At 47.0% G+C, this 144179-nt stretch overlaps 2 protein-coding genes across 4 annotated transcripts in view; one reads left to right on the top strand and one right to left on the bottom strand.

Annotated features, from left to right (window-relative positions):
- Positions 1-21496, bottom strand: part of mapk8a (mitogen-activated protein kinase 8a) — a 25719-nt gene extending 4223 nt beyond the window's left edge. The window contains exons 1-11 of one of the 3 annotated variants that reach the window (XM_056292119.1): positions 21325-21496; positions 16018-16184; positions 14808-14937; positions 14532-14590; positions 14043-14181; positions 11833-11998; positions 9555-9626; positions 8315-8497; positions 7978-8102; positions 7309-7372; positions 6449-6526 (exon numbers count right to left, since the gene is read on the bottom strand). In XM_056292119.1, coding sequence (XP_056148094.1) covers positions 6449-6526; positions 7309-7372; positions 7978-8102; positions 8315-8497; positions 9555-9626; positions 11833-11998; positions 14043-14181; positions 14532-14590; positions 14808-14937; positions 16018-16139 — 1138 coding nt within the window. In that variant the 5' untranslated portion in view covers positions 16140-16184; positions 21325-21496. Of the gene's footprint in view, positions 1-6448; positions 6527-7308; positions 7373-7977; positions 8103-8314; positions 8535-9554; positions 9627-9667; positions 9884-11832; positions 11999-14042; positions 14182-14531; positions 14591-14807; positions 14938-16017; positions 16185-21324 lie in introns of those variants that run through there. The other 2 variants (XR_008811277.1, XM_056292120.1) reach the window with 2 other exon arrangements.
- Positions 21497-32736: 11240 nt separating this feature from the next.
- On the top strand, positions 32737-104397 carry ptpn20 (protein tyrosine phosphatase non-receptor type 20). Its single transcript, XM_056291927.1, has 46 exons — positions 32737-32860; positions 33097-33260; positions 34817-34882; positions 34964-35245; positions 36004-36079; positions 38804-38887; positions 39673-39748; positions 40637-40790; positions 41176-41247; positions 41427-41601; positions 42003-42135; positions 42246-42384; positions 42520-42672; positions 42819-43004; positions 45323-45485; positions 48489-48756; positions 49741-49820; positions 50026-50103; positions 50223-50330; positions 51297-51413; positions 51568-51776; positions 53515-53616; positions 53797-53890; positions 54964-55049; positions 59122-59293; positions 60797-61002; positions 65312-65410; positions 66427-66965; positions 67244-67907; positions 67999-68169; positions 68284-68458; positions 68942-69152; positions 76615-76652; positions 77817-77903; positions 79116-79177; positions 83416-83577; positions 88365-88614; positions 89272-89384; positions 91836-91918; positions 92306-92442; positions 93407-93555; positions 95628-95718; positions 97164-97498; positions 102198-102413; positions 104133-104195; positions 104287-104397. The coding sequence occupies exons 1-46, from the start codon at positions 32737-32739 to the stop codon at positions 104395-104397; spliced, it is 7323 nt and encodes a 2440-aa protein (XP_056147902.1).
- Positions 104398-144179: the final 39782 nt, after the last annotated feature.

Here is a 144179-nt window from a genome sequence, read left to right on the forward strand (position 1 = left end):
GTCATTTCCCTCTCATCAACCATCTCGCCAATAAAAGTCTCCATATCGTCCTTGTTTTTAAAAACGAACACAAAGGGTGCCATAATCGCCTCCCTTTCATCTACATCTTTGTCTGTGGTATGTTTTAGGAAATGGTAATTTTGCAGTGGCTGTGTGGTAATGTCCCTGGGGTCGGCACTCGAAATTGTACCTACATATTTTGTACCCTGTAAGTACAGGACAACATTTAGTAAGACTGTCAAGACTAACTGATCAAAGTCATGAGTAAACTTGTGCATCAATCAGCCAAAACATTAAAACCACTGACAGGGTCCGAGTGGCGTAGTGGTCTATTCCGTTGCCTATCAACGCAGGGATTGTCGGTTCGAATCCTTGTGTTACATCCGGCTTGGTCGGGCGTCCCTACAAACACAGTTGGTCGTGTCTGTGGGTGGGAAGCCGGATGGGGTGGGTATGTGTCCTGGTTGCTGTACTAGCACCTCCTCTGGTCAGTTGGGGCGCCTGTTCGGGGGGGGGGGAACAGCGTGATTCTCCCATGCGCTACGTCCCCCTGGTGAAAAGAAGTGGCTGGTGACTCCACATGTATCGGAGGGGGCATGTGGTAGTCTGCCGCCCTCCCCGGATTGGCAGAGGGGGTGGAGCAGCGACCCGGACAGTTCGGAAGAGTGGTGTAATTCGCCGGAAGCAGAAGAAATGGGCAAGCGTAAGAATCTGAGCAACTTTGACAAGGTCCAAATTGTGATGGCTAGACGACTGGGTCAGAGCATCTCCAAAACGGCAGGTCTTGTGGGGTCTTCCTGGTATGCAGTGGTCAGTACCTACCAAAAGTGGTCCAAAGAAGGACAACCGGTGAACCGGTGACAGGGTCATGGGTGCCCAAGGCGCTTTGATGGGCATGGAGAGTGAATGCTAGTCCATCTGGTCTGATCCCACAGAAGAGCTACTGTAGCTCAAATTGCTGAATGAGTTAATGCTGGCTATGATATGTAAGAACACACGGTGCATCACAGCTTGCTACGTATGGAGCTGCGTAGCCGCAGACTGATCAGAGTGCCCATGATGACCCCTGTCCACCGTCGAAAGTGCCCACAATGGGCACATGAGTGTCAGAACTGGACCACAGAGCAATGAAAGAAGGTGGCCTGGTCTGATAAATAACATTTTCTTTTACATCACGTGGATGGCTAGGTGTGTGTGCGTCGTTTACCCGGGCTGGGAAACCTTGGGTCCTGGCATTCATGTGGCTATTACTTTGACACGTACCATCTACCTAAACATTGTTGCTGACCAGGTACACCCCTTCATGGCAACAGTATTCCCTGACAGCAGTGGCCTCTTTCAGCAGGATAATGCACCCTGCCAAACTGCAAAAATTATTCAGGAATGGTTTGAGGAACATGACAGAGTTCAAGGTGTTGCCTTGTCCTTCAAATTCCTCAGATCTCAATCCTATCGAGCGTCTGTGGGCTGTGCTGGAAAAACAAGTCCGATCCATGGAGGCCCCATCTCGTAACTTACAGGACTTAAAGGATCTGCAGCTAACGTCTTGGTACCAGATACCAAAGGACACCTTCAGAGGTCTTGTGGAGTCAATGCCTTGACGAGTCAGAGCTGTTTTGACGGCACGAGGGGGACCAATATAATATCAGGGCGGTGGTTTTAATGTTTTGGCTGATAGGTGTATAATGTAATGTATAAAACTTGTATAATACGTATAATAAAATATAGTACAACCAGTACTTTTGAAATCCAATGCATTTTTAAGGTGTGTATGAAGATGTCTCTGTATCCTTGAAATCCAGCATGGTTTGAATCTGTTACCCAGGCAAAGGGGCCAGTGAAATTCTCTGCAACATTTTGTGCATTTCGATAACTGTGGCAGGGAACCTGCTTTCCAGATTGTCTCAAGCGTCTACATGAGGGGATAATTGAGGCAATCAAGCATGTATCTTGAATCCATTTGTATAATTTGGCAAATACAAACAAATATGCTTATTTCCTGAAGAGATGCTGCAGAGTGCCATGAGTGCATTTAGCTACACAACTGCAAGTTTGACAGCTAGCTAGGCTGTCTACATGATGTTATCATGCATGCTCAACCTCAGTCAAACTGAGGCAGTAAAAAAAGTCAAACCTCCAAAAACGTCATTTCCGTCACCACAGCCACGAGTCCCAGATTGCCTTGAGCCCTTACAGAGGAGGTCTGCAGCCAGACCCTATTAGTCAAATCTGCATTTTTCCATGTGGCGCGTCAATAGCTCACAGAGGGGGCCCTATCTTACACCTGGCACAAATCACCACGAAGCGCAGTGCAAGTGTCCTTACTAATTTCCGACCCACGCAGATGTCATTTTCCCGTCCAGTGCCTATGTCAGTGTTTCTCAAAGTGTTTCCCCCCCAGGGGGGTCATAGAGGCATGACGGGGGGAATGTTCTGCAGAGATACTGTTTTGATGTCGGAATCTTTCTCACAGTGGAACAATCAACAAAACGTGCTTTCATGAGACACAGAGTCTGTAGGTTCACAAAATGGAGAGATATTTGACAGGGACAAAAAGAAAGACAGGCGATGCTTCCGAGACAAACAAGACAAAGTGCTTAGCTGACGGTAATCAACCAAAAACCAAGTTAGGAAAATATGACGAAGCCTATCTTGCTCTTGGGTTCACAGTGAATGTGGTGGGAGATGAGGAGAGATCAGTGTGTATTTTATGTCTGAAAACTCTGGCAGCTGATAGTATGAGACCACACAAATTGAGCAGATGCTCAGAGACATTACACCCCAGTCACGTCAATAAGCCACTCGAGCTCGAGTTCTTTCAGAGAAAACTTGTCGGTGCATACCGTCAGCAGGAGCATTGCTTTGTAAAAGCTGCATCAGTGAACAACAAAGCACTAATGGCATCATAAAAAGTCACATACAGAGTTGCCCAGTGCAAGAAACCACACACAACAGCAGAGCAGCTCATATTTCCTGCGACTTTAGATATGGTGTCAACTATGTTTGATGAGACAAGCGCCGCAAAACAGAAGGTTATCCCTCTGTTCAATGATACAGTTGCAAGACGTATATGCGACATTCCAAATTTACTTGAAGAACAACTCATTGAAAAGCTGAAAGACAAACGTTTGGCCTTACAAGTGGACGAGGCTACTGACAGCAGTAAAGACTGCTTGGTTATTGCTTATGTTCGCTTTGTCATGTCAGAATCACTGTGTGAAGACTTGCTGTTTTGCAAGTACGTCCCACGTAGAGCGACAGCTGATGAGCTCTTTAGGCTTCTTGACTGTTAGCTACCTGACACAACATGGGCTGAAATGGGAGAACTGTGTGGGCATTTGCACGGATGGTACACAGACCATGGCAGGGAAAACGAAGGGATTGCAGGCACTAATCAAGACGGTCTCTCGCCGAAGGCGCAATGGACACACTGTGTCATACACAGAGAATTGCTAGCATCAAGACAGATTAGCCCTGACCTAAACGAGGTTTTGACCGATGTTGTTAGCGTGGTCAATTTCTGAGAGCGTGGCTGTTCTCTGCAATTTGTGAGGAGATGGGAGCTGAACATTCAGCTGTGTTGTTTCACAGCAAGGGTAGGTGACTCTCACGAGGTCAAGTGTTGTCGCAAGTCTTTTGAGCTCAGAGAGGAAATTCGGGTGTTTCTGGAGGAGGAGCGTATGCATAAAGTTGCAAGCAAGTTTAGTGATGAACAATTTCTGATGAAACTGGCTTATCTCAGTGATATACACTCACTGGCCACTTTATTAGGTACACCTTGCTAGTACCGGGTTGGACCCCCTTTTGCCTTCAGAACTGCCTTAATCCTTTGTGGCATAGATTCAACAAGGTACTGGAAACATTCCTCAGAGAGTTTGGTCCATATTGACATGATAGCATCACGCAGTTGCTGCAGATTTGTCGGCTGCACATCCATGATGCGAATCTCCCGGTCCACCACATCCCAAAGGTGCTCTATTGGATTGAGATCTAGTGACTGTGGAGGCCATTTGAGTACAGTGAACTCATTATCATGTTCAAGAAACCAGTCTGAGATGATTCGAGCTTTATGACATGGCGCGTTATCCTGCTGGAAGTAGCCATCAGAAGATGGGAACACTGTGGTCATAAAGGGATGGACATGGTCAGCAACAATACTCAGGTAGGCTGTGGCGTTGACACGATGCTCAATTGGTACTAAGGGGCCCAAAGTGTGCCAAGAAAATATCCCCCACACCATTACACCACCACCAGCCTGAACCGTTGATACAAGGCAGGATGGATCTATGCTTTCATGTTGTTGACGCCAAATTCTGACCCTACCATCCGAATGTCACAGCAGAAATCGAGACTCATCAGACCAGGCAACGTTTTTCCAATCTTCTATTGTCCAATTTTGGTGAGCCTGTGCGAATTGTAGCCTCAGTTTCCTATTCTTAGCTGACAGGAGTGGCACCCGGTGTGGTCTTCTGCTGCTGTAGCCCATCTGCCTCAAGGTTCGACGTGTTGTGCGTTCAGAGATGCTCTTCTGCATACCTCGGTTGTAATGAGTGGTTATTTGAGTTACTGTTGCCTTTCTATCAGCTTGAACCAGTCTGGCCATTCTCCTCTGACCTCTGGCATCAACAAGGCATTTTCGCCCACAGAACTGCCGCTCACTGGATATTTTCTCTTTTTCGGACCATTCCCTGTAAACTCTAGTGATGGTTGTGCGTGAAAATCCCAGTAGATCAGCAATTTCTGAAATACTCAGACCAGCCCGTCTGGCACCAACAACCATGCCACGTTCAAAGTCACTTAAATCACCTTTCTTCCCCATTCTGATGCTCGGTTTGAACTGCAGCAGATCGTCTTGACCATGTCTACATGCCTAAATGCATTGAGTTGCTGCCATGTGATTGGCTGATTAGAAATTTGCGTTAACGAGCAGTTGGATAGGTGTGCCTAATAAAGTGGCCGGTGAGTGTATATCTGGCAAGCTGAATGAATTAAATCTTCAGCTTCAAGGCAGAGACGAGCACCTTCCTCACCCGGCGGACAAGATCAGTGCATTCACTCGAAAGCTTGAGATGTGGGGCAGGCGACTTGAACAAGGAATTACTGATTTCTTGAAAATCTGAGTGAATTTGTTGAAACCAGTGATTCTGGAGCCACCACAGTGATTTCATGTCTTAAGGAGCACATCGCTTCCCTGAGAGGATTCTTTCAAAAATACTTCCCAAACAACAGTGCTCAATATGACTGGGTGACAGATCCATTCACCTCCACTGACTTTGTATTGGACATGGGTGTTTGTTGCGCAATGGGGGATGGGATGTCTTGCAGTGCAAACCAATCCTGCGGCACAGGGAATGGGATGGGGAAAAAGTTGAACTTGAGTTATCTTTATGCAAATGAGGGCACTGTTGGCGGTTTGATCAGCCATGTAATTGGACAAACAAGATTTGGTTTTGTTCTCGCAGGCATTCCTCTGGGCTCTTATTGCATTTCGCTTCCTGGTCCTCAACAGGCCAGTCGCGCCACCAAGTGAGAGATCAACTTCAAGCTCAAGTTTCAAGTTTATTTGTCATACGTGAAAGCGAGTTTACACTTGTTCTCATAATTCTTGTGCAACTTGGCAAGGCAGACGCGAGTCCGTGTGAATACATCGTGTTCAGTAGGACTCGGCCACCAGGGAGATTCTTTAAACCCAAAGAGATGCGGCGTCTGGGTAGCGCAGCAGTCTATTCCGTTGCCTACCAACACGGGGATCACCAGTTCGAATCCCCGTTACTTTCGGCTTGGTCGGGCCTCCCTACAGACACAATTGGCCGTGTCTGCGGGTGGGAAGCTGGATGTGGGTATGTGTCCTGGTCGCTGCACTAGCAGCTCTTCTGGTCGGTTGGGGCACCTCTTCGGGGGGGACGGGGAACTGGGGGGGGGGATAGCGTGATCCTCCCACGCGCTACGTCCCCCTGGCGAAAAGCCTCACTGTCAGGTGAAAAGAAGTGGCTGGCGACTCCACATCTATTGGAGGAAGCACGTGGTAGTCTGTAGCCCTCCCCAGATCGGCAGAGGGGGTGGAGCAGCGACTGGGATGGCTCGGAAAATAGGGTAATTGGCCGGGTACAATTAGGGAGAAAACAAAAAAAAGGGGCGGGGGGGGATAAAAAAAAAATCCAAAGAGATGTTTAGTACCAAGAGTGATTGAAAAGGCAACTCCAGTGGGAATGAAGGTAGTGCCATGCTCCATCCATCACTGTCACTATATATCTTAGACCTTTAAATCAAAACAATTTTAAACGGTGACATACATCTAAAGAAAATTTTTTATAAGGAACCTCACCCAACATATTTATTCATCATACCGAAATATGAATATACTTCACTCCATCGTTTGCCTATCGCCCTTACATCACCACACCACACACCCATTACTCTGACTCCTTCAGTTCCAGTGATTACTCACCTAAAGGAGGTGGTTGGCCTCTGACCACTCCATTTTTTGTCCATTCCTCCCACTCACAAACTTCCTTGTAAATCAAATCTTTGAAACAAAAGAAGAGAGAGGATAATGGCAGGGGAGAGGGGAGGACAAGGTGGGGAAAGGGAGAGAAAACACAGTCAAGGCAAATAGTAAAGACACCTTCCTTGTGTAGTCACAGCGGGTCAAATAGACTCCAAATATCATCAGTTTCTAATTTGGGAACAGCACGTTGGCAAGGCTACCTCGACCACAAGCGAGGGGGGTCATTATCACCTGGCAGGGTTTGGAATGAGCCCATCCTAATGTATAATGGCAGAAAGTGATATTTACACACAATCTTAACTCTGGCACTGCGCCATGGCATCAGAAACCCTGCTTGAGGGGCCTCAGTATGGCACTGAGGCCAAGTGCCGTGTTTGGTTCCTGCTCAAAGCAGACTGAGGGAGGATATCACCAACACATTCTCATCCCATGGCGTCATGTACTGATGCAATTGCCAAAGCATCAATATATAAGGCACAAGGCATCTTTCGGCTTCTGTATGACACATGGCGGGTGTTCTCTAGACCCCGTTGTGAAAATTTCAGTCTGATGGATAACGATCAGTGACATACAGGTTAAGTATAGGTAGTGCTTAAGTTCAGGGTGAAGCTTTGGTAGTGGGTAAAAGTAGGTTAATGTGAGGTAGTGGTTAACCCCCCGCGTCTCCTGCAGACATTGAAGGGTACCTTGCTCGTCATATATCAACACTGTCAACGGCATCAGTATACGGTGCCACAGGATGATCATGGGCTCATAACACACGCACCGAGCCGGAAGGGCGTTGTCGTATGCTGTCTTACCTTTCCACTCTTCCACGGTATGCTCCCTCTCATCCAGCTGTTTGTCTGTGATCTTTGGAGGGGGCTGAGAAAGACAAAAAGGAATTAAAGAAGGTCAGTGCAATAGCAGAATATAATAATTTATCATCTTAAGTTTATACTTTACGTTACTAAACAGTTACCTGTGATGAGCCTCAACCGTATTCTTAAATATGGCATTTTTGCACATGTAAGCAGATGTGTTGTATAGCAATATCATGTAACATTCTTCCCAACTGTATCTGGCCAATTTCACTGCTCCACCCCCTCTGCCAATCTGGGGAGGGCTGCAGACTACCACATGCCTCCTCCAATACATGTGGAGTCAGCCAGCCGCTTCTTTTCACCTGACAATGAGGAGTTTCACCAGGGGGACTTAGCTCATGGGAAAATCACGCTATTCCAGTCCCCCCCCCCCCAAAAAAGAGACATCCCTGACCGACCAGAGGAGGTGCTAGTGCAGCGACCAGGATGCCCGCAATGCTTATTTTGTTAATTACATATAAGTACTAAATTAACAACCCATTTGCCGCCCACTGACTGCTGGGATAGGCTCCAGCATCCCCGCGACCCTGATAGCCGGATAAGTGGTTTGGATAATGGATGGATGGACTTGCAAAATTATACAGTATTTTTCTGTGATCCACTTACCGCCTCCACTTCAGCTGGGTCGTACCAAACGTTGATGTAGGGGTGTTGCAGGGCCTCATCCACAGAGATGCGCTTGGAGGCGTCGATCACCAACATCTTGGATAAGAGATCCCTTGCCTGACTCGCTAAGGGGGGTGAGACGATAAACAAACGAGGTGGTTAGCCATCAATCAGATTGGCTTCGACAAATGGGTTCTTTGTGGTCTGTGTAATTTCAGTTATTAATGCCACTTTCAACATAAATCAGGGAATAGGGAACAAACCAGCAAAACCAGACCTCACAACAAACACTCCTGTATATTGAGACGACAATATCGCAGCAGCACAGAAACGCTACCTTTCAGTTTGTTGTGTTCTGAGTCGGCGGGGAACAGCACATCAGGGAAAAGTTTCTCAAAGCTGTACCCGGCGTAGCGGGGCCTGTTTTCCACGTACGTCCTTACCGACTGATTCAGCTTCATGAGGAACTCCTGAGACGGAGTCCCGAGCTGCTCGATCACCTTGTTCCACTGGTCGATGTCTGAAGTTGGCGTCAAGGAAACATGCCACATAGACCGCTACAGTAGAGACACATAACCATCTATGCGTGCATACACAAAACCGCACTGCCTCCAAAGACATACACACATGTGTACAAGCACATCACATACATCACATATACCACTCAAGTCCTAGACACACAAATAGTCCCTCTTAAGCCTCCTACAGACTGTGCGATTTTAGCAATCCTATAAGTTTATTGCAAGCCACACTGTGCAATGTGGATCTGGTAAACTTGGGTACGACATCAAGTGTGATGTATGCAGACTGTACGATAACACCTACTGAATTGCAGGCCACGACGCAAGTCCATAAAAACGTCATCAGCGTGCATGCCGCATCAGCGCGCCTAATCAATCTACGCCGCTGGTAGAGCAACATGACGCCATGCAGGAATAGAGTCTTTTCAATTGTCGCTGCAGCTCGTTTTGTTGCTCGTTTTGTTGAATCGATGGCATTTGGGTCACAGATGCTTACAGTCTGTTTGTGCGTTGCGTTGATCAGTGCGTCATTTTGTGCTGCATTTCTATTGGTTGGCTAGTAGGCGTAGGTCATAGCAGCAGTCACACTGTGAGATGGTCATCCTAAATTTCTGACACCGTCAGACTTTTGTCCCGGGTTATCTTCGGTCGCAAGACCGTAATACCGGCTGTCCTTGAACTTGTCTAACAGTGCGACGTAGAACCACCGTTTTGGAGCCACGACCAAAGATATCGCCACGTTTAGGTGTCTTTCATCTGAGATGGCCCACCGCACAGTCTGTAGGAGGCTTTAGACTATTGCAGACTCACTCACACATCAATCATTTAAATCATGTAACTTCTAATGATATGACTAATCTTTCCTATGGGACTAATGAATGCCCATCTACAGTCTCTCAATTCTGTGTGTGTGTGTGTGTGTGTGTGTGAGGTGGAAAAAGTGGAAGCTAATGATGGAGTGACACATGGGAGCTGGACCCAATGGGAACTAAAGCATGGATGGTGGTGAATCACTTCACACAGGAAGTGACAGCGATTAATGGTGCGGAAGGATACGATCAGTGCCGGGGAACAGCACGCTACCCCGGATCATCTCGGCCACTATGCAGCCAACTGACCATACATCCACTGGAGGCGGGAGGTGAGATGTGATGGTGGGGGTGGGGTTAGCATGCAAAAGCAATGGCAGAAAAGTAAAGAAAATTCAAATAATAAAAAAAAAAAAAATCACAAAGAGAGGGAGATGCAAAGGAATTGCAGCTTCTTTTTTTTTTTTTGTAAAACCAAGAAAGGACCACATGCAATATTAGCCGGCGTGCAGTAGACAAGCAAGTGTGAAAATGACTTGTTGAAGAAAGACTCGCAACCCCGTGACTGCCCTAAAACTGGATTTTGAGAATAGAACATTATACTGGTGTCTCTATGTTAATGACAATTTCCCACAGCTTGGCTGTTACGCCATCTTCACGGCGAGAGCTGTCATTTAGGCGAAGCGGCTGACATTCTGCATAATGCCGAGCACAAGCAGCGTTTCCACAGAGCATTAGAAGGAACAAAGCATTAGGAGGCGTTTCAAAAGATGCAAGGATACAGTCCCTTCCTGGGAAGAGGATTTTATGGCGAACCATTTCTGCCAGTATGCAGCCCACAGACCATATGTCCACTAGTGAAGTGAAACACAGTGAACAGAGGAAACCAGAGGTCAGAGGGAAGCATGGTGACAGGCTGCTAGCGGTTAGTTTGGAAACGATTGTTTTTTTTTCGTGTTTTGCACTGAGAAACCATGCTGCTTTTGAGTAAAAGCACAGAGCCTAGACCAAAGACATTGTTCATCAAAACAGATAAATATGGATACCAGAAGTGATCTCAAAACATACGGTAATCAAATAAAATTGTGAAAATCAAGTTAAAAGCTACAATCTTGAAGATTTACAAATGCCACTTTCAATACTTAGCATCGCTGGCATAATAAAGACAATGAGAATCATCCATCCATCCACTATCCGAACCGCTTACCCTGCTCAGGGTAGCGGGGAGGCTGGAGCCTATCCCAGCAGTCATTGGGCGGCAGGCGGGGAGACACCCCGGACAGGCCGCCAGTCCATCACAAGGCCAACACACACGCACATTCACACCTAGGGACAATTTAGTACGGCCGATTCACCTGACCTGCGTGCCTTTGGACTGTGGGAGGAAACCTGAGCACCCGGAGGAAACCCACACAGACACGGGGAGAACGTGCAAACTCCACACAGAGGACGACCCGGGACGACGACCCAAGGTTGGACAACCCCGGGGCTCGAACCCAGGACCTTCTTGCTGTGAGGCGATTGTGCTAACCACTGCGCCACCGTGCCGCTCAAAGAGAATCAATGGATACTCAAATGGAGAACGCTTTTGTACGTCTTCATTTCAGTGGTTACTGGCGGGCAGGACTTTGGAGGGAAAAATGATACGGCACATCGCATTTTATGCCTTCACTATAGCAGCCAAATGTGAAGGAATTAAGGTCTGCAATAGTCAGTTTCAAGAAGACAAGTTCCAGCTAACCAGCAGATCTGGCAGCCCAAACTGGTAAAACACCTTGACAACATCAATACCCCAAATTCAGGTTCAACCTTATTTTTTATATGACGATAGAGGAGGAGCCGACACAACAGCTCTTGTGATACGGTTTCAAATCTTTCTTCTTCTTTTTTTTGGTTGGATCCCCCCCTCCCCCCTTTTTCTCCCCAATTGTATTTGGCCAATTACCCCATTTTCCAAGCCGTCCCGGTCTCTGCTCCACCCCCTCTGCCGATCCGGAGAGGGCTGCAGGCTACCACATGCCTCCTCCAATACATGTGGAGTCGCCAGCCGCTTCTTTTCACCTGACAGTGAGGAGTTTCGCCAGGGGGACGTAGCGCGTGGGAGGATCAAGCTATTCCCCCCCGTTATCCCCCCCCCCCGAACAGGCACCCCGACCGACCAGAGGAGGCACTGGTGCAGCAACCAGGACACATACCCACAACCGACTTGCCCGACCAAGCCGGAGGTAGCACAGAGGTAACAAGCCGGAGGTAAAGGAGGGATTCGAACCGGCGATTCCCACGTTGGTAGGCAAGGGAATAGACCGCTATGCTACCCGGACACCCTCAAATCATTTTTAATGGATCTCCGGGATCTGAAGTTTTCAAACACCAATGCAACTGCCGGTATCGCCACAGGCGTCAGTCAGTAAAAGTTGAAGTAAAATGACCATCCTCAGGATTGTAGCTTTACCACCGATCTGGAAAACCTCTGGGTTTGATACTGAAGATGAGCAGACTTATTGGACCCACGGGTAGATACTGACCGTTGGCCTGGTAGCCCATGCCCAGGATAACCTCCGGCGCTCTGTAGTAGCGTGTGACGACATACGGTGTCATTAAGAGGCCTGTAGCGGCGGTCCGAGCCAGACCGAAGTCCAGAATTTTCAGAGTGCAATCAGACTTCACAACAATGTTACTGGGCTTCAGGTCCTGAAGGGGAAATAAATGTAAAGAATAAACATGTAGGTCAAAATGTCGTCATACTGATGCAAAAACAGCCTCCACACTGCACCCCAATATTTCAGCTAAGTGAAATGTTTAAGGTGCAATGTTGTGAACTCAGGGTTTGACTCCACAAAGAGTGAAGTCTCCAGTGAAAAGGCTTTTCAGAACTTTGTGCAGTGACGACATCATTCATGTGTTTGATGGCACTGGCTCCACAAAAGGGCAGTGCAGGGAAAGTATTACAAGTTTGCTGACACCACAGATGACACTTATTCTCTGATTATGCCAAGCAAGGCTTAAACACCAGGTAGCAATCACAGAAATTAAGTATTAACACTATTATCTTTTCAACAGGTTAAAAAAATCAAACTCACGGTATGCAGGAGTTTTGATCAAGCTCATGAAAATCGTGGTTCTTGTAATCAGTATTCTCCCTCATATCAAAATTGGTCATGTTTTCTACAGTAAGTCTTCCTCTTCACAAAATCCATACTTTCCTTTCCCCATGTGTGTTTGCTCATACGTTTTGTAAAAGCTTGTTGAATGTACCAACACCATAACAATGTGAAAAATTAACTTGTGCCTGCTGGGAAATTGTATTTTTTGCAAACCATCCTAGCAGGGAGGTTGAGCGTTCAGTGTTGGGTAAACAGCATTAAGGTGATTCAGCGTCTTGCATAAAAGGACACATCAGGTGGATGGATGCTTGCCAACTCCAGGCGACGAACCCATGTTGCACTACTTGTACTCACTACGACAGCCTGCTGCACCATCCATCCATCCATTATCCAAGCCGCTTATCCCAATCAGGGTTGTGGGGTATGTTGGAGCCTATCCCAGCAGCCATTGGGTGGCAGGCGGGGAGACACCCTGGACAGGCCACCAGGCCATCACACAGGGCCCGCCCGCCCCCACACACACACACACATTCACACCTAGGGACAATTTAGTATGGCTGATTCACCTGACCTGCATGTCTTTGAACTGTGGGAGGAAACCGGAGCACCCGGAGGAAACCCCCCGCAGACACGGGGAGAACATGCAAACTCCACACAGAGGATGACCCGAGACGACCCCCAAGGTGGGACTACCCCGGGGCTCGAACACAGGACCTTCTTGCTGTGAGGCAACCGGGCTAACCATTGAGCCACCGTGCCGTCACATTGCAAATATGACAAGCATTTCTCGTCTCTGGATGACAAGTGGGCGGCACGGTGGCACAGTGGTTAGCGCAGTCGCCTCACAGCAAGAAGGTCCTGGGTTCGAACCCTGGGATTGTCCAACCTTTGGGGGTCGTCCCGGGTCGTCCTCTGTATGGAGTTTGCATGTTCTCCCCGTGTCTGTGTGGGTTTCCTTCAGGGGCTTCAGTTTCCTCCCAAAGTCCAAAGACATGCAAGTCAGATGAACTGGCTGTACTAAATTGTCCCTTGGTATGAATGGGTGTGTGTGTGTCGGCCCTGTTATGGCCTGGCGGCCTGTCCAGGGTGTCTCCCCACCTGCCACCCAATGACTGCCGGGATAGGCTCCAGCATCTCCGTGACCCTGAGAGCAGGATAAGCGGTTCAGATAATGGATGGATGGATGACAAGTTAAATCATATAGCCATGAAAGCTGTCATCTCTCTCTTAAATGGTGGGCTTCCTCTCATCTGTTCTTGCCAATCAGATTTCCAACACGTTGCATTGTTTTGTTTTGCTTTTGGTAGACAATAAACATGACTAGTGGAGCAGGTTGTCCAGCAGGTTGTCCAGGTTGCTGGACAAACTGCTGCACTAGTCATACCAAAAACAACAAAAAATTCCAAATCTATTTCAGCTGTTTGCATCACATTTTCCAGGTGGTTTTGGCAGCGGTCCATGTTGGGATCACACTCTTCACCCGCGTGTGTTCCTGTGCCAGCTGGGGGCAGGCAGGCCAGTAAACTGGCTTCCCTTTCACTTTAGTGTCAGGTGCCAAGGACAGTTTAACAGTTCCTCTTAAAGCACTGCTCTGGTACTGGCTAGCGTAAGAGCGGTTAGCTATCACATACCCTGTGGATGATGCCAGCAGCATGGAGGTGTTTGATACCGCACAACATCTGATAGAGCAGGTAGGACAGCCTCTCGTGGTCGAGCTCCATCTGAATAACCTGGCAAAGGTTGGCATCCATCAGCTCCATAACCAAGTATCTGGCAGAACACATTTGAAAGACAGGCAAGGGCTTAGAAGTAAATGCAAAAAGAGGGATTATTTCCGTTAAAAAAGAAAGTCCACCGATTTTCGACCTTACTTCCGTGTATTAGCAATGCACACTGGTACATGTAGGCATTGGACCACAGCCCTCTTGGAGGATGCCAATTTCTCTGTTAAAATGAACTGCGCCAAAGCAGTTGTAGTTTTAAATGACCGGATAGACCAGCCGCCCTTACTTGGATGTGCAGATTATTAACGGCAGAATTTCCATTTGCACCCACACAGCTCAAACTCAACACATGTGCAAACGAACAGAAATACACACAGAATTAACATAGTGACTTACACATCTTGGAATTCTTCTAATGATTTTTGTGGGGTAAACACATTTAATAGGCCGATAATCTGTGGATGTAAAATGAAATGGCATCAGAATGGCTTGATCATGTAATTAAGATACTGTACTAAGCAAAATAATCTCATTTAACTTCATAGGTATACATAAAGACACATTTGGATTACAGAGAAATAGAACTGTTTGTATTTTGACAGGCTAAACTAGAGTGTTTCTTAAGTTCACATGTAACAAAATCAAGAATCAGTTTATCAGTTTTCAACCTACATTCTTGTGATTTACACATTTCATGAGTACTAGTTCTCTGTATGCCCTCTTGGCGTGGGTTTGGTTCTGAAACGGACGACTCAGCTTCTTGATGGCAACATTTCTGTCGAGGTTTTGGTCATACGCAGAGCTGCAGAGCAAAGTCATAAAAAGGGAAGATATTAAAAATGTGCATCGACAGCAAAGACTACAGATTATGGTCGTGACATTTCATCAGGTTCTTAATGATGTCGCCTAAAAAACTAAGTTTTACACAGAGGTATCAATCAGGCGGATTTAATCTCAGGTTTCCATTTTATTAGCAATAAGACGAAATGGAAAGAAACATTTTTTTTTCTCCATTTGTCCAATAGCACAGTAGTGCTGGGCAATATTGAACTTATTTTCATAATAATCACAGGGAATTTGGGGCATCCAGGTGGCGTAGCAGTCTATTCCGTTACCCACCAACATGGGGATCGCCGGTTCGAATCCCCGTGTTACCTCCAGCTTGGTCGGGTGTCCCCACAGACCCAACTGGCCGTGTCTGCGGGTGGGATGTGGGTAGTGCCTCCTCTGGTCAGTTGGGGGCGCCTGTTCGTTGGGGGGACTGGAGGGAATAGCGTGATCCTTCCACGCGCTACATCCCTCTGGTGAAACTCCTCACTGTCAGGTGCAAAGAAGCAGCTGGCGACTCCACATGTATGGGAGAAGGCATGTGGTAGTCTGCAGCCCTCCCCGGATCGGCAGAGGGGGTGGAGCAGCGACCGGCACGGCTCGGAAGAGTGGGGTAATTGGTCGAATAAAATTGTAGAGAAAAAGGGGGAAAAAAATAACCTCCCCCTCAACAAAAATCACAGGGAATTTTACACGATATACATATATATATATATATACACACACACACACACACACACACAAAAACCCCATGTTTAAGAATCAAACAGGTTCATCACATTGAACTGTTGGGTAATGTAAAGTATGATATCCACTCCCTTCAATATTTCAGACCTCATTTTGAAATAGACGTCAATAGATTATCGTTATTATTAATCTGAACAACAAAACTACAGATCACGACACGACAATAGCTGAATTTCGTGCCGCTATACCGCTCAAAAACAATAAAGGATAGTGTGGACTTGTCGGCAGCCCTGTGCGATGCCACGGGGACATACAGAACATGCTGTCACATATCCTGCTGGACGTGGGACGAGCTCGACTGACTCACCAAACGATTCCCTGTGCCCCTGATCCGATGGGTCTCAGATTCTGATACCGCTTCAACACCGTGAACGTCGAGTCCCCTACGTCGACGCTGTAGAACTCCCTCTCTCGCTTGTTTTTGTTCATGGTGAGATCTTCGATGGCCGCTTTCTGTGCATCCAAAAACGTCCTCTGCGCACATAAAGCAGAGACAGAGAACACAGGTTAAGTGTACGACAGAGACCACCCGTAAAAAAAAAAAGAGTAGCTGAAAGCAAAGCCGCTGATGAAGTAGCGCCACTGCTGAATTTCACACTTCGGATGAGTGCTGCAAATCCTTATCGCACTAGATCAGCACACAGGCCACGATGGAAGACTTGATATTCAGCAGCGATGGCAGGACGCTGTGTGTGGGTATGTGTGTGTGTGTGTGTGTGTGCGTGGGGGGGGTTACTCAATCATATGAAACACGACTCCCAGAATGACTTTCTCACACTGGAAAGCAAGCCTAGTGATGATTCCTGCCCGAACACTTGTGTGTTTGGACCCCAGCCCAGGACTCCTGCCCAGCTCTGGGAGCAGGACCTCGACAGGCACATGTCAGCTGGGTCACGTTACATCAGGGGGCCGACAGCCCGGCTAAGACGACATGCAAATATGCTCATTTGACTGCACGACAACCCAGACGGTTTTCTATGCGGAACAATAAAACCACGCTAAAAAGGTTGTAAGCGGAGAAATACTTTTATCGCTTTTAAGAGATGAATGACACTTACGTAATCGACCCCCCCCCCCCACACACACACACACACTCATTCTCGCCAGCAACACAAGGTCCATATGAGGAACGTAATCGCTGGAGTAAAGTGAGTCAGCTCTCCTTCTGTTCTTTCGACGTCACGGAGATGCACATAACACTCACCTCGCTCATGGCGCTAACAAGACACGCTGCGTCTTTTTATACATCGGACCGGAAATCAATTGCCCCCTGCCGAGTTATGACAGCCTGAATCATAACGCAGTTAATGAACAGTCATGCCAGTACACAGCAAATGTTGCACTTCTAATTTCCAAAGAAACTGCCAGTAAAACCACCAGTAATGCAGCGAGGATAGCAGGCGGGGGGTTTACAAATAATTTCATCTCAAGATTCTGTTTAAAATATACAGTTGTGTAAAGGGATGCACCAGCATCACTTTTTCACTGCTGGTACAGATTCTGAGCATACATTTCCAAGTTTTGGACGATACGGTGTACTGATCCGACCCATTACTTCTGCTGAACAGTGCAGATTTACAACATAAGTTTGGGGTCAATGAGCAAAATAACTTAGATCCCACCATTAAAGTAATACGGGTTCCCGTGTGCCAACATTTAGCAAATCAATGCATATTACTATACGACATGTTACTATATTATGACACGTTACCACTTTATGACATGTTACTACTATATGACATGTTACTACTATATGACGTTACTATATTACTATATATGTTACCACTATATAACATGTTACTATATGACATGTTACTACTATATGGCATGTTACTATATGACATGTTACTACTATATGGCATGTTACTATATGACATGTTACTACTATATGACATGTTACTATATTACTATATGACATGTTACTACTATATGACGTTACTATATTACTATATGACATGTTACCACTATATAACATGTTACTATATGGCATGTTACTATATGACATGTTACTACTATATGGCATGTTACTATATGACATGTTACTACTATATGGCATGTTACTATATGCCATGTTACCACTTTATATTGACATGTTACTAAATGGCATGTTACTATATGACATGTTAGTACTATCGGACGTTACTACTATATAACGTTTCTATGTGACATGTTACTACTATATGACATGATATTATATGACACGTTACTACTATCTGACATGTTACTACTATATAACATGCTTCTATATGACATGTTACTACTATATGACATGATATTATATGACATGTTACTACTATCTGACATGTTACTACTATATAACTTGTTTCTATATGACATGTTACTACTATATGACGTTACTATATGACATGTTACTACTATATGACGTTACTATATGACATGTTACTACTATATGACATTACTATATGACATGTTACTACTACATGACATGATACTATATGACATGATATTATATGACACGTTACTACTATCTGACATGTTACTACTATATAACATGTTTCTATATGACATGTTACTACTATATGACATGTTACTATATGCCATGTTACCACTTTATATTGACATGTTACTAAATGGCATGTTACTATATGACATGTTAGTACTATCGGACGTTACTACTATATAACGTTTCTATGTGACATGTTACTACTATATGACATGATATTATATGACACGTTACTACTATCTGACATGTTACTACTATATAACATGCTTCTATATGACATGTTACTACTATATGACATGATATTATATGACATGTTACTACTATCTGACATGTTACTACTATATAACTTGTTTCTATATGACATGTTACTACTATATGACGTTACTATATGACATGTTACTACTATATGACGTTACTATATGACATGTTACTACTATATGACATTACTATATGACATGTTACTACTACATGACATGATACTATATGACATGATATTATATGACACGTTACTACTATCTGACATGTTACTACTATATAACATGTTTCTATATGACATGTTACTACTATATGACATGTTACTATATGCCATGTTACCACTTTATATTGACATGTTACTAAATGGCATGTTACTATATGACATGTTAGTACTATCGGACGTTACTACTATATAACGTTTCTATGTGACATGTTACTACTATATGACATGATATTATATGACACGTTACTACTATCTGACATGTTACTACTATATAACATGCTTCTATATGACATGTTACTACTATATAACATGTTTCTATATGACATGTTACTACTATATGACGTTACTATATGACAAGTTACTACTATCTGACATGTTACTACTATATAACATGTTTCTATATGACCTGTTACTACTATATGACATGCTATTATGACATGTTACTACTATCTGAGATGTTACTACTATATTACATGTTACTATATGACATGTTAGTACTATCGGACGTTACTACTATATAACATTTCTATGTGACATGTTACTACTATATGACATGATATTATATGACACGTTACTACTATCTGACATGTTACTACTATATAACATGTTTCTATATGACATGTTACTACTATATGACGTTACTATATGACATTACTACTATATGACATGATACTATATGACATGATATTATATGACACGTTACTACTATCTGACATGTTACTACTATATAACATGCTTCTATATGACATGTTACTACTATATGACATGATATTATATGACATGTTACTATCTGACATGTTACTACTATATAACATGTTTCTATATGACATGTTACTACTATATGACGTTACTATATGACATTACTACTATATGACATGTTACTACTATATGACACGTTTCTACTATATGACATGTTACTATATATCGACCCAATATCCAGTGTCAGTATTGGCGCAACCCTAGTTGTGTATCAACAAGTAGCATCGGTATATACAACTAGGTAAGTGCAGTATCAACAGAGCCGTCCAAATAGATGAGAAACTTTAACTTGGGAGTCTAGTGACGTGTAAGTGCCAGCATGTCCATGGGATGCGGTACGCAGCAGCAGCAGCCTGCTAATGCAGCACCTTGGGAAGTGTTAGTGAGCATTCGGAGCCGGTCAATAGATTCAGCGGCTGAGGAAACCATAAGGGAAGACTGTAAAAAAAAAAAATTTGGATAGGGGCAGAAATGCTGCAGGCTCTCTTCTACATTGTAATGCCCTCCAAGTATCATCACCTTTCCTCTCTCTCTCTCTGATGATGCTCGGTTCAGTCTGGAGATTCAATGCACGGGTCTACAAACAGGGAGAGCGATTAAAATCAGTACTCTTAAATAAACGTCAACTGTCAAAAAAAAAAATTGGATAGGGGCAGAAATACTGCAGGCTCTCTCCTACATTGTAATGCCCTCCAAGTATCATCACCTTTCCTCTCTCTCTCTCTCTCTCTCTCTGATGATGCTTGGTTCAGTCTAGAGATTCAATGCACGGGTCTGCAAACAGGGAGAGCGATTAAAATCAGTACTCTTAAATAAACGTCAACTGTAAAAAAAAAATTGGATAGGGGCAGAAATACTGCAGGCTCTCTCCTACATTGCAATGCCCTCCAAGTATCATCACCTTTCCTCTCTCTCTCTCTCTCTCTCTCTCTCTCTCTGATGATGCTTGGTTCAGTCCGGAGATTCAATGCACGGGTCTACAAACAGGGAGAGCGATTAAAATCAGTACTCTTAAATAAACGTCAACTGTAAAAAAAAAATTGGATAGGGGCAGAAATACTGCAGGCTCTCTCCTACATTGTAATGCCCTCCAAGTATCATCACCTTTCCTCTCTCTCTCTCTCTCTCTCTCTCTCTCTCTCTCTGATGATGCTCGGTTCAGTCTGGAGATTCAACGCACGGGTCTGCAAACAGGGGGAGCGATTAAAATCAGTACTCTTAAATGAACGTCCATTTCAAATCAACCACACGAGGTCTAGGCCCAATAAAAGCCTTAAGTCAATGGTGTTTTTCAAATGTAAACAGTTTACAGGAGCCGCTCTCTTGGTTTGTCCTTCATTCCATCTCATGTTACCTTCATAATGCTCATGTATGTCAAAAAGCTGATACAGCCCCCCCCCCCCAGCGAATACAGCCACGTTACGATCCCGGGACGGGGACAGGAAGTCACAGAGGAGCCTCTTCCGGCACCTGATTACCTATACTGGATCGATACCGACGCGTCTGCTTCCAACTGGCGGGAGGGAGTGGCTTAACCTTGGCCACGCGTCCAGGTAACCCCCCCCCCCCGATTCACGACCGCTCCCCGACTCCGCGCCGCTCGTTTATGGCAACGCGCCGTTACAGTAGTCCGACAATAGCGCCTTATTAAAATGAAGGCGGCCGCCCGTTTATTTTGTCGCGCGGCGCGGCGCGCGCCCCGCGAGACGCGCGACGGCAAGGGAGCGGACGAGCGGGGCGCGCGTCGGCACAGAAAGGAATTAATTAGTACTAATTTCTCTGGATTAATTGCAACGGTCGCCACAGCCGGGCAACCCCGTAGACAGACAAAACGCGGCGGTAAATCGCGCGCACAGACGCGCGACCCTCCCCCCCGCCCCCCGCGGCCAAACAATACCCGTGTCGGAGCTCACCTCTCAGTGGTCAGAACTGAAAAGACTTGGTCCGTTCAAACACCCCCCTCTCCCTCCCGACGGCCAGCGAGTCTTCTTTTCCGGGGAGAAACGCTTCGCCGCCGGTGACGGAGAACCGTTTATTCCGCTGTCCGGTTCAAAATCGTGCCCTCGCCGAATTCGCTCGCCTGCGTTTCCATTTAGCCCCGCTGACAGGCCTCCGTGCGGGTCCGCGCCGCGCATGCGCGGTGGCTACGTCACGCCCAGCGCGCGCATTCACAGCGACACACCCACCACCTGTCACTGCATCCGTCTATCCATCCATCTATCTATCTATCTATCTATCTATCTATCTATCTATCTATCTATCTATCTATCTATCTATCTATCTATCTATCTATCTATCTATCTATCTGTCTGTCTGTCTGTCTGTCTGTCTGTCTCTCTCTTTCTCTCTATCTAGCTCTCTCTCTCTCTCTCTCTCTCTCTCTCTCTCTCTCTCTCTCTCTCTCTCTCTCTCTCTCTCTCTATCTATCCATCTATGCTTTATAAGAGCAACATCTTCCCAGTATTTCTCCACAACATGATTTATGGGATCAAAACAGGCATCCTTTTGAAAGTGATGTCAGATATTTGATATTCTTCCAAAGGCGTCAGAGCATTTCAGTCCTTAGACCAAGAAAGCACAACCTGAAGAAGTCTGTGTGCGAAGTTTTTTTTTTTTTTGGTGTATTTGTTGGTTGGTCAGTTTGCGTGTTATTGTTGTGGGTCTCTGGTAGTGCTGAGATCGCAGTCAAAACGAAGGACTGGGCCCAATAGCAATAGGTAAAATGAAATCAGGATGGCTTGCACTGTGTGTGTAAGATGTTAAAATAATGTGCAGGCAGTCGTTCACACACACACACACACACACACACACACACATATATATATATATATATATATATATATAATAGGCCATGCAAAATGATCTATATTCATCGGTCTAATATTTCGTGGACCACAACATGAACCGGCTCTGCAGAAATCCATATCACAGGGTAGAGATCAGCCAGGATGCTAAAAGAAAGCCCCCCCCCCCCCAGGGATGCACACTCCGCAAAAAAAAGAAAAGAAAAGAAAAGAAAAGAAAAGAAACAAAACAAAACAAAACACGTGACTGAAGACGGAAAAGGGACGGCGCCGCGTTAGCTTTGCGGCAAACGATTTCAACTTTGCAACAGCGCCGACATAACGTTATTGTTCACCCCCCGTCCGTCCGTCCGTCCGTCTGTCCGTCCGTCCCCGGGATGCGCTGCGCATCCCGGCCGGCAGCGGGGCCTGCAGACCTGCCGTAGCCCGGTCCCGCGGGGGGATAACGGAGGCGTCCCGTCCAAGGCCCCGCAGCGACCAATGGAGATACCTGGGTTCTCTTACCCCTTGTTCGAAGAGAGCCCGGAGCGTTATGATCATTGTGGGGCAGTAGCCTCCTCCTCCTCCTCCTCCTCGGCAGCAGAAGCAGGCTCCTTTCGGCTCGGTTTGCGCCTCCGTTGCTGCAGCGGCGGTGGTGTCTTCGGCAGCGGCTCAGGAGGATTAGGCACGTCGGCGGCTGATCGGAGCTCTCCCCCCGGCGCGCCTCTGACCCGTCCGCTTGTCGAACTGGGACTCTAAACCAATTAAGTATTTAAAACCCAGGCCACTGAGATTAGCGCCCAATTTACAGGCGGAGGGGGCGGGGGGCGGAGGGAGGGGGCGGGAGAAAAGTTTCACATAGCCGTCCCGGCGCCGGGGCGATACGGCGCATTGAATGGGACGCCGCCGCCGCCGCGCGGTTCACCGTGTCCGTCCTGAATTAGCCGCCGGAGTGGAACGGCGCCCCTCCGGGAGGGACGGCCGAGGAGCGCGCCGAGCAGCGTGCCATGAACCGGGAGGATTATTACTATCGTATGCCAGCCTCGGCGCGAGCCCTGAGAATAAGACCAGCGAATCCCACTTTACCTATGTTACCTGCTACATCCTCGCCATAACCTGAGGTAGTTATTATTATTATTAGTATCATTATTATTAGTATCATCATTATTAGTATTGGTATCATTATTAGTAGTATCATTAGTATTAGTATCATTATTATTAGTATCATCATTATTAGTATCATTATTATTAGTATCATTAGTATTAGTATCATTATTATTAGTATTAGTATCATTATTATTAGTATTATTAGTATCATTATTATTATTATTAGTATCATTATTATTAGTATCATTATTATTAGTGTCATTATTATTAGTAGTAGTATCATTATTATTATTAGTAGTAGTAGTAGTAGTAGTAGTATATCTACCAGGTTTACGATTTGTGCTACTCGACAGTTATTGAGATTTGATTTGATAATCTGGTAAATTAGCCAACTCGCTGACGAATTCAGAAAAACACAACACTGACACCACTTCCCTTCAAAAGACACCATTCAAACGGCCACCAAAGTAAATTAGCACACCTCCAAGGTGTATTGTGGCAAGTTAAAGAGCAGTGGTCCTCAGTGATTTATAATTGATGACCTTAGGTCTACTATCTGTCCACTATCTATCTGCTGCTGTCTACGGTGAGTAGTGTAAGGTTGTACTAGATAGGTGGTGTCTGCTGGTGTTGTTGGTGGATAGAAAGCGGACGCTGTGTCCCGTGGATTAACTTTTGCTGGGAAAGAAAAGTTACACAAGACAAGAACACAAACCCCGAGGAACAGTGTACTTCTCTCTTACACAACGTGGGAATAATCTCCCCCTCGCTCCCCGCCTGTCAAAACAACTTTAAAGGCGAGACGGAGGCGAATACAACGGGTTTGTTTGGCAACTCAGGTAAATACTAGGAGCTATATTCTTGGAAATTCAAAATGAAAGAGTGGAAAGGGAGCGTTTTCAGTATTATCAAGGTTGTGGCCCAAATATGTTTCAGTGAGAAATGCTGGAGCATGCAGCGAGCACAGAGAGTTGCTTCCTGCTGGTGAGCAGACATCCTGCAGCTGCACTGACCTGTCAGTTTCTCAGTGAAACCCTGTTCTTCTTAATGGAGCCCTGTTGGGATTTATTCACATGACTTCAGGACATCAGACGTGGTGGCAGAAGGTGTTTTCAAACCATTGATGACGCTTCTCTTATATATATATATATATATATATATATATATATATATATATATATATATATATATATATATATATACCAAGTCCAGTTGCACTTGATTCAATTCCTTTGGATAACCATGACCTGGATGAATGAGAACATTCACAGACATCTTCTCTTAATCACTGTTTACCTACAGTGCAGGAATCAGTTGGCCATGTGCAGGAGGTTCAGATTAGAAACAGCCTTTGGCCGGGTCAGACTGGCTCCAGGCAATCAACACCTCTGAGTACAGACTTAACAGTTATACTGCTTCACACACGCACACACACACACACACACACACACACACACACACACACACACACACACACACACACACACACACACACACAGCTCTATATATAGAAATCTAATTTGTTTGTCATTTTCTATAGAGGGCAGCATGGTGGCGCAGTGGTTAGTGCGGTGGCCTCACAGCAAAAAGGTCCTGGGTTCGAGCCCCGGGGTAGTCCAACCTTGGGGGTCGTCCTCTGTGTGGAGTTTGCATGTTGCCCCGTGTCTGCGTGGGTTTCCTGCGGGGGCTCCAGGTTCCTCCCACAGTCCAAAGACATGTAGGTCAGGTGAATCGGCCGTACTAAATTGTCCCTAGGTGTGAATGTGTGTGTGGGGCGGGGCCCTCCCTGTGATGGCCTGGCGGCCTGTCCAGGGTGTCTCCTCACCTGCCGCCCAATGACTGCTGGGATAGGCTCCAGCGTCCCTGAGAGCAGGATAAGCGGCTTGGATAATGGAGGGATGGATGAACTAAAAATGAGAATAATTTCAAGGAGTACGAGTGAAGGATTTGATCAAGCCCAATGTGATGATTTTGTCTGCTGCTATAGAAGAATGTTGTTTGTTTCTCTTGTTTGTGAATGACCATGAAGTCTTTGCTACTTCTCTTATTACACAAAACCTGGGCAGTTCATGTCTTATAATAGTGGGGATCTACACTGCATGCAGGAAAAACCACAATAAAACACACAATAAGCAACAGAGCATGCATCAGCAGGAGTTAAAACAAGATGAAGATGATGCTGTTAAAGTGAGTAAGATAGTTTAAGAAGGTGGGTTTTATGAGCAGTTTTGGACTCTGTAATGGAGTCCAGTAAGTGGATGTGACGGGGAATGGAGTTCCGGGGTTTGGGTGCAGCACAGGAGAAAGCCCTGGCACCCATTGTGCTGAGGTTGATGGCTGGTAGTGCCAGTAGACCCGCTAGTGAAGACCAGAGGGCGCGAGATGGAGTGTAAGTCTGGAGGAGGTCTGTGAGATAAGCAGGGGATAGATTATGAAGAGCTTTGAATGTTAATAATACAAATTTAAAGTTAATCCGCTGTGACACAAGAAGCCAGTGTAATTGAATCAGCAGGGGAGAGACATGTTCAGTGGACTTTGAATGTCTAATAATCAGTGCTGCAGAATTCTGGATGAGTTGAAGTCGGTGAATAAGTTTGTCGGAGATGACGGCCAGGATCACATTGCAGTAATGATTGCGTGATGTGACCAAAGCATTGACCAAGACTTCCATGGATTGTTGTGTTAAAGCAGGGCGTAGTCTGGAGATGTTTCACAGATGGAAAAACGCAAGCCGGGAGACATTGTTTATATGACCGGAAAAGGATAGGGTACTATCAAGGATAACACCTAGGCTCTTAACCTGTGAGGAGACAGGTATGGTAGCTCCACCAATGGGGAGAGAGCAAATATTGTTTTTTTAGAGTGTAGATTTAGTGCCAATGAGGAGTAGTTCAGTTTTACTACTGTTGAATTTCAGATAATTGTTAGTCATTCATAGTATCTGTATGTCATGGAGACAAGCAGTGAGGGTACTGGGGGGGTGGGGGGGTGGAAGTTAGCTTAGTGGACACATAAAGCTGTGTATCATCAGCATAACAGTGGAAATGGATACCATAGTGCTGGAAGATGTTGCCAAGAGGGAGGAGAGAAATAATAAACAGGAGTGCCCCCAAAACGAACCCTGTGGAACTCCATCAGGAGCTATCAAACTTTCTGACCAGGGCCGCTCTGATGGCCGAGCGGAATAACCCGCCGTTCTTGCAGTCCGCTCGTCATGTGGCTGGGAGGTTCGTATCCCAGACTCGCCGTAACCGGTCACGGCCAGAGCGTCCACGGGGTAAGGCATTCATTAGGCCACCCTTACCCGAGGGTTAGTGGGTGTAGATCGGTGTAGTGTTCGGGGACTCGTCGTTCTCCAGCGACCCCTCTGGCCCATCCGGGCGCCTGTAGCCAAGCAACTGAAAGCATTCTCCCTATGTCTCCTTCGTGGCCTGAGGGTAATGCAATCCATGCGAGGCTTCAGCGTGTAAAACGGCGAGAGCAGCCGACACGAGTTTGAAGGAAGCTGGTGTTACGACTATCTCCTTCCTGTGGAAACGTGAGCCAGGGGAGTTATTCGACAAAAGTTCCGGCCATATGCCATTGGGTTAATCGGGTGGGATAAGGGGAAAAACTAGAAATAAATTTAGAAAAAAAAAACTTTCTGACCAGGAATTCTGAATCTGTACAAAATTTGTCCTACCTGTAAGGTAGGAAGCCACTGATACACAGTGCCCCCAACTCTAATGCTAGCCAGACAATCCATGAGGAGCAGATGGGATATAGTATGAAAAGCTGCGGAAAGGTCAAGGAGGATGAGGATAGAGAGTAGACCAGAGTCAGCTGCATGAAGGAAGTCACTGGTGATCTCAACCAGGGCTGTTTCTGTGCTATGTTTGGGGCAAAAGCCAGATTGCAATTGTTCAAAGAGATTATTATTATCAAGGTAGCTCTGGGGTTGAGATGCAACTACCCTCTCAAGAATTTTGGAGATGAGTGGTAAATTGGAGATAGGCCGGTAATTGTTTTGGTCTTTAGAATTTAAATTAGGTTTTTTCAGAATTGGTCTGTTAATGCAACCTTCAGTGAAGGCATGCAGTACGCTTGCCAAATTGTTATGCCCTTGCAATTTTTATAGAAATGCATGAGAACCCTATCCACAACCGAACACACACATTGAGATTTCCCACACTATCAAGGTGTCAATATTACACTCCCAGTCAATTTTACACATTCAAGTGCTTCAGGGAAGCCACTGAAAGAAAAGTGGCGATTTAGCCAAGTCAACAAAACATTAAAACATTGAGCTTCCACCGTACTTGTATTTTTCCACTGTAGTTGTGCAGTAATATCTTATTTTATGTATCCAGCCAGCTTAACTCGTTTCTATTAACTGTACCATGTTATATATCCCACTATGGTAGGCCAGTAGGGAGCAGCCCTCCCTCTGGCCCTAATAAAATAAATAAAAAAATCCCGATGCCCCAGTGTAGTGACGGGGATACTGTACTGTGGGAGATGGCATCCTTGGGATGACATGTTAAACCGAGGTCCTGACTCACTATGGTCATTAAAGATCCCATGGCACTTATTGCAAAGAGTAGGGGGTCCCCTGGTGTCCTGGCAAAATTCCCAGCCTGGCTGTCTCCATCTGGCCACCTAATCATCTATCCTCCTATGTAATTCGCTCAATGATTCCTCCCTGTCCACCTCAAGCTGAAGTGTGGTGAGCGTTCTGGCGCACAATGGCTGCCGTGAATCAGCCAGGGGGGTGCTACACATTGGTGGTGCTACACACCACCACGTCTAGATAAAGTGCTATGTAAATGTAATCCATTATTATTAAACATAGTCAAGGAAGCTCTCCCTAAGCGAATTTTATATTCAGCGTGTCCACAGGGCTTCTCTTATTCTCCACACTTTTCATCATTTCAACAACAAACTAACATGGGATCATGACACACCACAGAAGTGGTGTCAAAACCACACCCAGTCCAGTATATCCGCCCAGCTCAGGAGAAAGCCTATTAGGGGCGGCAGGAGGGTCAGGGAGGGCGGAGGGCACCGAGACTAATGGACTAAAGGAATCCAATCAGAAATTGGTTCATGGAAAGCTTTTTTTCCAGTGCACTTGATGGATTGTTAGAATAAAATGACAGCAACAGCTGAGAAGGAGACGTATGTGTTAAAGTGAGAAATTGGAGACCCCAGAAAGAGGAAGACATACTCTGCATCTGGTTAAGAAGCTGAGATGTGTAAGAGCTGAGTTTTAGATGCCTGACATCAATGTATATATTTTGCACCTTTTCCCTATAAATCACATAGTCAAGTTTTGCTTATTTTGGTACAATTTATGTATAAAGTGTATATTTTGCATTATTTCGCTGTAATGTGTGTAATCATTTTGTGTCTCACTGTGGTCGTTGTAAATCTGTTTCTATTCTCTCCTCTGTCCTGGAGGAGGGATCCCTCCTCTAATGCTCTTCCAGAGGCTTCTCCCTTTTTTCCCCCCTGTTAAGTATCCAAAGGAGTTGAATCAAGTGCAACTGGACTTGGTATATATCCGTGTAGACGTTTCGCCTCTCATCCAAGAGGCTTCATCAGTTCGTGCCTTTCTGACTAGACCAAGCTAGTCTGACTGGCCGGTGATGAAACTCAGATATTTAGCCTCTTTGGAGTCGTTATCAGAGCTATAGATGTCAATGGCTCTTTTGTGTTCCGATGTTTAGCAACGACAGTTGTTGGGGGTGTTAGTTTCGACTTCGTTAGTGCTCCATTCAGTGGCCATGAGTCGTTGGAGCCGGTAGTGACCGACTGTTGTTCTTGGAGGCTAGGCTTTTGAGTCTCCTGGGTAGAGATGAAAGGACGGCATTGTAAGTGGGAGATAGGTGGTGTCGCAGACCTCCTCCTCTGCTGAGGGATGGTTTTTCCAGTTTCATCACCAGCCAATCAGACTAGCTTGGTCTAGTCAGAAAGGCACGAACTGAGGAAGCCTCTTGGATGAGAGGCGAAACGTCTTCACGGATATATACCAAGTCCAGTTGCACTTGATTCAACTCCTTTGGATATCCACGACCTGGATGAATGAGCACATTCACAGACAACTTCCCTGTTAAGGTATTTTCTGTTGAGTTTGTTCTCATCCAAATCGAGGCTCTAAGCATAACAACAACAACAACAACAACAATAATAATAATAAAATAACAACAATAGCAACAACAACAATAATAATAATAATACCATTTATTTATATATTGCCTTTCAAATCAGTTAAAAAGTGCTTTATGATAAAAACAGAACACTTGTAAAGAAAAAAAGGGGATGGAGAAATACACCCAACGGATCCCGTGTAACATCAGAATACAAGAACTACAGAAGATGGCACTACCTGGAACATCTCTTATCCTAAGAAAGGCACTATCCATCAAATAGACTTCTACCTCATTCTAACCCTAGGCCCAAGGAATGGGCCCGCCTGCTTATTATGCTGTATTATGGCATAAAGTGAAAGGAAACTTGTATAACTTATTATTATTATTATTATTATTATTATTAATAGCAATATGATAATAATAATAAATATAATAATACAATTTATTTATATCGCACCTTTCAGATCAGTTAAAAAGTGCTTTATGATAAAAACAGAACACATTACACCACAAAAAGAGCAAAATAAACTACATATCATTGTAAAACACAGAAAGTAAAATGAACTAAACTGCTGTAAAATATAAATGAACTCACCAAAAAGCAATTTTAAAGAAGTGGGGATTCTAAAAGGGATTTAAAGACGAGAGGGCGTTTGCAGCCCTGACCTCCTCAGGCGGGTCATTCCAGAGTGGAGGAGCCCTGACTGCATCCATCACCTGTGTCTCCATCTGGACCTGGAACAACAAGGAGCGACGCATCCGAGGATCTCAGGGAGTGGGACAGGACATAGGGCGATGATAGATCTGATAAGTCAATTGGGGCGAGGCCTCGCTGGGCTTTGTAAGTCATCAATAACATCTTACAGTCGATTCTAGAAGCAACAGGTAACCGGTGTAGGGAAGCCAGGCTCGCTGAAATGTGATCATGGTTCCTAGTCCGAGTTCAAATCCTGGCAGCAGAGTTTTGGATGAGCTGGAGGCGGGAGAGAGATTCTGTACCGATGCCAGAGAGCAAGGAACTACAGCCGTCCAGTCGGCTGGTTATGAAGGCGTGGATAACAGCTTCCACATTTTTGGTAGAAAGAAATCAGGGATCAAGAATAATTTATTGTTATTTCTGTCATGTACTTGTGTACACGAAAGAAACAAAATTCCGTCTCCCCCAGTCCACAGCAGTGCGACACCAAGACAAAAACACACGTCCCGAAAACTACACCACCAGAACATACAAAAACTGAGAGAACAAAGCAAACAAGAAAACAAAAACAGTGAACAACACAGTCCAAAAAATTCCACTGTCCAGAGACCGAACACCAGCCAGGATGACTGTCCGAACTACCGGTCTGCATGGGCTAGCGGTTAGCTTAGCCTACCCCACTTCCGCTTCCTGTCAGACCGCCCTCGGTGTTACCGGAACTACCGGTCTGCATGGGCTAGCGGTTAGCTTAGCCTGCCCCACTTCCGCGTCCTGTCAGACCGCCCTCGGTGTTACCGGAACTACCGGTCTGCATGGGCTAGCGGTTAGCTTAGCCTGCCCCACTTCCGCGTCCTGTCAGACCGCCCTCGTTGTTTCCTCCTCTGGCGCAGCGCTGGCAAGGCCGTGATCCCTGGGCCCACCGGACTCCGCAGACCAGGCTCCCCCAGCTGATCCAACGCCAGCTCTCCCAGCCAGACACCTTCGACACACCTCCCCGCACTCCACACGACGACACTAGAACACAGTCTGGCCGCCAGACAGCCCTCGGTGTTACCGGAACTACCGGTCTGCATGGGCTAGCAGTTAGCTTAGCCTGCCTCGCTTCTGCATCCTGTCAGACCGCCATTGGTGTTACCGGAACTACCGGTCTGCATGGGCTAGCAGTTAGCTTAGCCTGCCTCGCTTCCGCGTCCCGTCAGACCGCCCTCGGTGTTACCGGAACTACCGGTCTGCATGGGCTAGCAGTTAGCTTAGCCTGCCTCGCTTCCGCGTCCCGTCAGACCGCCCTCGGTGTTACCGGAACTACCGGTCTGCATGGGCTAGCAGTTAGCTTAGCCTGCCTCGCTTCCGCGTCCCGTCAGACCGCCCTCGGTGTTACCGGAACTACCGGTCTGCATGGGCTAGCAGTTAGCTTAGTCTGCCTCGCTTCCGCGTCCCGTCAGACCGCCCTCGGTGTTACCGGAACTACCGGTCTGCATGGGCTAGCAGTTAGCTTAGCTTGCCTCGCTTCCGCGTCCCGTCAGACCGCCCTCGGTGTTACCGGAACTACCGGTCTGCATGGGCTAGCAGTTAGCTTAGCCTGCCTCGCTTCTGCGTCCTGTCAGACCGCCCTCGGTGTTACCGGAACTACCGGTCTGCATGGGCTAGCAGTTAGCTTAGCCTGCCTCGCTTCCGCGTCCCGTCAGACCGCCATTGGTGTTACCGGAACTACTGGTCTGCATGGGCTAGCAGTTAGCTTAGCTTGCCTCGCTTCCGCGTCCCGTCAGACCGCCCTCGGTGTTACCGGAACTACCGGTCTGCATAGGCTAGCAGTTAGCTTAGCATGCCTCGCTTCCGCGTCCCGTCAGACCGCCCTCGGTGTTACCGGAACAACCGGTCTGCATGGGCTAGCAGTTAGCTTAGCCTGCCTCGCTTCCGCGTCCCGTCAGACCGCCCTCGGTGTTACCGGAACTACCGGTCTGCATGTGCTAGCAGTTAGCTTAGCCTGCCTCGCTTCCGCGTCCTGTCAGACCGCCATTGGTGTTACCTCTTCAGGACTGTGGTCCCTGGGCTCACGGGGCGTAGCAGACCAAGCTCTCCCAGCCGATCCAGCGCCAGCTCTCCCAGCCATCAAACGAGGACCGCAGACGTGGGCAAAGACACCGCATGGACGGTACTGGGTGAGGCCGCCGCAAACCTGAATTCGCGCCGCCATCTCCCCACACCGGAAGCGGCGTTTATGAGCTTATCTTAGAAATGGCGTCGTCCTTGAAATGTTGCTGAGGCGATGAAAACAAGGTTGATCCAAATGATTTGACATGTGTGTGTCTAAGCTGAGGTTTTGATCATAAAATGACAAAGATTTCTGCAATGCTTTGCTATGAGACAGTGTGACTGAAGTGTGATTCAGGGCTATACAAATAAATCTGACTTGATTTGACATGAAATGTTTTCCTACCTTTGCTCTCGTGTGATCATCTAAAGCAAAGATCCAATCAGTCACAACAATTGTCAATTCTGGCTGTCCTTAAAGGGTGTGTGTCTGTGTGTGTGTGTGTGTGTGTGTCTTTGCACACGTCCACGTTTGCCCTTCTGCGTCCTCAGGTGTGTGCGTGGAGTCGGGGCAGGATGAGCAGCACGTTCGTTACGCTAGCAGAGGTGTTGGAGGCACGAGGGGGTCCTCTGCTGGAAGAGGAGGTCTGGTCGCTGCTGCTGGGCACTGCAGAGTCTCTCGTGGATGCGTCCTATAGGGGTAAGCGCTGCTGATGCACTGTAAATCACCATCCCCTTGAATGACGACGCCTTTACTGATGATGTGTTATGCTAACGGCGTACCAGTGTGTTAGTTTAACGCTCTCATGCACATTTCGGTATTTGTGGTAGTGTGTCCTTCCGCCTCTGTTATTCACAAGAGGTGACTTCGCTTGTGTAGAGCAATGAACGGTACGGAATACATGATGGACCCTCTATATATTTCTTTTATCTTAGGTCACAACAGCATGTGCAACATCATCAGCCCCTCCTCCCTGCTGCTGTCAGCCACTGGTACCTTGGCGTTTAAGAACTGTGCCCTATCAGATGAAGTGTCCACCTTCACTGCCCCGGAGATGCTGCAGGGCCGTGCCAGCTCAACCAAACCTGCCACAGAGAGGGTACGTGCACGCTTCCTAGACAACACCTGAAATGGGAGCTGAGAGCGGAGGAGCCGATTACAACAGCAGATTGGTTCACAGGCCCCCTATACGCTTACCCTTCCTATGTGCGAGGAATTTGCCGCAGGCGAACCATGTATTAAAATCCTCAGCATGTCATCAGGAGGCGAAGGACACCCGAGAGGGATAAGTGTGCCACCTGGTGAATGAACAGGGGTACTTCTACCCTGGATGCTGCACTCCACTGTTTCAGATGTGGTTCCAGGGCAGTGTTTTCCACCCCGCCCTTGAAGTACCCTTGTCCTGCATATGATCAACCAGTCACCACTTTATAATGTCTGATTTCACGAACCTGGCTGGCATTATTAGGTACTGTAATATGATGGCTGAGCAGCTACAAACTATGCAGGGTTAGAAAGCAAACCTGCAGGACAGGGAGGGGTACTTGAGGACTCGGGTGGGAAATACTGTTCCAGGGAACCATATGACAAGGTTGAATGCTTATAGACGTTATTACTGTCGTGCTCAAATGAGTCATATTTTATCTCGTTTTTTGGCAGTTTTATATACATTTCCCGATGTCTGTGAAGCATGGTGATAAAGTATCTTTAAAAGGAACAAAAAATCAAATTCAGTTATTCTTTAACATTTCACAGCCTCTCTTTCCCCCCATGGAGCAAACACAGTTTTTGGTGGGTGTAGTCGTCCATTTATTTACTAAATGTACTACTAAGATTGACTGCCAGACTGGGACTGACAGGTGAGCTATCAAATGGCTGGGTTAACGCAAACCGTAGGCTGAAGATGGTTGGGTGGAGCAGTTGGAGCATTCAAATGTCCCCAGTCATGACGTCAGAACCGCTGATTTTTAAATACTGAACTATAGCAGGCGTCTGGGTAGCGTAGCGGTCTGTTCCGTTGCCTACCTACACGGGGATCGTGGGTTCGAATCCCTGTGTTACCTACAGCTTGGTCGGGCATCCCTATAGACACAATGGGCTGTGACTGGGGGTAGGAAGCCGGATGTGGGTATGTGTCCTGGTCGCTGCACTAGCGCCTCCCCTCTGGTCAGTCGGGGCGCCTGTTCGGGGGGGGAGTAGCGTGATCCTCTCATCCTGGTGAAACTCCTCACTGTCAGGTGAAAAGAAGCGGCTGGCGACGCCACGTGTATCGGAGGAGGCATGTGAAAGTCTGCAGCCCTCCCTGGATCGGCAGAGGGGGTGGTTTGGAAGAGTGGGGTAATTGGCCGGATACAATTGGGGAGCAAAGGGGAGAAAAATCCACCCCCTCCCCCAAAAAAATTAAATTCTGAACTATAGAAAAACAAGTATCAAGGTTAGATATTGTCCCATCACTGAGATTAAGTGCCATGTTGCTCACTTGTGGTATGGAAAGGGGAAAATCTGTTATTTTAGAGTAGGACTCCTTAAAGGTATGTATTAAGCCAAGGGCATTGCTGGAAAATCCATCATGTTTACCTAACAGGCCTTTTTCAGACGCTTTTGCCTCTGTTCAGCTCCAGCCGCTGTCTCTGATTGGTTGGTTTTGTGGAACAGATGCTGGTGTACTCCCTGGGCATGACTCTCTACTGGTCGGTCGATTACCACCTACCTCAGAATCAGGTGGGTTCCCCTCATAACACGTTGTATCATTCACTCCCATTGCTGACACAGAATACTGACACGGACACTTTTCCTCCCCAGTCAGTCCAGCTGAGTGACCATCTGAACAGCCTCCTTCTGAGCATGTGCGAGGACCTGGCCCACCGCAGGGTGAATCTCAACTCCATTCTGGAGGCCTGTGAGACCCAGCAAAAAGGCTCTAACCTGCCATCCCCTTCCAAAGTCATCCGACAACTGGTGGAGGAGGTCTTCCACAGACTGGTGGGTCTGTCTGTCTGTCTGTCTGTCTGTCTGTCTGTCTTTTTCTGTCTATCTAACTGTTGGCCTACATGCAATTTTTCACATCTGTCTCTCTGCCAGTGTGTATGTAAATCTGTCTCTCCTTGTGTTCCTATCTGATTAACTCGTCTTTCAGAATTCAAATGTGGGACGTCCGGGTAGCGTAGCGGTCTATTCCGTTGCCTACCAACACGGGGGTCGCCCGGTTCAAATCCCCGTGTTACCGCTGGCTTGGTCGGGCGTCCCTACAGACACAATTGTCCGTGTCTGCGGGTGGGAAGCCGGATGTGGGTATGTGTTGTGGTCGCTGCACTAGCGCCTCTGGTCGGGGGGGAGGGGGAACTGGGGGGACTAGCGTGATCCTCCCACGTGCCACGTCCCCCCGGTGAAACTCCTCACTGTCAGGTGAAAAGAAGCGGCTGGCGACTCCACATGTGTCGGAGGAGGCATGTGGTAGTCTGCAGCCCTCCCCGGATCAGCAGAGGGGGTGGAGCAGCAACCGCGATGGCTTGGAAGAGTGGAGTAATTGGCTGGGTACAATTGGGGAGAAAAAGGGGGAAAATCCCTCCCCCCCATAAAAAAAGGATTGTGGAATTGTGAGAAAATCTGCGTTTATGTGTGCTCGCTGTATCTGTTTGTACCTAGACATGCTCATCTACCTGTCTGTCCGTCTGTCTGTCAGAACTTGAATGTTTAATCGTGGGGTTATGGGAAAATCTACCTGCATGTCAGTCTCTCTGTGTGCCTCGCTGTGCATTCTCATGCAGGATTCTTAGAAGCTCTGCATAATGATAATGAATAAACACTCAAAGTTTGTGGTTATTTTTGTGTCTTTTCTCTAGATGGACCACAGCGCTCTACCAGACAACAACGTCCCTCTGAGTGGCAGGAGCCAGATGATCAGAGAAAGGCTTCATGGTGAGCATGTGTGACGTATCAAGGTGGTCCTTGAGAGCGGAACAACTACTACATTTATGAGTTCAGCATTGGGAAGATTAATGACCAACCGACTTTTTTTGCATTGGGCCTTTAGTTGACAATCTTATCCAGAGTGACTTTACAGCCAGTGAACGGATACTGTAGGAGTTCAGTGTCTTGTTCAATGACGCTCTGACAGGACTGACTGGCTTTTGATGGAGACACTGGCCATTGTGGAGACAGTCTCTCTAACCACTTCAGCACCTGGCCTCAAGTAATAAATAAAATTGGTGAAGTTGATAGTCTCAAAACTCCTAGGTACTTGAAACCTCCCTTCTTCCAATTTAGCCCCCCTGGCAGCTGAGGGAGGCATCCTGGCAGCTGAGGGAGACCTGCAGACCACTTTCCAACTGCTAAGGCTTCACTTTTTGCCCAATTTACTTGAGCGGCTGAGAGGTTCCCAAAACTTTTCACAATTATTTCAATCAAACTTACGTACATCATCTTGATTCTTTACAATGAGGGCTATATCGTCTGCATACACAGATATCGAAAGCACATAGAGCTTGCCCGACATTGAGCAGCCTTGTCCAGACTGTTGAGAAAAACTGGGAGGGGGTAGCGGAAAAAGGTGGAGAGGCGATTACAAAAGTGGAGATGGCTGTTGCCACAGATGTCTTACAGAGGAAGAGTTTTAATTGTTCATAATTTGGCAGCCTCCACCCTGTGGCACAAGCTAACATGTATGGAACCCGCCCTCCCCGCCGGATGGCTTAAAAAAAAAAAGTACAGTCTACTCTGGTGAACTTTATTTGGGATCAACTGCACGGCGTACCACAGAGTGTACTATACCTACCAAAAGAGGTGGGAGGGCAGGGTTTAGTGCAGCTAATCCCGGTCGTTCTGTTGTTAAGCCTGTTTAAATTTGTTAGGCCCTGTGATGGTCTGGCGGCCTGTCCAGGGTGTCTCCCCACCTGCCGCCCAATGACTGCTGGGATAGGCTCCATCCCCGCGACCCTGAGAGCAGGATAAGCGGTTCGGATACTGGATGGATGGATGGATGGATAGATGGATGCATGGATAGTCTCAACTGACATCTCATTTCTGATGGAGAAAAGAGCAGCCAGAATATTAGATCAGAAAATAGATTTGCGCTACCATGAACCACCGTGGTGCTTTCTAATATTTAAAGAAGTCCTGAGCCCAAGAAGCTCATCGCTGTTTGTACTTTATCTTAAAGCAACATTATATAATTTTTTTACCTTAATATAACAGCTTCAGAGTGATTTTGATGGTACACTGACTTGTAATCGGGAGAATGGTGCCTCTTTCATTCCCACTCCATGACCCGAACATCTGTTCTTGCACAGTGTCACTTGGGTTGAGCAGGTCCGATCTCCCGCGAGCGACCTATGCCACCTCTGACTGGCTGATCCTGATATTTTTACCATAACCCTAACCGATCTCACCCCTCATGTGACAAACCAACGACCAACCAACCAACCCAAGCAATGAAGGCACAGAGTACTAACCAATCAGAGGCAGAGTAGGGCAGGTCATGCCCTCGCCATCCTAGGAAAAAAATAACGCTCGTGGGAGATTGTACCCGCTCAACCCAATTTACATAGTACCATACCCTTGCTTATGGAAGAACGGATGACAGAGACGAGCGTTGTCTTAATGCCAAACCTGTGTCCCAATCACCGCACGACCAAAAGGAGTGGCTTTTATTTTGACACAGAACTCTTAATATTTAACAGAACCAACATTACAATGACACCCCCCCGCCCCCCGAGGTCACAATCGACGACATCAGTCTAAGTCATGGTCCTAAGGTCAGTCCGTCAGTAAACAGTCCTCTACCCAGTCCGAGTCAAACCCCCAGACAACAACACATCCCAACATGAACAGAACACCCGAACACACAAAAATACAGCACAAATCCCAACAATCCCAACTCGAACATTAACAGTCCCATGAGCCCCTGCCCTCCCCCAGCGCAGACCCGCCGACAGTCAGAGCGACCGCCTCCTTCGGTCGCTGCAACACATTTTATTTATACAGTAGTAGTTTTCAAAATACTCGAAAGACGGGAACTGGGGGGGAATAGCGTGATTCTCCCACGCGCTACGCCCCCCTGGTGAAACTCCTCACTGTCAGGTGAAAAGAAGCGGCTGGAGACTCCACGTGTATCGGAGGAGGCATGTGGTAGTCTGCAGCCCTCCCCGGATCGGCAGAGGGGGGTGGAATAGAGACCGGGACGACTCGGAGAGTGGGTTGATTGGCCAAATACAATTGGGGGGAAAAGGGGGAGGGGAATCCCCCAAGAACCTTGAAAAGAAATCTGTCCATCTTTTCACTGACAGGCATCCTCACAAATGGAAAAAGTATACAGGCCCAGTCTCTGGTTTATCTGAACCTGAATTTGAACTTGGTCCATATAAACATGCACATTTGGTCTTTCAGTGGTTCTGGGGACGTTACTGGGCAGGGGAAATCCAACGTATACAGGTGAATAGGATTAAGCTCTTAACCTGAAGCCGGGCCAGGATTAGGCCCCTGTGAGAGCGAGTAATAAGGTGCTCAGCGTAGCTCGCCGGGTTAAAACCTTCTCTGCCACTGACTCGGTCAAAACATCTCAGCATCTCCGGGGTTGGGACGTGGACGTGTATGGAGCCATGCTGTCATCGTTCTGTTTCTCACCCGGGAACATGTCGTTGACAGGTAAAAGAAGGCTGCTCCCAGATTTCAGTGAGGGATTTGCTGCCGAAGGAAGGAGATACTCGACGGACTCCGACTCGAAGTCAGGTGAGCCACATGACAGTGGACAGATGGAGCTGGAAGGCGGAGTGCTTGCAAGTGCCCCCACGTGCCTGTTAGCGACAGAAGAAACTCATTTCTGTCATCGTTTTTATTATGCATGTTCCCACTGATTATAACCACAAACCACTTCGTTTAACTTTCCAAGGCTATATTATAGCATGTTGGGGCGTCCGGGTGGCGTGGCGGTCTAGTCCGTTGCCTACCAGCACGGGGATCGCCAGTTCAAATCCCTGTGTTGCCTCCGGCTTGGTCGGACGTTCCTACAGACACAATTGGCCGTGTCTGCGGGTGGGGAGCCGGATGTGGGTATGTGTTCTGGTCGCTGCACTAGCGCCTTCTCTGGTTGGTCGGGGGTGCCTGTTCGGTGGGGGAGGGGGAACTGGGGGGGGTAGCGTGATCCTCCCATGCGCTATGTTCCCCCTGGTGAAACTCCTCACTGTCGGGTGAAAAGGAGCGGCTGGCGACTCCACAGGAGGTACTATGTGGTAGTCTGCAGCCCTCCCCGGATCAGCAGAGGGGGTGGAGCAGCGACCGGGATGGCTCGGAAGAGTGGGCTACTTGGCCAAGTACAATTGGGGGAAAAAAGGGGGCAAAATCCCCCCCCCCAAAAAAAGAATATTATAGCATGTATGTTTTATTTTATGAGCTAATAATGTGTATGAGTTCAGATGTTGAAATGTGTTGAAATATAATGTCAGCACAGTTTTACAATATGACTCTGCAGAAATTCTTCATCATTTTGTGTCCTTTTTTAAAAAAATTTTTTTTAGGAAGTTTACCTCGGCGACCTTGGAGACAGAGGCCAAGGAGCTCTCCCACGCCTTTATATCTAGCCTCCTTAGACAGGTGCACACAAACACACACACACACACACACACACACACACACACACACACACACACACACACCTCGTGGGAACCCTCATTGACTCCCATTCATTGACATTCATCTCTAACCCTTCACCCTAACCCTAACCCTAACACTACATGCATAACCTTAACCCTTACCCTAACCTTAACCCTTACCCTAACCTCACCCCTTACCCTAACCTCAACCCCTTACCCTAACCTTAAACCTTACCCTAACCTTAACCCTTACCCTAACCTTAACCCTTACCCTGACCTTAACCTTTACCCTAACCTCACCCCTTACCCTAACCTTAACCCCTTACTCTAACCTTAACCCTTACCCTAACCTTAACCCTTACCCTAACCTCAACCCTTACCCTAACCTCAACCCTTACCCTAACCTTAACCCTTACCCTAACCCAACCCTTACCCTAACCTCAATCCTTACCCTAACCTTAACCCTTACCCTAACCTTACCCAACCAAGTCCTCACCCTAAGATAGACCCTTTTCCTTGTGGTGCCCCATAAAATGACCCCACCAGGTAGGTGGTTTCTGGTTTTCTGGTGCTGTTAGTCCTATCTAACCAAGACAGGCACCCCCTGTTGTTAGCCCTGTGTGGTTGTGGACTGTTAGAAGCCAACTCTTCAGGGTCCAGTATGTTCAGTGTTACTGATGCATCAGCACACTTGCGGAGTCACTGAGGCTCCGTGTGCATGTTTCATAGCTCCATTCGTCTCCCACCTACTCTCCTTGCTGTACATGTTCACCTATCGAGTTTGAATCTGAGAGGAACTGACAGTGTCCAACAGACGGAGTCTTTCTGCTGTTCCACAAGGCTATTACACAATCACACCTACATGTACCCAACCCCCTCTCTCCCCTAGACTCCCCCGCGGCATCCGTCACGGAGACAGCACCAGTAGTTGGCTCAGTCGGAGCCCCCAGCATGACGTCTCCCCCAAGGCATCGGCCAGACCCCGCAGTCCCTCTATCACCTTCAGCGAATCCTCGCTCAGCCTCAGCCAGAGGAAGGCCAAGGTACCGTGAGCTCCTCCTCGCTGGTAATTCCTAGGCTGCATGCGGGGTCCCACATGGGTCTGACTGACATGCTACGGATGTTTATTGATGCACAGGGAATCTCTGTGGCGCCTGATGTTTTCAAATATGAAAGAAGAGCCACAAATATCACAAGTCTTTGTAGGTCTGTGGTGTGTTGAATATGGGCGGAACCGCACCAGAGAGGTGGCTTAGGTGACGTCAGGACAATTCAGACCCATATTTGGTTTAGCGACAATGACGGTGTACTGCAAAGTGCGTAGTGTGTGCGTGTGGGAGCTGCGGCAGTAGACAAGACAGCGAAGCAGGTAGGGGACTGCACGGGGCCAGTCACCTGTATTTACACTGCTGCATTATGTCCCATAAGGCCTTGGGTCCCGAGTTTGTCAGGATGACGGACGAACAACAGATTGTCCTGGAGCTCCCAGGATCTATTGTGGTAAATATTTACATTCCCTCTCCCATCTGTGTGTTTCTGGGTTCAGTCTCACTTATTGTTTTTATGTAGATTGTTGCTCCCTGACGTAGATTGCTGCTGTCTTTGTCTTTTACGATAATTTAATGATGGTTTGTTTGGACTTGGACGTGTTTCTGCATGTGTGTGTGTGTTTCTCGTAGTCCAAGAAGGGTCGTTCATGCATGTCTCAGAGGGAAGTAAACGTAGTGCTACCCAACGGACAGTGTGTCGCGGTCCGCTGTGACATTAAGTCCAGGGCCAGGGACGTGTTCGACATGGTGGTCGCTCATGCAAACCTGGTGGAGCACTTCTACTTCGGCCTTGCCTTCCTAGACGGTAGGATATTATACCGTACTTCATACGTTATGCGTGCACTTCATGGTGTATTTGTGTTCTGTTTATATAGTTAGAAACCGCAGAGTACACATCTCTCTTTGCTCACCATTTGGCATGTAGATTTGAACCTCGCTAGTCTGTGACCTTTGGAAATTCTTGTGTTTGTTGTGATAGATTGAGTTACCACACAAATATATCAGACTGATGAAATTTGCAAACAAATATTTTAATATTTCCTACATATCATGAAATACTTTAACTTGCATGTGCAGAATCAATAAAAGTAAATAGCTATGATTTGATATAGATATTATTTATCCTACTGCTCAGTATTACATTTCCTGTGAAGAAGTCAAGACTTGGGTAAAAAAAAAAAAAACTTCTCCCGTGTCATTTTGCAGATGACGAGTACTTCTTCCTGGACAATGAGACCAAAATATCGAAAGTTGCCCCTGACAGCTGGAAAAAAGTGCAAACATCCTTTTTAGTGTTTTTACGGGTCAAATTTTTTGTCGATGACATCACCTTCATTTTGTAAGTACGGGCATGTTTAATTTGTGTAGTCGTGGTTGCATACAACACAGTTCAGAATATATTCTATCAGAATAGTAAATAATTTTCACTAAATCTTTCCTGCGTTCCAGGCACAGACTGACTCGACACCAGTACTACTTACAGTTGCGTAAGGATATCTTGGAGGACAGGCTGTACTGTAATGAGGAGACAGGCTTGTTTCTGGCTGCTCTTGCCCTGCAGGCCGAGTTTGGGGATTACATGCCAGAGGTACTTGGGATTAAAAAAAAAAAAACCCCTGGATATGCTTTTAGACAGCAGCATCTGCAGCCGTTGCGAACCCATGTAGTTTTTAATCGTCTTGAATGCAGGTCATACATTTCCCTCTCGTGTGTTTCCATGTAGCTGCATGGTAAAAATTACTACCAGCCAGAGCATTACGTGTCTAAGAGGATGCTCGAGAAGATGGCTCTGCTCAGTCTAAGGGAAGAGTTGGCAAGATTACATGCCGGTCATGCCCAGATGCTGCCCGAAGAGGCTGAAACGGAGTACTTAAAGGTAGCCAGATGTAGATTAACGGACACAGTCTCTCTCTCTCTCTCTCTCTCTCTCTCTCTCTCTCTCTCTCTCTCTCTCTCTCTCCCTCTGTCTCTCTCTCTCATGCAGCCACAAACAACTAACTGCATGTTTCTGAATCGCCCTAGATTGTCCTACAGTTACCGGAGTATGGGGTTATGTTCCATCGGGTGGGGAGAGAGAAGAGGTCTGTGGTGGGACAGTTGGTGTTGGGAGTCTGTGCCAAAGGAATTATCATATACGAGTTGAAGAACCACCTTCGCACCGTTACCAGACGCTTCCTCTGGCGGGAGACCGACTCCATATCCACCGGGGTGAGAGCACGGAGCATTTAAGCTCTCCTTCGTTGTGTCTGAGCTTTTATTTTCCAGGGAGCCTTTTGTATCTTCCGGTGTCTCATAGAAGAGACTTAAAAATCCTGCTGCTCATCTACACACCTCTCGGTGGTTTAGGACCAAAGTGTTCATTTAAATTAACACTCGAGATTTTACTGTTTTTACCATATGAACCTTCTATACGACCTCTCAGGTCACCTGGGGGCCGTCTTCTAAACCAGTGGTTCTCAACCTTTTTGGGGTCCTGGACCCCCGCGTATTTTTGATCTACCCTGAGGACCCCTCCACCTGATCTTGGGGGAGGGGGGTTGCAATTTGATAGAAACAGTATAAACTGCATTTTAAATTGCATTATAGCATTTATTCACTCTTTGGGGCAAAAATAAGAGCTTTCAGTTGTAACTTAGATATAGTTAACAAAACAGAATTCTTAAGCAGTAACTTTCAGATATATGTAACAAAACAGAATATGTATTCAGTAACTTTCAGATATATGTAACAAAACAGAATATGTATTCAGTAACTTTCAGATATATGTAACAAAACAGAATATGTATTCAGTAACTTTCAGATATATGTAACAACACAGAATATGTATTCAGTAACTTTCAGATATATGTAACAACACAGAATATGTATTCAGTAACTTTCAGATATATGTAACAAAACAGAATATGTATTCAGTAACTTTCAGATATATGTAACAACAGAATTTTTATGCAGTAACTTTTAACAATGCAAACGGGAGCGAGATCTCTTATTAAAATACAATAAATTACACTTGTGAAACAGATGTAATTAGAGAAAAAAGTCCCGTTACCCTTTATAGTTTAGGTAGATATAGGTCTCAGTCACATTTGAGTAAAATAATCCTATTTCTATAAATGTCATAGGGTCTTTTTTTTTAAAGATATTTTATTTTCACGGACCCCTTGCAATTACACCACGGACCACTAGGGGTCCGCGGACCCCCGGTTGAGAAACACTGTTCTAAACTATTCCCAGAGTTCAAACGTCACATGGTGAAGCAGCATTAGTTATGTGTTATTCGTCCGTCGCAGCGACGAGGACCATCTCGTCATCCTGTGATGGATGACCGATGACGCGCGATGATTAAAGTGAGGAAGAGTTGCGCATCGTCAGCCTCGCTCTCTCGTCCGAGACCACCTGCTACCAGTGGCAAGACTAGCGACACGACTGGCAATGGAGACGGATGCAGATCTTTCCTCAGGGTTTCTTCCCGAAGCCTTTCCCGTAGACGAGGGAACCCGCAAGGCAGCGGAGGTTTTAAATCTGTTTCCCTTCCCCTGGATGAACTGCCTCCTGACGAGGCTAACGAGCGTCATCTACCCGGGGTTGTTATGTTGTTATCATTAGTTATTATGCTACACATAGCGTGAACACACTTCCAGAAGATGTCAGACTCACCCCAACTCTGACCACTTATATTAATATACTTTTATTATTATTACTTCCTTTCATTTTTATCATTATTTATATTATTATCATTAATTTTGTTATTATTTGTTATTTATTAATCATTTATAATTATTATTAGTATTTCATTTATATTATACTTTAATATAGAGTTTAAAAACCAGCGGTCATTTCGACCGCCCATGGTCGTTTTAGGTAGGAGCGGAATCGCGGTCGTTCTAATGTTACAGCAGAAATCAAAGCATATTCTGCCTTAACAAGTCATCACTCTGTCCATCTGGAGCACGGAGTCGGGTTATACGACACCGACGGTCCTCTTTGCCATGGCTGGAGAAACTCTCCGGTCTCCGTAACGTTTTGGGAATACTTGGGTGGGGTCAGACAACTGGTGCGTAGGGCAAACACAGATGTGCTGGGAACAACTCCAGCAGGTAGAAAAAAGACTGAACCCTGATGGTGGCGGATGATGGGCGGATGATGTGGCGACGCAAACAATCAGCGTTACTGTAGGACAGTGTTGAGATGTGTTTTGATGAAGTTTGTAATACATTACATTGCCTGTTTTAACAATGGTGCAGACTATTTACTGGTGAGCTGACACCAGACACCAGCGACATCTTGTTCGTAGTCCAAAAAATTCAGTTTTGGGGCGTCCGGGTAGCATAGCGGTGTATTCCGATACCTACCAACACGGGGATCGCTGGTTCGAATCCCCGTGTTGCCTCCGGCTTGGCTGCGGATGGGAAGCCGGATGTGGGTATACATTTCATGTTTTACGTCTTTTGTAAGCGTGCTGTACAGACAGACTTGCCTTGCCGTCGCTTAAAGCTATGCGATGACCGTTTGTGTCTGACTTCCAGTGGCGTAAGCTGACCGTAGAGTGTGGGGGGCCGAGCGGGAAGAAACACAGCTTCGTGACGGAGAGCTCCAAGATCGCCCAGTACCTCCTCAGCCTCTGCTCCGCACAGCACAAGTTCCACAGCGAGATGACGTCACGCCAGCTCAGCCACTCCGTGCAGCAAGGTGGGAAACGCCAGGAGTGTTTATGCCGTCTGGCTCTTCATGACCTAGAGACTGGGGATGGGGAAAAGAAGTAGAAAGTACACGCTAATGAAAGCAAGTTATTTCTACTGAGCCGGTTCAGGTCAGCCAGAACAGTTTGAGACCACATCCAACCGGTCTCAAGGGTGCGTTTAGCCCCATGTGTGAGCCCATCTATTTGTAACCTATTACTCTGAGATGGGATTCACACGAACTTACCATAGACTGCTATAAGGAATAGATCATAAAGCTATTTTTTTTACCCATTTTCAGTCAGTTATAGCATTTTCCAAGGTAACATCATCATCCTCAAGGTCTCTGCAGTCCAGCCAGTGGGGTAACACATTTAACCTGGCTGAAATGAATGTTTAAATCCCATAATTTGACAGCATGTACTGTTGGTTTTGAGTCTGAAGATGGCTCCATCTGCTGCAGTTATTTTGTGGTATGTTGTGGTAACAAACAGATGTTTAGGAGAGATGGCAGTGGAGTTTTTAACTAGATTGTTTAACACAATCCTGGAAAGTGATTTGATGCCTGAGGAGTGGAGAAGAAGCGTACTGGTACCGATTTCCACGAATGAGCGATGTGCAGAACTGTAGCAACTACAGAGGTATAAAGTTGATCAGCCACAGCATGAAGATATGGGAAAGAGTAATAGAAGCTAGGTTAAGAGGAGAGGTGACGATCAGCGAGCAGCAGTATGGTTTCATGCCACGAAGGAGCACCACAGATGTGATGTTTGCTTTGAGAATGTTGATGGAGAAGTATAGAGGAGGCCAGAAGGAGTCACATTGTGTCTTTGTGGATTTAGAGAAAGCATATGACAGGCTGCCGAGAGAGGAGGTGTGGTATTGCATGAGGAAGTCAGGAGTTGCAGAGAAGTATGTAGGAGTGGTGCAGGATATGTATGAGGCAGTGTGACAGTGGTGAGGTGTGAGGTTGGAATGATGGGTTCAAGGTGGAGGTGGGATTACATCAAGGATCAGCTCTGAGCCCTTTCTTGTTTGCAATGATGATGGACAGGTTGACAGACGAGGTCAGACAGGAGTCTCTGTGAACTATGATGTTCGCGGATGACATTGTGATCTGTAGCGAGAGTAGGGTGCAGGTTGAGGAGAGCCTGGAGAGGTGGAGGTATGCACTGGAGAGAAGAGGAATGAAAGTCAGTAGGAGCAAGACGGAATACATATGTGTGAATCAGAGGGAGGACAGTGGAATGGTCAGGATGCAAGGAGTAGAGGTAACGAAGGCATACGAATTTAAATACTTGGGGTCAACTGTCCAAAGTAACGGGGAGTGCAGAAGAGAGGTGAAGAAGAGAGTGCAGGCGGGGTGGAGTGGGTGGAGAAGAGTGTCAGGAGTGATTTGCGATAGAAGGTTAACAGCAAGAGTTAAAGGGAAGGTTTACAAGATGGTTGTGAGACCAGCTATGTTATATGGTTTGGAGATGGCAGCACTGATGAAAAGACAGGAGGTGGAGCTGGAGAGTTGAAGATGCTAAGATTTTCATTGAAAGTGACAAAGGACAGGATTAGGAACGAGTATATTTGAGGGACAGCTCAGGTTAGATGATTTGGAGACAAAGCAAGAGAGACAAGATTGAGATGGTTTGGACATGTGTGGAGGAGAGATGCTGGGTTTGTTGGGAGAAGGATGCTGAATGTGGAGCTGCCAGGGGAGAGGAAAAGAGGGAGGCCAAAGAGGAGGTTTATGGATGTGGTGAGGGAGGACATGCATGTGGCTGGTGTGACAGAGGAAGATGCAGAGGACAGGAAGAGATGGAAACGGATGATCCGCTATGGCGCCCCCTAACGGGAGCAGCCAAAAGTAATAGTAGTAGTAGTATGGGAACATACAGCAAAATTCAAAGATGGCTCTGTTTGCTGCGTCTGCTGCACTTACGTTACCATAACAGACCACGTTGTAGAAGTGCGAGCCATCGCGGAGCCATCTTCGAACTCAAAACCAACCGCACAGTCTAAACATTTGCAGAAATGCAGAAACCTTGGGGATCACAATGATACCTTTGAGAATGCTATAGCTGACTGAAAACAGGTGTAGAAATAGCTTTTGGATTCATCCTCATAGCTCCCGTGACCCTATTTCAGAGTAAAAGGGTGTTACCAATAGAAGGGGCCATGTGGGGGGCTAGGGTGCGTCGTGCGATGAGACTAGAGCCCATACATTTTGTAATTAAAGCTGCTGTGAAAAGTTTTTCACTATTCTTTACCAGTTTCGTTTTAATTTTGATGACTCCATGTGAACAACAAGGGCAAATGAGACCACCCGGGAGAAGATTAGGTATTGCCACTTCAAATGCTTGTCCCCGGGTCGAATTCCCTGCGAGATCTGACAAAATCGTTTACAGCACACAGACAGGATGCAGAGCCACAATCAGTGATGCATTACCCTCAGTGCTGTATATCAGAGATGGGGGCTCGAGTCATTGCGAATTGGACTCGAGTCGACTCGAGCCACTGTTTTGATGACTTGTGACTTGACTAAAAAATTAGACGAGACTCAACTTGGACTTGGAAGTTAAAAACTCGGGACTTGACTTGACAGAACCTGTGACTTGACTCGACTTGACTTGAACCAAGAAAAATGACTTGGGACTTGCTTGAGACTTTAAGGTTAAGACTTATGACTTGCACATGTTGTGACTTGATCCCATCTCTGCTGTGTTTCTTGCAACTATGTCTCTTTCCGAAATACAACTATATCTCTCACTCCTCTCATGAAAACAAATACACAAGGATGAATCTGCGACAAGAGACAAAGCTTGTGCAAAATGGAGTCATTTTTTTCCACGAAAAACTACCGCTTTTGTCCACATGGTAACGCAAAGTCAGCAAAAATCTAAAACGTTTTAAGATTTAGAAAACAGCTTTAAGAGACAATTCCAACCAGAGCACATCACAGCAAAGAATGACGGGCGTGACACATTTTCTGACAAGGTTTTTTCTCTCTCTCTCTCTACAGATGAGTGCATGGAGAAATACATGAATATCTGTCGTATTCCTAACCCCAACCTGACGCGCTTCTCGTGCTCGGAGGGCATGTTGAACCTGGTGGGTCTGCCATCGAGCCACCGGGACTCTATCTCGAAGTCTTGCGATAACCTGACTGCCAAGCTGGAGGCTCGTCTCCGCCAGCAGAGGGAGCTGAGGAGAGAGCTGAGCAGGGAACTGAACAAGAGGTCGTCCGAATCCCATGACTCCAAAGATGGCAAAGAGCAACATTCCTGGAGGTAACGTGTGACTTAGCCTGATAATGTGTTACATTTGATGTACATTTCAGCAGTTTGCTGCAGCTCAATTTATCACCGGTGTGTGACGCCAGGGTAGAGAACTAAGACGAGCTGCCCTGAATGATTTGGGACATCTTCAAGCGTCTTTCAAGATGGGAGTTGCCCTGAATGATTTGGGAAATTTTGGGGCGTCTCTTGAATATTACGTTGTTTTAGCCACAATGTTGCTATGGCTGACTATGAAGGCCCAGCTGTGCCACTCCTATAGTCACAATCCAAACAAGATGGCGCAACTTCAAGCTGACCATAAGAGAAGATTTACATTGCTGCGTGGCCTTTGAGTTTGACCTCTTTCTTATTCGCCGGGAAATTATTGTGCCCCTATCCTTTTAAGACTTGTTGTATCACAGGTGATATTTATTTTGATAATTTGTCTCTGAGGAACAGATCTGGTAATAAAGAGAAAGCACATACCTATATATGCTTGCATCATCGATATTATATTACTGTAACCTACGAAAAGACTCACTGGCCGATCGCCAGGGGGTCGGCCCCCTTTAGTCAAGCGGTTAGCGATGTCGCCTCATGGTGCAGTACAACCCCGGATCGATTCGATCCCGATTCAGGGTTGTACTGCACCACGAGGCGACATCGATCCAGGGTTGTACTGCTCCACGAGGCGACATCGCTAACCGCTCGACTAAAGCAGGCTGACCCCCTGGCGATCAGCCCGTGAGTCTTTTCATAGGTTACACTACCAATGACTCATCTGAGGCCCACCTCCCCAATGCAAAAAGTGACCTCCCCCAAAAACCCCGTTATATTTCGCACCCTGTATAACATCCATAAAAGGTGATAACATACAGTGTTATCATCTTTTATGGATCTCCTGCAGTTTTCATCTCACAGCACAAAAAAAATCTGAAGGTATTCACTATGACCGTAATTCAAGTAGTTGGACAAATCTGTATCTCTGTCTTACAGCACACCAGAAACCATTCCCAGGATGATGTCCAGTGTCTCATTCCAAAAACAAGACTCTGAAGCCTCTTCTTCCATACGGGGTGAATATAGCCACCCTAACCTTATCCGAACCTCTTTTTTTTATAAACTAACACGCCCATACTTTTTGATCCATCGCTAGTCTAAATAAATAATATAGCCTCTCTTTGCACATATGGTAAAATGTACACAGATATTTTGCACCGCACCGATTTACATTACAGAACGTTCCAGATTGTAAGTATATGTGAAACATCTGCATTGCAGCTGACAACCCGACCAGGACCCCGCCAGAAAGAGAAATAATCTGTGTTACCTTAAAAAAGGACCCCAAGTTGGGCTTTGGTAAGTATGTAGAGGATTGAGCTGTGAGTTTGACTTGAAATCAATAACCAGAGTGTAAAGTATTCGATTCCTTTCAAAGCCAGCCTCTGTTGTTTTACATCCTCTTCCCTCTGCTGTAGGGTTTGTCATAGTAGGAGAGGACAACACGGGTAAACTAGACTTGGGGATCTTCATAGCTTCCATTGTGCCGGAAGGGCCTGCCGATAAAGATGGACAAATCAGACCAGGTACGCATTCGCATTAAGGCAAATTGCAAACATAAATGCTAGTTGCCTCCAACTCACCATGTCATTGCCACGGGGGATCGGGGTATTGCTTGTTTCGGGAATGCTGAAGACCCAGGACAAGGCTTTATAGTGGGCATATTGACAGATATACTGTATGTACTATTTGTTATCTCAGCCAGGCGGTACCCTGGAGGGGATTATGCTGTTGGCTGCACGCACGTGTGTGTGTGTGTGTGTGTGTGTGTGTGTGTGTGTGTGTGTGTGTGTGTGTGTGTGTGTGTGTGTGTGTGTGTGTGTGTGTGTGTGTGTGTGTGTGCATCTGATGTTGGCCGGCATTTTCATTGTATAGTATGTTATGTCATTTTTAATTAAATTAAATTCTAATTTAATTAATTATTTTAAACTAAAATAAACTAAACTGAACTAAATTGAACTGAACTGAACTAAATTGAACTGAACTGAGCTGAACTAAACTAAACTAAAATAAAATAAAATAAAATGAACTGAACTGAACTGAGCTGAACTAAACTAAAATAAACTAAATTGAACTGAACTGAACTGAGCTGAACTAAACTAAACTAAACTAAAATGAACCAAACTAAACTAAAATAAACTAAATTGAACTGAACTGAACTGAACTGAGCTGAACTAAACTAAACTAAACTAAACTAAAATGAACCAATCTAAACTAAACTAAACTAAATTGAACTGAACTGAACTGAGCTGAACTAAACTAAACTAAACTAAATTGAACTGAACTGAACTGAGCTGAACTAAACTAAACTAAACTAAAATGAACCAAACTAAACTAAAATAAACTAAATTGAACTGAACTGAACTGAGCTGAACTAAACTAAACTAAACTAAATTGAACTGAACTGAACTGAACTGAACTGAGCTAAACTAAACCAAACCAAACCAAACTGGGCTGAACGTTATTTTGTGTCTGAATGGGGTGATTTCCAGGCGGGCGTCTCATCTCCCTCAATAAGACCAGTCTGGAAGGGGTGACGTTCAGTGATGCGGCGGCCATCTTGCAGAGCAGCCCTGACGAGGTGGAGCTCATCGTGTCGCAGCCTAAACGTATGATCATCTTTTTGCTCCCTTGTTCTCCATGAGTTGATACAGTCTTATCTGAATCTATATTCATAATGGCAAATCTCACACCATGACGCCCATTTCCCTGTTTCCTGTGTTCTTTCTTTTTGACTGTGTGTCTGATTCCTGGTCCCATCAGAGTCTCTGAGGGACAGCAAGAGTTCTCTCTCTCAGAGTAGTCTGGGGTTGGCGCTGGAGAGAGGCTTCGGGTCTCAGACCACCCTCAGTGGCACAGAGTACCGCCCTGCCATGGAGGAGCTGGAGGAGGCCCTCACTCTGTCTAACATGGCCACCCCCAAACAAGGCAGGAGGCTTCACATCCCCGTGGTGCGAATACTGGATGCCCAGGTTGGAGCCTGTGTTTGTACTGATAATCGACCGTGTGACCGCACAAACAAATGTTTAACACGTGGTCAGGAGGTCGAAGCTGTTAAAGATGGATCACCAAGGCATAATTGTTACATGGGTCACAAGCGCGCCAATTAATCTCATGATGTGGTTAAATTGGTGAGAAGTAACTCCATATTTCCTGGACTGTTTCTTACTTGCCGGGCTGGTCCTGCTACTTAGATTTCAAAGCGACTTATACGATGTAATCCGCTCTGTGCAGAACTAGTCCACTGACTTCCGGTTTCTACTGCAGCGCTCATAGCAGTTTCCTGTTTGCTGGCGTGTGCTGTTGACAACGGCATATTCTTCGCGATGCCTGCAGGATTGACCGTGGATAAATGTCAACCACATGCACACAACTGTCCACACACTTTCCGTGACCCTGAGACAGTTGTGTGCATGTGGTTGACATTTATCCACGGTCCATCTTAAAGGCACCGCCAAAAATATGCCATTGTCAATAGCACACGCCAACAAACAGGAAACTGCTATGACCGCGGCGGTAGAAACCGGAAGTCAGTGGACTACAGTTATGCACAGAGCCGAATTGCCGGACGAATACACTAAATTTCAACCAAGGCCACTAGATGGCGCTGTTTAATCTTATGACTCAGTTGAAAATACTTTACCCCCGTGTGATTTATATGCCCTAAGCGACTTATATCTGCTCTTGTTTTATGTTTTTTAGTTCCAACAACGTGTTTTTTTGCTGCGTGCGAATTATTCTCCAGTGAGACGTGTAGTCCAGGAAATACGGTAATCATCTGTGTGTATCTTAAAGGGAAACTCTGGAGTTTTTTTTTTTTTTACCTCAGCCCTTACCAAATAAAGTCCACAAGCAGAGCAGCTTTTGGCACTAAAGGGCTCGTAATGTTTTGAAAATTATGAAAGTCAGTTAATACAACGATAAGACCTGTTTCACATGTTCTTTTTTCATATTTCTCTCCAACTCCTTCGCACTTCCACCGTTGTCTTCCTGCAACAACTCACTCCTTGTGGCTTTGCAGAATGAGACTTATGCTCCATGTTAGAAATGGATTGATTAATATCTATGTATGCATATGGCTATATAGAATAGAATAGAATAGAATAGAATAGAATAGAATGCACTTTATCTGTCACTGTACATACATACAATGAAATGCATTCTCTCCATTTAACCCATCCTAGCTGTGGAGCTGGGAGCAGAGGGCACCACCGTGCAGCACCCGGGGACCAACTCCACTTATTTCTTGCTATTGCCCCGGTCAGGGGCACAGACAGGAGTATTAACCCCAACATGCATGTGTGTGATTCAGAGCCGAATCCTCTCGTGATTCTGAGTCTGATTGTGCCAGAAACGGAGCTCTTTTAGTAGACACTGTTGGATGAAGAGTCTGTGAATGTTCTCATTCATCCAGGTCATGGTTATCCAAAGGAATTGAATCAAGTGCAAGTGGACTTGATATATACCAAGTCCAGTTGCACTTGATGCAATTCCTTTGGATATTGGATGAAGAATTACGATGCAGCTTGATGTGCAGCAGCCAGCCGACGTGAGCTTGCTCGGTGCAGAATCAGGTTACAAGTTCCCGCCAGCCATCGCTCACTGGGACTCCTAACATCAGGAAAACGGGGCTCGGGTTAAAGATACCGGAGTTTTCCTTTAAGAAACCCTCTTCACCCTCACGCTGTTTCAACGACTCTTCTTTCGCAGGATGTGTGCTCCAGGTCTCCATCTATCTGTAGTCTAAAAGCGGGCGAGCACCTGTTGGTGGAGCTGAGGAAGACCAACGGCAGCCTTGGCATCAGCATCGCTGTGAGTAAATACTCTTATCAGCCACGTCCACACACACTGTTCTGATCCCTTATTGAAAACTATTAATGAGACGAAGGAGGTCAAGACCAGTCTGTAACAAGCTTAGACACACACACACAGAGGCTACTTGAGGTTTTCTGACATGGCTTATTGCTTTCCTGTTATGTTCTTCTGCCAAAGGGGGGAATAAATACCAACGTGCACTATGGAGGCATCTACATCAAGAGTCTGGTGCCAGGGGGCACCGCAGAGCAAGACGGGCGCATTCAGATCGGTAACCTTTTCATTAGTGGTTAAACGTGTGAACGGGTGAACTTCAGGATAAAGAAAAGGTCTGACTGAGTAGTTAATGTGAAACATGTTGAACGCGGCGCTGCATTCTTCTACAAAATGGGACAGTTGGACCAAGGGAAATTCCATGTAGGCCCTCACTTCTCTCAGACCATTCATGCTGTTCTTCACCCGGGATGACGTCATCCCAAGTCACACTGAGTGTATTGTTATTGGTTCAGTAAGACCCAGAAACAAATGATGTGACCTGTGTCCCACATCTGAGACAAGCTGTTCTCTTATGTGAGATTCTGGGTGGCGCAGTGGTGCAGCGGTTAGCACGGTCGCCTCACAGTAAGAAGGTCCTGGGTTCGAGCCCCGGGGTAGTCCAACCTTGGGAGTCGTCCCGGGTCGTCCTCTGTGTGGAGTTTGCATGTTGTCTGCATGGGTTTCCTCTGGTGGCTCCGGTGGCCTCCCACAGTCCAAAGACATGTAGGTCAGGTGACTCGGCCGTACTAAATTGTCCCTAGGTGTGAATGTGTGTGTGTGTGTGTGTGTGTGTGTGTGTGTGTGTGGGCCCTGTGCTGGCCTGGCGGCCTGTCCAGGGTGTCTCCCTGCCTGTCGCCCAATGACTGCTGGGATAGGCTCCAGCATCCCCACGACCCTGAGAGCAGGATAAGCGGCTTGGAGAATGGACGGGTGGAATAGATGTTCTTCTATTGCGCGTCATGGTTTTGTATGCTTGCATGTGGGGTTGCTAGGGGGATGCTAAGCTCTAGCATCTCCGTGACCCTGAGAGTAGGGTAAGCGGTTTGGATAGTGGACACATAAATGGTACCAATACCACCAGTTTAGATCCAGACACTCAAAGGATTCTTTGGAGAAGCATATGGGTAGAAACACGTTATGTTGGTGGTTTTTTAGATTGGATAAATATGCATGCAAACACCCGCAAACACACACACACACACTCTCTCTCTCTCTCTCTCATACAAGCACGTGTGCACACACACACACACACACACATAACTGTATCATAGATGTTGCTAATAAGATTTGTGGATGTGCATGTGACAGGTGACAGGCTGCTGGAGGTTGATGGGGTCGACCTGAGGGGCGTGACTCACCAACAGGCCGTGGAATGCTTAAAGAGGACTGGCGAGGTAAAACACACACACACACACACACACACACACACAACACATTGCGTCCAGGTGGCATGGCGGTCTATTCCGTTGCCTACCAACATGGGGATCGCCAGTTCGAATCCCCGTGTTACCTCCGGCTTGGTGGGGCGTCCCTACAGACACAGTTGGCCGTGTCTGCGGGTGGGAAGCCGGATGTGGGGGTGTGTCCTGCACTACTCCTCCTCTGGTTGGTCAGGGCGCCTGTTCGGAGGGGAGGGGGAACTGGGGGGAATAGCGTGATCCCCCCACGTGTTACGTCCCCCTGGTGAAACTCCTCACTGTCAGGTGAAAAGGAGCGGCTGGCGACTCCACATGTATCGGAGGAGACGTGTGGTAGTCTGCAGCCCTCCCCGGATCGGCAGAGGGGGTGGAGCAGTGACCAGGACAGCTCAGAAGAGTGGGGTAATTGGCCAGATACAATTGGGGAGAAAAAGGGGGGAACATTTTCAGAAAATGTGAATATGCTATTGGCTGCTTTCTACTTGGTGGTAGAAGATCACCCATCCCTCTCAGTTTCGTTCCCTATTCATTTGATTTCTCTGTTAGCGTGCACCCACAGTCTTTATCGTCTTTTACACGATCTTGCTCCTTTAAAAACCCGGTCTGTTTCCTTTACCCACTCTGCCCCTTGGTTTACACCTGCACTACACCGGCTTAAAGCCAGAGGCTAAACGCCTTTACACGAAAACTGGCCACAAACGTCATTATAAGGAGGCTCCGTCCACAGCTAAATCGTTTTATTATGCAAATTTAATTAGATCAGGCGAAGGGAACACGAGAGCCCTGTTTTCCATGGTAAACAATATTTTACAGCCCCCGGACACTCTTGCGCCTCACCTGTATTCAACTGCTCAATGTAACACCTTCATGACCTTTTTAATGCCAAAATTGAAAATATTCATCAGCAATTGACCTCGTCGAACAATGCTGCATACAGATAATCTTATTCCCCCTCCTATGTTCCCCTCTGTTCTTCACTATCTAGTTTTAAACTTCCAACTGTTGCAGAAATATCTGGTCTTATTCGCAAATCCAAATCATCTACCTGTCAGTTAGACCCCATTCCTACTCATTTAGTAAAAGCCTGTCTACCTTCTCTATCCTTTTTGATAACTGATATCATACGTTCCTCCCTTACCTCTGGCCTTGTTCCCTCATCTCTCAAAACAGCTGCAATAAATCCAATACTCAAGAAACCTGGTGCAGACCCCAACAATTTGAATAATTTTTGCCCAATCTCAAATTTACCATTTCTTTCTAAAACACTTAAAAGAACAGTCACGTCTCAGGTACACGCTCACTTGACTAACAACAATCTGTTTGAACAATTCCAGTCTGGTTTTCGTTCCATGCACAGTACGGAGACAGCCTTGGTGAAAATCACTAATGATCTGTTGATGGCAGCTGACTCTGGGCTCTTAACCATACTTGTCCTTCTTGACCCGAGTGCAGCCTTTGATACCATCTCACACAACATCCTCCTAGAAAGATTAGCTTCCAATGGAATAACTGGCACGCCCCCCCTTGACTGGTTTAGATCATATCTCTCTCTGGCCGCACTCAGTTTGTCCAACTTAAAAATTTGAGATCACAGTCCTTTCCTGTTACTACCGGTGTTCCCCAGGGCTCTGTATTGGGACCCCTCCTATTTATTATTTACCTATTACCTCTTGGCCACATTTTCACGAAATTTGGCATTCAATTTCACTGCTACACAGATCACACCCAGCTTTATACACCAAGCCTACCTCCACTCTTCCACCCACTTCCCTTTCTGACTGCTTACTAGAAATTAAATCCTAGTGATCATACCACTTCCTCAAACTTAATAGTGATAAAACTGAGGTCCCCCTAGTAGACACTAAATCAACTTTGGCCAAACCTGATAGTTTTTCTCTGACTATTGACAATTCTATAGTTCCTCCATCGCCTCAGGTTAAGAGTCTGGGTGTGATCTTAGACAGCACATTATCTTTTGAAGCTCGCATCAACAATGTTGCTCGGTCTGCATGCTTCCACCTACACAATATTAATCATCTTCGCCCATCACTTACACCTAACAGCACCGCCATACTCACTCACACCCTGGTTACATCCCATATTGACTACTGTAATTCTATCCTCTTTGGTCTTCCCCTCAAGCGTCTTCATAAACTTCAACTGGTCCAGAATTCAGCTGCTCATATCATTACCAGAACTCCCTCCATAGATCATATCACTCCTGTTCTTCCACAACTCCACTGGCTCCCTGTTAAATACCGTATTGACTTCAAGATCCTACACCTAACCTTTAAGGCCCTGAATAACCCAGCTCCTTCATATCTTTCTGAGCTCCTCCATATCCACACGCCCTCCCGCACTCTCAGATCCTGTTCTGCTCTCCAACTCACTGCACCATCGGCCCGCTTGACTACCATGGGGTCTAGAGCCTCCAGTCGTTCTGCCCCCCGCCTATGGAACTCTCTCCCACAAGACGTTCACAATATTGACTCTCTTTCAACCTCCACATCCCATCTCAAAATACACTTTTTCAAACTGGCATTGCATTATCATTATTATTATTATTATCTTTTAAAAGGATGACATCGCTACAAAAAATTCTTATTTTTAGGAAGAGGAAAAAATTCATATACACTACCGTTCAAAAGTTTGGGATCACCCAAACAATTTTGTGTTTTCCATGAAAAGTCACACTTATTCACCACCATATGTTGTGAAATGAATAGAAAATAGAGTCAAGACATTGACAAGGTTAGAAATAATGATTTGTATTTGAAATAAGATTTTTTTTACATCAAACTTTGCTTTCGTCAAAGAATCCTCCATTTGCAGCAATTACAGCATTGCAGACCTTTGGCATTCTAGCTGTTAATTTGTTGAGGTAATCTGGAGAAATTGCACCCCACGCTCCCAGAAGCAGCTCCCACAAGTTGGATTGGTTGGATGGGCACTTCTTTGAGCAGATTGAGTTTCTGGAGCATCACATTTGTGGGGTCAATTAAACGCTCAAAATGGCCAGAAAAAGAGAACTTTCATCTGAAACTCGACAGTCTATTCTTGTTCTTAGAAATGAAGGCTATTCCATGCGAGAAATTGCTAAGAAATTGAAGATTTCCTACACCGGTGTGTACTACTCCCTTCAGAGGACAGCACAAACAGGCTCTAACCAGAGTAGAAAAAGAAGTGGGAGGCCGCGTTGCACAACTGAGCAAGAAGATAAGTACATTAGAGTCTCTAGTTTGAGAAACAGACGCCTCACAGGTCCCCAACTGGCATCTTCATTAAATAGTACCTGTTAGAGCCTGTTTGTGCTGTCCTCTGAAGGGAGTAGTACACACCGGTGTAGGAAATCTTCAATTTCTTAGCAATTTCTCGCATGGAATAGCCTTCATTTCTAAGAACAAGAATAGACTGTCGAGTTTCAGATGAAAGTTCTCTTTTTCTGGCCATTTTGAGCGTTTAATTGACCCCACAAATGTGATGCTCCAGAAACTCAATCTGCTCAAAGAAGTGCCCATCCAACCAATCCAACTTGTGGGAGCTGCTTCTGGAAGCGTGGGGTGCAATTTCTCCAGATTACCTCAACAAATTAACAGCTAGAATGCCAAAGGTCTGCAATGCTGTAATTGCTGCAAATGGAGGATTCTTTGACGAAAGCAAAGTTTGATGTAAAAAAAATCTTATTTCAAATACAAATCATTATTTCTAACCTTGTCAATGTCTTGACTCTATTTTCTATTCATTTCACAACATATGGTGGTGAATAAGTATGACTTTTCATGGAAAACACAAAATTGTTTGGGTGATCCCAAACTTTTGAACGGTAGTGTATATTCTTATAAACTCAAAAATAAATGAAAATATTTTTTGGAATTTCTAGAACACAGTCAAGTCAGGTCAACTTTATTGTATAGCCCAATATCACAAATTACACATTTGGTCTCAGGGGGCTAATTAAGTGTAGATAAAAGAGGTTACATGAATGAAAATCTTGTTTGACATGTGCAAACATATTTGTGTTTTGTGCGTGTGTATCTACACCCTGCAGGTGGTGAGCCTGCTGTTGGAGAGGGAGCCCACAGTGGTCTTGGAGGCCAGAACTGACTCACACTGCCTTCCCATGGCCAACAGCCTGTCACAACTGCAGCCCCCGAGGACCGAGGCCTCCATGGAAACGACCTTGAGAGACAGAGCCAAGGTCTACAGTTTTGTGACTGATGGTGAGGGAGGGGGAGAAGGCATGCACACACACACACACACACACAAAAACAGATAGTGTTAGGCACACACACACACACACACACACACACACACACACACACACACACACACCAAGGCCCGGAGGTGATTGTGACTTATCTGACAGCTACATTGTGGTCGCTGTCAGAGGCATCCACAGCTGATGCTGCCTCGGTCCCCTGATAAAGGATGTACTGAAGCTGTCTGTTCACTGCCTCGGATCAGTTAAAGCAACAGTCCCCTTACCTATCCATTGATTTAAACAGTAAAAGCTGTGACAAACCGTCAAAATATGTAATAACCATTTAAATGACAGACCATTCATTACTGTGCAAAATGATCTAGTATTCCACATGTATGACAGACATAACTGTGCTATGATGTGTGTAAGCGCTGGGTGATATAACCACAGTAAAGACAGCAAAGATAGCAGGCCATTTCAAAGGATTCCCCTTATATTCCAGTTTAACAGCTTGTTCATTTTATTATTATCATGCCTGTGGCACAAATAATTGTCACAATGTCTGTTTGGTACAGTGTGATTTCCGAGATTATCCCATACACTGGCGCAGATTATATTAAAACACAATATGCAAATGAGGAGGCACACTCGTCCCCAATTTTACCCATGTGATACTCAGTCAATACCATCATAGTTTAATAATATCTGTTGTATGATCGTTCAATCAAATAATCAAACAAATGAGCCAATCAACGAATCAATCAATATTTATTCATATAGCACATTTTGTACAACTCAATGCCTCACAATGTGCTTGATACTGGAAAAAACAAGTAAAACATGAAATCTGACAAATATAATATAAATATGTATATTAAGATATGTCTTAATAGTCTGCTCCTCATTTGTTGAGCACTTCTATCAACACTACTAATGGCTTCCGGGGGAAAAAAACACTCTAAATATATAAATATATATAATAAATATGTAAATATAATCAAAAAATGAAACCAGAAAGCACCAAAATTGAACATAAAAAATCACTAAATATGCACCAAGTATAGAGTACTTTTACTTGTATAATATTTAGCTACGTCTGATAAATGGTCTGTAATATAAAAGGCCACCAGTTAAGTAGATTACACTACTGGTGTTTACTTCTACAAAAATATATACTTCTTTTACATGGATCAACACTGACAAATATGTAGTTTTCATGGGGTCTGAGTACGTTAAGAAAGAAGAAGAAGAAAGAAAGCCATTTTATTTGTCATCGTACAGGTTATGATGACACTCGTTCTCTGTGTTCAATCCATCCTATTGTGTAGCAGCAGTGGGCAGCTGCAGCGCCCGGGGACCATCTCCAGCTCTTCTTTCCACTGCCTTGCTCAGGGGCATGGGCAGGGGTATTAACCCTATTAACGGAACAGAAAGAGCGGCGAGTTGTGATCACCATGTCCTAATTGACAAACACGACAAAGATTTCAGATATAAAGGTTTGTGTTCTGACATTTCCACATAGAAAACACCCAGGAGGTGGTTCTGAAGAAGACTTTGTCCGGCCTGGGCTTCAGCTTTTACATCTCCCAGCTCCCCTCGGAGCCGGATGGCGTGGTGCGAATCAAGCGCCTTTTCCAGGGACAGCCGGCGCTGGAGAGCAGGCTGCTGCGAGAAGGAGACGTCATTCTGGCCGTCAACGGAGAGACTCTCAAAGGCCTCTCCTACCAGGTAACCTTAAGATTAAGTTAGGATTAAGTGTCGTTTATTTCTCCCCAATTGGACCTGGCCGATCAACCCGCTCTCTGAGCCGTCCCGGTCACTGCTCCACCCCCTCTGCCGATCCGGGGAGGGCTGTAGACTGCCACACGCCTCCTCCGGCACATGTGGAGTCGTCAGCCGCTTCTTTTCACCTGACAGTGAGGAGTTTCACCGGGCAGCGTGTGGGAAGATCACGCTATTCCACCCCCCACCCCCCGTTCCCCCTCCGCCCTGAACAGGCGCCCTGACCGACCAGAGGAGGCGCTAGTGCAGCGACCAGGACACATACCCACATCCGGCTTCCCACCCGCAGACACGGCCGATTGTGTCTGTAGGGACGCCCGACCAAGCCGGAGGCAACACGGGGATTTGAACCGGCGATCCCCGCGTTGGTATGCAACGGAATAGACCGCCACACTACCCGGGCGCCCAAGTTTCCTTTATTAATCCCCTTGGGGGAATTCAGTTACTGCAAATGAACCCATCCTAGCTGTGATCTGTGTAGCGAGGGGCAGTGGTTCTGCCGCCTTCACGCTACACCCGGGGACCAACTCCAGTTCTTTTCCCACTGCCTTGGTCAGGGGCAGAGACTGGGGTATAAACCCTAACATGCGTGTTTTATTTTGATGGTGGGGTAACCAGAGCACCCGGAGGGAAACCATGCACACACGGGGAGAACATGCAAACTCCACACAGAGGACAACCCCCCCCCCCCGAGGTTGGACAACCCCGGGGTTCAAACCCAGAACCTAATTGCTGTGAGGCGACAGTGCTAACCACTGGGACACCCATATGTTGTCTCGCCGTCGGGGAATCGAACCCTGGTCTCCCACGTCACTCACCACTATGCTAAACGAGGACGACAAGATATGTCAACCCGACTGCCGAAACCCGTAACGCTGCGATACTGCAAGTCTCTCTGTGACCGAAACTGGAACACCGACATCGTCGCTTAATCACTTAATACTTTAATCCTCATGCATTCTGTTCTGTCCCTTCATCCGGCGGGGGAAAAGTTTTAAAAGGTGGTATTTAGTATTTCTATGGTTCTCCTTTTAAAAGAGCTCCCATTAGCTTCAGCTGCTCTCGGCCAATCAGATCAAATCATCAAAATCTCAAACCCCGCCCACCCTTGTCACCAACCCTTGTTTGTACTTGTCGCGCAAAGATCAGCTCATGAATATTAATGAGGAGTGGACCACTCCCTCACAGTTCTTGAGACAACTGAGAACAGCTATGGAAAAGGTCTAAAAAAAGACAATATTAGTCATCCACAAATCAAAGTTTGTTGATGATTACTTTATTGTGCTGCGTTCAAGGTTTTTAGAGATGAAAGGTTCAGTTGTTGATTTTTGGTACAGTTTTAATGACGTGTTTCCGTGTCGGTTTTCACGCGGTGTTCCCTTAATCTTGTATCTGAGAAGAGTTTCAGTTTGTGTGAGTGAAGACTCACCGCCGCCATATGAAGGCAGCAGTTAACTTGTTTATTGTGACGTAATAGAAACATCATCATCTACCAGTCATCACAGACCTGGTGTGTACATGCAGACTGATGGAGAGTTAGTGACATGTAAACTCTCACAAGCTTCTTGACTAAGATGGCTAGTGTGAAGTAGTCAACAGCAGGGGCGGACTGGGAATGAAAAAAGGCCCCAGCCCACCAACACCCCCCCCAGCAATACACAACCACCCACACAAACTGTGCCACAATTTATGTAAACAAGATTACCGGACAATATTTATAACAATAAGCTTAGTGAAATAGAACAAGGGGGACATGTTGATCTTAGGAGGAGGCCGGCTAGAAGGAGCACATTTTGGCACAATGGCACTGGCAGCAAGGCGGCAAGAACCTCTGGAACCATCTGACCAGCAAAAGAAATAATACAGGAAGAAATGTGTTGGTGAAAAGACTGCTGAGTAGGCAGGTCATAGAGTAAAATAAAAATAAACATATTTCCTACCTCCTTAAATTAGCAATTTCTGCAGCAGCTCACTTCTCTCAGCAACGCCGTCTATAACCAGGTCACTGTCCAGGGCCATTAAAACGTCTCGCTCAGTAGCCATGAGCTTAAAAGCCTCCGGGTGCTGTTGAGCTAGAGTGCTCCTGCCCTCATGACTGAGGTCAGCGATGATGGCGGCTCTGGCACCTCCGGTGTACAAGCCGTGTTTGTCTTTGTGCGTGGTATTGTATTGACAACTCAAGTTGAAATCCTTCATAGCTGATTTTGGTTTCCAGGCACACTAAACACATCGGTTTTGCCTTTGAAAAGTAAAAAGATGTTCTGTTTCCCATCTTGCCTGGAAGACATGGTTCTCTAGGTCAAGTTTTCTTTTTTCGCCATTCGTGTCTCTCCTTGTCTCGTGTCATTGCGCAAGAGGCCTGCCGAGATCAAGATGAGACCATGTACAAGCAGTTGCTTGGCTACAGGCCTCTTGTGTTGGACAGTATAATTACAATTGGGATCCGGTTCAAATGTGGTCAAATGGTCCGCTTGCTTCCAATGACCGTGAAACCAACAACTTATTGATATTTGGAAATTGACCCGCGGGCTGTACTGAGTGAGGAGGGGGGCTATATTCGGCCCGCGGGTCGCCAGTTGCCCATGTCTGAGTTATACAGAGGTCCCGGCCATAATGTGTCATTTCTGGTGTGAAAAGAATCTTAAAACCACATGAAGCATCCAGAGGTCATTGCTAGAGAACTTTGGTTTGAAGGGGGAAGCTTTTATCAGATGTACCAAAGAAGGGCTCCAAGGAAAAAAGACTGCAAACCACTTGATTAAAGGGGTGTTGAGACGGTACGGATAGATTTTTATACACACTCATGGAGGCAGAGAGGATAATGTGTGATAAACACAGACTAGGTTGGCAAGCGTTACCTCATGCTGTTGTTTGTCTTCAGTGTTGTCAGGTGATGAATGCTGGGGAATGGGCTTATGAGGGTCTGAGCTGCACTAGAGGGGCCTGTACTTTTTTTAAGACCTCAGCCACGTGATTGGTTTAGTAATCCTCTAATCTCATAGAGCTGGAAACAGAAAGCCCTGTGTGTAATGATGTGATGTAGTGCAGTGTGCTGGTTGGGCTAGTGGTCGTGTGCAGGCCCACCCACCACTCAGTTCTTGGTACAAAATGCAATTTCTTACCTTATGGTTTCATCTTTGCCCCATATACAGCCATTTTCCTTGTCTTGATGCAAAGTCCTTTACACACACCATCAAAAGACATGCATGTTAGGGTTAATACCCCCGTCTGTGGCCCTGACCGAGGCAATGGCAAGACGAACTGGAGTTGGTCCCTGGGCGCTGCAGCTGCCCACTGCTTCCAGTGTGTGTGTGTTGGGATGGGTTTATTGCAGAGGATGAATTTCCCCACAGGGATTAATAAAGTGCATCTAGCTAGCTAGCTAGCGCTAGCTAGTTATCTATCTATCTATCTATCTATCTATCTATCTATCTATCTATCTATCTATCTATCTATCTATCTATCTATCTATCTGTCTCATAATGTCTTTAAAGTCCATCTGTTTAGCCAGCTCACACACAATGGCAAGTATTGCCATTATCATTGCTTATATTTAGAATGTGGCACCATGGTGGCGCAGTGGTTAGTGCGGTCGCCTCACAGCAAGAAGGTCCTGGGTTCGAGCCCTGGGGTAGTCCAACCTTGGGGGTTGTCCCGGGTGGTCCTCTGGGTGGAGTTTGCATGTTCTCCCCATGTCTGCGTGGGTTTCCTCCGGGTGCTCCGGTTTCCTCCCACAGTCCAAAGACGTGTAGGTCAGGTGAATTGGCCGTACTAAATTGTCCCTAGGTGTGTGGTGGGGGGGGCTGTGACGGCCTGGTGGCCTGTCCAGGGTGTCTCCCCACCTGCATCCCAATGACTGCTGGGATAGGCTCCAGTGTCCTGCGACCCCGATCGGGATGAGCGGCTTGGATAATGGATGGATGGATATTTAGAATGAGCAAGACTATTGTTGGCCTCCATGGGCTCCCCCTAGCGACTGTGCCCCAGAAAGCCCCCCCCCCCATAGGCGGTCCTGGTGGTGTGTGTGTGTTCATGCATGTACGTATGTGGTCCCATGTATTTGGGTGTATGTTTAATCTCATGTACTGTCCTGCAGTAGAGCTAGAAGAAATGTATACACACACACACACACACACACACACACACACACACACACACCACAACACAAGGGCATGTTATACATACGCGCTCACACACATTTACATCATTTCACATTCACCGAAATGTAAATCCTCCTATTTTCTTATTATTCCAGAAAGTTTTGTTTCTGCTGCGTGGAGCTCCATCTGAAGTTCACCTGCTCATCTGTAGACCAGCCTCAGGTGAACTGGGTGACCTAGATGATGATACACTTGTGAGTTCACACACATGCACACAAACATATACACACACAAACAAGCCAATAATAATACATGTTCTCTACCGGTAAATGGTGGATTGCTCCCTCTGGGTTGGGGATGAGTTGTTGCCTTAAGTGAAGGAGTTGAAGTATCTCGGGGTCTTGTTCACGAGGGTAGGATGGAGCAGGAGATTGACAGGCGGATTGGTGCAGCATCAGCAGTAATGCAGACGTTGTGCCGGACTGTTGTGGTGAAGAGGGAGCTGAGCCGGAAGGCAAAGCTCTCAATTTACCAGTCAATCTTTGTTCCAACCCTCACCTATGGTCATGAGCTTTGGGTAGTGACCAGAAAGGGTGAGGTCATGGATACAAGCGGCTGAAATGAGTTTCCTCCGTAGGGTGTCTGGGCTCAGCCTTAGAGATAGGGTGAGGAGCTCAGACCTCCAGAGGGAGCTCGGAGTAGAGCCGCTGCTCCTTCACCTCGAAAGGAGCCAGTTGAGGTGGTTCGGGCATCTGATCAGGATGCCTCCTGGGCGCCTCCCTTTGGAGGTTTCCGGGCACGTCCAACCGGGAGGAGACCCCGGGGTAGACCCAGAACTTGCTGGAGCGACTACATGTCCAATCTGGCCTGGGAACGCCTTGGGATCCCCCAGGAGGAGCTGGAGGGCGTTGCTGGGGAGAGGGACGTCTGGAGTGCCCTACTTAGCTTGCTGCCACCGCGACCCGACCCCGGAGAACCGGCTATGATGAAGGAATGAATGCTTTTTACTTATACCACTTAACAAAACACCCAAAGACACTATGAAGGTAGAAGAAAACAGGACTGACAGAACATTGATAGAATAGCAATAAAAAAAACTAGCAAGCAAGGCTAAAGTAGCCAAGGAAAATAAAATTGGACTGCAGGAACGGCGTTGCTGCAAAATAGGTAAGGGGAGGCCACAGCCTTTCTAAGTAAATGTGTTGTTACTACACACACACAAACATACACACACCTAAAATGAAGGTAAACCTTCTGTGCTCCTCCGTAGAGCCCCTCGCCAAGTCGTGACTTCCGTTCACGTTCTCTGGACATCAGACTGGAAGAGGACTACAGCCAGCTGCTAAAAGTTCAGGACAAAGACAACCTGGCTGACGATGAACGTGTCAGAGCCCAGGAGGAGGACCCGGTCAGCGGGGAGGAGAAAAGCCCCGAGCCTCCTTCAGCTCCGGCGCCTCAGGAGAGCCAGGAGAGCCAGGACAGCGAAACGGTCAGCGACCAGTACCCCCCGTCTCCTTTCCCCTCACCTCCGTCACCCATCTCTCCTCCGTCACCCATCTCTCCCACCTCTCCTCTGTCACCCATCTCTCTGCCCTCCCCGCCATCTCCAGCCTCACCCGTCTCTGGCTCCTCACCCGGCATGCTGCCAAACATCTCAAAAGCAGGGGAATGCGACGTACAAGAAGCTAGGGACAACAAAGAGGAGGAGGAGGAGGAGGAGGAGGAAGTGGAGGTTGCCCAGACATCAGTGACACCTGTGGAGCTTTTAAACATCTGCCCCAAGATGGGTTTAAACCCTGTCTACGCCAGGTAATGTGCCCCACAGTCACACACACATACACACACATGCACACAAAGACAAACCATTTGATGATGCAGCAGTGATGATGTATTGATATGGTGTGTGTGTGTGTGAGCGAGAGAGAGAGAGAGAGAGAGAGAGTGAGAGAGAGAGAGAGAGAGAGAGAGAGAGTGAGAGAGAGAGAGAGAGAGAGAGAGAGAGAGAGAGAGAGAGAGAGAGAGAGGTTAAGACATAGGCACAGTGTGTATACCACATACTCACCATGTACCACATGTTCAACCTGCAGTGAAATCAGAGAGGAGACAGATGGGAGTCTGACCTCCTGCATGATGGGAAATGGGCTGGCCATCCTGGCAGATGAGGAGTACCTGACCATCAGCTCCACGTTGGAGCCTCCTCAAAACTGTGCCTCCACCACTCCCAGTACGGTTGTACCTATGCCGGCTAACACCTCCACAGCCCCCGGCTTTAGCTCCCAAATCCTGTTCTCATCCTCCCACACCTCCAACAGCACCTCCGTGGCCCCCAGCTACAGCTTCCATAGCCTCTCCTCAGACACCCTCACCACGTGCACCCTGGCACACCCATCTCAGCCCCTCATAACCCAGCCACCCAGAGCCCAGTCCCACCCCATCCGCCAGACATTGCTACCGAGTTATCACAACCCTCTCACACAGCACAGCAGGCCTTCGGAGCCTCCGCCCCAACCTTCACCTCTTCCTCCGCCATCTCCTCCTCCACCACCTCCTCCTACTCCCATTATGACCCATGTCATCGCCTGTGTTCCTCCCTGTCCAAACCCAACTACCCCAACCCCGCCAGCGACACAAGCAACCGCATCAGCTCCCAGTTGCCCCCATGAAGAACCAGAGAAGAAAGAAAAGGAATACACGAATGCTGATGACAACTATGAAGAAGATGACGACAACGATGAGGAAGACCCCCGAAAGGTAATTTTGCAGTTTTTCCATTTTGTACGGCTTTAGTCAGCTCTTTTGGTCAGCGGTGTGAATTGTTTTTGTTTGTTTATTTGCCTGGCAGGGGCAGATGAAGGAATATGAGCTGTCAGTGGTTCTGACCAAATCCAGGAATGGAAGTTTTGGTTTTACCATCACTCGTAGCAAGCTGGACAACTGCTACTATATACAGGATATCCTGGACAATCCTGCCCGGACTGATGGACGACTCAGGGCAGGGGACAGGCTCATCATGGTACACACACACACACACATACACACCTTCACATTTAAAGACATCTGCTTCGCTGCCAGGGTGTACTGTATATTTGCTGTGCACACTTCAGCTCTCAATTTGACCTGTCCCCAGGTAAATGGACATGATGTCACCAGTGTGGCAGATGATGTTGCGATGACAATCCTGAGGTCATCTCCCAGGAGACTGAGTATGACCCTAGGAAGGGCAGTCAGCAACCTGGTGGTGGCACCTTCCTGTGACAGCCTGGCCGACATTGTGCTACACAAGACACCTTCTGGACAGCTCGGTGAGAGACTGTATAAACCCTCACACACTGCTGCAGTATCTATAGAGGGACACTGATGTATAGCACATGGTGGCGCAGTGGTTAGCACGGTCACCTCACAGCAAGAAGGTCCTGGGTTCGAGCCCCGGGGTAGTCCAACCTCGGGGTTCGTCCCGGGTCGTCCTCTGTGTGGAGTTTGCATGTTCTCCCCGTGTCTGCGTGGGTTTCCTCCGGGTGCTCTGGTTTCCCTCCACAGTCCAAAGACATGTAGGTCAGGTGAATCGGCCATACTAAACTGTCCCTGGGTGTGAATGTGTGTCTTGGCCCTGTGGCGGACTGTACGGGGTGTCCCCCCGCTTGCCACCCAATGACTGCTGGGATAGGCTCCAGCATCCCCATGCCTCTTGAGAGCAGGATAAACATGTTGGATAATGGATGGATGGATGATGTATATCATATATTTCTTTTATTGGCATGATGTATAATTGTGTGTCCCCCTCCCAGGTATAAAGCTGACAGGGGGCATTGGAAGCATATGGCAGGGTATATATTGCCTGGAGGTGGTGCCCGGCTCCCCCGCCAGTGAGGAGGGCAGCGTCCAACCCAACGACAAAATTCTATACATCTGTGGAAGGTGCACCCTGGGTATGACGCTGGAGGATGCAGTCAAGGCCTGTGAGATCGCCCCGCGTAAAGTCAAACTTAAAGTCCTCAGGTATGGCTCCTTTAAAGGAATAGTCAGTGACAAATAGATACGTGCTGGGTTCGTAAGTGGTAATATTGAGAGCCCGTGAGACAAGTTGCAGGCGTGTTTGACCATATATGAGAACGTTGTATTTGATTTTGTACCACTGGGGGGCGGCCATGTCGTCTGCTGCATGCCATCGCAAAGGCTCAATGCTTAGAAAACTCCACAATGTTCAATATAAAAGGGGCAAAATGTGTAAGATGACATTAACATCCACAGAAAAGATGGGCAGAAAATGACATGAGGCAGCGAGTATGAATTAAAGTACCAGTGTCCTATAATGCAGGAAAATGGTTTTTGATATGGCGGCCTGCAATCCCACTACTTTAAGTCTTACTTGCTGTGTGCAGAGCCTGTTTGTGATGTAAAGAACGTTTAGGCAAGTGGTCCGGGGGATTTCCCTGCATAGCTAAAAGACATTTCAGGGCCCAGACACATCAAACTGACTAGCGGCGACAAAGGCCGACTGTTGCGTTGCCTCACGTCGCCTGCCGTCTGAGCCAAAAAGTAGCACTTGAACAGGCCGCAGACTACAGCCGATGGTCAACTAGCATGTACGTTCTGCACTGATTCGCTAAGCTGAACAGCCAATCAGAGTGACCTCTCTCACCAACGGGCTCCGCTAATTCAACATGCTGAATCGGCTGAAAAGCTGCTGACAGGGGTCCGACTACTGCCGACGATGCGGGACACACTACAAAAACTAGGGTCACAGACGCTAACCGACGGCCCAACATTGGTCGATGGCTGACTGTCGGCCTGATGTGTCAGGGCCCATAGGTCCCCCTCGGTTCAGGGATGGTCGTTCTCTCTTCACGTAGATGGCCTCTTTGACTCCCATTCAAACCAGCGTTCCTCCCTATCAAGGATGTGCACATTCTCATCCTTGAAAGAGTGGCCACTGACCTGTAGATGGATGTAGAGTGTGGAGTCCTGGCCTCTTTGACTCCCATTCAAACCAGCGTTCCTCCCTATCAAGGATGTGCACATTCTCATCCTTGAAAGAGTGGCCACTGACCTGTAGATGGATGTAGAGTGTGGAGTCCTGGCCTGACACATTAGCTCTTCTGTGTTGTGCCATCCTCTTCGCCATTATCTGTTTGGTTTCCCCGATCTACAAATGTTATTTATTTAACCTTTATTTAACCAGGAGGATCCCATTGAGATTACAAACCTCTTTTTCAAGGGAGACCTGGCCAAGATAGGCAGCACAGTTACAAAATCACACAGTTACAAAATCACACAGTTGCAAAATTACACATTTGAAAACACAAAGAAAAGACAAAAATTTTTAGAAAAAAAGTAAATTACAAGCAGATTATAAAAAACAATTACATGCTGTGAAATCAGCTTCAAGTACTCTCAATGTGGATTTAAAACGGCTCAGTGAGATTAACTCTGTAAGTTTCCAGTCATTCTGCAACATATTCCAGGTTAAAGGTGCAGAATGAACCTTTCCAGGTTAAAGGTGCAGAATGAACAAAATCACGGCAATCTTCCTGGCACTTTTTTCCCTCTTTTATTCTATAGAAAAAACATTCAAAATACAACACACAAATACCAAACCAATAGGGAAATAAAAAATTTCACAAACCCATCGAACTCTACAGAGTCAAAGAGGACAAGAATCACTTAACACTTAACAGCATATACTATATTGCTCTGTTTGTGCTGGGGGACCCGATCCTTGAGGTGGACCCATTTCTGGCACAGCGTATTTTGGGGTTTGAAAGCAACTGTGACACAATGTTTGGAAAATACGTGCCTCAATTGTTCCTACACTCCCGCCACATACGGAATCACAAATGTGTTTTCCCCCCATTTTTAATTCACAATATATACTTGAGAGAGCCAGTATCCCATAATGCCCGAGTCTTGCAACCTTGGATAAGTCTTGCGACCTTGGATTTAGCAGTCAATAACAGCATTTTTCCGACAGGATCAACTAATTTAGGCTGTTTGGTCCTTCTTTGCAGTGTGAGTAATATGTACCTGAGGGTGGTTGTCAGACTTGAACTATTTCCTCTTGTTAGACCAATGTCTTCTTCAGCAGCTCTTTGAACAGTAGGTGCCCTTCTTGCAGGGTGAACATAAACTCAGTTTCTGGCACATTGCAGGGACATCACAGTGCAAACAGTTCTGCTGGGACTCTACTGCACCTGGTTACTCCCTGCCCTAAAGGGGTAACTCTCACTTGTTTAAATGGCCCTCTGGCTTTGTTTCTCTGGCTCCACACCCAGCAAGGTAGTGCTCCCCACTACATCTATAACAATGGTTACAGTCCCCAACATCGTTTTGTGGGCAGCCTACACATTTTCTCTGATGTGTATGTACGCTGTGATGGGTAATAGTGATGCTGTCTTGCGAACCGTTTTTGGTATTGCCCTATATCACCTCTCACTCCCGGCCCTAGAGAGGGCCAGAGGTTTTGCAGTGACTGTTGGAACTGAGGGGCAGAGGCATGCTCTTGCATTATCGGTGGGGATGCAAATTGTTCTGGTCCGGAAGGGGGCTGTTGGATTGACTCTTTGATCTGTGCCACTTCAGCACAGATTTTTTTTAATACTGCCATATCTGAGAGCACTTCTCTTAAGTTTGTTCATTACAGCTGGTTGTTTTGCTTAAATTCTCTTGGATTGGTTCTTTTTGTTCCTTTCTGTGTCTTGGTCAACTGACTGAGTTGAATGCACGGCGGCTGACTGCTGCTGAATTACCTGTCTTCTTTTCTGCTGTCTCTCAGTCTCATTTACAAAAGCGATGTTCGGTTTCTTGAGGAGCCGTTCATCACTACTGGTTTGTTGCTGTAGGTATGGTAGGAGGTTGTTTCTGATACTATCATTCTGCAAGCTGGTAAGGACGGTGTGGAGGAACATGCTCTGCAAAAGGATGGGATTGTATTTTAAGGCCAGCTCAGCTTCTTGGGAGGCAAATGGAATCATTTGTCTCAATTTGAGAGCTCTAACCACATAACCACAAGCTTTCCTTGCTACTCGGTGCCTCTGAGGTTCACTGTTTGTACAGCTCTGTCGCTCCTTTTTCCTGATAATGGAAGCGGAGAATTCGCTTCAATGAGGGTACGGTTAAATCTGATTTACCTTCTAGATAGTTGCGAAGTTATAAACCTGGCGCGATGGCCCTGACCACGGCATCAACTATCTCTGCCTCAGGAAATCCCTTACTTATGCCTTGCTCAATTTGGTGGGCCAGACTCGAGAAACTTAGTTTATCTCTCTTCCCTGGTTCACCAACCTGACCAGAAATCTTAAATTCTCTGCTGCTTGATTTTGGCTAGCACTGTCCCCATCCATACATACTGGTTCCTGACCTCCATTTTGACTTTTCTCTAGTTATAACTTCAAAGCTAAAGTTACTGCTTCTAATTCCTTTTGTAACTTATTCTGTTCTGATGGCTGAGCTGCCTGTTCCTGGGTCTTACCTGTCTGTGCTACATCTGACCCTGCATCTTTTGGTATGCTAGTTTGAACAGATTCCTGCAAAACATCTATGTTGTCCTTCAGCTTCAGCAATTCTGCCATGCCCTCATCTCCTAATTTGTTCAACTCGTCCCTATCTAGGTGCTTCACGATAACTGCAATGTGAAAGGAGTGACTCCTGTTAGATATATCTATCTGCCTCAACCCCTCAATGTCAAGAACATTGCAAATTTCCATGAGGACGTCTTTTGTCAATGTGTACAAAGTTCCTATAACCTCAAGTTTAAAGTTCTCTATCCTTGACAAATTCTTTTTTTTTTTAAGTGGTGTGAAACCTTCTACCTCCTGTACTGCTGCTGTCACTTTAAGCACCTTCAGGTGTCTCCTTGCTGTAGCCGGCCTTCTGCAACCTGGTGCTGGACATCCACGTGCCGGTGTCAGAGTTCCTCACGCTGCCGTTGGTCACCGCACACTGCTTTCGTTGTCTCACTGCTGCGGCTGGAACACTGCAGACCGCTGCAAATTGTCGATGTAGGGAGAATGAATAGTGAGAGGGACGACTACCGACTGGGAAACTGGCCCTAGTCGCATTCAATCTCAGCGGTGCCTCCAAATGTTATACCCTGAAAAGGGAGAGAATCAATAAAGACACGGCCCATGGTGTTCACTCTCTGGCATCTTTATGAAGAATCAAATTTTTGTTGAAAAAAGAAAACATTAACAATACAGCAAGTCGCACTAATTGTCTATTGCCGTTACATTCTGTTTCAGTTGCAGTCCATCATAAATCATTCCAGTCCATAAAGCTTCCTTCAAGAATCTTTATACACAAAACGTGCATTTGTGAACTGTAAATCTTAAAGTCTTAAATAACATTTTTGTGTAACAACGTAGCTCCAACATATGTAAGATGAATACTTCTTTTGAGCAACTGTTTTGGTAGCAACCTGCAGGTTACAGCAGTAAATTTCAATAAAAATTTCTGTGACATCATTCTCGTATACATTCACAACCCAACTAGCATACATGTCTATTTCTAGTTATAGCCTGCACAGCCACACTAAGATTACCCTTATGCCCCCGGATAATAAAAATAATAATAGCCATCATCATCATTACATTTATATGGCGCTTTTCTAGACACCAAAAGCGCTTCACATTAAAGGGGGTAACTCACTTCAACCACCACCAATGTGTAGCACCACCTGGGTGATGCACGGCAGCCATTTTGCACCAGAACGCTCACCACACATCAGCCTGAGGTGGAGAGGGAGGAATCGTTGAGCCAATTACATGGGGGGATGATTAGGTAGCCAGATGGAGAGAGCCAGGTTGGGAATGTTGTCAGGATACTGGGGGACCCTCTACTCTTTGTGATAAGTGCCATGGGAACTTTAATGACCACAGTGAGTCAGAACCTCGGTTTAACGTCTCATCTGAAGGACGGCATCTCCTACAGCACAGTGTCCCCGTCACTGCACTGGGGCATTGGGATTTGATATTTGTTGTTTCTACTAGGACCCGAGGGAAGACTGCCCCCCAGTGGCCCACCAACACCATTGTGGCCGCAACTCAGTTTCCCCGGGAGGTCTCCCATCCAAGTACTAGCCAAGCCCATACCTGTTTAGCTTCCGTCATTTGGCAGAGCCAGGGTACATGTTGGTACAGCTGCCGGCTACTCAAAATTACATTTGTCCAAGTAACCAATAATATTAGGCAATATAAAACGTCTCCATATCTCGCTAACTTTCTCAGTTCATGTAGGAATTCGCTATAAGAATTGTCACTCAAAACCTGTTGCTCACGCAGTGTCTCTGCTTAGTGTAGTTACATTAAAAACACGTGGCGCCGCCATTGCTAGCTATCCATTGCTAGCTATCCATTGCTAGCTATCAATTGCTGTATTTTCTTTCGCCATTTTCACCAACGTAACCCGGTCCCTTTCAACACAACTACTAAAAACAGCTGCTGACATGGTATACTGAACCCAAAGCGTTTACTAACTTATCGGACACATGTTGGCAGCTTAACTTGTTTTTCGCGCCTGAAAAGGGAGTGAATGAATAAAGACACGGCTCATGATGTTCACTCCCTGGCATCTTTATGGAGAATGAAGCAGTCCTGGCGCGAGCTCCCTCTTCTGGACTTGTACAGACATAACCAATCAATCACAGACGATTTTACTGTTTTGTATCAGCTTATATACACAGACACACACACACACACACACACACACACATATATATATAGTGGGTTTTTTCCCCCTAAACCATCAATGGTGTTGATAAAGTGCTCAACAAATGAGGAGCGGAATATTAAGATATTATATTAATCCTATATATATGTGTGTGTGTGTGTGTGTGTGTGTGTGTATGTATATAAATATATATGTACATATAAATACATATATATTTTAAATATTATATAAATATACACTACCGTTCAAAAGTTTGGGATCACCCAAACAATTTTGTGTTTTCCATGAAAATTCACACTTATTCACCACCATATGTTGTGAAATGAATAGAAAATAGAGTCAAGACATTGACAAGGTTAGAAATAATGATTTGTATTTGAAATAAGATTTTTTTTACATCAAACTTTGATTTCGTCAAAGAATCCTCCATTTGCAGCAATTACAGCATTGCAGACCTTTGGCATTCTAGCTGTTAATTTGTTGAGGTAATCTGGAGAAATTGCACCCCACGCTTCCAGAAGCAGCTCCCACAAGTTGGATTGGTTGGATGGGCACTTCTTTGAGCAGATTGAGTTTCTGGAGCATCACATTTGTGGGGTCAATTAAACGCTCAAAATGGCCAGAAAAAGAGAACTTTCATCTGAAACTCGACAGTCTATTCTTGTTCTTAGAAATGAAGGCTATTCCATTCGAGAAATTGCTAAGAAATTGAAGATTTCCTACACCGGTGTGTACTACTCCCTTCAGAGGACAGCACAAACAGGCTCTAACAGGTACTATTTAATGAAGATGCCAGTTGGGGACCTGTGAGGCGTCTGTTTCTCAAACTAGAGACTCTAATGTACTTATCTTCTTGCTCAGTTGTGCAACGCGGCCTCCCACTTCTTTTTCTACTCTGGTTAGAGCCTGTTTGTGCTGTCCTCTGAAGGGAGTAGTACACACCGGTGTAGGAAATCTTCAATTTCTTAGCAATTTCTCGCATGGAATAGCCTTCATTTCTAAGAACAAGAATAGACTGTCGAGTTTCAGATGAAAGTTCTCTTTTTCTGGCCATTTTGAGCGTTTAATTGACCCCACAAATGTGATGCTCCAGAAACTCAATCTGCTCAAAGAAGTGCCCATCCAACCAATCCAACTTGTGGGAGCTGCTTCTGGAAGCGTGGGGTGCAATTTCTCCAGATTACCTCAACAAATTAACAGCTAGAATGCCAAAGGTCTGCAATGCTGTAATTGCTGCAAATGGAGGATTCTTTGACGAAAGCAAAGTTTGATGTAAAAAAAATCTTATTTCAAATACAAATCATTATTTCTAACCTTGTCAATGTCTTGACTCTATTTTCTATTCATTTCACAACATATGGTGGTGAATAAGTGTGACTTTTCATGGAAAACACGAAATTGTTTGGGTGATCCCAAACTTTTGAACGGTAGTGTATATATATTATATAATACATAAAGTATATATATATATATAAATATAACATATATGTATTTATATATATATAATATATATATATTAAAATATATATATATATATATTTTATATGAGAACCTTTTCCCTTCTTTCTCTTACTGCCTTGCTCCTGTTGGTTTAATTCTACTAATGAAATCCAAACCCTGACTTTCTGTAACTATCTGTATTTGTTTTGAAAAGGTTTAAAAGTGCACTATTTATTCTAGAAATGTACAATAATTTTAACTCTTAATTTACTGAACTGGCATGTGGATGAACTTCCGTCTACCACACTGTCTCGTTTGTTTGGGTGAATATGGTGTTTCTGTCTCACTTCTGTCAAAGGGAGGATCAGCCGGTGACTCCCAAGGCCAAGTGGAACGGTAAGAGTGCCCCAGAATGACAGCAACGACCAGTTTTCTCCATACTCTCAGCCTGCTGCTGCATGACCAGACTCGCTTATGCTCCGCTGAACAATGTCAGTATTGGTTAAAGTTGGACCGAAATCAAAACCGTTTTTTTTATCATCATTTCTGGGCGTCCGGGTGGCGTGGCGGTCTACCAACACCGGGGATCGCCGGATCGAATCCCCGTGTTACCTCCGGCTTGGTCGGGCGTCTCGACAGACACAACCGGCCGTGTCTGTGGATGGGAAGCTGGATGTGGGTATGTGTCCTGGTCGCTGCACTAGCGCCTCCTCTGGTCGGTCGGGGCGCCTGTTTTGTTTTTGTTTTTTGGGGGGGGGGGGACTGGAGGGAATAGCGTGATCCTCCCACGGGCTACGTCCCCCTGGTGAAACTCCTCACTGTCAGGTGAAAAGAAGCAGCTGGCGACTCCACATGTATGGGAGGAAGCATGTGGTAGTCTGCAGCCCTCCCCGGATCGGCAGAGGGGGTGGGGCAGAGGTCGGGACGGCCTCGGAAGAGTGGGGGTAATTGGCCGGATACAATTGGGGAGAAAAGGGGGGGGGAATCCTAAAAAAAAAAGTAAAATCAATTCTTCTATTTTTCTCTTTTTCAAAGAGGTCACCCTGCATCATCTTTCACCCGATCTTTTCCCCCCGATATTCATGACGTCATCAGTCTCTCATTTACATACAGCCAATCAAATCATCAGAATATGAAACCTGCCCACCTTTACCACCAACCCTTGCTTATACTTGTCTGTCAAAGGTCAGCTCATGAATATTAATGAGGAATAGCCCACGCCCTCGCTGTTCTTGAGACAGTTGGAGGACAGTTACAGATAAAGATATAAAAAACAATATTTGTCACCTACAAATAAAATCTTGTTGCCGGGGGTTTTATTATGCGGTGTTTGTTCAGCGTTCATAGACATGAAAAGTTAAATCTGATTTCTGATTTCAGTCCAACTTTAAAAAAACATCATCAAATAGTTTCACTTTTATAATCTACAGCTACCACTGTAAGGTCCCGTTTTCTTTCCCGGTTTGTTATGTTTCATTTAAAGATGTTGCTCCTGTCAGAGCACAGCTTTCTTGGGCACGTATGAACAGCGGCATCTGATGTGAACCTTTCATGTTTCAGGTCTGTTTGACTGGAAGAAAGACAGGAAGTTCTTCACTCGTTTTGAGGACCCGCACTCTCCTGTAAAAGACTCTCCTACGGAGGACAGTAAGGATCTTGTCTGCCCGTCCCTTAAATCCTCGGGGACGTCCGGATAGCATGGCGGTCTATTCCGTTGCCTACCAACATGGGGATCATCGGTTCGAATCCCCGTGTCCCCTCCGGCTTGGTCGGGCATCCCTACAGACACAACTGGCCTTGTCTGCGGGTGGGAAGCCGGATGTGGGTATGTGCCCTGGTCGCTGCCCTTGCGCCTCCTCGTCAGTCGGGGCACCTGTTCGGGAGGGGGGGGGGGGTAGCGTGATCCTCCCACACGCTACGTCCCCCTGGTGAAACTCCTCACTGTCAGGTGAAAAGAAGCGGCTGGTGACTCCACATGTATGGGAGGAGGCATGTGGTAGTCTGCAGCCCTCCCCGGATCGGCAGAGGGGGTGGAGCAGCGACCGGGACGGCTTGGAAGACTGGGGTAAATGGCCGGGTACAACTGGGGAGAAAAAGGGAGAAAAACAAAAATCCTCTGTCCCCTCCTCGGTCTTTATGATATACCAGCTCCCTTTCCCTCTTTCCATGTCGCTCGTTTCTCTCTTTGCGCTCCTTTTGCAGCTTTGTAGTATACACTAGTGTGTGCATGCATGCATGCAAAGAATTGTGTATGTGTGTGGTGTGATCTGAATGCTGACAGACAGATCCTGGGCTCTCACTGAAGGATTAATAATTACCAAGCCTCCTGCCCTCCACTGGGGTATTGGACTGCATGGCTGTAGGCGTCATAGACACACACACACACACACACAGACTGACCCATGGACATGAAGCCAGAGGTGTATGGGGAGGTGTATGGTTGCCTGGTGACATCGAGGCATCAGTTAGGTGGCAGGCAGGCAGCTGTAAGGGACGGTGGACAGGTGCAGGTAGTTGTAAGGGACGGTGGACAGGTGCGGTCTGAAAAGGCCGGCGTTGTTCGCCTGTCATAGCAGAGACCCAGCCGTCAACACTTCGGCTTCAGAATGGCGGCTCGGGAGGGAGGTCGGTGTGAGTTCTGTTTTGGTGTCTCTGACTTTTCACTGGCCAAAGATGAAATGGCAGATATTTGGACGTGCGAGACTTGACGCCGTTTGTTTTTCTCATTGCACAGGTTTGATGCGTGTATGGTGAAAAGGACATAATTGGAGCGTATGCTCCGTGTGGATGATGGTGATCTTGAGGTGGCTGCTGGTCGACAGACTAATAATGCTTTTACTTTGTTCATGCTTTTTACAGCTGAAGCTGTTTGTCGGACAACTGGAAAATACAGACATCTCTCCCTCGCACCAGACCAAGATGTAAGTTTCTGATCAGAAGATGCTCTCTCCGTTTCTGCCGAATCGTTTTATTTTATTACTCTCCATCTTCCTGCTGTTTCCTCCTTTCGCTCATGCTCTTACAATCTCTCTTTTTTCACTCTGATGACACTGTAACTCGAGTCTACTGTGTGTCAATCTGCACCTGCATTCTCTCTTGGGGGTCATTAAGTGTGTGTGTGTGTGTGTGTGTGTGTGTGTGTGTGTGTGTGTGTGTGTGTGTGTGTGTGTGTGTGTGTGTGTGTGTGTGTGTGTTGTGTGTTCTTCACATAGGGTGATATGATGCGTCTAGTGCAGTAGTGCAGTACTTAGAAGGAAGATGCATGCTTGCTTACTGCCTGCTTTTCTAACCTCTGGCTTACCGCTTGCTGGCGCTGGCTAGTCCTTGTGGTGAATGAGGAAGCAGCCCAGTGCGTAAGCCTTCCCCCGCCAGTACATAGTCTTTCCTTCACCAAGACCTCTGCCAGGCCTCCTCGTGGCCACACATTGTAACTGGGTGCCTCGCAGCCTCAGGCTAACTTGGTAGGGGATTTCAGAGCTGCAGTCATCCCCTGAGGCTGTTAATGGCCAACCACTGTCCCACTGCCTTGTGGGAAGTCTGTTGAGACAAAGGCTAGGGGAGCACACCCTGAGAGAAGAGCAACATGTTTGGCAGCACACACTAGGTGCTTCTTCGACAGTGAAGTTTCTGGCAGCCTCCTGCAGTCATGATGGGTGACTGGTCATCCTGGGTATAAGCCCTTGCCACCAGGATCAACCTGTCATGGCAAAGATAGTGCTACTGAGGACTGTGCACCCCCTGTGGCCCTCTAAAAACCTCCTTGCGTAAGTCTCCACCATTGAAGTCTGGTGGCGTTGGGGTGTATGGCGATGGGAGCAAGGTAGAATGGCCTGGGAGCTCCTAGTCAGAGCCCTGCACATCAGCGGCATGGGGTATATGGTCACTAGCAGCTGGGATTGAGTGGAAGCAGCTTTTGGCAGACCCCCATGTGACTGAACAGCCCTATTTAGGGACCACACTGCTCATCCCAATTGGAGAGGGGCCTAGAAAAGGTGGCCTAAAAATTGTCTACAGAACCAACCTCCTGGGTAAGTTACCGTGCCTACCGGGGATTCAATCCTGCAGTAAAAACAAGAAAATTATCCCATTCAAATTGGCAACATGGAATGTTAGGACTCTCCTTGATAATGATGGCAACAGACCACATCAAAGGACTGCGCTGATGGCTAAGGAACTAAGACGCTACAACATGGACATCGCTGCTCTCAGTGAAACCAGGCTCCTGAGTGAAGGATGCCTGAGAGAGGAAGGCAGAGGGAACACCTTTTTCTGAAGAGGCTATCCAGATCTAAACACTGGCACCTGATTCATTATATCATAACAACACATATTGACACTAGTAATGTCTTGCTGACCTAGGTCATGAACGGTGCAGAATGGTGGACGGATCATTGCCTGATCATGGCCAAACTCCACACCAAAGTGCGACTCCATCAGCGTCTCAAGAAACCCATAAAAAGCAATTGAACTGTGCTAAATTGAAGCCAGCCCCAGCATGGAATGAGTTCCATCACTGTAGGCATGATGGCACTAGAGTTTGAGGGCATTCTGAGTTCTGACAATTCCATGGATCAGAAATTGACCTTCCTAATCTCATTGGTCCATCAAACTGCAGTCGAGTGTATTGGCTACGGAGCCAGAAAACATCAGGACCTGTTCAACGAGAACTCTGACACCATCACATCCCTGCTGGAAACCATGCGTAGGGCACACGGGGCTACTTTCAACTGCCCTGCATCCGTACAAACAACCTTGCGCACTCTGCAAAATACATGGTGGATGAGCAAAGCTCATGAGATTCAATCGTATGCTGACAGAAATGACATGCACAACTTCTACAATTCTATAAAGACTATATACGGCCCTAGGAACTGCTCTATCACACCCTTAAAATCAGCAGATGGATTGACAACCCTGAAAGACCAAAAGCAGATCCTGGCAAGGTGGGCTGAACATTTTGAAGCCCTACTTAACCAGCACTCACCAACTGACCGACCCATCCTGGAAGCGCTAACAATTCATCCACCCGTCCCAGACCTTGACCACTCGCCAACTTTTCAATAAGTACTTGCAGCCATCAACTCCCTCAAGAACAATAATTCCTCTGGCAGTGATGTTATATAAGCAGAATGATCCATCAGTACATTCTGAAGGTCTGGGACCAGGAGAGTGTCCCTCAACAATGGATGGATTCTAAAATTGTCACCCTGTACAAAAACAGGGGTGACAAGTCCATCTGCAATAACGGTCACGGCATATCCCTGCTAGCTGTTGCAGGCAAGGTCCTAGCAAAGGTCATGCTATAAAGAATGGTGAAGCCCTTGACAGAACATCTGCTGCCAGAGTCACGGTGCGGTTTCAGGAAGAACAGGAGTGCTGTGGATATGATTTTCACAGTAAGACAGCTACAAGAAAAGTGCCGCAAACAACATCATGACCTTTTCATGTCTTTTGTCAACCTCTCCAAAGCTTTTGACACTGTGAATCCAGAACTACTTTGGAAAATCCTGAGAAAGTTTGGCTGTCCAAGAAAATTTGTGAACATTCTGTCACAGTTCCATGATGGGATCGTGGCACGGGTGGCCATAGGAGGGCAGAAATCGGTGCCCTTTAATGTATGCACTGGAGTGAGGCAGGGGTGTGTGCTGGCACCGGTACTCCAACATTTTCCTCCTATGTGTAAAAAAGCTTTTCATAAAGATCTGGAAGGCAGTAGTGAGATCACAACTTTAGACTAGATGGAAACCTCTTCAACATTCGAAGATTCCAGGCAACCACCAAGTTGTCAGCAGTGCAGATTCTTGAACTGCAGTATGCTGATGACTGCGCTCTTGTAGCTTACACACCAGAAGACCTGCAAAAATCCTTGCCGCAGTTGTGAATGCCTAGAGCAGGCTGGGTCTATCAGTCAACACCACCAAGACTGAAATGTTATGCAAATGGAGGTCCACCCCCCCATCCACTATGCCTGTCTTTATTATAGAAGACAACCACTCTCAGTTGTTCCATCTTTCAAATTCCTGGGCAGCATCCTTTCTGAGGGCTTCAACACTGATCACAAAATTCACAACAGAACCAAATAAACCTTATAGTCTTTGGCAAACTCCGACGTAAGGTCTTCCGAAACAAACACCTCCACCTGCATACCAACATTGCCATTTACAAAGCTGTCTGCATCACAACTCTCCCATACAGCTGTGAAGCCTGGATCACATACAGGTTGCTGGAGCGGTTCCACATAAGGTGTCTGCAGCGAATCATGGGGGATCACGTGGTGTGACCGTGTCCCCCATGCCGAGATTCTTGCTAAGACAAACTGCAAGAGCATAGAAGCCACGGTCACTGAACACCAACTGCGCTGGCTTGGGCATGTCATCAGGATGCCTCAAGAACACCTGCCACATCAAGTCCTGTATGGACAGCTTCATCTGGGCCGCCGGCCCGCAGGTGGTCAGAAGAAGCGATACAAAGACCAGCTAAAAACATAGCTGAAGAAGTGGTGTATTGACCCCTTGAGACTGGCGCAAGCTGACATCCACCATTTCAAATGGTGGGAGATCTGCCACAGAGGTAAAGAACAAGAAATGGGGAGGAATGTGAAAAAACAACAGAAAAGACTAAGGAGACACACAACCATGCCTGTCCCCACTATCTCACACTTCATATGCCCAACATGCAATAAAATTTGTGGATCAAGAATTGTACTTTACAGTCATCAAGAACACACCATTAACGAGGAGGGATGTCATCATCGGACTTGATCGACTACTAGCAAGCGTGTGTGTGTGTGTGTGTGTGCGTGCGTGCATGTGTGCTCAAACAAGTACATATGTGTGTGTTTATAGTGCAAGTATGTTTTATCAACAATTGTTCCATAGTAACTAAGTACAATTTGTGACCACAACCACATATATCAAGTGCTCTAGTAGAAGAAAATCAATGTAACATATATACATTGGGGATTGTACTGTACTATGTTCAGTACAGTTTGATTCCAATAAGAACATGGTAATGAATTATGAAACCATGGAAACAAAAACTGTCTCTTTCTTGCTCTTGCTGTGACACTATTTATTTATTTTTTGCTCTGTCCTTTTTCTAATTTTTCCTGTCTGCTTCCTTCATTCCTCCTCTTCTGCTTCCCTATCTCTTCCACCAGAGTTGCATCATGCAAGTTGAGTTTACTAAACCGGAAGGGGGAGGCCTCGGCTTTGCTCTGATCGGAGGAACCAACGGCAGCATGCTGCGGGTGAAGGACATCTGCTCTGGAGGCGTGGCTGAGCAGGATGGGCGACTGAGAGTGGGAGATATTCTATTGGAGGTAACCTGCTTTCAATCATTCTCAGATTACAATCATATGTACCCGTGTAATATTTGAGTTGGCTATTTCTCTAAAGTCAGTTACCTAATTACCAGTTATCTATCTATCTATCTATCTATCTATCTATCTATCTATCTATCTATCTAGCTAGCTAGCTAGCTAGCTAGCTATGTGTTAATTTGCAAAGACAGATAAACACCATTACTAATAAGATTGAACTGGTAGTTTTATACAACGCGTCTTGATGCATGCTCAATAATCTAGGTGTAGAAATCCCCCAAAAGTTGAATCAGTTCATCTGGACAGAAAGTTTAGCGGGAGAAACGTTTCATCACTTAGCTGAGTGAGGAAACTTTTCTCCCACTAAACCTTGTGTCCAGATGAACTGATTCTACTTTTCTGGGGTTTACATAAACCATTCGGCAAAAGGGCTCTGTAAAGCATTATATAAAGCCATCAGTACAATTTGTTGGTAATGGTGATCTATTTTTACAAATGAACATATCGTAGCGACCGGGGGAGGCGGTCGCTCTGGCTGTCAGCGGAGCTGTGCTGGGGGAGCACAAGGCCTCATGGGACTGTTAATGTTCGAGTTGGGATTGTTGTTGATTGTGTTATATTTTTGCGTGTTCGGGTGTTCTGTTCATGTTTGGTTGTGTGACTCAGACTGGGTAGAGGATTGTGACTGACTGACTGACTGATCTTAGGACCATGACTTAGACTGATGTCGCCAGTTGCGACATGAGGGGGGATCAATGTGTTGTTGTCCGTTCTGGTTGGTGTGTAAATAAAAGAGCACTCCTGGTTTCCTGCGGTCGTGCTTTCACGGGATTTGCAGATAAAAAGAGATCTCTGCCTCTCGACTCATTCTTCCACGCTGGCTCGCCACAATGGTGTCAGAAGTGGGATTGCGCTGAAGAACAGAGAGGGAGATCCAGTGACTGGAGAGGGACATTCAGGAGACCCGTTGGCGCTTGGAAAACCTGGCGTGTTCAAAGACGGAGCCCGCTAGAGATGGAAGTTTTCCAGCCCATGGTCCAGTGCACCGCAGCCCCACCCCCCTAGCAACCGGGAGGGATGCTGCGCATAGAACACCAGCCAAGCTGCCCAAGAACAATGGGATTACACAGCTAGAGCCGTACCTCTCGCAGGTCCAATAGCAGCATGGCACAGCAGATGGAGCAATGAGGAAGCTGCCATCCACCTGGCTCTGGTGTTGGAGGAAAAAGCTTTTCAGGTGCTCCTCAACCTAGCCCCAGCGGAGCAGCAGGACCTCCAAACCCTGACCATGGCACTGGAGAGGCGATTCGGACAACGACCCTTCACTGACCAGAGCAGGGAGCAGCTAGCTGGCTGCTGCTGCCAACAAGAAGAAAGCCTGGGTACCTTCGCCGCAGATGTGAAGCTACATGCCCAACACGGTTACCCGCAGTTCAACACAGCCGCCCAAGAGGAGCTGGCCTGCCACGCATTCCTGCGGGGGCTAACGCCGGAGCGGTTGTGCCAATATGTTCGCCTCGCCATGCCCCAGTCCCACAGCAAGGCTCTCTGCGAAGCTAAACGAGACAAGATGGTACTTCCCACACGGCTTAGCCAGCAGAAAGCCCCCGCTCTCTGACTGCACATCAGGTTGCCCGATGACAATGAAGAGGAAGAGGTCTACACAGCTCAGCTTCCACCACAGCAGTCTCTGCGATGGCCTCCAACATCCAGGCAATGTCCAATGTTTCTCCCCCAGTCACCCGACTGGGGGAGAAACGACAGCGGAGTGGCCTAGTGAGGGGACCGCCACTCCAGTCTGCAGCCCCCCTTCAAGGCCAATGCTTGCTGGTTTGCCACCTAGGTCACACCAAAAGACTGTATCTGGACTGCCAACTCAATGGTCAATCTTGCCGGGTCCTGGTAGACACGGGGTCTACCATTTCCCTGGTGTGACCTGGTGTCCTCCCGGGCACAACCACCGGCCCACTCTTGGTGGCATGGTCACCAACCAACACCAAGCTGCTGACGGTGAGAGGAGAAAAGGCTGGCATGAGAGGAAAAAAGTCACTGCAAGTCTGAACTGGAGACCAGGAGCTGGCGCACAAGTTCTGGCTCACCAACATCCAAGACCCATGCATCATCAGCCTTGACCTGCTAACCCGCTGGGGAGCCCGTGTTACGTGTCAGAGGCAACCATCACCCTCGGCCCGAAGACCATGGCGCTCCGGTCCGGCCAAGGGAGAAGCGGGCTCAGGGACCGGCGAGCAAGTCGCCGAACAGCTGCCGCTCAGCAGGCACACAGCCCCGGTACGGCATTGGAGTGCTGCTGCTGCCAGCAGCAGGAGGAATGGGGCCAGATGACACTGACAAGGAGAGGTGGTTCCTGTTTACCACGCAGCAACTGAGGCAGCAGCAGGAGGCAAACATAACCCTGGCACTGGTGAGGGGCTGGCTGGAGACAGGGCGGTGCCCGGAGTGGGCGGAGTTGTCGGTACTGGGGCCCGAGGTAAAGCCCTACCATTCTCAATGGGGCAAATTTGAGCTCCACGACGGGTTGGCGTGCCAGATGGTAAGCTGCTGGATGACTGAACGACCTCCTGCAGCTATTTGTGCCCTGTGTGCTCCATCCCAAGGTTTTCCAGATGGTCCATGGCTCGGTGGGGTTGGGGCACTACTGGAATGCCAAGACCCTTGACTCTTCTGTGTTGTGCCATCCTCTTGGCCAGCGTCTGTTTGGTTTCCCTGATGTACAAGTAACGGCAATCCTCCTAGCACTTAACAGCGTATACTATATTGCTCTGTTTTTGCCAGGGGACCCGATACTTGGGGTACACCAATTTCTGGCACAGCGTGTTTTGGGGTTTGAAAGCAACTGAAACGCGGTGTTTGGAAAATAAGCGCCTCAATTGTTCTGAAACTCCCACCACACACAGAATCACCACTGGTTTATGCTTAGGCAGCTGTTGTCCTTCTCTCTTCGATTGGCTGTTGCACTGTTTGGGCGTCTTTCTGGCTTTGACAAACGCCCAGTTAGAAAAACAACACTTAACCAGGACCTGTTTAATGTGGGATTTCTCCCCTTCCCCAGCCGCTGTGTCGGTGGGGACGTTGTCAGCTTTGTGGCACAACATCCTACTGACTGCTAGTTTGTGCTCCAGTGGTTGACGAGATAATGTGTGGATAATGAGTACCTTAAGAACTGATCAGTGTATGTAGATTTACAGTAACATCAATAATAAATGTCCCAGGGGTGTCCGGGTAGCATGGCGGTCTAGTCCGTTGCCTACCGACCTGGGGATCGCCGGTTTGAATCCCTGTGTTACCTCCGGCTTGGTCGGGCGTCCCTACAGATACAATTGGCCATGTCTGCGGGTGGGAAGCCGGATGTGGGTATGTGTCCTGGTTGCTGCACTAGTGCCTCCTCTGGTCAGTCGGGGCACTTGTTCAGGGAGGGGGGGTAACTGGGGGGAATAGCGTGATCCTCTCACGTGCTATGTCCCCCCGGCGAAATTTCTCACTGTCAGGTGAAAAGAAGTGGCTGGTGACTCCACATGTATCGGAGGATGCATGGGGTAGTCTGCAGCCCTCCCTGGATCGGCAGACGGGGTGGAGCATCGACCGGGACGGCTCGGAAGAGTGAGGTAATTGGCCTGATACAATTGGGGTGAAAAAGGGGGGGGGGGGTCCAAAAAAAGAAAAAACAAACAATAAAATGTTCCCCATCACCAATTGCAAGTTCACAGTCTAAGAAGGTTAACCTGTCATTTTTCACATCCTCCCTGGTGAACTTGATGTGGTGTCCACAGAGTTCATGTGGTCGGTGAAATGTGGTACGTTCTGAGATTTAAGTTTAACCCAGGTGTTGTCCACAAAGCTGACCCAATGGCTAGGTGATATCCCTGGATAGGACATCAGAGCCCTCTTTTCCACTTCTTCCGTAGACAAGTTGGCCACTATAGGTGAAACTGAAACTTACCCCACTCTTCCGAGACGTCCCGGTTACTGCCCCACCTCCTCTGCCAATCCGGAGAGGGCTGCAGATTACCACATGCCTGCTCCGATACATGTGGAGTCGCCAGCCGCTTCTTTTCACTGAACAGGAGGATCATGATCATGCTAGTCAGACTAGCTTGATCTAGTCAGAAAGGCACGAACTGAGGAAGCCTCTTGGATGAGAGGTGAAACGTCTTCACGGATATATACCAAGTCCAGTTGCACTTGATTCAACTCCTTTGGATAACCATGACCTGGATGAATAAGAACATTCACAGAGGATCATGCTATTGCCCCAGTTCCCCCTCCCCCTCGAACAGGTGCCCCGACCGACCAGAGGAGGCCCTAGTGAAGGGACCAGGACACATACCCACATCCGGCTTCCCATGCGCAGACACGGCCAATTTTGTCTGTAGGGACGCCCGACCAAGCCGGAGGTAACATGGGGATTTGAACCAGCGATTTGAACCGGCGATCCCTGTGTTGGTAGACAATGGAACAGACTGCTACTCTACCCGGATGCCCCTCACCATCCCACTTCTGACACCAATGTAGCGAATTCAGGGGGCAGCCGGTAACCGCTGCAGCCAGGACGTGAACTCGGGTCGGACCCTTTAGTTGACTGGTTAACGTAGTCTCGAGACCTGGGTTCGCATCCCGGCTGCGGTGGTTCCTGGCTCCCCCCCCCGAATTCACTACAATATTTTGAAACTAAGTGACTTGTACACACACATAATCATCCTCAACAGCTCCACTATTGTTCATGTCGATGGTAAAAGGCTCTGGCACGACTCGTGTTCTATGTGTTTCAGGTGAACGGTGTGATAGTGTCTGGGCTGAGCCACAGTAAGGTGGTGGATATCCTCCGTAAGGCCGAGGGCAGTGTGCAGCTCACGATCTGCAGAGACATCCTGCCCCTGTCCTACTCCGAACCAGCTGCTGCACTCAACATGGCCGGACATGCGGATGCTATCTTAACCGACCAGCCGGCTCCCATCTCCAACCCTGACACCCGTTCTTCATCTGACACCCTTATGAACAAACCAGTGGAGTGGCCTCCTGGTATGAGCTCTGTCATCTCTCTCCCATTTTGTAATGTTAAACAGTAATCCCTCAATGCTGTAAAGTGCCCATCTCATTGCCCTGATTTTACACTGAGGTCATTTAAAGCTGAAATCCTTGATTTCCCAGCGCTGACAGTTTCCCAGCTCTGGCCCTGACAACTACAAACAAGGTGTAGCAGCCATTGTAGCTCGCGTGCTGTCATCTCACCAGTAAACAATACCTAACCTTGTAAAAATGGATCCTCAGACCAAAGCCAGCACAGTCTAATGTATTATACACTACATCAAACCATACAGGAACACTGTCGTACTGTAACACTGGTTGCAGAATCGGTAGATTTGTCCAACGGAAGCATCGCCACATTGTCGTCAAGTTTCAATCCTTCCCCGTTTTAGTAGAAACGTGTTCCCCGAAGCAGTAGTGCTCGTCCGTGCCGGTCAAAAAATTTGAACAGCGGCATATGAAGACCGGGGCGTATCCCCAACCACGGTAAATATCCCGGTTAGTATTATGCAACCTGACTCTATGGTCCAGATGGATGACGTTATGATTTAACAATGGAGAAAAATCCCGGATTTCAGCTTTAGAGTGTTCAGTCAGTCGTGGCAACATTAGCATACACACACGTCATACCATCACTTCTTGTTGGCCCAGAAGCGACAGCAGACCCTTTGGCTAACGTGGAAGATCCTCGCGTGTTCCTCACCTCAAACCCTCACGCCTCTCACCGACTCGCTGTTGTAAGAGATGAGACAGCCGTTGAACAGGTAACAAAACATGTAGTAGATGCACACACGCAAATACGACTGCAGACATTACTCTGTGCACTGTCCTTTAAAGCTGTTTACGAGGAGTTTTGGAGCTTGACTGACTTTGCGCCAAGCTGGTGACACAAGCAGCAGTCTTTCACGGAAAAACAACTTCACTCAACCACGAGCTTTGCCTCTTGTCACACGTTCATCGTGTAGCAGCTGGTGCGTTTGTTTCGTAAGAGAAGAGTTAGAGACGTTAGTGATGTTTTGGAAAAAAAAAAGCTTTTCGTAAGATCTACATCAATGAGGTAATGTATCTGTAATTACTGCTCTATATCAGCCCGTGCGTCAGTGATCTTTCATCAGATTAGACAGAGAATTCAACCCGGACACAAACATTTGGACTCAATATATAGCAACTTCTGACACCAATGTAGCAAATTCAGGGGGCAACCGGGAACTGCTGCAGCCGGGACCCGAACCCGGGTCTCCCACACCACGGGCGGCTACGTTAAAAGTCGACCAAAGGATCCGACCCGTTAGCCAATAGGCTAGCGAGTCTAGTCATGCGTGATCGTTACACAACCCCCCTCCTTCGGGAAGTGTGTCCCCATACTCCAGCATACCAGCTCCCCCACGCCTCTGGGCGCACGTGCATCCGATGGCCTCATGGTCTCATCATCCCACATCTAACACCAATGTAGCAAATTCAGGGGGAATCCATTACAGCCGGGACGCAAATCTGGGGCGACTATGTTAACCAGTCGACCCTTTAGTCGACTGGTTAACATAGTCGCCCGTGGTGCGGGAGATCCGGGTTCCTGGCTGCTCCCTGAATTCGCTACATTGGGTAGTGTAACAATCATGAATGAGTAGACTCAATAGCTGGTTGGCTAACAGGTCGGGCCCTTTAGTTGACTGGTTAGCGCAGTCGCCCGTGCTGTGGGCGACCCGGGTTCGTGTCCCGGCTGCCCCCTGAATTCGCTACATTGTTGTTAGAAGTGGGAAGGTGAGACTGCGAGGCCATCGGAAGCACGTGCGCCCAGAGGCGTGAGAGAGCTGATATGCTGAAGCGCGGGGACGCGAGGGGGGTAGTGTAACGATCATGAGTGAGTAGACTCACTAGCCGGTTGGCTAACGGGTCGGACCCTTTAGTTGACTGGTTAGGGCAGTCGCCTCAGGATCGCGTCCCGGCTACGGCGGATTCCCGGCTGCCCCCTGAATTCGCTAGTGGTTGTGTCAGGAAGGGCATCCGATGTAAAACTCTGCCAAATCATTATGCAGATTGACAAGACCATACCAGATTGGTCAAAACCCAGGTTAACAACGGCCGCCATTGGTGCTGTGCCCTCACAGGGTACCGATGTAAACTGTAAAATCCGCTGTGGCGACCCCTGCAAAACGGGAAACAAGCCGAAAGAAGAAGATATAACAATATCTACACAGACTTGTCGCTGAGTCTCATCTGCTGATGATGCTCAAATGAAGGAATCAAAATGAAACGGAGACTGATAAATACCGAAAAACTCCTCGTAGCAGCTTTGAAACATAAACATATAACTGAATCTCCTGACATCTTTGCCAATTCTCTCTCCTTGCTTCATCCCTTGCTCTCTATTTCCTGTTCACTGTTATTATTCTACCCATCCTTACTTAATTGAGCTCTTTGCTACTTGAGCTCTGCAGCGTCATTTGCCTGTTTCTCAGGCTTGTGTCGATGTAAATCTACTTTGTACTTTCTCCTATTCGCCACCTCTTGATGCTCTGAAACGCATCTACACTAAATGCTCTTGACTTGAAATGCACTCCTGTCTGGCGTCCGGGTAGCGTAGCGGTCTATTCCGTTGCCTACCAACACGGGGATCGCCGGTTCGAATCCCCGCGTTGCCTCCGGCTTGGTCGGGCGTCCCTAAAGACACAATTGGCCGTGTCTGCGGGTGGGAAGCCGGATGTGGGTATGTGTCCTGGTCGCTGCACTGGCGCCTCCTCTTGGTCGGTTGGGGGGGAGGGGGAACTGGGGGAATAGCGTGATCCTCCCACGCGCTACGTCCCCCTGGTGAAACTCCTCACTGTCAGGTGAAAAGAAGAGGCTGGTGACTCCACATGTATCGGAGGAGGCACGTGGTAGTCTGCAGCCCTCCCCGGATCGGCAGAGGGGGTGGAGCAGCGACCGGGACGACTCGGAAGGGTGGGGTAATTGGGCAAGTACAATTGGGGAGAAAAAAACATGAAAAGAAATGCACTCTTGGCTATGATATGAGTACTATGTAGCAAATTTTTACAAGTACTACTACTACGTCATACAGTACTAATATAATAGGATTACTAAGTAGCAAATGTACTACTACTACTGATACTTCATATAGTAATAATGTGATTATTATGTAATGCGTTATGATTACTGTGAACATACATGTGATGTCTGTACCTGCTGCTTCCTGTGGCTCCCCCGTGTCTGTTAAACAGGAGAGCTGTAGCAGCACCCCCTCCCATCAAGCTTGCTGCCCATCCCTCAATGTCTCTGACATGTTGCATGGAGCCTCAGACAGGTAGTGGATCCCCCAAACCTACTCTCCTCTTCTCTCATCCAGCCCTCTGCCCTCACTGCCCCGCTGTCCTTGTTCTGGTTTGCTGCAGTGGCGCATTTCAAGCACAGGGAGGCAGCAGAGAGCAGCGAATATACTGTAACGGCAGTCTGATTACCCATCTGATTTCTTGAACCCTGGTTAGACATGCATAACTCTACAGTTGGGAAGTGTGTGTATCAGTATTTATATAGCTGTCCCAAAGTATGACAGAAGTCCACAGATGCCTTAGCCTCTTGTCTATACTGCATTGTAGGTGGAAAAGTTGCAGGGACAGGAAGCTCAGCATTGCATGATTTCAACCCCCACTACCGAAGAGTAGGTCTCACCCCTGCCCCCTGATCCCCTCAGGAAACAAGTTGTGACCGCGCTTTTGGACCACGCCTGCAAAGACATCAAAAACAGACAGGCAGACGGCTGGAGCAGCGAGGAAGAAGATAATGATGCCTTTGAATCCGACAGTCACGAGACAACTTCACCTGCTACAGGTATCTGTCCCTATGTCCAAATACCATCCATTCATCCATCCATTATCCAAACTGATTATCTTGCTCTCAGGGCCACGGGAATGCTGGAGCCTATCCCAGTAGTCATTGGGCGGCAGGCGAGGAGACACCCTGGACAGGCCGCCAGGCCATCACAGGATTTTTTCCCCCCTTAGTGTTTTCATTCCTCTACTATGTGTATATATATATTTATGTATGTATATATGTATATACACGTCCCAAGGACCAATATGTGATACTGGAAGTCAACACGCCCCGGTCCCCGCCGTTGCCTGCCACCCAGCCTGCATTTCACCCCACCCCAATGCTCATCCCTGTGTGTGGTGGGTCCACGGGGTGGTGGCTCCATGTACAGGCTGGGCCCGACCGGGTGCCATGGGCCAAGAGCCGGCCACCAGACGCTCAACGGTGAGCTCCCTTCCCAGGTTTGGCTCCAGGAGGGGACCCTGGTTTCCCTTTTCTGGGTGAAGTGCTGTAGCTCTGCTGGTGTTCTTTCGTTGGGTTTCTTCAGCCTTAGAGATAGGGTGAAGTGCTCGGACATCCGGGGGGAGCTCGGAGTAGAGCCGCTGCTCCTTCGCGTCAAAAGGAGCCAGTTGAGGTGGTTCGGGCATCTGATTAGGATGCCCCCTGGGCACATTCCTTTGGAGGTTTTCCGGGCACGTGCAACTGGGAGAGACCCCAGGGTAGACCCAGAACTCGCTGGAGGGACTACATGTCCAATCTGGCCTGGGAACGCCTTGGGATCCCCCAGGAGGAGCTGGAGGGCGTTGCTGAGGAGAGGGACATCTGGAGTGCCCTACTTAGCTTGCCGCCACTGCGACCCGACCCCGGAGAAGCGGCTGATGATGAGCTGAGATGAGATGAGATAGTATATCATCCATATCGTGACATTCAAGCTGTTTCAACTGTTTACCCCATATTTCTGTGTGTCCCTTTCTCCTTATAGGACCACCTATAGTATCAGAGGAGGAGCTGGCCAGCCTTGCTTTGATCAGTCCTTCTAAATCCAGCCAGTACTCAGGCTCCAGGGTAAAAGCCCTTATTCAGATCCTACAGCATCAGCTGGATCAGCAGGAACTGGTCAAAGAGTTCATGGTGTGTATGTGTACTGGACATTGACCGAATACTCCGCGTACTGTATACATTTGTTGGTCTGAAAAACATGTATCAACAAGAGCTCACACTCAAATGCATGTGTACATCTAAACAAATGCGCACACTCACACTCACACACAGACAGTTACAACATGTACAAGCACACAAACTCATACACCTGCACATTAACACACTCACACAAACACAAAAGCACTTGTCCGCACACATATTATCACACTTATACACTCATACTCACCAGGAGTTGCCTGCTCAGGTATCTATAAATACACACACACACACACATTCACACAAGCCCACACAGTTATCCAAATTCACAACAGACACTCACACACATACAAATGCACCCACACACTTACTAAACACACTCACAAAAAAAAACAACCCCACACTCGGGCACTCGAGTGGTGTAGCGGTCTATCCCGTTGCCTACCAACACGGGGATCGCCGGTTCAAATCTCTATGTTACCTCTGGCTGGGTTTGGCGCTCCTACAGACACAGTTGGCCGTGTCTGCGGGTGGGAAGCCGGATGTGGGTATGACAGGAACAGGAACACGTTGTCATTTCAGCTAAGGTACTTGCGCACATGAAGTGAACTGAAATGCCGTTTCTTCCAGCCCACAACAGTGCAACTCATACACACACACACATACACACACAGAAAACACATTCAAGAACTACAAAAACACACATATTCAAACTAACACATATATCCAAACCACAAAAAAAAATCACTGTCCATGTGTCCTGGTCGCTGCACTAGCGCCTCCTCTGGTCGGTCGGGGCCCCTGTTCAGGGGGGAAGGGGAACTGGGGGGAATAGTGTGATCCTCCCACGTGCTACGTCTCCCTGGTGAAACTCCTCACTGTCAGGTGAAAAGAAGTGGCTGGCGACTCCACATACACGGTAACAAACACAGTAAAAAACAGTAACACAGTAACAAATACAGTAACACGGTAACACTGTAACAAACACAGTAACACTGTAACAAGCACAGTAACAAACATAGTAACACTAACCAACACGGTAACAAACACAATAACACGGTAACAAACACAGTAAAAAACACTAACACAGTAACAAATACTGTAACACGGTAACAAACAGTAACAAACACAGTAACACTGTAACAAACATAGTAACACGGTAACAAACACAGTAACACTGTAACAAACATGGTAACAAACATGGTAACAAACACAGTAAAACGGTAACAAACACTAACACTTGAACAAACACGGTAACAAACACAGTAACACGGTAAGAAACATCGTAACACTGTAACAAACACAGTAATACGGTAACAAACATAGTAACACTAACCAACACGGTAACAAACACAATAACACGGTAACAAACACAGTAACAAACACTAACAGTAACAAACACAATAACACGGTAACAAACACAGTAACAAACACAGTAACACTGTAACAAACATAGTAACACGGTAACAAACATGGTAACAAACATGGTAACAAACACAGTAAAACGGTAACAAACACTAACACTTGAACAAACATGGTAACAAACACAGTAACACAGTAAGAAACATCGTAACACGGTAACAAACACAGTAATACGGTAACAAACATGGTAACAAACACAGTAACACTAACCAACACGGTAACAAACACAATAACATGGTAACAAACACTAACACAGTAACAAATACAGTAATAAACACTAACACAGTAACAAATACAGTAACACGGTATCAAACAGTAACAAACACAGTAACACTGTAACAAACATAGTAACACGGTAACAAACACAGTAACACTGTAACAAACACAGTAACACGGTAACAAACACAGTAACACTGTAACAAACATAGTAACACGGTAACAAACACAGTAACACAGTAACAAACACGTACTTGGTGTACTTTCACCCCGGAGTGACGGATGCACTGTGTCCTCCCAGGGCAGTGAAAGGCTGTGTTGTGATGACAGTGTGATTATAGTGTTGTTGTCCTCCCAGGTCAGTGAAATGGCTGTGTTGTGACTGTGTTGTGATGACAGTGTGATTATGGTGTTGTTGTTCTCTGCAGGGTCTGGAGCATCTGAAGCCCTCTGACAATTGTCTGGTTGGGAAAGCCCCGGAGAACCGAGACAAGAACCGCTACCGAGACATCCTGCCCTGTAAGTCTCATCCGCTCCAACGGGACCTCCGCTCTGGGGCTTTTGCTGTCGGTTGGCAGAACCTTGTCGAGGCAGTAACGGTTGCTTTCTCCACACGTTTAGCCGTGGTGCTTCATGTTATATCACACTGCTGGACTTTTATTGGTGCACGGAGTCTAATAAAAGCCAGATACTCACAGACTCAGCATTAATTCATAGGAATGGTTTAGCTAACACGTCGCTCGGCTGCCCAGTTTCAGCACTCAGCTGTTTTCTGGAGCGTGAACATTGGTTTATAGTATTTCAATCATTTCCATTCAAGCAAATTTCTACATTATCACTTCATCATCAGGGCCACAGAAATAGAGCTCCTTGCACTTCATATATGATAAATAGGAATATGCCATCTTATACCAACAGAATTATCAGGCAGTTATTATTTGTATAAATATGATTCTAATGGAACAAATTGGAGCACATTATTATTATTATTATTTTGATATACTGTAGGGAAATTATTTTAATTATTATTAATTATATTGATTTAATTATTAAAATTTGTGGATTATAGTACTTTTATTGACTTACATTTATGTATTTTTTCCAGAGGTCAGATTCACATACACATAATATCTTTTAAAGATCAGTAAAGAGCAAGTTCGTTATATACAACATGTACAAGGTTTACTATGTAAGATGCACATAAGACTCATTGTTTACGCCATACAGCTTGTGTGTGTGTGTGCGTGGCCCAGTCAGAGAGGTATTTACTTGAGTTGTGCTGGTCGGGGTGGAGTGAGTCACCAGGAAGATGAATGGGAGCGATGAACAAGACAACGACCTCCTATATATCAGCACACCTCTCCATCCTCCTTGTCGCCTGCAACCTCTCACAGCCCTGTTTGTGCAAGCGGCCCTATAAGCCCCACTTTGTTTACCGGGGATACCGCTGCCTTCCATTACTCTTTTTACTATTTTGTTTAGGATGAAACATTTCTGGTCTGTTTTTTTTAACCTCCAAAGCAAAGGGGCGGGGGGGGGGTTAAATATCCCCGAAAACATTCCTTCCCTCCCTCAGTCTGTCACCCCTCTCCATGTCAACAACCTTCTTCATGGCGCTGGCTTGTTTTGCCCCGCTCTGGTTCCGGGGCTTGTGGTTCCGGGGCTTGTTTACTGGGCTCGTACATGGCGTGCTTGTGGCGGAACAACACGGCGACATTGTTTGCCTTTAATGTTGTTTGGGACTGACGAATGAATGCGTTTTGAAACCTCTACCAGTCACTGGAAACCTTCATCATCCCTTCTTCGGGAACGATAAAATGTGTTTACCACAATTAATAGCTCATTTCAGGGGTAATTACATGGCTGTTTGGGCACGCACTCATACACGCAACACATGGTCTCACAAACCGCCCACACAGTTTCGATTCCTCTTTGTATTTGTGCCTATGTCACCCCTCTGACAGACGACGAGACCCGCGTACCCGTTGGAGACAGCCGGGACTACATCAATGCCAGCTACATCCGCATGCAGGTGGGCGCTGAGGAGTTCCTCTACATCTCCTGCCAGGGCCCTCTGCCATCCACAGTGCCCACCTTCTGGCAGATGGTCTGGGAGAACAAATCTGACCTCATAGCCATGATGACCCAGGAAGTGGAAAGGGGAAGGGTCAAATGTCACAAATACTGGCCGGACAAGATGAGTGTGCCCCTGGACACGGGCAGGTACCAGCTCCGCCTGGAGAACCACCAGCACCTGGACTACTTCCACATTAAAGTGATACGTATGGAAGAACTAGAGGTGAGTGAGACGGGGCTGGTCGAACCGTAGATCAATCCAGTCTTCGGGCACCGCAAAAACTGCTGGTTTTCTTTCTGCCAGGTGGTTCAAGAGTGATGTCTGTGAATGTTCTCATTCATCCAGGTCATGGTTATCCAAAGGAGTTGAATCAAGTGCAACTGGACTTGGTATATATCCGTGAAGACGTTTCGCCTCTCATCCAAGAGGCTTCCTCAGTTCGTGCCTTTCTGACTAGACCAAGCTAGTCTGACTGGCTGGTGATGAGACTCAGAATTTATCCTCTAGGAGTCGTTGCCAGAGCTATGGATATGCGTGGCTCTTGGTGATCCGATACAGATGGCTTCCTTCACCCCTCTTTCAAGATAGATTTGAAAGAGGGGTGAAGGAAGCCATCTATGCGAAACTGGAAAAACCATCCCTCAACAGAGGAGGAGGTCTGCGACACCACCTATCTCCCACTTACAATGCCGTCCTTTCATCTCTACCCAGGAGACTCAAGAAGCCTAGCCTCCAAGAACAACAGTCGGTCACTAACGGCTCCAACCACTCTCATGACTACTGAACAATGAAGTCGAAACTAACACCCCCAACCACCGTCACTGCTAAACAAATGCAAATCAATAGCTCCGATAACGACGTGCGCGGCCAAACATCGATACACAAAAGAGCCACTCATATCTATGGCTCTGTTAGCGACGGGCGTTGGTAAACATCGGATCACTAAGAGCCACGCATATCTATAGCTCTGACAACGACTCCTAGAGGATAAATTCTGAGTCTCACCACCAGCCAGTCAGACTAGCTTGGTCTAGTCAGAAAGGCACAAACCGAGGAAGCCTCTTGGATGAGAGGCGAAACGTCTTCACGGATATATACCAAGTCCAGTTGCACTTGATTCAGCTCCTCTGGATGTTCCAAGAGTGATGAAACCTCCAGTTTTATTCCCTCTGTGCCCAATAGAAAATAAAATAAAACAATGAAAAAATACGATAAAAAAATAAAATAAAAAACAAAACATACGATAAAATTGATAAAAAAAAATTAAAAATTAAAAAAAATTAAAATTGCTGTGAAATGGACATGGAGCGTTAAGGCCTTTGCACACCAAGTCTGGTTTTTGTGTGTGCATTTGTTTTAACCCCTCATCATGGCTCAACAACTCTGAAACATTTCGGAGAGTTGGCAGAAAAAGGCAGAAAAGAAAAATATCTATGACGTATGACTTTTTCGGATTTGGTGGGCAAATTGAATTGAATTGAATTGAATGAAAACGTGATGGAGACGACCATGTGACCTTCATGTGACAAACTACCTGCTGTTTTCCAGCTCTGACACAGACGACGGCACTGGCGTTATAAAAGACTCAACAGCCAGTATGTTAAAAGCACACATGGTAAAAACAACAGATTAAAATCAGCTAAAACAAGACATCTGCAGTCTTAAGAATGGCAAAGACCTTTGTGTGTCTATGTGTCTGTTGTGTCTCTCTTTCGTTCTCTTTCTCCCTGGGGTGTCTTTGTGCAGGTGTGGCCGCTCCACGACAGACCAACAGAAGTGGGTAAGCATAGGAAAGAGGAGAGGGCCGCACCGCCTGTGAAATGCGTTTAGACTGGAGGCAATGACCGTTTTAAAACCGATGACATAGTGTCATGCTCGAGTACGACAACACAAAACACCCAATGACGTTCGCCTACTTTTGACCTTCAATCCTCTCCAAAAGATAAAGAAAAATCGGTAACACTTTAGTATGGGGAACGTAGTCACCATTAATTAGGTGCTTATTAGCATGCAAATTAGCAACATATTGGCTCTTAATTGGTCATTATTACGTACTCATTAATGCCTTATTCTGCATGGCCTTATTATACAACCAGTAAGCCATTAACTATGAGTTTTCCCTCTATAACCTCAGAATTATTGCTTATTAGTAGTACCACCTCAATATGCTTTGCTTAGTATGGCCTTTATAAGGTGGTAGTACCACAAGAAGAGTTATTCTCCCTTACTAACACTTAATGAATATGGTCTGTTCTTACATAACAACACACAAAACTACAAGTGTTCATAGTGTTAAATTACTTTAAATTAAGTGTTTGTTACTTAGAATATGTTCCCCATACTAAAGTGACATCTTGATCATTACTAATTCACTAGTAATTAAGTTTTTTTTATGTTCCCCATACTAAAGTGTTACCGAAAAATTATTTAAAAGTGATTTTTTTTTGTGTGTATGTGTAAAGACCAAATTGGGTAAAGAGCTGCGAGTCCAACGAGCAAGGACACTGACTGGTAATTCCCTTTTCTGTTTTCTCTTGTTGCCTGCCTCACCCACCATGTGCTACAAAGACGTCCCAGTCATTCAAGTTTATCGCAAAAATCGCATCTGCTGCAGACAATGCAACCCTGAGAACCTCTATTCACTCAGCAAAGCCTCCTCTGCTCGCTCCTCCTTTACTTTTGCCTTATGGAATTTCCAACCGCCTGTAAATAAAACAGAATTTATCCAAGCACTTGCTAATCTGTCAGACATTCAGGTACTAGCCCTGACCGAAACCTGGATACGTCCAGAAAACACTGCCACACCGGCTGCACTCTGTTGACGCTGCTTTCCCACGCACACCCCCTTCTGTTGGGCGTGGAGGCGGTACGGATGCCCTCATTTCCAAAGACTGGAAATTCATTAAGCGACAAGTCCTCCTCTGAATACCATGCAATCATGGTTACTGCTCCTAATAAGCTATTTGTGGTTGTCATATACCGCCCGCCAGGGTGTCAACTGGGGAACGTTGTACTCGAATTAGACATGTTACTCAGCCATTCCTGATGATGACACACCACTGACTGTCATGGAGGAAATGAATATCCATACTGACAAAACCCAAGCGACCGACTTCCTGTCTCTTCTGTCCTCCTTTGACCTCAAACAGGTCCCTACCCCTCCCACACACAAAGCGGGCAATACTCTTGATCTGGTTTTGACTCAGAACTACGCCACAGCAAATCTGACTGTCACCCCCCCTACATCTGTGAGACCACTTCTTTATTCAGTTCATGACTTCCTTACTGGAACATCCTCACGTTCCTCCACAAATGGTCTCCTTCCACCGAAACTTCCAGTCCCTTACACCGACCCAGCTTTCCAATGAGGTCTTGGCTTCCATGCCTCCTCACAATGAATTCTCTTCACTCCCTGTCAATGAGGCTACAGACACACTCTGTTCCTCACTAGTCTCCTCTCTTAACAATCTCTGCCTTCTAGCATCCAAACCTGCTCGTAACGCCCTCCCTCCCAGTCCATGACTCACTGAGGTCATCAGAGATCAAAGGGCGGGGCTCAGAGCGGCAGAGAGAAAATGGTGTAAAACCTGAGTCCACTGACCTCAGTGACTATCAGTATCTCCTAGCATCATTCTCCTCCAGCTTAAAAACAGCTAAGACCACTTACTATCAGAACAAGATCTGTGGTACCACTGATGCTCGAAAAATGCTTTTTTGCTTTTAACTCACTCTTTAATCCACCTCCTCCTCTGACCTCCACTCTGCGCACTCCTGACATGTTCACCTCGGACCGATAAGGTTTCTGCCATCAGTAACCAGTTCTCTGAGCCTGACCAAGTCTGTCTGCTGCTGCCAGTACATAGTGCCTCACTCACCTCATTCTCCCCCCTGACCGAGGAAGAAGGCTCCAGGCTTCTGCTGGACTCTCGTCCCAGTGCGTGCTGGAGGTCATGTTCTGATGAAGCCAACAAAACCACATCATCTGCGAAGAGCAGAGATGCAATCTGAGGTTCCCAAAATGGACGCACTCCTCACCTTGGCTGTGCCTTGAGATGATACTGTCCTTGAATATCACGAACAGGGTCGGAGACAAGGGACAACCTTGGCGGACTCCGACACCCACCGAAAACGTGTTTGACTTTGTGCCGAGAATGTGGACACAGCTCTCACTTTGGTTATACAAGGACCGGTTTATAATAATAGAAATATAATATAATCAATAAATATAAGTTACGTATAAATTACATTTTTAGAAAATGGAGCCTGAGTGACATCATCGCGTCGCACATGCAGGTGTTGAATTGTCGGTTTTGATTGTGTCCTGTTCAACCAGCACAGCTTATCAGCGTTGTTTAGCCTCACGGCTAAAGCTAGCTTCTTAAACATTGCATAAAATTGAGACTTGATAATATGGATCTTGAGAGCGTTTGCACCTTCCAGAAAAGAAGTATCACAGTTTTAGGGTCACACACACATACATATATATATATATATATATATATATATGTGTGTGTGTGTGTGTGTGTGTGTATATATATATATATATATATATATATATACTATATATTCATTTTATTTTATTTTTTGCCATGTAGTCGTGTCTTGGCCCTATCTCGCCCATTCATTTTAGATGCTGGTTGCCAGCGACAGTTGTAGAGCGTGCTCACAAATGAAGGAACAATGGAAGAAATAGCAAGGGGCAGATTTCCTTCAGGTAGACTACCTTCAGCTGGAATAACTGAAAACACCAGTTGAACAGTTACCTAGCTGAATATAAAACCAGCACAACTTGACGGTACCTGAAGACCAGATTGAGAACCACTTTTACAGAGGACAGACATCACCACTGTCATGATTGTATACACTTAACCAAATTTGATGTCTTTGGCACAAATCTGGCTTGAACTCCTTGTCATTCCAGACTGGTGAAACCCACTTGGTCCGCCACCTGAGGTTCACACACTGGCCGGACCACGGCGTGCCACAGTGTTCAGAGCAGCTGGTACGCTTCATCCGTTATCTGAGGGCCGTGCACCACAAGGGACCCGTCACCGTGCACTGCAGCGCTGGCATTGGACGCACAGGGGTTCTCATATGCACCGACGTCATCCTCAGTCTCATCGAGAATGATTTGCACGTGAGCAGAAGCCGTATTTTTATGTTTAATGACATATTTTGGACAGTTTTGTCTTAAGCATTCTTGTAAAGTAACTTTGTAAAATCTGGTTCTAGATGACTGCTTAAATAAAGGAATAGTTCGATTTTTTTAAGTCTGTCTATTTCATACTTACTGCTCATGTAAGTACATGGATAGGTTTCATTTTCTCAGTCAGCCACCGTTTTCTTCATACTGGACAAGCCACTCCGGCTTGCCATCTATAGTTCAACATGATTACTGGAGGACAAATCCACAATCCTCATTCAGTGTAACAAAAACATTTTGACAGTTCAGCCAAAGCTAAAATGATGTGACAGCAGTCAGTCATGGGGAATTCAAGTGGTCGTTTTAAAATTTTACAGTTTTTTAAATGCTAATTTCCCTCTTAGGGGTTGCTTTGCTGTGCCACCGCGGAGCGACTCCTGCTGGTAATCGCTTGTAGGCTGTGTTATTGGAAGCACCACAGTAGAAAACAACCTCATTTGATCATAAACCATTGTATATTCTTAAAATGACCACTCGAATTTGCTATGATAGACTGCTGTAGCATCATTTCGCATAAACTGGGGAGTGTTTCTTTTTTTGTATCGAACGAGAACTGTAGATTTGCCCCTAATTATTAGCACTGAAATCTATATGGCAAGCTCAAGATGTGTGTCAACCATGAAAAGGATGGATGACTGTGAAAGTGAAACCTCCCATGGACTACATGAGCAGTGAGTTTGAGATTGGAATAGACTTTAAAAACAAAATCCGAATGATTGCTTGATCCACTGTGTTCTGTCTGGGTCTAAAGGGACAGTTCACCCAAAATCAAAAATGCATGCTTTTCCTCCTACCTGTACATCCGGTTTCCCACCCGTAGACACGGCCAAATGTGTCTGCAGGGACACCCGACCAAGCCGGAGGTAACGCAGGGATTCTGTTCAGGTGGGGGGGGGGGTAGCGTGATCCTCCCACGGGCTACGTCCCCCTGGCGAAACTCCTCACTGTCCGGTGAAAAGAAGCGACTGGCGACTCCACATGTATCGGAAGAGGCAGGTGGTAGTCTGCAGCCCTACCCAGATCAGCAGAGGGGGTGGAGCAGTGACCAGCACAGCTCAGAAGAGTGGGGTAATTGGCCAGATACAACTGGGGAGAAAAAGGGGATTGTTTTAAAAAAAAATACTAAAAACATTAATATTTGTAGGGGCATCCAGGTAGCGTAGCGGTCTATTCTGTTGCCTACCAACACAGGGATCACTGGTTCGAATCCCCGTGTTACCTGCGGCTTGGTCAGGCGTCCGTACAGACAGAATTGGCTGTGTCTGCGGATGGGAAGTTGGACGTGAGTATGTGTCCTGGTCATTGCACTAGCCCCCCCTCTGGTTGGTCGGGGCGCTTGTTAAGGGGTAACAGCGTGATCCTCCCATGCGCTACGTCCCCCTGCTGAAACCCCTCACTGTCAGGCGAAAAGAAGGAGCTGGCGACTCCACATGTATCAAGAGAAAGCGTGTCTGCAGCCCTCCCCAGATTGGCAGAGGGGGGTGGAGCAGCGACCAGGACGGCTCGGAGGAGTGGGGTAATTGGCCAAGTACAATTGGGGAGAAAAAAAACATTAATATTTGGGTTTTTTAGTATCCTATAGTCACAAAATGAAATGGTTGCTCACACATACCCTGCATGTGCCTAACCACTGCCTGTTCTCCTCGTCCTTAGATAAATGTAAGTAACATAGTGAAGGAGATGAGGCTTCAGAGGTACGGGATGATTCAAACCAAGGTGAGTGCCAGCACAGGGGGTTCAAAGTTCCAAGCATTCCTACAGAGTTCTTAGACATGCCGGACATGTCCCGTTGTGTCTTTGGTCTCAGGAACAGTACCTCTTCTGCTACAAAGTCTGGCTGGAGGTTCTACAGGGCATTCTGCAACTACAGGGCAACAAGTGGCAACCCAACAGTCCCAGTCACCACAACATAGTTTGACAATTTCCACCTCAGATAGAGAACAGACAGTGTATGTTTGTGTAAGTATACCACAGCACTGTCTCGGTAATACTTTCATCATCAGCTCTGTAGTAAGATTTTAGTTAAATATAGTATTAACTACATAATTGACCCTGTTTGCGCTTGGTTTTGAAATGGGTTTTGGCCGATTGGGTCACAAGTGAGCAGCGAGACACATCAGATTTTGTTACTCCGAAGAAGAAGACGATTTCCTGGTACGTCCTTGTCGGGGACGCATCAGGTTGCATTAGCGTTTACACCAGTGATTAAAGTGGGCCGGAGCTACCCGGATCCCGACACCGGCACTTCCCCTCCTCCTCCCCCAAGTCAACCGGAGCTGAGATCCGGCACTCTGTAGACAGGAGTAATTTCAACCTTTTTGTCACAGTAAAATTTAAAACAAAGAACATGATGCAGCCAATTCACAAGCATTACAAAATAAATCGCAAATAAAGTCGTTCTTCTATTTTTATACTACTTTACTTTTTCTAGAAGTTTGAATGATATCGCGTCCTCACGTGACCTGCACCTGCCTGCTGTCTGGCTTCGCCAGACTTGACATCAAAAGAGACTGGCTTCACACTCACGGGTCAGGGTCAGTTCACCGCACCAGGCAGACAAGACTCGAGAGAGCGTCAACCTGCTACCTGCACTATTATCTTGGACTGGGGGGCACAAAGAGGGAGTATCTTCAGTGTATTTCCGATAGTATTTCCAATAGTTTTGTCTAGCTCTGCTGTGGTTTTCATTCAAGCAACTAACGTTAGCAAACGTAACGTTAGCTAGCTAGCTAACTAGCTATCTTCCACCCGGTAACGTTGCTAGCTAGTTGCTGACGTTGCTGGCTAGTTGTTTGAATGCTGCTAGGCAAGCTAACTATCGGTAGCGTCCGGTAACATTACCGGTAGCTAGCTAGTTATGTTTGTCCAACCTTAGCTCTGGCCATGCAATATTTTCATTCAAATAACTAACTAGCTAGCAAACGTTAGCTACAGGTAGCTATTATTAGCTAACAATGCTAACGTCGGGACTACTGGACCAGTGGTTAGCTAGCCTAACGTTAGCTAGCTACCTATCACTCCCGCACTTTTGCCCACCTCTCTAATACAGAGATCCCCCACTTACCAAATCCCACTTTAACCCCTGGTTTACACTACAAAAGACATGTGGCCAAGTGCGTCCCAGACCACCTCGGCAAGTGGTTTGAGTAACCGCTTCACAAAACTTTTTGGTGGTCGTTTACACTTGTATTTAGCGCTGTCCACTTGTGATCCGATCGCAACAAACGCATTTTAAAACCAAGTGTAAACGGGGTTGTTGTTTTCTCTTTTGGTATTTTGCATTGATGGCTGTTTAGTTGTGAATAGTCACATGGCAGACTTCGACTTTATATTTCTGTTCTTTCACGTGTTCTTGGTGCTGTGGTCATGTTTTACTTAGTTCACTGAGTTTGTCGCCTTTCCAGGCTTAGTTGTTTGCCTTCTGTGTCTAGCAGCATTTTTTTTTCTTCCTATTAATTTTGTGTAACTATTTGAATGTGTCCGTTTATCATTCTGTGTTGTTTTTCATGTGTAAAATTCATTTTCTTTCTTTTTTATATGAACAATATTGCATTGAACACAAACGCTGGTAACAAACTAACCGGTAACAATGTCACCTAGCATCATCATCAAAGTGCACAAGTGCAAGTTTTATTATACCAAAGCACATCTGTTTGAAAAGGTTGCATCGTAACATTTTGATACAGCGTCGTCGTGTTGCAACTTTCATTAAGTTAAGTGCATTTGTATTGTGGAAATAAGGGCATTAGCACAAAAAAAAGGGCACCGTTGTTCATTTTTCTGTCGATCACCCGAGAGAGTGCAGAGAATCAAGTGCCTTGGAACGCCTCGCCCCTCCGGCTCCTCGCGGGCCTCAGGCGCCACCCGCCGCTCGGGGCAGGGAGCCGGGAGCGAGGAATTTGGGAGCACGCGACAATATTTAGCACGTGTGACGGTCTGTTCGCCATCCCTTTAAAAGGCGTCACGTTCTGTTGCTCGAGCCCAGGCGGACTGTTGAGGCTCACTTTCTTTTGGTTAGCTTGGAGGGAGACGGCTGTCATCACGGAGCCTAGGTTAACCTCGTTCTGTTTGTCAGCCCATGCACGTGCAGCATAACCATCACACAAACCAAACAATGTTAAAGCACGTGTTCTAACACAGAGGGGAAATGCACGTGTCATAACCAAAACTACAGTGATTTTTTTTGTTGTTGGTATTTTTTTGCAAATATGGTTGAAATAAGGATTCATATACGCTGTCAGCAAGCAAACTAAGTTTCCTTTGTTGTCTGGTTGAATATAAACTGGTAACATTTTGCACCATTTCAAATGTCACATCATCCTTAACACTAGAACAACCGAAGCCGTCATTATGACCGTTTTGGATTTTCAAAGTTTAACAACTTTGTGACCAAAAGAAAAGAAAGATACAGACCTGCCGCTCCCCGAATGCTCCTAAAATTGGATACATTTGCATTAAAATGAATTTTAGATCAATTGCGCACAAAAAAGGTACGATATAAGAGCTACCTAAAACGACCATGAGCGGTCAAAATGGCCGCTCGTAATTTGCGGGCGATCATGTGCGTCATGTGACTATTTATGACGTGTGTTGGTGGCGTCATTTCCTTCGTGAAATTCGTTGCTCTGTCCTAGAAGCACACTAGCGCCCCCCAGTGCAGAGAAATAGTCTAAACTTGATATGTGATGATGTCCAACATGTCTGGTTACAGACGCCGTTGCAGACGCACCATGACTCCCACCGAGGCGTTGCAGTATTTACAGGCGCTGGACCGCGGCCATTTTTAATTGTTTGAAAAATAGTGTAACCGGTTGTTTTCTTGCCCGGTGCGGGATTCGATACGGGTGTGCTGCACCACAAGGCGACGTCACTAACCGCTCGGCTAAAGGGTCTGACCCGTTAGCTAGGGGCTAACTTGTCTTATTAGTAGTTTACAATAGTATTAAAGTTGTTCATTTTGATGTCAGTTTCTTAACAGACATACTAGCATATGTAATGCATTAATATCTCAACTATTTATCTTTACAGAATATAGAGTTTAAAAACCGTGGGGTCGTTCTAGTAGATTTTAAGTCCCGGTCGTTGTTTGGGACTGTTTCAATATTTATTTTCAGTTCTTTTTTTTACATGTCAGGTTTTATAGGCCTTGTTACGTTTGTTAGATTAGCAACATGTGTTTTGCGTTTTGTTTTTCAGGTAATATTTTCACTTTTTCAATTTTGCAATTCAACTTCAACCATGTCTCTCTGAGGTTTAAATTGTTTAAAAATAGCATTGTAGCAAATTCGGGGGGGGGGCAGCCAGGACGCGAGCCCAGGTTTCTCGCATAACAGGCGACCACGTTAACCAGTCGACGAAAAGGTCCGACCCGTTAGCCAAGGGCTAGAAAGTCTATTCATCCGTGATCGTTACACTACCACCACCCTTCAGGAAGTGCGTCTCCACGCTTCAGCGTAACAGCTCCCAGACGCCTCTGGGCGCACGCTTCCGATGGCCCCACGGTCTCACCATCCCACTTCTGACAACAATATAGCGAATTCGTGGGGGAAGCCGGGAGTTGCCGCAGCCGGGACGCGAACCCGGATCTCCCGCGCCACAGGCGACCACGTTAACCACTCGACTGACGGGTCCGACCCGTTACTCAAAGGCAAGCGAGTCTAGACATCTGAGATCGTTACAGTATTATAGTTGTTACGATGTTAATTTTGGTGTCAGTCGTTTCTTAACAGACACTAACATACAGTATGTAAGGCATTGATATCTCAACTGGGTATTTATCTTGACAGGATATAGTTTAAAAACCGGTGGTCATTTTGACCGCCCATGGTCGTTTTAGGTAGGAGTGAAATCCCGGTCGTTCTAGCGTTAAGCAGGATTCCATCGTCACGTTTGACACGAAATTGTCCAGAAAAAGGTTCACAAATGTTCCATTGCCATCTCATGTACATGCTGTACAGGCAGCACTGCATGCTTTGACAAACCACCCCTGCTGTTTTCACTGTCGGCATTTGGATGTATTTGCTTGTAAGGCCTTGACTCGGCACTTCAGCTGCTATCAGACACCACCTTTCTTATTGCATGCCGTTTCTCAAAGCAACGATGGTGTTTTCCTAAATGATTGTATTAATGGACATGGTCAAGCTGTGGAATGTAATTAAGCAATCCTCTCCAACACGGGGAACTCAGAATGTCAAGTCTTACCAACCAACAGGCTCGCACCAGTCACGTTGGTTTAAGCGAGTTAGTAAGAGTTAGGGGCACATACAGTACTTTGCCTTTGCCATGTGTGTGGCTGTCTGCAGCCATCAGCCTCTGCACCGCATATGCTGCATCTCTGCACCCCATACCTGTAGTGTGGTGTCCTGTGCAGGAGCATGTTCTCCACGAGAACCTGCAGAAGAACATGCCCCTTCCACGAGAACCGGCAAAAGAGCATGCTCATTCCATGAGAACCTACAGAAGAACATGCCCCTTCCACGAGAACCGGCAAAAGAGCATGCTCATTCCATGAGAACCTGCAGAAGAACATGCTCCTTCCACGAGAACCGACAAAAGAGCATGCTCATTCCATGAGAACCTACAGAAGAACATGCCCCTTCCACGAGAACCTGCAGAAGAACATGCTCCTTCCACGAGAACCGGCAAAAGAGCATGCTCATTCCATGAGAACCTACAGAAGAACATGCCCCTTCCACGAGAACCGACAAAAGAGCATGCTCATTCCATGAGAACCTACAGAAGAACATGCCCCTTCCACGAGAACCTGCAGAAGAACATGCTCCTTCCACGAGAACCGGCAAAAGAGCATGCTCATTCCATGAGAACCTATAGAAGAACATGCTCCTTCCACGAGAATCGGCAAAAGAGCATGCTCATTCCATGAGAACCTACAGAAGAACATGCCCCTTCCACGAGAACCGACAAAAGAGCATGCTCATTCCATGAGAACCTGCAGAAGAACATGCCCCTTCCACGAGAACCGGCAAAAGAGCATGCTCATTCCATGAGAACCTATAGAAGAACATGCTCCTTCCACGAGAACCGGCAAAAGAGCATGCTCATTCCATGAGAACCTACAGAAGAACATGCCCCTTCCACGAGAACCTGCAGAAGAACATGCTCCTTCCACGAGAACCGGCAAAAGAGCATGCTCATTCCATGAGAACCTATAGAAGAACATGCTCCTTCCACGAGAACCGGCAAAAGAGCATGCTCATTCCATGAGAACCTGCAGAAGAACATGCTTCTTCCACGAGAACCGGCAAAAGAGCATGCTCATTCCATGAGAACCTGCAGAAGAACATGCTCCTTCCACGAGAACCGACAAAAGAGCATGCTCATTCCATGAGAACCTACAGAAGAACATGCCCCTTCCACGAGAACCTGCAGAAGAACATGCTCCTTCCACGAGAACCGGCAAAAGAGCATGCTCATTCCATGAGAACCTACAGAAGAACATGCTCCTTCCACGAGAACCGACAAAAGAGCATGCTCATTCCATGAGAACCTACAGAAGAACATGCCCCTTCCACGAGAACCTGCAGAAGAACATGCTCCTTCCACGAGAACCGGCAAAAGAGCATGCTCATTCCATGAGAACCTATAGAAGAACATGCTCCTTCCACGAGAATCGGCAAAAGAGCATGCTCATTCCATGAGAACCTACAGAAGAACATGCCCCTTCCACGAGAACCGACAAAAGAGCATGCTCATTCCATGAGAACCTGCAGAAGAACATGCCCCTTCCACGAGAACCGGCAAAAGAGCATGCTCATTCCATGAGAACCTATAGAAGAACATGCTCCTTCCACGAGAACCGGCAAAAGAGCATGCTCATTCCATGAGAACCTACAGAAGAACATGCCCCTTCCACGAGAACCTGCAGAAGAACATGCTCCTTCCACGAGAACCGGCAAAAGAGCATGCTCATTCCATGAGAACCTATAGAAGAACATGCTCCTTCCACGAGAACCGGCAAAAGAGCATGCTCATTCCATGAGAACCTGCAGAAGAACATGCTTCTTCCACGAGAACCGGCAAAAGAGCATGCTCATTCCATGAGAACCTACAGAAGAACATGCTCCTTCCCTGAAACCCTGAAAGTTTGTTTTTCTACTTCCCTCATAATGAACATGGCACACAAAAGCGCAGTTCAGCGTTCATCTGTAAAATAGAATCACCTTGTACAGTCGAACAAGTGCTTATTATACATGGGCGGTGTGAAATGTAATGACTGTGAATCACACGACGTCTCGCGTGTGCTGAAACGGTGTCTTGTATTATAACCACTACGTAACCAGCCGCCGAGCACAATGTAATACCTCTCCCTTTAATTAAAAGTCCTCTGAAACCAGACCGGGTGTGACACGTGCTGTTTGTCATGCTGCTTTACACCACATACGTTAGACATACATTAACGCTGCACCTGAATATGAATATGTCTTCATCAAGAGTTCCTCCTCACAGAACAGATCAGAAACCCGGGCGGGACAGACACGGAAATAGAAGAGAGATTTGGGACAATACGGAGCACAGGAGGACGGGGAACTGGACAGAACGGAGACGGCCCTAAATCTAAACCCACGGAGCCTCCACTTCACTTTAACTACAGGGTACACTCCCCTCTCGGGTTTTACTGCAGGGTAAATAAGCCGGTCTCACAGGGGTCTTTGTGACAGCATGGAAACCCCAGAAAACACCACACACACACATCATGCATGCGCACACACACCACGCGCGCGCGCGCACGCACACATAAATGTAACTCTGGGGAAAAGCTGCCGAGCAGATTTACTCCCTCCCTCAGTTCTCAGTCGCTCTTTCTCTCTTTTCTTGCTCCACTCCCGACGGCCTTGTGCACTCTGTCTATCTCCGCTGCTCCACCAGACCCTCCACCTTTCCTCAACTTCCCACGTCCGGCCTCGTTACTGCCGTAAGTTATGGCAGGTCTGACACCAACGTGGCTATTTAAGGCCCGCTCCCGTTTAGTTTCATCGTTTAGTATAAACAGTTGTCCCTCAGTTTCCACCTGCCGGTAAATCAGTGAACTACACAACGAGAGACTGGCATTAAGAGAAGGACTGGTCTCTCACCCCTGACCCGAACTCATGACCACCATATTCTCTCTCTCTGGGTGCTGAGAGCGAGACGTGGGGGGCATGCTGGAATATTTTTTTTTCTCTTTTTGGATACCCCCCCCCTTTTCTCAGAATTGTACTTGGCCAATTACCCCACTCTTCCGAGCCGCCCCGGTCTCTGCTCCACCCCCTCTGCTGATCCGGGGAGGGCTGCAGACTACCACGTGCCTCCTCCCATACATGAGGAGTCACCAGCCGCTTCTTTTCACCTGACAGTGAGGAGTTTCGCCAGTGGGACGTAGCGCGTGGGAGGATCACGCTATCCCCCCCCTCCCGAACAGGTGCCCCGACCGACCAGAGGAGGCGCTAGTGCAGCGACCAGGACACCCGGCTTCCCACCCGCAGACATGGCCAAATGTGTCTGTAGGGACGCCCGACCAAGCCGGAGGTAACACGGGGATTCAAACCCACGATCTCCCCATATGTGTGTGTGTGGGGGGGGGGGGACATGGAGTGGAGGACATGAGGTGGTGGTAAAGTCAGACACACACGTTCTGTCACGTGTGTGATTTAAGGAGCCAAAGAAAGTGAAGAAATGAGCTGATACACCGCCAGTAAATCCTCCTGCCCTCCACCGGGCACAACACACGCCGACACGTTTCATTATTTTCTGTGTGCTGATTAAAATAGCACACACACACACACGTCCCTTTCTCCTCCTGTCAAATGTCACCTTGAATCCAATCAAGTCGTGGCTGTAAAAGCACGCGGGGAGTGTTTCCGTCCTGGCATGGGCGACACCTCCGGTCTTATTTTTGGTAGTTTTTGTGACAACGTGACAAACTAGCGCCGCGCCACCTGGTTTTGACTGACACGCTCTCTACTGTACCCCCCCCCCCGCGCGCCCATTTCGGCGCGAGCGATGTCATGGCGAGCGCCGGAAATGAGCAAACGTGCCCAGGCGAGAGAAAAGCCAGCTTGCGCCCGACGAAACTGTCACTGCGCATGCGCCGGCGCTACCACCGGCCTTGCGCCATCCAGAAACCAGAGCCCTTAATAATAATGTAATAACTTTTGCAATTAAATTGTCCTTCCAAATACTACGTGGCGTAGAGGACTCGTGGAAACATTTCAGCCGTTGGTGTTATTCCACGAACTGTGGTACCTGGCCCTCACAAACACCCAGGGACGGAGGTCAGCGTGAAGCTTTGTGATCAGCCAGGCAGATAAAACTGCTTGACCATGCACGCTGACCTGGGAGGAGGCTCTGAGGTGGATTCCAGACAGCCGGAGGACACGCGAGAGCCGGTCTCCAGAAGACCGAACATCCAGCAATCAGGTGAGGCGAACCGGGATCTGAAGTGGCAGCTTGCTCCTGTCACCAGCTCAGACATTTCCTGTGGATGTGTGAGTGGTTCAGCTGCAGCCAAGGAAGTATCCACGTGTTGAGTGTTAAGTGGATGATGGGAGGAAAACTGATGTTGACCCACCTGCGCGCTGTGTGCAGCAGGAGTCGGCAAATACCTCCGTGTCATCAGCAGAGTTGGTGCAGCGAGACGAGCCAAAGACACACAACCCCACGCCAAAACGAGGTTTTCCTCTGCTGTGGACACGGAAACACGATGTTCCACAACGAACGGCACAGCAGCTTGCTGCAGAAGTAGGACGTTTCACAAAATGTAGAGAAACGACTCACTGTCGGTGAAAGAAGTGTTGACGTACTTGTGTTTATGTCTAAGCGCATGTTTGTGTGTCTGTGTGTGTGCATGTAAATGTCCGTGTTCATGCATGTGCCTGTTGATTGACCGATTTAAGATTCGTTAAAACACACAAGAGGGCAAAACATCTTCAGGCCCGTATCGGAAAGGTTACCAAGGTGAGGTGGCAGTGCCAAGTGGATGTGCTTGCCAAATAGGCACCCAATGCAAAGTGAAGCTCATTATCATAAACCCCTCCTATGACAACAAGATACATCATCACAGATGTAACGGAACCTTCCCCCGTTATGAATACACTTTACAGCTGCATAGCCACAACAATAGGTATTTGAATTCATTACGAAAGTACAGCACAACACCGTCGGTAAACAATTACACAGTCATTAAAATCCATCCACCCATTATCCAAACTGCTTATCCTGCTCTCAGGGTCGCCAGGATGCTGCAGCCTATCCCAGCAGTCATTGGGCAGCAGGCGGGGAGACACCCTGGACAGGCCGCCAGGCCATCACAGGGCCCCCACACACACATTCACACCCAGGGACAATTTAGTACAGCTGATCCACCTTTCCTCCAGTGGGAGGACACCGGAGCCCCCGGAGGAAACCCACGCAGAGAACATGCAAACTCCACACAGAGGACGACCTGGGATGACCCACCCCGGGGCTCGAACCCAGGACCTTCTTGCTGTGAGGCGACCGCGCTAACCACTGCGCCACTGTACCGCCCGCACATAGTCACAATAAAATGTCATTAGATACATCATCATCACAAGAGACATCATCTCAGATTAGTGCGATCTGCCGCATCAGTACCGTCAGTCCATCACACATTAACAGGACCACGGCAACCATACTAGAGGACACAAGGCAGGCTTTTCATTGAGATCTATGAACTGCTGACACTGCTTCCTGATGTGGACTTGAATCTGTCTAAAGCACTGGTTGTCTGAAAGTCAGCTGAAAGATTATTCCACGAGAAGGCATTTGGGTAAAGGAAGGTCTTGTCACCCGTGCAGGACTTGGTGATCAGACCGTTTCCTTTGTGAGCAGACTGTGTGGGTTTCTATATGACTACGACCACTTCCCATTGACAAAGGCACAGAGAACCATTCATTCCCACTCTGAATAGCACACACACACACACACACACACACACAGAGTCGCCAAGGTAGGTCAGTTATGATTTGTGCCTCCTCCTCTCAGTTCACTTGTAATTATTTTAAGTCTGATGCATGGCGGCTCGTGCGGTTAGCCCTGTGTTTTCTGTACTGAGCTGCATGTGGGGTCTAGAGTTACATCCAGAAAGTGCAATGGATTTTCTAATTATCTCAGCCTGTTAGCCATTCAGTCTGTCAGGTTCTGTCATTTCCCTTCGAGCTGCTCTGTGGTTATGGCCTGTAACTATGAATAACACAACACAAAAGCTATCCTACGGGATGCCTTGGGGGTGCACTTTATATTTGATCCGTCGAGATGATCTTTTTGCTTCATATACATTACAGTGAGTGTTGACACGAGTCACTTTTCCTGGACCTCAGTCCAGCTTTCAGTCAGACAACTGCTCAGGTGGGAAACACTGCATGGAAACGTGCTTCTGTATGAGGAAGGGACAGACAAAGTTGATTTTGTCAGCTTCCAAGAAGCAGCACATCGTCTGCTGACTCGCCTTCCACAGACTCATCCTCACAGAGACCCCGGTGGTGTTTGCCAGCGAGGGTGAAATCAAACGTAAGCTTGTTGGGCTCAGCTGGGTTGTGAGGCAGGCTCCGGGCTGCGGCAGGTTAGCTCCCCGAGCTAGCTTCCTACAGTCTGCTGCACACTGCGCGGGAAAAGGACTAGCTTATCAGACAATTTCAACTTGTTTTAAGCCTCGTAATGCTTATTTCAAGATATTGCTAGGAAAACGTTCTTGCCCCACTGGCAGTAACCGCCGCTTTTTTGAGAACGTCCACTTGTTTCATGGTGATACGACTTGTTTCAACACATTTACTCTAAGAAAGAAAGATTATCTCAAATCACATCTCTTGTTGTGAGATTTCCCTACTTCTTCTTCTTCTTTCGGCTTGTTTCCTGTCTCCCAGGGGTCGCCACAGCAGATTTGATAGTTTCTATCGGTACCCTGTGAGGGAACAGCACCAATGGCGGTCCTGCCCTTACTGACACAACCACTAACCCTAACTAACCCTAACCCTATGGACGGGGGCACAGGTAAAACGCTGGATGCCATCCCAGTATTTATGGACTTACGCCCACGGCTGTCGCCATATTTTCCTACTTATTGAAGACTCTTAATACAAGTTTTACGATCATGATACAAGTGCACTGCATGACTCATGATACACTACATGAAGCATGACATGAAGCAATGTTATCTGCCAGTGGGTTAAATTAGCAATGTCTGGGCACCTGGGTGGCGTAGTGGTCTATTCTGTTGCCTGCCAACACGGGGATCTCCAGTTCGAATCCCCGTGTTACCTTGGTTGGGCGTCCCTACAGACACATTTGGCCGTGTCTGCAGGTGGGAAGCCGGATGTGGGTATGTGTCCTGGCCACTGCACTAGCGCCTCTTCTGGTCGGTCGGGGCACCTGTTTGGAGGGGGGGGTAGTGTGATCCTCCCACGTGCTACGTCCCCCTGGCGAAACTCCTCACTGTCAGGTGAAAAGAAGCGGCTGGTGACTCCACATGTATCAGAGGAGGCATGTGGTAGTCTGCAGCCCTCCCCCCCCCCACCCCGGATTGGCAGAGGGACAGCAATGACCGGGACGGCTCTGAAAATAGGGTAATTGGCCGGATACAATTGGGAGAAAAAGAACCAAAAATAGCAATGTCTTGAATTAAGCATTAGCATTTTCAGAATCATGTTTATTGGCCATGTAGGTTTGCACATACATGCAATTTAACTGCAGTTTCATGGCTCTCTCAGTTTCAGCTCTTCTCATTTTTAGAAACAAGATAAAATCCTCGATAATCTTGTTTGTTTTCCACAGCGTTGCAGTGAAAATGAACAAAATAAAATTGACTGAGGGCTCTTTTGTGTCTGATTACTTACCAGCCAACCAAATGAAGACCATCTGGTGTTTTATTCCAGCAAATGAAGCGACGAGGTAGATAAGAGCTGGACAGACACAGTACCCTGTAGGACTCTCAGCCAAACGTGTTGGGAGTCTGGCCTTCAGGCTCCTCATCCAAGGCGATTATATCGATTTACAGGGAACACAAGTGAAAATATTTCAATTGCTCTTCGGTATTTTTCCACAAGCTTTAGTTACACACAGCATCATAAAACACATACCAGTGTGGCTGTTTTCAGCATCATGCGGCCTACGGAGGGTGAAAAATATTGATATTTCAGGTGGTTTGGTTGTAGAGCCCGGACCAACAGAATCCACCTTTAGCAGTCTGGACAGGCCCGTTTCCACTACATTACCACATAATTATCATATGGAAATATATAATTATCTCCAAAAAAAGGCCAGGGTAAACAGCCATCTGTCACTAGGCATAAAGCTCGGTTGGACTATTTCTCCATTTACCAGTTAGTCTATTTACAATAAGGGAATTTGAATTCTCACAGCTGCTTTTAAGGAACTGCTTTAGTTAAATAAAAACCAAGATAAGGGGTTTTTATATAAGCATTGGTCATGATTTCAGAAGAGCACTGGCATACGATGGCATGTGAAAGCCGGTGGGATTGCGTTGACTAGATAAAAAGGTCTAGCTTTTTCCATTTATACCCTCCTTCCCATACACCGAGGTCCCTCCAGCGCTGGTTTACTCTCTGCCCCAGATTCAGACTGTCTTCTATGGACCAATAAAAAGGGCTTTAAAGTGCTCAGTAAAGGAGCTTATGAAGGTGTGGACTAGGTTTTCGGTGTCAGTCATGCTGAGTACGGGACGAAGTCGTGCAATATCATGAAAATATTTATACAGATGGCCTGGCGGCCTGTCCAGGGTGTCTCCCCACCTGCCACCCAATGACTGCTGGGATAGGCTCCAGCATCCTCACGACCCTGAGAGCAGGATAAGCAGTTTGGATAAGGATGGATGGATGGAATGGATAAAAAGCTGGCTCGGGACCAACAGCCCGACATAGATTATTACAAAGTGGGGCAAGATTCCCCGCGTTTTTTATTATTTCTTTGATGACCAGATGCACACGAAGGAGTCACTTGAGTGGCAAGGACGATCTTCTCTTTGTCAAAGTCCCTCCTAAATCAGATGCCATGTAGGAGCAAGGTTGATTAACACCTGCTTTCAATTAAGTGACATTCTCATCAAAGCTGTGGATGGAAACAGAAGAAGAAGAAAAAAAAAAACGCCTCACGCCTCGTCACGTCGAAGATGTTCCCCGAATTAGAAAGCCATTAAAGCAGCGGAGCCGGCGCCTGCCGTCGCGCGAGGCATCGTTTATCTTCATTTGAGCGGGCCCCTCCGTGATCATCTCCACGGGGGCCGCTAATTGAAAAAGGGGCTCCAGAAATGCGATTGTTAGCAGCGATAATAATTTATTACTCTCAGCTTGCGGAGTCCTGGGAGTCGTTTGTATTCATTAGTGTAAATTCAAATTATGTTTGTGATTAAAATGTGACTTTGACAGGCAGGGGGGCCTCGGTCGGGGGACGGGCACTGATGAGACCTTTGCTCTGGGTCACTGCCTCCCACATTTGCCCCCCCCCCCCCCGCGTCTCTGCCTCGCCGCCATCAATCTGTGTCTGATTCGAGTTGAGACGTTCGCTTTGACGGCCGCTGTACTTGGGCGTGTGCATGCACATCAACCTGCCTCCTAAGAGACAACCCTGATCAGATTCAACCCTGATCAGATTCAACATCAAGCACGGGCCGGTGCAGAAAGAGAACCAATTCCCTCCTCTTTTCTTGAGCCCACGGTCTCCGTCATGTGGTGATATAGGTGATTATCTCTCAGGCCCGGCGAGCATTGAACGGGCTCGTCTTCAGATGTCAGCTGGTGATTTCTTTGACGTCCGTGAGAAGATGGCAGCTAAGTAGGTCAGTGTCACTGTGATGAGCATCAGCCGTGGCGGTTCATCGACGGGGGTCGCTCCTGCACTTGCCTGCCTGTCACGAGGCGCTGAGCCGGAGCGGGCGGGAGCGCCGCGCGCTCGTTTAGCGAGGGAGGCTAAACTACGCCCGTATACGCTGTCACGGTGCAAAGTGAGGAACTTTATCAGATGTGCAACGTCAGAGGTCATATTTCATCGACCCGACAGGTCCCTGGCAGGGACCCCTGTGGAAACGACGGCGAGGCTGGAACAAATAACGGCAGGATTTGGAAAATATCGAGCTGCCAAACATGACACTGGAAAGTGAATTTTAAATCTTGCCTGGTTTTGTTTGGTATAAGCTCAGCTGTTGGTGGCAGTTTCCCTGTCTCCTGTGTGTTCACATGGGTTTCCTCCCGCAGTCCAAAGATATGCATGTTGGATGAAGTGGAGACTTCAAATAGATCACATATGTATGAACGGTGGGTAAATAATAGCATGTCTGGGCCTGGCGATGGACTAGCCACCTGCCCAGTGTGTCTCCTTGCCTTTTGCCTGTCCGGTAAGATTGATGGACAACAGCAAAACTGCATAACAATGGTGTATGAATCCTTTATCTAGTGTCATCATCATCGGGGTGGAGTATGACTGTCCTCCTTCAAGGTCTTTGTGGGTCATCAGGTGGGTGTAGAGCCTTGCGGGAGGACGCCTGTGCGTGACAGCTTTTTACGTGGGGAGGCTGATGCGCCCGCAGGGGGTGGCCAGAGTCCAATGGCATGGAGAACCAAGACAAGGGGATCACCCTCTGTTGCAGCCTTCACTGCCATTGTGACCTGGAGACGTCTTCCACCAGGTCTTTGTTGGATCGCGCTTCATCTGGAAACTCCGCCTTGACCTGTCCCCCTTGGGTGACCCTACCAGGAGCCGAGCTCCGGACGGCATAGCTCTAGGGATCATTGGTCCACGCAAGCTTCTCCACCACGACTAGGTGGCGATCCAGGAGAAGTCTAGCGTGTATGAGCTGCCGCCATCGGGCCAACATTAAAGAGTGCCATCCTTCTGAACCGACTGGGCTCACAGATCACATGTACCGACCAGTATCACACCGATGAATAAACCGTGGAACAAAATGACTGAACCCTTTACGAGTGTGTGAATACTGCACACCCTATTACTATACATGGAAAGTCTGTTGTTGCTATCATTGGTGCTATTGTAGTTTATCTGACGACTGCTGGATAGCAATTAATTTCTGAAAGCATGATAATAAACCACACACATTCACACATAGGGACAATTTAGTACGGCCGATTCTGGGGCGAAACAAGGGGTGGGGGGCGCCCAGATTAAACCTCACCTGTGTGTGTGTGTGTGTGTGTGTGTCAGCCCTGTGATGGACTGGCGGCCTGTACAGGGTGTCTCCCCACCTGCTGCCCAACGACTGCTGGGATAGACCCCAGCATCCCGCCACCCTGAGTAAGGATAAGCGATTTGGATAATGAATGAATACTAATAAACCAGTTAATCAGTGCCTGCTTAGCCAGACCCCGGCCTCCATCACCCTGAACCAGATCAAATCGGCACGGACAATGGATGAAATGAACTGACATACACGTCTCATATGAGGCTACCTGGACAGGAATGATATTACAGCTAAGATATATTTACACTAATCGTCATGAAAATGAGGTATAATCGACATCTCATGTGATAGGATTATCACATTGTCTTTTATGCCCCTCATTGAATGTGCCTGCTCATTGTATCAGCGTCATCGAAACAGGCGGAAATACCAGCAGATGGCGCTAAGGAGCCTCGTCATTACAATAACTGTTGTTCGCTCCTTTTTCTCCCCTCTGTTCCCCTGTAAATTCCAGGCCAATATCATCTTGTTAATGTGAACAGCCCTCTGGATTGTAATCCACAGCCCTGTTTCTTCACAAACATCGAGGCTGACATTTGACAGCCTTTTTTAAGACTTTTTCCACATCGGCTGGAAACTGTGGCTGGCAGCCCAGCGGCGGCCTTTTCCACAAATTTCATCAAAACCTCATATTTTTTTTTTATAAGCTCAATGTTGTCCGTAATTAAAAAAGAAAAAAGAAAACCTATGAAAGTTGTGCTTGAGAGCGGCATGGGCAGATCGGCCCACAGCTGCAGTAATTCCACATGGCGCTCTATCGCTGCGCCACACAAGGCCCAGTCCTGCACACTGGGCCCAGTCCTGCACACTGGGCCCAGTCCTGCACACTGGGCCCTGTGTGCCCCTCCGCAATAACAGATTTCCCCCTCGCGACTATGCACGAATCTCACGCTTTGAAACGTCACACATTCCTATGCAAACGCGAAAGACGCTCACTCTCAAAAACACACAAGCACGCACACACACACCTCGGTGAGGTTGGGGTTGGTCACCTGTGGAAAATCCCAGCATTCCCCTCTGACCTTGGCTCAAACTTGAGACCGGCACCAGCCAACATCAATAGAGCTTTTCTGTAAGGTGGAGGGAAACCACACACACACACTGGTACACATTTGCAGGGCAACCCCCTCGCACACTCCGACGCTCCATGCCTCAGTAAATGTCAGACCATGGCAGAGAGGGTGTAATGACCCCCCCCCCCGTCTCTCTCTCTCTATCTCTATCTCATACACCTTCGTTGGGTCTTCCAGCACTACCCTCTCATCAAGTTTTGGCTCTGGGCTTCAGCCTCAGTGTCCTGCCTCCACACCGCACACAACCTCATAACATTACTCTCTTGAGACATCCATCTGTGTGAAGAGGGAACAGCCATTCCTGAACCGGGGGGGTCCTAAGAGTACAACTGTCACCATGTTAGGGCCCAGACACCAAACTGACTAGCTAGCAGCGACGAAGGCCGACTGTTGCGTCGCCTCACGCCGCCGGCCATCTGGGCCGAAAAGTAGCACTTGAACACACCGCAAAGACTACTGCCCGGGGCCCCCGATTCGCTAGCTTAGCGCCTATTCGCTAAGCCGAACAGCCAATCAGGGTGATCTCTCTCACCGACGGGCTCCGCCGATTCAACGTGCTGAATCGGCCGAAGAGATGCCAAAAGGGGTCCAGTGCCCACGGGTGCAGGACACACCGCAAAAACTAGGGGCCACAGACGCTCAGCAACGGCCCGACATTGTTGGCCTGGGGTGTCAGGGCCCTTACGATGCTGTGATGCAACCATCCCTCTCCTCTGGGAATAGCACACACGGCCATTGAAACCCTAGTTAATGGTGACGGTAATTTGCATATGAAACTGATCGTTGTTTTGGTCGATATGCCACTGTATTGTTTATGGGGGGGGAGCGGGATACCTGCAGTCAGATGAGACCGAAGAGGTCACTTAGATCAGTGTTTCTCAACCGGGGGTCCGCGGACCCCTAGTGGTCCGTGGTGTAATTGCAAGGGGTCCGTGAAAATAAAATATCTTTAAAAAAAAGATCCTATGACGTTTATAGAAATAGGATTATTTTACTCAAATGTGACTGAGACCTTTATCTACCTAAACTATAAAGGGTAACAGGACTTTTTTCTCTAATTACATCTGTTTCACAACTGTAATTTGTTGTATTTTAATAAGAGATCTCGCTCCCGTTTGCATTGTTAAAAGTTACTGCATAAAAATTCTGTTGTTACATCTATCTGAAAGTTACTGAATACATATTCTGTTTTGTTACATATATCTGAAAGTTACTGAATACATATTCTGTTTTGTTACATATATCTGAAAGTTACTGCATAAGAATTCTGTTTTGTTACATATATCTGAAAGTTACTGAATACATATTCTGTTTTGTTACATATATCTGAAAGTTACTGAATACATATTCTGTTTTGTTACATATATCTGAAAGTTACTGAATACATATTCTGTGTTGTTACATATATCTGAAAGTTACTGCATAAGAATTCTGTTTTGTTAACTATATCTAAGTTACAACTGAAAGCTCTTATTTTTGCCCCAAAGAGTGAATAAATGCTATAATGCAATTTAAAATGCAGTTTCTACTGTTTCTATCAAATTGCAACCCCCTCCCCCAAGATCAGGTGGAGGGGTCCTCAGGGTAGATCAAAAATACGCAGGGGGTCCAGGACCCCAAAAAGGTTGAGAACCACTGGTATAGATGAATGATGGAACATATATCTCTCAATAAACGTTGTGTCCGGATGAACTGACTCAACTTTTTGTGATTCTCTTACCTGGATTATTGAGCATGCATCTGTGAACACTTTTAAAATCAATTTTAAAGCACATGGGAATGCCTGAACCAACAACACTGGACAACATTTTTCAAACGTTTCGCTTCCTGAAAAAGACAGATTACGATAGAAAACGTTAAGATGAACACAGAAATAATCTCAGATTTGCTGTACCACGTAGGCATTTGGAGAAACGTTAAAATAACTTAATGAATTTAACATGTTTAATCGCATAATGATGCTGACACATTGTGTTAATTCAACTGAGCTTAAAATGTTTTGCAGCTGACTTTCGTTTGTACTCAGCATCTGGTGCCTCTCGTGTCAGTGTCCAACAATAGTCGGCCAGCACTGATGGATCCCAGTTGCCCTGATGCCTCTTTTCCATGGCCGCAGTGTCCTGGTGAAACCTTTCACCATGTTCATCACTGACTGCACTGAGATCAGGGAAGAAGTCCAGTGTGAATGCAGAAAAGGAATTTTCAATGACATGTTGCACATCATGGGCAGCACGGAGGCGCAGTGGTTAGAGCGGTCGCCTCACAGCAAGAAGGTCCTGGCTTCGAGCCCCGGGGTTGTCAAACCTTGGGGGTCATCCCAGGTCGTCCTCTGTGTGGAGTTTGCAAGTTCTCCCCGTGTCTGCGTAGGTTTCCTCCCACAGTCCAAAGACATGTAGGCCAGGTGAATTGGCCGCACTAAATTGTCCCTTGGTATGAATGTGTCGCCCCTGTGATGGTCTGGTGGCCTGTCCAGGGTGTCTCCCCGCCTGCCGACCAATGACTGCTGGGATAGGCTCCAGCATCCCCACAACCCTGAGTAAGGATAAGCAGTTTGGATAATGAATGAATGTTGCACTTCATGGTTTGTGTGCTTTAAGCGTGTTGTCAAGCAGCTCAGTGTAGTTTGGTGCCCTGTAGTTGCCAAGAAAATTCTCAACATCATCCTTAAATGTCTTCCATGCTATTTTCTCTTGCCCCACCAGCAGATCTTCTAACTCCCTGTCATTGATGACCTGTCTGATTTGTGGATCAACAAAAATGCCTTCCTTCATCTTGGCATCAGTTATTCTTGGAAACACCTGTCCCAGATAGTGAAACCCACCACCTTCTCTGTTCATTGCTTTCGCAAAAATTTTAAACAGCAATAGCTTGTATATCCGAGCTGCATTCCTAGTAGCAGTGCCAACACTTCTAGATCACCACACATGTTCCAGCCACAATTGTTGTACTGTGTGTGTTTCAACAACGGCTCCATGTTATTGTAGGTTTCTTTCATGTGTACTGCATAGCCAATGGGTACTGAAGGGTGGACATTGCCATTGTGTAACAGGACAGCTTTCAGGCTTAACTTTGACCAATCTATGAAAAAACGCCATTGTTGTGGGTCCTGCACACAACCCAAAGCCATGAACAACCCATCATTGTCAGTGCAGAAACAGAGGTTGTCATCCTGTGTAAAGAAGTTTGTCAAATGTTCCTGATGGTTCTGAAAGATAGAACTTTTTGTATCTGGTGACAGCAAACCCCATCCTTGCAATCTTGAACAACAAACAACTTAAGTTTTGTATAGTGCCTTTCAAGGTACCCAAGGACACTTTACACTAGATAATAAAAAAAAAAGATTACAGACTACAGGCCATATGCCTTAATAAAAGGTAGGTTTTCAGTAGGCTTAAAATTGTCCAAAGAAGCAGCATTGCGGCTCTCTGCTGGAATAGAGTTCCAAAGGGGGTCGGCGGGGGGGGGGGGGGGGCTGCCACACTAAAGGCTCTATCCCCAAAAGTCAGCAGGCTGGTGTGGGGGACTGAAAGCAGGCCTGTGTCTGCGGACTGCAGATTCCGGGACGAAATGAATTTTATTTTATTTATTATTATAAGTGATTGTTGGGGGAGCTAAGAGGATGGTCTAGTGCTGAGATAAAGCTGCGTGTCATCAGCATAGCAATGGAAACAAACTGTTGTGGCAGATGATCTGACCAAGGGGGAGCATGTAGATGGTAAAGAGGAGGGGTCCAAGCACGGAGCCAAGTGGTTGAACCAAGTAGTTCTGCTTGAGCTTTTAACAACTCTCAGTCCCTGACCAGGTCATTTAATTCTGGCTGTGTTATCAGATGAGGATAACCAGGCATCAAGGGTTCAACATCTGGATCAGTGTTGTTTTCCACATCTGGTCCGTGCGTTGTGACATCTTCATCTGCCTCATCTGGGCTCCATGTCTCTGGTGGCTTTGGTACTAGCAAAACTGTCATCACGTGGCACTGGTCTCATGGCTGAAAGAAGATTGGGGTATTCAATGGAGTTCTTACTTTCCGTAGAGAAGCCAGATACGTTGGTCAGACAGAAGTTACAGTCTGTCACGTGACCCTTCTGTTCTCGCCATATCATTGGGACTGCAAATAGCATTGACCAGGTACTCTGAGCCAACCTGAGAGCTTGGTTCAGAGGTACTCTGAGCCAAGCTCTCAGGTTGACTGCACATGTTGCACAACAAATATGAGGAGCCCAGGGTTTCTCTTGGTCACCAATTATAAATCCGAAGTAGAGCTCATAGGCTTCCTTAATAAGTGCAGTCATGGTGCGTCTCTGAGTCTTTTTTTTTAATATAAATTTATTTCTAGTTTTTTCCCCTTATCCCACCCAATTAACCCAATGGCATATGGCCGGAACTCTTGTGGAATAACTCCCCTGGCTCACGTTTCCACAGGAAGGAGATAGCCGTAACACCAGCTTCCTTCAAACTCGTGTTGGCTGCTCTCGCCATTTTACACGCTGAAGCCTCGCATGGATTGCATCACCTTCAGGCTGCGAAGGAGGCGTAGGGAGAATGCTTTCAGTTACTTGGCTGCAGGCGCCCGGGTGGGCCAGAGGGGTCGCTGGAAAACGACGAGTTCCCGAACACTACACCAATCTACACCCACTATCCCTCGGGTAAGGGTGGCCTAATGAATGCCTTACCCCGTGGACGCTTTGGCCGTGATCGGTTACGGCGAGTCTGGGATACGAACCTCCCAGCCACATGACGACCGGGTTGCAAGAACAGCGGGTTATTCCGCTCGGCCATCAGAGCAGCGGCGTCTTTGAGTCTTGAGCGGCTACTCGACACAGATGCAACAGAATTTATCACAGCTGTTGTAACGTTGACGAGACATTTCTGCTGTATTAAATCTAAATCCTATTGTTAAGTGTACTCACTATGCTACTGCCTGAAGAACATGCGCATCAACATGCGTCCAAACAGCAACTGTACATGTGAGCAGCTTTTATAGCCTGTCTGCCAGCATCTAACCTGACTAAGCATGCCCAGGCATGCTTGGACTGAGCAAAACAGCTTGCTTTGTGGGCAATACACTAGTAGACTTAAATATGATGGGAAGAGTGTCCGGGGTAGCATAGCGGTGTACTCCATTGCCAACCAACACGGGGATTGCCAGTTCGAATCCCCCCGTTACCTCCGGCTTGGTTGTCCGTCCCTACAGACATAACTGGCCGTGTCTGTGGGTGGAAAGCCGGATGTGGGTATGTGTCCTGGTCGCTGCACTAACGCCTCCTCTGGTTAGTTGGGCCGCCTACTGGGGGGGGTGGGGGAACTGGGGGGAATAGCGTGATCCTCCCACGCACTACGTCCCCCTGGTGAAACTCCTCACTGTTAGGTGAAAAGAAGCAGCTGGTGACTCCACATGTATTGGAGGAGGCATGTGGTAGTCTGCAGCCCTCCCCGGATCGGCAGAGGGGGTGGAGCAACGACCGGGACGGCTCGGAAACTAGGGTAATTGGCTGGGTACAATTGGGGAGAAACAGAGGGCAAAAAAGCCACAAAAAAAGACAAGAAAGCACCAAAATGGTTATATCTACAAAACGGTATGTGATAGGAACATTCTTGTGATCAGCAGCCCAAAATCCATGAAATAATAAAATACACCCACGAGTGTTCAGGAAGTAAAAGATTTGTTGTCCACTGTAATTAAAAGTACAATAGTACTTAACAGACAACACCATCTGAAAACTGATTTATGTCTGAAACAAGTGCTCTTAACAACGACGTCATAATTTTAGGAATCCTTACTCAAACGAAGTTGTTTTCCATTTGTTTTTGTTTTTTGTCAAATTGTAACACTACGCATTCTTAATGTATTTACATGGCTCCTGTAATCATGCGAAGATGCTGTTGTACGAGTTCCTACACACGTCTGACACCAGTGGCCTGTTACTGGTTGTCTGCATGGCAAATAGATATTCTTTATACATCTTCTAATTCAACACTGAAAAATGCTATGTGTCTTATTATATTATATATCAGCCATATTGTTTGCGGTGTGGGAAGACGGTGCTGCGAATTCACGTTTGCAGCGGCTTCACCCAGTCCTGACTCTGCAGTGTCTTCGTCCATGTCTACGTCTGTGTCTAAGTTTGTGTCATCGTGTGACGTTTTTATTTTGATCTTCGATGTTTTTTCCCCCCGTTACTTAGGAGGCGTTGGATCGAGCTTGGTGTACTGCGTCCTGTGGGCCCAGGGACCACGGCCCTGTTTGGAGCTGCGTCCGAGAGGAAACACCGAGGCGGTCTGGGGGCGGCCTCGCCTAGCGTCGACTGTGCAATGTTTTTGTCTGCGTCTGCGTTTGTGTCGTCGTGTGGAGGGCGGGGAAGTGTGTCGAAGGTGTCTGGCTGGGAGAGCTGGCATTGGATGGGCTGAGGGAGCCTGGTCTGCTGCTTCTAGTGGGCCCAAGGACCATGGCCCTGGTCTGGAGCTACACCTGGGGAGGAAGCACCAAGGGCGGTCTGACAGGACGTGGAAGCGGGGCAGGCTAAGCTAACTTCTCGCCCATGCAGACCGGCGGTTCTGACAGTCCTCCTGGCTGGCGTTCATTCCCCTGGAATTGTTGCACTGTGCTGTTAACTGTTTGTGGGGGTTTTCCCCCCCTTCGTTTCTCTGTTTTTGTATGTTTTTGGTGGTGTCATTTTTGGGAAACTTTGGATATGTATTTTTATCTTTTGTGTCGCACTGCTGTGGGCCGGGGGAAATTAAATTTCATTTCTTTTGTGCACGCAAGTACATAATAGAAATGATAACAACATTTTCCTGATTGCTGATTCTTAAAGCAAGACAAGCAGATCAGCAAGCACCAGAATCGCTCGAAGGGACTCTGACTAAGACTTCTAGTAAGCTTTAAAAATGACACAGATGTTAGATGAGTACTTGAAGAAAAGTGACGTTTAAAATTGAGTTGGGATGTTGCCGTTTTATAAAATTCATTCATTCATCATCAGCCGCTTCTCCGGGGTCGGGTCGCAGTGGCAGCAAGGCTAAGTAGGGCGCTCCAGACGTCCCTCTCCCCAGCAACGCCCTCCGGCTCCTCCTGGGGGATCCCAAGGTGTTCCCAGGCCAGATTGGACGTATAGTCCCTCCAGCGACTTCTGGGGGATCCCAAGGTGTTCCCAGGCCAGATTGGACATGTAGTCCCTCCAGCTCCTCCTGGGGGATCCCAAGGTGTTCCCAGGCCAGATTGGACGTATAGTCCCTCCAGCGACTTCTGGGGGATCCCAAGGTGTTCCCAGGCCAGATTGGACATGTAGTCCCTCCAGCGACTTCTGGGTCTCCTCCCGGTTGTGCCGTACCCGGTAAACCTCCAAAGGAGGGCGCCCAGGGGGCATCCTAATCAGATGCCCGGACCACCTCAACTGGCTCCTTTCGACGCGAAGGAGCAGCGGCTCTACTCCGAGCTCCCTTCGGATGGCCGTGTCATAAAACATGTGAGAAAATGGTGTTTGAACAAAACGTTGAGTTCAGTATGACCATGGACGGTTTCAGATGGAATACGTCTAAAACTATTTAATAACGACACATCTTTGTCATCCGCAAAAATGGAAAAGAGCCACGTGAGCGCAAACATTAAAAGTGGGCTGCAACAACCTGCGCGACGGCCACAAAACACGTCTTCGGGAGGGGGACAAAAAGTCGTCCTCCCTCCCCTGAGTTAAGCTCGATGTTTTTCCACTCCACGGAGGCAGCTGTTGTTTGTTTCTCCGACGTCCCTTAAACGGCGGTGTGTGCTGTGAGGATGACGGTGGCTGACGGTGATAGGAGAGACGGGGGCCACAACAATGCCTGTCTCCTTCCCCGCTGATCCACCCAGGAGCCTCAACTACTAATGGCCCCCTAATGTATAAATACCATTCTGCAGGCATTAGTCACACTTTCTCTATTTCGCTGTCTCTCACACGCACACGCACACACACACACACACACGTACATATAAGCAGGCCTACAAGGCATTAGTCACACTGGCAGCCCTGCCTATGGTTGGACTGCAGATGAGGGCCAAGGCCAGAGGCTGAGGGTCTAAATTCTCCTGCACAAACAATGCATGTCAGAGAGGCCCGTCGGAGGCATTCTTCAGGGGGCTCAAGATGTTGTCGCGAGTACAAAGGCAGGCCAGCAGGACCATGCCAGACAGCGGTGAGGATAAAGATGTGTAGATCTAGCAGAGCGGGCTATCATTGTAATATGTGTGTCCTCTGTTTTCTGCATGTTCACGAGGGTGTTGCAGGACCGCACGGGCGTGCTTGACGTGACAGTGGCTTAAAAGCTGAATAAACGTCCGGGCGGGAGGGCCAAGGGGAACGGACGACGGCGGTTTCGGAAACTGGAAAACACCTCTGGAATACAGCGTTGTTTGAATGCAAATCAGCTCGGGAGAGCGGCGCTGGCTTTTTATCCGTCGTGTTGCGGAGCGAGACCGCAAACAGAGGGGCGCACAAAAGCTCCGGCTGACTCGGGGCTTCCCTGACAGCTAAATATCTTCATTTCCTCATCAGGGATTATTGATGGATATCATCGTTTAGCTGCATGTTAGCCGGCACCGCGGTGATCCTTAATACCTATTTAAGGCATAATTTATCAGAGTAATATAACGACTTGTGAACACCATTAATCACAGTGTGTTAAGCTAGGACAGAGTAGTGTGTGTCACTGTACTGTAATGTTCTGACATCTTCCCACACACACACACACACACACACACACACACACACACACACACGTCAGGAGATCTGTGAGATGACAGCCAAGAGGCTTTGATGGATTTATCATCTTCCTCTGTGAGCCCACACACACGATAAATCATATTTAGGTGCCACTACTTGAGGAAAGGTCTTCAGCCGGGGCCTCTCAGACGGGAACTTACGAAGAAACGTGCTTTTATTCCGCAAGTCTACACTGGCTACCCGTCTGTCCCGAGACAGATCCCGAGACTTTGCTGCAGCGCCCTGCGGGATTTCGCGATCGCCCAGTTGGCGCGAATTCAGACGATCCCCGTGGAGCCTGCGCGACTTTGCAATTTCGTCCAATCACCGCGACTTTCCCACAAATTTGACCAATCGCCAGTTTCCCGCGAGTTTCACCAATCACAGCGATCCCCCGTGCGGAGCATTGAGCCACACGGCACCGACCTCACTTCCTCGTTTCTGGTTGTGGAGATGCGGACATGTGCGCCACGAACGTCTCACATTTACCAACCAAAATTACTGCCCAAGACCCATCCATCCATTATCCGAACCGCTTATCCTGCAATCGGGGTCGCAGGGATGCTGGAGCCTCTCCCAGCAGTCATTGGGCGGCAGGCGGGGAGACACCCTGGACAGGCCGCCAGGCCACAGGATTGACACACACACACATTCACACCTAGGGACAATCTAGGACGGCTGATTCACCTGACCTCCATGTCTTTGGACTGTGGGGGGAAACCGGAGCACCCGGAGGAAACCCACGCAGACACGGGGAGAACATGCAAACTCCACACAGAGGACGACCCGGGACGGCCCCCACGGTTGGACTACCCCGGGGCTCGAACCCAGGACCTTCTTGCTGTGAGGTCAGCATGAAGACCATGCAAGGCCTGCATCACACTCACAACAGTGCAGTTTTAGTCTCACTGGGACAAGTTGCCTTCCGATTTCTAACGAATTTCACAGAAAATAAAATCGCAACTATTTTCTGCAATTTTCACTTGCGCCCGCAATTTCATTGCAAAACGACTAAAAACATCGCAACATGCAATGCACATTTTTTTTATAGAAAAGCTGTGGTATTTTAGGCCGCATCAATCCCAAAAAAAAGCCCGCGAAATCCGGGAGGGACCAGTAGTGGTAGTAGTGGTAGCTCTATATATCACAGTACAGCTATTACACACTCGCTAACGAATTACACGTAAGTTTGACGCCCATGAGCCTTTATAAGACACGAACAAGACACCATTTATCTCAGCCCTAATTCTGTCCCCTTCCTGGACAACTGTCTGCAAGTTCTCCTCTCGCGTCCTCTCCCCCTCTGTGACTCCCAACAACTCCCGCCTCACATAATGTGGAGCTGGAACCAGCAGATGGCTGCAGCTCCACAGCCCCGTATAATATCGTTCAGAAACCAACCCCATATTTCACTCCATTGAACAGCTAGTGAGGCTGGCAGCTCGGGACGCGACGCACACAGGGGACCGTTATGGGGGAGCGTCGGTCAGAGCCGGCAACCCAGCCGTGACCATGTATCTCCTACCCGGCGAGACTCCTCACAGGGCTGTGACCTTCTGCAAGGCCGGAGCACACGAAGGAGGCATGTCATTCAGTTTTAGGGCCTCACAGAATCCAACCAACCTTCTGTATATTTTTCTTATTTTTCTTCCCCCCCCCACCCTTTTTTTTCTCCCCAGTTGTATCCAGCCAATTACCCCGCTCTTTCGAGCCGCCCCGGTCGCTGCTCCGCCCCCTCTGCCGATCCGGGGAGGGCTGCAGACTACCACGCCTCCTCCCATACATGTGGAGTTGCCAGCCGCTTCTTTTCACCCGACAGTGAGGAGTTTCGCCAGGGGGACGTAGCGCGTGGGAGGATCACGCTATTCCCCCCAGTTCGCCCTCCTCCCCCGAGCAGGCGCCCTGACCGACCAGAGGAGGCGCTAGTTCAGCGACCAGGAGACATACCCATATCTGGCTTCCCACCTGCAGACACGGCCCATTTTGTCTGTAGGGGCGACTGACCAAGCCGGAGGTAACGCGGGGATTCGAATCAGCGATACCCGTGTTGGTAGGCAACGGAATAGACCGCCACACTGCCCCTTGTATTCATCCATCCATCCATTATCCAAACTGCTTGTCCTGCTCAGGGTTGCGGGGATGCTGGAGCCCATCCCAGCAGTCATTGGGTGGCAAGCGGGGAGAGGCATCCTGGACAGGCCGCCAGTCTGTCGTATTTTTTATTTTTACTTCTTTTAGAAGGCAGTCAGACAGTCAGCGACCTCTTTTGGTGAGGCCATTTAGAAACATGATACAGGTTGAGGTATCGTGAGATTATTAACACCCAAACCAAAATGGCTGGACCGTCAAAGCCCTGTCTTCACCAGAGAAGCAATACATGGTTGGCCAGACACGTGTGTGTGTGTGTGTGTGTGTGTGTGTGTGTGTGTGTGTGTGTGTGTGTGTGTGTGTGTGTGTGTGTGTGTTAGAAAAACAGTGTTTTTTTAAAATGACTGGAAACTCTAATGAGCTGGCAGCAGTTGTAGGGGGATTCCATCACCAGGGCTTTCCTCAACATCTCCACACACACACAAACACACACACACACACACACACACACACACACACACACACACACACACACACCCATGACACAGATGTAGACAGTCATATAAATGCACAGGCATGCAGGATGACTGAGGAAGGCTAATTTGTGCTTCTCTTGGACAAAGACAAAGCTGTGCAGGAAGTGGGCGGGCCGTTAGGCTTCATTTACGTTATTAAGACATGAAATGGGCCAACGTCTGGACAGGACACATGTGGACTGTGACGCTAACGTGCTTCGATCTGACTCCGATTCTTCCATCAGCCACCAAGTTTCCTGAGTCAGGGCCATATGACTGTCCCACGAGGAGGGATGCTCAGCTAGCACCCAGTTCATTTCTCTTCTGTCCCATGAGGAGCGATGCTCAGCTAGTGCCCATTCATTTCTCTTCTGTCCCATGAGGAGGGATGCTCAGCTAGCACCCAGTTCATTTCTCTTCTGTCCCACGAGGAGAAATGCTCAGCTAGCACCCAGTTCATTTCTCTTCTGTCCCATGAGGAGGGATGCTCAGCTAGCACCCAGTTCATTTCTCTTCTGTCCCACGAGGAGAAATGCTCAGCTAGCACCCAGTTCATTTCTCTTCTGTCCCACGAGGAGGGATGCTCAGGTAGCGCCCAGTTCATTTATTTTCTGTCCCACGAAGAGGGATGCTCAGCTAGCACCCAGTTCATTTTGCTTCTGTCCCATGAGGAGGGATGCTCAGCTAGCACCCAGTTCATTTATTTTCTGTCCCACGAGGAGGGATGCTCAGCTAGCACCCAGTTCATTTTGCTTCTGTCCCATGAGGAGGGATGCTCAGCTAGCACCCAGTTCATTTCTCTTGTGTCCCACGAGGAGGGATGCTCAGCTAGCACCCAGTTCATTTCTCTTCTGTCCCATGAGGAGGGATGCTCAGCTAGCACCCAGTTCATTTCTTTTCTGTCCCATGAGGAGGGATGCTCAGCTAGCACCCAGTTCATTTCCCTTCTGTCCCATGAGGAGGGATGCTCAGCTAGCACCCAGTTCATTTCTTTTCTGTCCCATGAGGAGGGATGCTCAGCTAGCACCCAGTTCATTTCTTTTCTGTCCCATGAGGAGGGATGCTCAGCTAGCACCCAGTTCATTTCTTTTCTGTCCCATGAGGAGGGATGCTCAGCTAGCGCCTAATTCATTTCTCTTTTGTCCCATGAGGAGGGATGCTCAGCTAGCACCCAGTTCATTTCTTTTCTGTCCCATGAGGAGGGATGCTCAGCTAGCACCCAGTTCATTTCTTTTCTGTCCCATGAGGAGGGATGCTCAGCTAGCGCCTAATTCATTTCTCTTTTGTCCCATGAGGAGGGATGCTCAGCTAGCACCCAGTTCATTTCTCTTCCATCAGCTGTGATGAAAGCAAACCCACTAATCCAACGGGAAGTAATGACTAAATACATAAATGAACGATGGAATAAATAAACGACACAGAGATGAAAATCCCATTTTCCTTATTAGCTCCACTCCAGAGATTCTAAAGAATATCCATGGTAACAAAGAATATCCATGGTAACAAAGAATATCCATGGTAACAAGTCACTCGGTCCTGCACTGGGTTTTATAACCTGAGCTATCTATCTATCTATCTATCTATCTATCTATCTATCTATCTATCTATCTATCTATCTATCTATCTATCTATCTATCTATCTATCTATCCGTCTGTGTCTATCTATCTATCTATCTATCTATCTATCTATCTATCTATCTGTCTGTCTGTCTGTCTGTCTGTCTATCTATCTATCTATCTATCTATCTATCTATCTATCTATCTATCTATCTATCTATCTATCTATCTATCTATCTATCTGTGTCTATCTATCTATCTATCTATCTATCTATCTATCTATCTATCTATCTATCTGTCTGTCTGTCTGTCTGTCTGTCTGTCTATCTATCTATCTATCTGTCTGTGTCTATCTATCTATCTATCTATCTATCTATCTATCTATCTATCTATCTATCTATCTATCTATCTATCTGTCTGTGTCTATCTATCTATCTATCTATCTATCTATCTATCTATCTATCTATCTATCTATCTATCTATCTATCTATCTATCTATCTATCTATCTGTCTGTGTCTATCTATCTATCTATCTATCTATCTATGTCTATCTATCTATCTATCTATCTATCTATCTATGTCTATCTATCTATCTATCTATCTATCTATCTATCTATCTATCTATCTATCTATCCGTCTGTGTCTGTCCATCCATCTATCTATCTATCTATCTATCTATCTATCTATCTATCTATCTATCTATCTATCTATCTATCTATCTATCTATCTATCTATCTATCTATCTATCTATCTATCTGTCTATCTATCTATCTATCTATCTATCCATCTATCTTCAGCATATACATCTGGAGACATGTTTCAAAGTGGTGGAACAGCGGTGGAACCAAGCCAAACTATCTCAGCTCCTTTTTGCATGTTTTTCCTTTAGTCAGGTCCAGAAAAAATGGATTTTCAGATTATTAGAATAACGTGTTGTCCAAGTGGACATATCGACCCAGCGTTCGCCTGCCCTCCCAGCTCTAACGTTTACGTTCTCCATCTCGCCTCGCCGTAATGCCGCCTCGCGAGAGCCGCATTTCGCAGCCCATCATCTTTATGACGGCCGGTCTGTCTCCAGCTGATGTGGCTGTAATGTTTAATATGGTGCGGGCCATACTGGACTATAGGGCTCCCCGTTTGCCATGAGGCACATTTTCCACTGATCTGGATGTTTTTGCTGTTTACCGGGTAAAGGCCCGGGAGAGAGCAGAGGCTGGAAACTTTAACGAGAGGGAGAGTAAAGAAAAGAAAACAAACTGCAGTTTGATTTCACATCACAGCAAACAGGGCTTGTGTGTGTGTCACGAGTGCGCAGACACAACACACAAAACAGGGGGAGGGGGACTGTTACTGTGGCTGGTTCTGACCCCGGGGAACAGAGCACTGGTGGGGGTGAGGTGAGGTGCGGGAGGGGGGGGGTAATAAGTATGGCATCTCATCATTGAGCTGTGTTGTATTTTCCATGATGTCACGAGTCGAGTGTCGGATCGCCCGAACTCAACAGGGATGGTGGGATGGTGTCGCGGGCCAGGGAGGGGGGGTGGGGGGTGGGGGGTGGGTGTCATGGAACATTTGGCCAGTATGATGACGTCATGGATAAAGAGACAGGATTTTTTTCCCCAAACGCCATTGATGTGGATGCAGGCAGGTATAATAGGCTGCAGGATGGAGTCTGGGATCGGGTGCTGATGTTTTGCTCTGTGCACAGTCACGCTTGAGTAGATGGAGGTCATACAGGAGGATTACATCCTATCACGGGGCGTCCGGGCGGCGTGGCGGTCTATTCCATTACCTACCAACATGGGGATCGCCGGTTCGAATCCCCGTGTCGCGTCCGGCTTGGTGGGGCGTCCCTACAGACACAATTGGCCGTGTCTGCGGGTGGGAAGCCGGATGTTACTGCACTAGCGCCTCCTCTGGTCGGTCAGGGCGCATGTTCGGGGGGGGAGGGGGAACTGGGAGGAATAGCGTGATCCTCCCACGTGCTACACCCCCCCGGAGAAACTCCTCACTGTCAGGTGAAAAGAAGCGGCTGGCGACTCCACATGTATGGGAGGAGGCATGTGGTGGTCTGCAGCCTCCCTGGATCAGCAGAGGGGGTTGGAGCAGAGACCGGGACGGCTCGGGAGAGTGGGGTAATTGGCCGGATACAAGTGGGGGAAAAAAAGGGGGAAATTCAAAAGAAAAAAGAAAAAGATTACATCCTACATCTGGCGGGGGTGGGGGGGGGGTCAGACCAGCAACACCGCAGTCCCACCAAAGACAGCTGGTTCACCATCGTACACCGTCTTCAGCCTTGAACGTACGGAGCACACACATTCGTACAGGCACCCACCCACACCGACGGCCCGGCCTCCTCCTCCTCCCCTCCTGCAGGGAGTTCATTATGCTCCCTCTCTGGCACCTCGTGCCTCTTTTAGCTGGGAATAATGTATGAAGCTCTCATGAAGCTTCATACGCCTGGCATGACTGCCCCGCTCATCTGGCTCTGCTCTGCTCTGTGATGTGGAGCTGCCCCACATCACACACGTCGGGCAACCCTCACACCCCCTCTGTGTGTGTGTACGTCTGTGTGTGTGTGTGTGTGTGTGTACGTCTGTGTGTGTGTGTGTGTGTGTGTGCGTGTGTGTGTGTATGTCTGTGTGTGTGTGTGTTTACGTGTGTACGTCTATTGTGTGTGTTTGTGTGTGTACGTCTGTGTATGTTTTTAAGAGTGTACGTCTGTGTGTGTGTGTGTTTAAGTGTACGCCTGTGTGTGTGTGTGTGTGTGTTTAAATGTGTACGTCTATGTGTGTGTGTGTGTGTATATGTACGTCTGTGTGTGTGTGTGTGTTTACGTGTGTACGTCTGTGTGTGTAAGTGTGTACGTCTATTGTGTGTGTTTGTGTGTCTACGTCTGTGTGTGTTTAAGTGTGTGTCTATTGTGTGTGTGTTTGTGTGTACCCCTGTGTGTGTTTAAGAGTGTACATCTGTGTGTGTGTGTTTAAGTGTGTACGTCTATGTGTGTGTGTATATGTACGTCTGTGTGTGTGTGTTTACGTGTGTACGTCTGTGTGTGTTTAAGTGTGTGTCTATTGTGTGTGTGTTTGTGTGTACCCGTGTGTGTTTAAGAGTGTACATCTGTGTGTGTGTGTTTAAGTGTGTACGTCTATGTGTGTGTGTATATGTACGTCTGTGTGTGTGTGTTTACGTGTGTACGTCTGTGTGTGTAAGTGTGTACGTCTGTGTGTGTGTTTGTGTGTGTGTCTATTGTGTGTGTTTGTGTGTGTACCTCTGTGTGTGTTTAAGAGTGTACATCTGTGTGTGTGTGTGTGTTTAAGTGTGTACGCCTGTGTGTGTGTGTGTGTGTGTTTAAGTGTGTACGTCTGTGTGTAAGAGTGTACGTCTGTGTGTGTAAGTGTGTACGTCTATTGTGTGTGTTTGTGTGTGTACGTCTGTGTGTAAGAGTGTACGTCTGTGTGTGTTTTTAAGAGTGTACGTCTGTGTGTGTGTTTAAGTGTATGTCTATTTTGTGTGTGTTTGTGTGTGTACCTCTGTGTGTGTTTAAGAGTGTACATCTGTGTGTGTGTGTTTAAGTGTGTACGCCTGTGTGTGTGTGTCTGTGTGTGTGTGTTTGCGTGTACATCTGTGTGTGTGTGTGTGTGTGTGTGTGTGTGTGTGTGTGTGTGTGTGTGTGTCTGTGTGTGTGTGTGTGTGTGTGTACCTCTATGCGTGTGTGTGTGTTCAGGGATGTGATCAGCCCAGCAAAAAAGACAGAGAAAAATGGCCACCAGATATCAGGTTGGTTTCAATAGCCACAATCAAAATAGCAAACATTACAGAGCCAAAATAACGTTGTTTTCACACACCAGTGGGTCCAGTCCAACACTGATCTTCTAGTGATTTCAATGCTTGTTACTCTGTACTTGACATACAGTTAGGCATGAGCAGCAGAGCACTTAAAAAGTAAGCATCAATATAAAACATGACAAAACTCCAGTGTCACTGAATAATAATCAATGTTTATTAGATTAAACGATGTAATTCCATTAATTCCACGACTAACACCTCGTGAGCTGTTTTGTATATGTGTCTTAAACAGACAGGACTATCTTCCTTTCAGCTTTGCATTTCGAAGCCAGCTCCTTCAGTTCCAGCAAGCGCCTTCTCTTGAATTCTTGTCTGCTGCGGAAGGATCCGCTGGCAATCGCATCATTTGCGCTTGTTTTGCTTCCTGGTGGTGCTTTTGTGGAAAGGACCTTCTCCTTCTCCTGGGGAACTTCCTTCTTTTGAAGAATGGCATCTACAGCATCTCTGTAGATGGTCTTGTCTTCAGTCTTCAAGAATGAAAAATGAAACAGGACAAGTATTCCACATTCGGACTGTGTCAACACTGACATCATATGCCGACAGCCATTTGTGGGGTACACAGCACTCTGATGTAGAGAATTTGATCCCGATGATGCCACATATTTCCCCTCAAGCACTCCTTCATGTCGACAGACCACTTATGGTCAGTGTGAATATCTGACAATAGTCCTTCAACCCATCGCTCAAAGGGGGCACACAACACCTGGCTGGCACTTTGGATGTGATGACATGCATCACCGTCGATGTCGAGGAGTTGAGGGGCTCGGAGATCAAGAATTCTTTTTTCCAGGCCAGTATTGGAACCCCTCATAACAGCGCAGGAGTCCATCAGAGTGGACACGAGGTTTTTCCAGGGCAGTTCCGTTCTCTTGAAGAGGTCATCCAGGGCATTGAAAAGAGACTGAATTGACCGTTGTTCGCTCAATGGCAGCCAGGTGTTTGACAACCATTGTCTTCAGACCCTCTGACCAATAGCTCACTAGAACACCAAGGACCCTTGCATGGGTTTTGCTGGTTGCTTCGTCAAAGTTCAAAGAAAATGGTGTTTCTCTGATCTCTTCCAGGATCCCATCAAGCACCGTCTTTTTCAACCCATAGGTAAGTTTGTATGACGCTGACGTTCTGTCCATTGACAGATCTCCAAGAGCTTTGGGGTCTTTTGCGAGCTGCTTTGCCAAATCAATCAGAGCTGGAGCGACCGATAGTGGCAGTGTGTGCTCTGCTATGAAAGTAGGTACAAGTGCCTGGGGAGATGACAAAAAATAGGTTTAGAATAACACCACCATTTTAATAAAGTTAGGGGAGAACGGGGTGAATAGAGCCAGTGGTTAAGTTGAGCCACCCATTGTTTCAATGAATCACAAAATATTATCATTATTGGATTGAAAGTTGTATTTTTTCTGGCCATGACAATGCATGATGTAAAAAGTGGCTCTATTTACTCTGTTGTCCCCATACACCGTCATAACAAATCCAGCCCTGCATACTGCAATATGCCGCATATAGCTTAATACTTTGAGGCAATTTGCATTAAATGGTATGGTTAAAACACAGCTTTATCAGGACAAACCTAATGTTACATCTTATGTTGGATCAAAAATTGATCCCAACTACAATTATGATAGCTATAAATAAACAAAACAGCCTCTTCCAGTAATGCATCTAAAATGTCACAGTTATACAGCTAAAACATTGGGGGACACGATCAATACTTGTTTCCGTACAAGTCAAATGCAGAAGTCTAGTATTTTTTTTTCCTAAATTTATTTCTGATTTTCTCCCAATTTAGTGGCCAATCAATCCCTATTTTAATTCAAACACCCACCCTCGTACTGCATGTGTTCGCCGACTGCATCTCTCCGGCCGGCAGTCTCGAAGGAGACGCCTCGCCACTTCCATGACAAGGCGAATCCAGGCCGAACCACTGCTTTTTCCCAAACACACATGTCATGTGACGAACACAAGCCGACTCCGCCCTCCCCCCGAAGACAGCGCTGCCAAGTATTGCTGCTTCATCGAGTCCGGCCATAGTCGGATCTGACGAGACCGGGGCGTGAACCCCAGTCCCAAGTGGGCAACTGCATTGACACAAAGCCGATGCTTAGACCGCTACACCACCGTGGACCCTTTGAAGTCTAGTATTTTTTTAAATGACCTGTTTAGATACTGTGTTGTATAGCCTACTGGGTGTTTAAAACCACAATTAAAATGTCCATTCGTACATTATGAAGGAAATAGTAGCTTCCAAAGAGTGACACCTGCAGATTCACCACTGGCCTCTGCATTTACAGAAACACCCATATAGCCTATTATATGCTTCATTAATAAAAGGTTAATGGAAAACAAATGGAGAATTAACAATTGGAAATACATACTTGATCTTGGGCAACACGATCACAAAGTGGCACAGGTCTTGGTGTGTTCTGTGGTGCTGGAACAGCGGCAATAACATGGTCCGCTGGGGAAATCACAAGCTGCATGCTGTCTTGTCTTGCTTTATGAACTTTAAGATGTTTTGGATGCATAACATATTTGGTAAGAGCCCTTTTGCCATTTCTGCTATATGAAATTTGGTCATTGCACAGTATGCACAAGACCTTCCCTGGGAGTGCTATTTTAACAAAGCAATCAAATTGAATGTTGTCTGCACTTTCTACCCAGCCAGCTCCATCTAAATTTATTTTTGAGAGCCTTGTCCAGCTCTTTAGTGGCAGGGTCGTTGGCTGGTAGTATTTTCGCCATCTGTGGAAGACGAATTGAAACAACGTCAGCTAATTAGGTCAGACTAACCGGCAACTGTTCCTGACATTGATGCACATTATGTCACAAAATAGAAGCATTACAGAACATAATACCACGTTTTTGGGTGGTTAGCTCCAGCTAACGTTACCCCCGCTCTCCTAAATTAGATAGCGATAACGTTAGCTAGATAGCTAGCTAACATTAGAAAAAGCAAGCAAGCAACCTTGAACTTAGCTAACGTAGCTAAACCAACTTCGGAAAAACGTTGGGAACCGTTTCCGAAAGCTGTAGGCTACAGGCCTAATACATTAATGCTACGTCTATATTTGACCAATATGTTCCGTTTGTGGTACCGGAGATAGCATTAAATTAGCACCCCCTGGTTTATCGTTAGCTAGCATTCTAATAACATTAGCTAGCTAGCTAGGTAATATTAACGTTAGTTATCAAACTAGTTATATTAGTGTAACTGGTTATTTTCTTGCCCGGTGCGGGATTCGATACGGGGTGTACTGCACCACAAGGCGACATCACAAACCGCTCGGCTAAAGGGTCAGACCCGTTAGCTAGGGGCTAACGTATCTTATTAGTAGTTTACATTAGTAACGTCGTCATGACTTTTTAAACGGTGATTTCATAATTAATACAACAACGTTAACGTTAGCTAGCAATGGATCAAATTAAAGTTTCTTACCTGAGGTCAACATTACCACAGCCAATGTCAAAATTCTGTTGAGTGTTGCGAAAGGGTGAAAGGGTTCGCTTGCAGCTTGACGTTCTAAATCTTAAACCAATAAGCAACTACGAAGGGGTCCAAAGACGGCAGGCTTTCTTGGTGATGACATGATAAAGAAATAACTTAAACTACTACCAGAGAGTATTGAAAAAAAGCTACCATCGATACACCTGTCCACCAGACCCCCCCCCCCCCAAAAATATTTTTTTATGGAGCTCCTCGATTCAGGTGGGTCATTAATATGGGTCTGAAAATACAGATGTCCATCTTAAGACGGAAGAATCACATCCCAGTGTGTTTAAGTGTGTACATCTGTATGTTTGTGTGTGTGTGTGTGTGTGTGTGTGTGTGTGTGTGTGTGTGTGAGCGAGCACAGACTTTACACAGCTTGCTTTCTACAGCATTTGAGTTTACTTTGGTGCCTCAACCCCCATTTCCCCAGCAGCCAGACCCGGCCCGGTATCCTGCACCACCGAGTCCAGTGGACCTCTTCTGTCTCTCACACGAGGTCCTCGTCAAGCTGCAGACTGACCACAGCTTCTCCCTCCCACTGCTTTGTTGTGGTGTTAGCCGGCAACATAAAGTGCTAGCAGTGGCCCGGGTCACTGGCTGCTGTTTGGGGGCCTCAGTGTTCCCCCAGGCCTCTCCTTTCCCAGCTCGTCCCCCCTGAAGCACGGTGGGTGTGTTTAGAGCGCGCCCAGCAGGCCCTCCCACACTCACAAAGGCCTCTTCTTCCACTGCCGGAGACTGCCAGCTGGTGAGACTGGCCTGCCTTAATGCCCAAGTACGGGCGAATATGCATGTGTGTGCAGATTCGCGTGATGGTGTGTGTGTGTGTGTGTGTGTGTGTGTGTGTGTGTGTGTGTGTGTGTGTGTGTGTGCTTGAAAGCAACCAAATTATGACTTTATCTAATTTTTGCTTTTCCCTTTCAGCATTCCGTGAGAGTAAGGGGGGGGTAGCCAAGTCTGATTTAGAAAAAACAGTATTTTTACACACACACACACACACACACACAACCTGCATAACCTCAGCCATGCCATTTCACAGCTGATGACACTTAAAGAAGCTTGTTCTTTTAAAGGTGTCATGGACCTCAGTAATACACACAGTAATATGTGTGTCTATGTGTGAGAGAGAGAGAGAGAGAGAGAGAGAGAGAGAGAGAGAGAGAGAGAGAGAGAGAGAGAGAGAGAGAGAGAAAGAGACAGAGAGTGAGACAGACGGAGGTGGAGAGGTGGAGAGAGAGTGAGAGAGGCAGAGTTAGAGAGAGACCAAGAGAGAGAGAGGCAGAGAGACAGATAGAGTGAGAGAGCGAGAGACAGAGAGAGCGAGACAGGTAGAGAGAGTGAGAGAGAGGTAGAGAGAGAGACAGAAAGGTAGAGAGAAAGAGAGTGAGTGAGACAGCGAGAGAGAGACAGCGAGAAAGACGTAGAGAGAGCGAGACAGAGAGTGAGACAGAGGTAGAGAGCGAGAGCGAGTGAGACAGAGAGAGAGGTAGAGCGAGAGAGCGAGAGAGAGAGAGTGAGACAGCAAGAGAGCAACGCTGGACATGGATCTTGATGTAGAATTAATCAGTGTGCTGGGCCGGTGGTTTTATATCTCCCAGCAGGCAATCATAGCTGATAAAGCTCCCTCACTCAGCAGTAGCTCCACCAAAAGAAAAAAAAAACTACACAGAATACTAGCAGATAATAAAGTGCTTGCTTTGGGGTTTTGGGATCCAAATTAACTGTGGGTCATATGAGACCCACCCTTGCTGTTGTGAAGCAAGAAAATGCAGCAGCTGAACTTCATTACCTTTCTGGAGGAGGGAGGCAGATCAGTATTCCCATGGGAACTGGAATGCGAGGTCCCAAAGTCCCGCCCACCGCCAACGCTTTCGCCAAGTGGTGCCTGGGTGGAATCAAGGAGACAGAATTATAAGAGTGGAGGTGTGTCCGAATTGTTCCTGTTACACGTAATTATGTAATATGACCTACATACCATACGCACATATTAGTATGTGTGATGTCACCTTGCAAATTTAGTATGTGAATAGTATATGCAGACGATATACACAAATATATTAAGAATGGAGTTTTTCAAAACCGTCCCATAATTCTTTGTGCCTTTGTCATTTCCATGGAAACAACCAGCCAGGGGAAAGTTTTCCAAATCTATATGGCAGACAATGAAGCAGGAGGCGCAGCAGTCAGTGTCAGCAAATTCAGGTGTATTCCTCAACAAACCCAGCATAGCGTACGTCACCCTATGTGATCTATACTGTACCTCATATGTATTTTGTCATGTGACCCACAATACACAAATAGTAAGCAATAAGTTCTTCTAGGGGCGGAACAGTGGCGCAGTGGTTAGTGCGGTCGCCTCATAGCAAGAAGGTCCTGGGTTCGAGCCCCGGGGTAGTTCAACCTTGGGGGTCATCCTGGGTCGTCCTTTGCATGGAGTTTGCATGTTCTCCCCGTGTCAGTGTGGGTTTCCTCCGGGTGCTCCGGTTTCCTCCCACAGTCCAAAGACATGTAGGTCAGGTGAATCGGCCGTACTAAATTGTCCCTAGGTGTGAATGTGTGTGTGTGGACATGCCCACAGGGTGTTGCGACGCGTCTTGTGCAGCAGTGTGTAGTTGGAGGGAAGGTGCATGTGTTCTTCCAACCCGCTTGTGTCCCTCCTGCCCTTAGCTTGCTGCCGCTAGCTAGCCTTTGTGGCGAATAGGGAAGCATCCTAGCGTGTAAGCCTTTCCTTGCCAGTACATAGCCTCTCCTTCACCAAGACTCCTGCCAGGCTTCCCCATGGCCACACATGGTAACTGGGGTCTTGCGGCCCCAGGCTTACTTGGCAGGGGATCTCGGAGCAGCAGTGGGCCCCAGAGATATGGTGTGCAGGCCCACCCTGGTGGACATGCCCTGGCACCTATCAACCACTGCCCCGCTGCCTTGTGGGTGAGTATGGGAAGACATAAGGCTAAGGGAGCTTACTCCAACAGAAAAGCAAGCTGTGGCAGCACTTTTGAGGCGGTTTCCGAAAAACTATTTCCGGCAGCCCCCTGCAGTTGTGTGGAGGTGCCGGTCGTCTAGGGATCCCCCTTGCCATCGGGACCATCTCCTCTACAATCAAGTCATGTGGCGTTGGGAGAAGCACACCCCCCATGCCACTTTAACAACCATCTCTGCGCAGGTATCTTCT

This window comes from Lampris incognitus, chromosome 13 (genome assembly GCF_029633865.1).
Source record: "Lampris incognitus isolate fLamInc1 chromosome 13, fLamInc1.hap2, whole genome shotgun sequence".
NCBI lineage: Eukaryota > Metazoa > Chordata > Actinopteri > Lampriformes > Lampridae > Lampris > Lampris incognitus.

Bases quoted from the DNA above. Each gene is read 5' to 3' on its own strand.
- ptpn20 (XM_056291927.1), top strand. From the start codon at position 32,737: ATGAGCAGCACGTTCGTTACGCTAGCAGAGGTGTTGGAGGCACGAGGG. The intron at 48,757-49,740 runs GTAACGTGTGAC...TCTGTCTTACAG, and splicing joins AAAGAGCAACATTCCTGGAG to CACACCAGAAACCATTCCCA. The intron at 49,821-50,025 runs GTGAATATAGCC...TCTGCATTGCAG, and splicing joins AGCCTCTTCTTCCATACGGG to CTGACAACCCGACCAGGACC.